General features: G+C 41.8%; 7 protein-coding genes across 10 annotated transcripts; 4 read left to right on the forward strand and 3 right to left on the reverse strand.

Annotated features, from left to right (window-relative positions):
• The first annotated feature begins 5,814 nt into the window (after positions 1-5,814).
• LOC308307389 (Golgi reassembly-stacking protein 2-like) lies at positions 5,815-12,240 on the forward strand. Of its 2 annotated transcripts, none has more exons than XM_080752629.1 (10): positions 5,815-5,947; positions 8,304-8,384; positions 8,503-8,706; positions 8,829-8,915; positions 9,361-9,491; positions 10,176-10,308; positions 10,480-10,606; positions 10,797-10,883; positions 11,034-11,147; positions 11,493-12,240. In XM_080752629.1, the coding sequence occupies exons 1-10, from the start codon at positions 5,885-5,887 to the stop codon at positions 11,720-11,722; spliced, it is 1,257 nt and encodes a 418-aa protein (XP_080608755.1). In that variant the 5' UTR covers positions 5,815-5,884; the 3' UTR covers positions 11,723-12,240. The 2 variants fall into 2 exon arrangements, with proteins under 2 accessions (XP_080608755.1, XP_080608756.1); XM_080752630.1 differs by having other exon boundaries at positions 8,829-8,903.
• A 393-nt stretch (positions 12,241-12,633) lies between these two features.
• On the reverse strand, positions 12,634-32,719 carry tlk1a (tousled-like kinase 1a). 2 transcript variants are annotated; one of them, XM_080752584.1, is made up of 22 exons: positions 32,670-32,719; positions 28,165-28,286; positions 27,664-27,735; positions 24,283-24,321; positions 24,103-24,178; positions 23,962-24,005; positions 23,181-23,276; positions 23,002-23,088; positions 22,776-22,868; positions 22,451-22,561; positions 22,092-22,228; positions 21,672-21,860; positions 21,290-21,356; positions 19,274-19,371; positions 18,221-18,302; positions 18,023-18,114; positions 17,274-17,363; positions 16,762-16,931; positions 16,057-16,192; positions 14,536-14,647; positions 14,332-14,439; positions 12,634-13,777 (listed from the first exon to the last, which is right to left on the reverse strand). In XM_080752584.1, the coding sequence occupies exons 2-22, from the start codon at positions 28,279-28,281 to the stop codon at positions 13,607-13,609; spliced, it is 2,187 nt and encodes a 728-aa protein (XP_080608710.1). In that variant the 5' UTR covers positions 28,282-28,286; positions 32,670-32,719; the 3' UTR covers positions 12,634-13,606. The 2 variants fall into 2 exon arrangements, with proteins under 2 accessions (XP_080608710.1, XP_080608709.1); XM_080752583.1 differs by having other exon boundaries at positions 32,390-32,703.
• Positions 32,720-34,295: 1,576 nt separating this feature from the next.
• mettl8 (methyltransferase 8, methylcytidine) lies at positions 34,296-42,376 on the reverse strand. The gene is made up of 12 exons (XM_080752696.1): positions 42,299-42,376; positions 41,119-41,245; positions 39,168-39,324; positions 38,663-38,754; positions 38,242-38,570; positions 38,055-38,104; positions 37,041-37,101; positions 36,199-36,338; positions 35,247-35,353; positions 35,015-35,080; positions 34,677-34,925; positions 34,296-34,453 (listed from the first exon to the last, which is right to left on the reverse strand). The coding sequence occupies exons 3-11, from the start codon at positions 39,317-39,319 to the stop codon at positions 34,771-34,773; spliced, it is 1,152 nt and encodes a 383-aa protein (XP_080608822.1). The 5' UTR covers positions 39,320-39,324; positions 41,119-41,245; positions 42,299-42,376; the 3' UTR covers positions 34,296-34,453; positions 34,677-34,770.
• A 141-nt stretch (positions 42,377-42,517) lies between these two features.
• On the forward strand, positions 42,518-48,517 carry dcaf17 (ddb1 and cul4 associated factor 17). The gene is made up of 14 exons (XM_080752627.1): positions 42,518-42,523; positions 42,623-42,726; positions 42,839-42,932; positions 43,086-43,222; positions 43,395-43,473; positions 44,204-44,293; positions 44,379-44,483; positions 45,058-45,160; positions 45,701-45,846; positions 46,563-46,672; positions 47,226-47,313; positions 47,537-47,620; positions 48,121-48,276; positions 48,385-48,517. The coding sequence occupies exons 3-14, from the start codon at positions 42,858-42,860 to the stop codon at positions 48,490-48,492; spliced, it is 1,281 nt and encodes a 426-aa protein (XP_080608753.1). The 5' UTR covers positions 42,518-42,523; positions 42,623-42,726; positions 42,839-42,857; the 3' UTR covers positions 48,493-48,517.
• Positions 48,518-49,423: 906 nt separating this feature from the next.
• cybrd1 (cytochrome b reductase 1) lies at positions 49,424-51,695 on the forward strand. Its single transcript, XM_080752677.1, has 4 exons — positions 49,424-49,628; positions 49,839-50,047; positions 50,913-51,067; positions 51,199-51,695. The coding sequence occupies exons 1-4, from the start codon at positions 49,442-49,444 to the stop codon at positions 51,461-51,463; spliced, it is 816 nt and encodes a 271-aa protein (XP_080608803.1). The 5' UTR covers positions 49,424-49,441; the 3' UTR covers positions 51,464-51,695.
• A 5,693-nt stretch (positions 51,696-57,388) lies between these two features.
• On the forward strand, positions 57,389-80,500 carry dync1i2a (dynein, cytoplasmic 1, intermediate chain 2a). Of its 2 annotated transcripts, none has more exons than XM_080752605.1 (16): positions 57,389-57,476; positions 58,785-58,905; positions 59,202-59,316; positions 61,151-61,238; positions 62,767-62,888; positions 70,471-70,560; positions 70,825-70,987; positions 71,089-71,188; positions 72,064-72,189; positions 73,263-73,409; positions 74,182-74,295; positions 74,713-74,846; positions 78,119-78,263; positions 78,432-78,572; positions 78,793-78,918; positions 79,536-80,500. In XM_080752605.1, the coding sequence occupies exons 2-16, from the start codon at positions 58,798-58,800 to the stop codon at positions 79,647-79,649; spliced, it is 1,833 nt and encodes a 610-aa protein (XP_080608731.1). In that variant the 5' UTR covers positions 57,389-57,476; positions 58,785-58,797; the 3' UTR covers positions 79,650-80,500. The 2 variants fall into 2 exon arrangements, with proteins under 2 accessions (XP_080608731.1, XP_080608732.1); XM_080752606.1 differs by having other exon boundaries at positions 70,474-70,560.
• Positions 80,501-81,116: 616 nt separating this feature from the next.
• On the reverse strand, positions 81,117-99,878 carry LOC308307371 (electrogenic aspartate/glutamate antiporter SLC25A12, mitochondrial-like; the record flags this gene model as incomplete). Its single annotated transcript, XM_080752607.1, has 18 exons — positions 81,117-81,312; positions 81,412-81,502; positions 81,662-81,820; positions 82,398-82,536; positions 83,744-83,884; positions 85,580-85,660; positions 85,862-85,914; positions 86,880-87,038; positions 88,365-88,446; positions 89,792-89,876; positions 90,407-90,500; positions 91,499-91,637; positions 92,875-93,021; positions 94,973-95,112; positions 96,231-96,346; positions 97,237-97,379; positions 99,326-99,379; positions 99,867-99,878. The coding sequence occupies 18 exons, from the start codon at positions 99,876-99,878 to the stop codon at positions 81,117-81,119; spliced, it is 2,031 nt and encodes a 676-aa protein (XP_080608733.1).
• Between the last annotated feature and the right edge of the window lie 3,828 nt (positions 99,879-103,706).

Raw genomic sequence — 103,706 nt, forward strand, 5'->3', positions numbered from 1 at the left:
TTGTGTATCTGTGCAATGTCATTGTGAGTCACATTGACTGAATGTTGTAAAGTCACATGGCTTCATGTTGGAGGCTGGACACTAGCAGTGCTGCGTTACTGCTGGTGCTTTGTTCAAGATGAAAAGCACAATGCTAAACCATGACCTGGGGGCAGCTTCTACTCAAGGGACAGATGATTGTTTGTACTATAAATGTGATATATCTTAAAGGGCATTGGCTCTAAGTGAACTAAAGTATTTCATTTAACGAGAGGGAGAATTCAACCCCATATATAACCTACTAAACTGTACATTTAAAAAATGTAGACTAAAATATACATGATTGTTTTAACATGTTGAGTATATGCATCATTTTCTTTTCCATGAGAAATAACAACATGGATGGCAGGAATTATTCGTCATTCCGCAAATTGCCTGAACAAAACAATGCACAGTGTTCATTACTGTGGTAAGAACAAACTTAACTATTGTACATTCCTGAATATGTGGGATGCAGTATCCCTTGTCAGTTTTGATGTAGGCACTTTAACCTCATGCCATCATTTGCAAAGTATTACTGTTGTATTTACAGCACTAATAAAGATATTAGCTTTACATCTTCCATGAGGACTTTTTTTGTAAGGAACAGAGTTCATGTGCTCAGTCAGTCACGCCTCAAATATTACAAATAAATATGTATCAGTTGAGTTTGCTTTATACATATTGACTATTGAAATAAAATGCTACTAATATCAAACAGCACCATCCATGTTTGGCTACTAATAATTTCGTACTTAATTCATAAATGAACGTACCATTTCTTTAGCATGCTCCTTTTACATTGCACATAACATTTTGAGAATACTAACATTATGCATTGCTACTGCAGACAGCATTTTGGAGAATATGTACTTAGTTAGAAGTTATGTGTTTGCAATGTCTTAATGTGTTAAAACTCTGCACAAATACATGGAAATGAATATAAAAAATATCAAATGTGGTAAAATAATCTCCCATTGTTTTATAGCCTAATATTCTCTAGGTTGTAGTAAAATCATCATATCAAACCAGCGACAAGAGCCAGTTAGGAGTAAATGTATGCATTTTTGTGTGGTGTCCAAATCTTCAGATTAATCACCCCAGAGGGACGTTTTATTGGCTGACCATTTTACAGCTGAAACATCATGCTCCGCACCAAATCATGATTCTTACGCTTCTTTCATTACTCACACTTTTAAGATATTTATCATAAAATGCATTAGACTGGGTCTGGGCTCCCTTAACTTTTTTTCTTCCCCCCACAGAGCCAATTTCAGGGCTCTGCCTGAATGCGTTTTATTTGAACACAGCCATAGAGGGGCTGGCTGCTCCCATCCTCCACCACACACGGCTCCTTTGTTTCATGGCTGAGTGCAGCGATCATTATGGACCTGATGTCACTGGCTGCTTTGTAAAGTTGCAGGAAACAGGAGACTGAAGAAATAACCAGGCATAATGGGATAATGGAAATCATAACCCAGTCTTCTTTCCCCATAACCAAGAGGATATCACCACCATGGCTTGTATACCTACTCAGAGGATGATGATAATATTGTCTAAGGTTAATTGTGCAGATGCATAATTACATGGATAATTTGAAAGCAGGTGTCCCAATAATTTTGAATAATTGAATGCTAATGAAGCTGGGCCTATAGCTCCTATGGCTTTCACAGTCTAGCAACTACAAAAGACATGAATAAATGGTCAAGAATGCCATGTTACATAATCATTATGTAATTATGAATTCTTTATTAAATACTTTTTATAATTTTATATTATATAGTAACAGGTTTCTTTACCTCAAAATGTTTATTGCAGGATCTTATTCTTGATGTCTAATCATGAGCATGAAATCAATATTTAATTGCATTTCATCGTACTTCATTGCCATAATCAACTATGAGGAAGACCATCAATTCTCATTACAAGCATTATTAAACTTTGAAGAAAATACAATGCAAGCCTTTAAAAAAATACCACGCCTGACCGGGTGTCTGTTTTTGCAGTTCCTCTCTGTGTCTGCACTCTGAACACCAGACTGTGAAATCCCTAATATCTGTCTCTGCACTGGGTTGGCCACCCTCCATTTCACACCTCACATGCACACACGCCACGCACATAGACATGCACACACTTGCACATGCACACATAATCATGCATGCACGAATAGGCATGCACCCCCACACATAAACAGACTAAATAGCGCACGCACGCACGCACGCACGCACGCACGCGCTGTGTTCTTTCCATTATCCCAGTGGACCTCTCTTTGTTTGATTCGTGTTTAATCGTTGTCTTCCCAGCACAAGATCAAAAAGTTACTTTTATTCTCCACTATTCTTCTCTCAGCACCTTGAAACTCTGGCATCTCTGCACCGCCAGTGCCGATAGATCCCAGGCTCATCCCACACAATAAGCCCCACACAGTTGCATGTGGGTGACGACTCGCACAAAAAAAAAGCTGATCTACAATCTCACAACGCCTCACAGCACAACAACTTATGAGCTTGTAGGTTGGTTATATTTGGCAAGCAACACCAGAGTACAACTACAGTCAGTATAAAATGTAAATTAAGCATAGGTCCTCTATCACCTCTCTCAGCTGTGTTACTCCCCTCTGCTATACATCCATGAATCTAGTCATTGGCTTCCTGATGTGCCTGATATATCTCCTACCCCTGGGAATCACTGCCACATTAGCTTCCTGATAGATACTGACGTTCCCATTGTGCAAGGCAAGTCTAATGAAATGGTGATGATGATATTGACTCGGGGCTGCCCTTCCCCCCTGTCTCTCTATACCACACACATGCACCGGCATATTCCATACAAAAACGCATACCGACATATAAGTCTTTCAAAAAATACCCCCACCCCCATATTTTTTCTCTTCCAAGTTAGATTATGAAGCCAATAAGTATGCCACTGAAAGAACTGCTGAATGAATATAATAATTTATTCATGATGTCTTCCCTTCAAGACAGCCAGAAGCCCACTGTATCTCACTCTGTGTTTACACCTAACAAACGCATCCATTGTCACACAGTTAAGGGACTCTTACTCCTGAAGTAATTATAATGGCTTACAATTATCTAAATAGCCTCCTCTTATTGACCGCATGGTCCAAGGCTTGATTAGTCTAGGCAGGAAGATTAATAGTCCACACTAGAGACAAAAACTTGTGTCATTCAGATGTTTCTTGATACGCTTCACCCCAGAAGTAATTACACTGCTTCTAAACAGATATCCGTGTTCTGATGCCCACGTACTCTAAAAGGAAAGGCCCATGCACCTAGGACCAATAATTTTCATGTATTGCCCTAAGACCATTCAAACATTCACGGTTTTCTACAAGTGTGGTAAGATGACAGTAGCACAATGTCATTATTCTTGTTCTGAATGTTGGGTTGTGGGGCAGGACATGGAATTAGTATAAGTGTCTGTGGATGCTGAAGTGATCAACAACAATAATGCCACAATAACCATTTGTACCAGTGCTGTGTTCTGCTGTGCTGACATTTTAACACAAGCTTTTCTACCTCACTTAGCACTTTATCTGTCCCTCTCAGCACAACACCCACAAGACACAATATGCCTGAGAACAGGCTGTCTTTATACAACCAGTACATCCAGTCCAAAAAATAACACTCACATTTCTTATTAAGCCATTAAAAACAACTTAAACCCTATATACTTCATTGACAGAGGTCCTTCGGGGCTATACTGTACTTGCATGGTCCCCTCTTTCTCCCTGACCCTCTCAAGCTCACATCATATAATTTTTGCATAATGTTTACCTGTCTTGAGAATAGGGACGCTATGGTTTAAACTGTGCAATTGTGGCCATACAGCTCATTTGATCTATGATTCTATGCCTCAGTTTTTCTTGCTAGGTCTATGTTGAGGAGTTTGCTAGAGGGTGTAGATGAAGCTGTAGCTTATTAGTTGATAGGACTAATTATTTTTATCATTAACCAACATTCTGCATTACCTTGGGATAATAAAAAGATGCATGTGCATTTTAGCCATTTAATAACATAGTCTATGCATCATAGTACGGTGTCACACGGCAGCAATAGACGATCTATAATCTTAAATGTAGGCTACTCAAGGTACAGTATTGCCCTGCTGTTGAAGTTGTAAATTCTTTGGAGCACTGGATAGGCATAAATCTGAGAAAGCTACAAAGAATGGCCCTGAGCGGTACGATGATTGTAGAGACTTAAGGCGTCAGCAAGCTACTTGTGAAATACAGAGTTTATTTATCTGCTTCGTGGGGGATAATGTCACTGCAGTCTGTATATTTCTCTGACAGAAAGAACAGATTCAAAGAACTTGACAAATGAGAGATCAAGGTTTAAGGAATCCTTACTACATAGCCCACTTTCACACCATGCTACCAATTTAAAATTAAATAAAATCAAATAGTTAATCTACAAATTTAGTCCACAACGCGTTGGGATTAATGAATTCTTGAATTGTGAGCTTGTACACCGGCTATAGAAAAAGCCTGCATACAATGTTGAGGCTCTTTATTAGCTATTTATGTGCATGTTTTTCCCCCACTATTTAGTCACCATTTTTCACCATGTAAATACAAAATAATTTTTTTGCATCTTATTTCCAGGGTGTGGGCTTTTTCTCTTTTTATATCCTGGACTGTTATGGTACTGGCCCCTTGTACCTGGCTCACTCTTTGGCAAGCCTCGAAGTTATGTGAAGATAATGATTATTGCATGCTGTATTAGAAAACACAATGATGTAAGCGTTGTGACTTGAGATGACTGATTGCAAGGTGGTATATATGAATTATATACAAGTATATGTTCTGGAGACTGATTGGGAGTAGTACTATATTAGATTATATGAAAAGATGTTTGCTTGAAATTTCACAAAGAGGCTAGATTAGATTTCCTTCCCTTGGGCAGGATGGAATCTTCTTCACAACATTCCCCTTGGACCAGAGAGGTATGGAGGTGAATACTCACAGAAACTGAGACTGACAGGATCGCTCTTGATTGATGAGGAGAGTCACACTCTTGGACAAGTTTATTTCAAATTATTTGATAAGACCTGCTGCACTATAGAGGTACTCAATTACATATTCATTAATCCGCTTCAGCCATACACAGTCTTTATGATAGTGATGATCTCGCTTATCAGTACTTGATCCCTTCATTCTCTCCTGCCTGTGTTCCAACATGATAGGATCAAATCAAAGGCTGAGATCTGTATAATAAAGTTTTCAATTACATTGATAGGCTGTGCTAATGGGTAAAAACAAACAAAAGATGGTGATAGTTTACTAGGTAGGTAGCTCAACATTAGGCTACTCACCTTACAACAAAACATGTCAAACAAGTAGATTTTTTAAATTCTAATCAGCCTTTCACTAGCAGAACCAGGCTACAACCTCCTAAGCCAAAAATTGTCAAAATGACAGAATTATAAATGACCACAAATTACAAATTAGCCCAGAACAACATCATCTAACCAATGCCCAAATGTGACTTTTCTTTGTGTGTGTGTGTGTGTGTGTGTGTGTGTGTGAGAGAGAGAGAGAGAGAGAGAGAGAGAGAGAGAGAGAGAGAGTGATCACTCTCACAACATTCACGTGGTTTTTATGGGGAAATCAATTAGCTTTCACAATTTCACAAAAGTGGGGGGAAATATATAATTATTAATAATGATCACAAAATAATGTACAGGTCAGGGTGTACACTACCGGACGGAAGTACTTGGATCCCGGAACCGCAGGAAACCACTGCTGCTTGTCTGTCAGTGTGTACACAGACTGCAGTGGTTGTTGTGGAGTTGCTATCAAGACAAGCAAGCAGCCATCCGGACAGCCAGGGAGTTGGGAGACATGGGTGGATCGCAGAGTGTCGACATACCCGGCGGGGGGACGGAAGGTTACCATGTCCTCAGAGTAAGAACTGTCACGAACACACGTTATTAAGTTACCATACACCTGATCATCTCATTGAAACCTTAGCAAACCAGCTAGCTTTGTTAGCAAATGTGCACGTCAGCTGACGTGCAAATGTGCACGTCAGCTGCCTGTTTGAATGTTTGTTTGTTGTCATTCTTCATTATACATGTCTCCTAACCAGATGCGACTCACCCACTCGCAGTTCGCACTGACCTCGCTCGTCTTCGATCATCACCAGTGAACGGGTTGCTATTTGACGTTATCTATGTGGCTGTGTCCCATGACAGCTAGCATCCTATCTGTCAGCCTCAAAACAGTCAGCCGCGCCCGCACCCACTGGAATAACATAGGCGACATGTGTGTGACATGACGTGATTTCGGGACAACGGTCCGTCGGTGGACGTTTGATTGATTGATTGAATAATTTATTAGAAGGTTGTATAGGAGAAAGTACAGTTTCATGACAGTACACATCACTGGTCACAGTAAGCTTTTCGGCTTATTTAGACAGGAACCACTTCATGTATCTCATATTGTTTTTTTGAAACTGATGATTTTTGCCAAGAAATGCGCCATACTTATAGGATTGAGTATAAAAGGACCTCAATTCAAACAAGCCATTGTACTTTCTTGTTGTTTAAATCCTTTTAGTTGACCTTGGATCAGTGAACTGTACTGTCCGGTACCCTTTTCCTATGTGAACTTTTAATAATAAAGTATTCAATCACTCAAACCCATAAATGGCATCAACAGGATGAGTAAATAAATATTCTTCGAGTTTACTTATATAGTTCACTTATCGCATCACACCGTAGGCCTACCCTATTGTGGTAACATTAATAAACAACTGGCATGGCATCAGAGAATCCCATTCTACTGACACTATTTGAATGACTGCGTCAAACATGAAGTGGACAAATATTGCGACATGGTCATGCTGGACCTCCAGAAGGCATTTGACATTGTAAATCACGCTATTCTGATTGATAAATTGAAAAATATCGGTCTTGACAAGCCAGCAGTGAGCTGGATGCGATCTTACCTGGTGGAGAGAGAACAGGTGGTGGAGGTGAACGGAACCCTGTCCCATTGCGAACCCTACCGCTCGCTCTGTGGTGTCTCACATGGCTCAAGGTCGCCTGAGACGGCTCACCTAAACAAGCGCTCCTTTACAACAAGACCCAGCCTTAAGGCCAGAGGCGTCAATTGGCTATGGCCATTGGCAACGTCATTGGATTAATCTTTTTGTGCCTTCACGCATGCAAGACACCAGTCATGTTGCCATACCTTATCAACAGGCATGGATTAATTTTAGGAGGTACGTTTTATTTTTTCCCCTTTAGCCAATGTATGGCAACTGCCATACCTAGCCATACCCAATTGACGCCTCTGGTCATTGCTGGTTTATATTGACAGAAATTGCTATGTGTATCAGGGGCTTTATACCCCTGCTGTTTTGAAACGTGCGTAAACAAAAGCTGTGATAGGAAGTGGAACGGACATGCATCACACACTGCCAGATAGTGCATCACCGCCACCTAGCACCTGAAAGCAGGATAAAATGAGAGAATGCAACAAAATTTTGCAGTTTTCTCTAGAGACCGTTGTCGTCTGCACGGGGTTTTAGCCTAACCTTACCTCCTCCTGTCCTTTCTGTTGTAAATACCATAAAAAAAGTATCTCACTTTAAATAAGTCATGTGCTTATTGCTTACTTGAGCTTATCCTTTTAGTTGACCTTGTACCAGTGAACTGTACCTTTTCCTATGCAAACTTCTAATACATTCTTCCTCAATCAACGGCTAGTTGGCTACTATGTATTAAACTGGGCTGTTATCAGAGTAAAACTGCAACGATCAATGCATGTGAACTCAGATACAACACAAAATTGCACTGAACTGCGGGGGATAAAACAAAGTGCGAGACCTGACCTTGCTTCACAGAGCTACTTATTGAACACACCCCAAATCATGTCAATGAATACACGCCCATTCACAGGTGGTTCAATCAGATCATATCAAATCATGAATAAGCATTAACAAACAAAACATTAAGTTTGCCTATTGTAAAGAATAAAACAAATATCGGATCAGAGTAAATGTAAACTAGAGATCTGAGAAGCATTTGAAATTCCAAATTATAATGGATAAAGTAAGGTGATGTTTAGAGAATTTTTGTTTGAATATGGAATTGAATATAGAATTTAGCATATAATATAGTTAAAAAATAAATTCAAGAGCTTGTGGTCATTTCCCCATTCTTTCATCTACCATTGCCTGTCTTTGCTTTTATTTGGATTACATTTTACAAGTAAATCTATTTAGTTTATTTTGACAATGCTTCTTATTTTGCAGGTGCAAGAGAATTCCCCTGGTCATCGTGCAGGACTGGAGCCATTCTTTGATTTCATTATTGCCATCCTTGACAATAGATTGGTAAACAATTGAAATTATCCATTTCACCAACTGAGCGTAAGCAGCTTTCAAAGCTGCCCCTTCAAATAGTAACACGTACTATCATTATTAACAATATGACTTTGTTCATCTGTGACAGAACAGGGACAACGATACCTTAAAAGAAGTGCTGAAGATCAATGTGGAGAAACCAGTCAAGATGCTGGTATACAGTAGCAAGACACTGGAGTTGAGAGAGACGACTGTCACGCCCAGCAACATGTGGGGAGGCCAGGGGCTACTCGGGGTCAGCATTCGCTTCTGCAGCTTTGAAGGAGCTAATGAAAATGTTTGGCATGTTCTGGTGAGTGCGTTCTCCGGCTGACCTGGCATGGTCTTAAATATGTTCTTAAATTGATGCTTATTGCTTTTCAGCTTAAGAATAAGAATTCTACTGCATGCTATTCTGTGTGATTTTGTCTCCAGGAGGTGGAGGCCAATTCCCCTGCTGCCCTGGCTGGTTTGAGACCCTTCACTGACTATATTATAGGAGCTGACACGGTAATGAATGAGGTACCTTTCTGTGACATACTGATTAAACAACACATATCGTCGTTGTCGGGTGTAAACCTGGCCTACTGGTCCGGGTGCATACCAACGGTTCAATTCCCGATCCGGACGGCCTTTGCCACATTTCACTCCCCATCTCTCCCCCCATTTCCTGTCAGTCTACTGTCCTATCAATAATGGCATAAAAGCCCCAAAACAAATCTTTAAAAAAATAATAATAATAAAGAAATAGACGATCTACAAGCACACAACTAAAATAGCGATCTACAAGCACACAATGCCTCACATCATGTGTGCTTGTAGATCTGCTATTTTCACTACTTTTAGTATGATGAAGCAGGGCTTTAATTTACGAAAAAAGAAAGAAAAGAAAAACATACAAATTTGAAACTTGGAGATACGAGGTTTCTGCTTGACAGTGATATGTTTTAACTTGTTCATTCAACAGAGTGAAGATCTGTTCTCCCTCATTGAAACTCACGATGGGAAGGGACTGAAGCTCTATGTTTACAACACTGACACAGACAGCTGCCGGGAGGTGGTCATCACTCCAAACTGTGACTGGGGTGGAGAAGGCAGGTATGACATCACAATCAATGAGGTTGATCATCTGTGTGGCTTTACCAGCTTGTACAGCAAGCTGGTCTAGAAACACGTTGAAGAGGGGGAGTGCCTGTGATGTTTCTAAGGGGGGTTTAACATTTTGGACAAAATGGCACATTTTACATCAACGTGCCCACTCTTCCTTAGTGCCTACTCTTCTTGTATCGCGAGGCTGGCAGGACTGCCGCAGCTTGCTTCTACACAAGCTATAAATAGATCAAATATATAAACTGCTTAACATGAACAATGTTGGTGTTTCGAATAGGAGATATACGTTTTATGTACACAGATTTACAAATGTGTGTCGGAAATGGTATCCCAGTCAATAACAGGTATGTAATTTGATCTTGTTTGGTTAGATGAATAATTGATTGACTACTTTTTCTTTTCGCCAGGAATGCAATCAGCATGAGGTACAGTCAGACATTTAAGCTACAAGGATAACACAAAAAAGTCCTGAGGACTTGTTTCCATTGTGGTAATGTTTAGTAAGACGCAAGAGTTATGACTATACATTTCAAGGGTTTTAGTTTGCCCAAGCTGGTATAATAGGACTAATTTCTTGTGTGAGCTTCCATTATGTTTTGAAAATGTTTGCCTATAAAGTCATGCAATGCCCAAAATTGCTTGTCTCCTAAATGTTGTGATTGTTGTCTATAGCCTCGGCTGTGGGATTGGCTATGGCTATCTGCACAGGATACCTACACTACCGTTTGAAGAAGGCAAGAAAATAAGTTTCCCTGCACCAATTCCCAGTGAACAGTCTCCTCCACTCAAGGATGGCTTTACAGAGGTATGCAGAATAAAGTAGTTAGATTATCCAATATGCATAGTCATATTTAGTCAGATATTGTCAGCGTGTCCCTTGTTCCACAAACTTAAGAAATGTCATCTGGAGTTTCTGCAGGTCTGCAGAACCCAGGCACAGAGTTACATTTTATATCAAAAGTGCACTTTTTTTCAGGTGCAGCTCTCAGCGATCAGCCCTGCTGTGCCATCTTCTGCAACTAATGTCACCAGATTAGAAGAGCATCTTGCGGGCCTGTCAGTCAGCTCAGCCTCACCCACTATCCTTAGTGCTGTGCAAACAGGTATGCTGCTGCCTTTGGCATATATTCATATCTTTCATACCAATTTAGTTAGGATCAGCATTTGCTCGGTTTACTTCCAAATAAAAAAGGGTGTTGTGAATATCATGTATGAGAACCTTGACAGATCTTTTTTTAACAGGGATATAAAACATGTAATGTGATGGTAATGGCAATTCTGTCCCTAATGCAGGAGTTCCCACTATACCAACGCTGCCTACCCAGGTCACATCATCCCTGACCCCTCCACCTCCTGTCTATATTTCCAACACATTACCAGGTTTAGCTATAAAAAAATAATTACATCTATTCAGCTCTGGTTGCCAAAGCAGCTAAGATTCTATTCTATACTGTATATAAAGTCTATTCAACAACATGGCTCATAGCATTTGACATATTGTCTGCCTTTTTCCATTTTCTTCCAACATAGGTTTAATGCCTTTCCCTGGTCTACCACCTCTACCCGATTTGCCAAATCTAAATATCATGCTGCCAGATTTGGGCAAAGTATCTTTACCTGGAATTGGTGGATTACCACAAGCAGGTAATATTGTTTTGTCAGATTGTTAAAAAGTGCAATTGATTGTGCCATCTCCTGTTCTGACCAGTTTGAATTACTTTGGGACACATGCAGGCATGAATGTACCCGGGTTGTATTAAAATCTGTGCAGTAAAATAAAATCACGTTGTATTGTTTTAGAATGGGGAAATGTTGCACACTCTGGCCCTATATGCTCTATGCTGTAACTTTAATGATATTTCGGCCTACAAACCATCTTCAAAATAACTATTGTTGATTTTTAAAAAAGCCTGTCAGTATTAAAGTTGCATATGGAGTGCAAGACTTTTTTTTCCAGGTGTTCATTACCTTTCCTGCTGTATTCCACAGGTTTCCCACCAGTGGGTCCTCTTCCTCCCCTCGCCCTGCCAGGCATGCTGCCCGCTCGGCTTCCTGCAATACCTGGTGTCACTCTGCCCCCTATAGCATCGACAACACCTGCCATCATACAGGACACATATTGTTCCACCATGAGCCACATGGTTAATAGTTCACTGAGCAACACCTCTGTTGCACCGCCAGTGGCCACATCTGAACTAACTGGTGTTGCAGTGTCCTGAGGCCCCTCTCCCAACCTGGGTTGCCTGCTCTTTCATACTTTAGCCAATTTATTACTGTACCCTTTTCATGAATGCCTTGCTCCTATGGGCCACATGGCTTAGGAACCATTGGTGACTAAGGCTACTTAATCGCTCCTATAGACAGTTACTTGGTAATGGTTTGCTATACAACAGACATTGTGCTTCAGTTACTGTTGAATTCAAAGTTAGAATGGGTACGTTGAATATTTATTTTTGATCAAATCTCTTGGCTCATCTAGAGTTTGTAGGTTGTCATCAATTTACCAAATAAACTGAGTGTTAAGTTGGGAGTCAGGCAACCAGGACACCTGTTATACAAATGTGCAAATAAAATAGAATTGCATCTATATAATGGGATAAACTAAACATCTTCAGGGGAAGATGGGGGGGTATATTAACTTAAAGAGTTCTTTAAAAAAAAGCAGTTTGTGCTAGTCTGCACTGAATCGTTCTTTGCTGTACAAATATGAAAAATTGATTTGTAAATTAAAATTCAAACATCCCTATCTTGATTAAAGGATGTATTTTCTCTACCTTGTTGCTTGCCGTTCGTTATGAGGATTCATCCTGAATTACTTATAATTACTGATAATGTGAATTGTTTGGTCATGCAGCAATACACAAAACTGGGCTTCATTCTGGCTAAACATTCTTAATTGAAAGAAGGGATGAATATGGCAGTGAATATAAGCATTTTAGCCTGAAACAGTAGTCCCTTTGGAAACCACAAGGTGTCAGTATAAGTTTACAAATGAGAAAGGAAAGCTCACAGTGACAGTTTCTTACTACAGGACAAAGGAATCCTCAAGTGCAAATGTGCAATGATATTAAAATAGTTTAACTTAAACCTATGCTATAATCTGGTACTGGTATTCACAAAATTCAATTAGTTAACTTTACTGTATTTATTATCATTATTTACTCTTAACAGAACTGTACAATTTGTACCCAAAATGGATCATACAGCCCTTTAAAAAGTAAGAACATCAAGAGCAGCAAAATGAACACTCCATGAAACAAATTTTACAGGGGAAATGTTAAACATTTGTACAGAATGGTACTGCTGCAATTCAAAATTGAAAAAAAAAAATCTCATGTACAGCATATACACATTTTTCTCAATTAATCTGCTTATTACTATTCCTGCATAGGATTTTGTACATTGTCATTTTTCTACATTTGGTTATTCTGTGCATTAAACATTAGTATGCTGCCTGGGCCTATAGGACACTAGATGCCACTTGTATGCTAAACAATACATTCTCATGGCTAAGTGTAACTCAAATTAAAGCCTAACACTTTTCTGAAAACAAAACAAACATAAGAGCCAAATTGATAGTGAAATCATTGTAGACCTACATAAACTATGACTGTCCCAGTAAGTGAACTCCTAGCAGCTCAAATCAATTGGCACCCTGGCAGGACCATGTTAAGTCATCTAACGGCGGGCTGCCAGGTCTCCCTTCAGCCCTTTAAGGCTTTTTCCAAACTCACCAAGTGTCCAGTCACATTTTCTTCAAGATTACTTTTATCAGTTTCAGTGCTCTGTTAAGACCTTCACAAGGTCCATTTAACCCATGTTCTTTTAAAAACATCCTCTCAATTCAAGTTCTGCCATTGATCCAAATCGTGGTAAACACCAATTATAGACACCTCTGGCACGGGTCCGAAGAGGAATCGTCAGAAAACCTCCTCGCCACTGTCCCCCAAATGCGCTGCTCCTTCCATACATCGCTGCATGGAGCCTGGCTGTTCCTCCCCCTTTTACCCAAACCTGTGCAGGAGCCGTGTGTGCAGTCATGGGAGCAGTTTGGTTGGTCAGTCCATCCGTCTGTCCATCTTTCCTTCACAGTGCAAAGCAAGTCAGTACGAGATGATGCTGGACGTGGCCGTTCCTGAACCACCAGCACTCATCTGCAGGTTCCCCGAGGAGCTAGACCTCCTCATGTGAGGGAGCAGGTAGGAGTCACTTCCCAGCTGGTGAACGTCAAAACGGTCTTCCTTCCTGTAGGCTAGACATCGCCTTATAAAGCCCTGAGGGATGAGACGCAGTTTTCACCACTTATTATACAGCTTATATGGCACCCATCATTACAGCAATACAGAGTGTTTTTTGCAGGTCTTTCAGTCCGAGTGTATCGAAAAAGCAACTGGGTTAAGGCAGCGGAAGCTTGTGATTGGCTGCGCGGAGGTGCCAAAAGTCGGGGGGACAGAGATACACCTAAACCTAACCTTAACCGTAACCTCAGTAAAACTAATGCTGGTGAAATGCTAACCTGGTGAATGTTAAACTGGTTTGACCAATGGTGCTTAACCCAGTTGCTTTTTTGATACACTCTGACTGAAAGACCTGCAAAAAAGAACTCTCCCACAAAAATACAGCATTTTCTCAGTTTCTAAAAAAAATGAGTGTAAGTGATGCATTTTGGTTAAAACAATGTGTTTTGGTTAAAATGTTAAAAAAGTTAAAGCTGAGGGAGACCCGTTACTGAACACTCAAAAATGTAACTTAATGCAACTTTAACATAGAAAGACGTTTACCATAACGGTATGATTCATATTCAGAATTACATCTTGCTCTCACACACCTTTGCTTCATTACTGGTGACAGGCTTGACGGGGAACTGCACATCGGTAGCTTTTAGTATGGTGTTTTCCTGCAGGATGTCCTGTTGTGACTGGTTGTGGCCGAATGGCTGAAAATATTTGTCATGATGTTATGGACAATACATTATGGAGAAGAAAGAATGAAAACATTTAAGATAAAGAAAAGATATACACTTCATCTTTACCTTTCTTCCATACAAACACTGGAAGAAGATAACGCCTACGGACCACACATCCACTTTATTGGAGATTTTCGGTGGTTCTTTACCAACCACAAAACACTCAGGAGGCAAGTACCTGGGCCACAGAGAAAAGAAAAGAACCATCAGTCAAGGCTAATGTTTCTCAACAAGGCAGTACTGCCCTCTAGGGGACATTGAACAAATGTCAAAGTGGTCTTCATAAAACACTAGATGCAAATGCAATGGATTCCTTCAAGACATCCAATTGTGTTCTCATGATAGAAATATACTATCATGAGAACACAGATAGAAACATAGATAGAAAATACTATATATATATATATTTGTAATTAATTACATGTTGATATACTGTGTTCACATTCATTTTATTAGTCTTTTTGGCAATACCTCTGTTGATATTACAGTGTAATGCAATGCAACAAGTTGTTAAAAACTGTATTTATTAACTAAAATACATCAATAAATACACTTTTCAGTTTACATCAATAAAGGCACATTTCCGGTGCCTTAGGCAAGTGCTGAGGGACATGTTTCAGGCTGCAAGCAACATTTGCTTATTCAGCATCAACACACGCTGAATAAACTATACATTATCATACTATCCATTATCCACATCAGTTTGACGATGTCCTGGCAGTGACGGGAACTAATATTTCGTCACTGTCGGGCATAAACCAACCAACTCAATTTTTCAGCTTTTTCCCGCCCACCCCCCAAAAAAACACCTAACTCCATCTAACCCAACTCCTGAAAACGTATATTTTTTTCATTTACTGAAAAAAATTACTTTTTGTTTTCTGCCCTAGCAAAGATAATTGTTTGTTGACAGAATTCAATGGATTCAGCAGGTCTGTGTATATTTTTTGACCGAAAATAGCAATCACCTTGGGGTTGACTTTGGCACAGTGAAAATTCTTGTTATGTTAGGCATAATTGTAAAAGTATATAATAATCAGGGTTTTTTTGCTCCCTGGGAAGCGGAGTCCTGCACGGGTCCAATTTTGAGAACCCGCGCCCGCCCCGCCCGTCATTAAGCAGATCCGTGGACCGACCCGTTACCTGTCATTATATAAAAATCAAAAGCAGATCCGCCCCACCCGTCAAAAATTGACCCGTCGCCCACCCCGCTACCCGTGATTACATGCAATAAAGTAAATAGCCTACAGCTGTGCGTGCGTGCTTACAAATGGCATCGCACTCGATCGTTCCCGCACACCGTCCTCAGTGTTTGCGACGCAATACACAGTATTTACATAAACGCCAGGTCAGCTGCCACTCTTAATCCTTTTAGATAGCCTTTTAAACCACCCTTGCCATGATGAGAACATGGGCTAACGTGCTGGTGTCAGTGGTGTGTGCTGTGGTTGTCTGTCTGAGTGTTAAATGCGTCCTGCTGCCCAGTCGGAAACAATAACAGACACTATTATTTGTATTATAATATCTACATGTACAGGTATCTACAGTATTGTATTATAATATCTACATGTTGACCATTTGGTTTACCAGTATGTGCCTGCACCCTGTGACGTCAGGTCCATCCCATCTACACCGTAGTTGTCATCATCCATGATTTTGGACAAGCCAAAGTCAGTGATTTTTATTTCCCCACAAGCGTTGCCGTCCACCAGCAGAATATTTCCTTTAATGGAAGGAAGAAATGTGTTAAAAAAAGATAAAGCAGCCCAAATCACTATCCAGGAAACAAATTATAGCCTCAACTTCAGTCCCAGTTTTAAACACAACCTTGTTCGGTATGAACGACTGTCACTTAGAACGACAGACTCACTCCCTAGCTTCCACCGTGGCCTGAAGACTCAGCTCTTCAGACTCCACCTACGTAAGCCCATAGCACTTACCATAGCACTCGCCTACCCTCAATGACCATACATGAAAGCTAGATAGCATTCTTAGGTTTTATATAACGTTTTTTTTTTACTGATTAGGTGATTGGTCTACCTACGTTATTTTTTCTAGATTGATATTTCTATGCAATTGATGTATTGATGTTGATGTATTACCTTGCTTATTGTATTGATGTATTTATTACCTTGCTTATTGCAAGTCGCTCTGGATTAAGAGCGTCTGCTAAATGCCTAAACTGTATGGAATAATTATGGTATTCAGAGAGTATCAGACTGTTTAGTCGTCTAAAGGAGAGAGAAAGAGAAAGAGAGAATGTGTTAAGAGTGACTAAGTGTGTGTGCATACCTGGCTTGAGGTCATAATGGATGATCGGGGGCTTGATTTCATTCAGATATCTCAGTGCGTTCACTATCTGCATGACAATGGACCGGGCCTCTTTCTCAGACATCAGCTTGTGCTGCTTCAGGTAGAAGTCCAGGTCGTTGCCTTCGCAGTACTCCAGAACGGTGCAAAAACTATTGCACAGAGAACAGAATGAAATGCATCATCACGATATTCCTCTGAATAGTAACAAGCCATGGGCAGGAAGCCAACTTTCTGCTCCAACAGCCACAGTGGCTGATGGATTCCAAACTTCAACAGCCACTTGGGACTATTTTACAAACCAAATAGGATTTTTGTTTTATAGAACAGAATCCTTGAATGATGATGGTTATTTGCCCAAGTAGCTGGTAGACTGCCCTATCAGCAAGGGTGAAAATGTACCCGCATTTGGCTGGTGTCTAGAGTTACTGTCCCCATATTGCTGAACTGTGGAAAACAGTAAGTCTCTGAATAGGAAGGTAAGAGTGACTTACGTGTCTGTGTCCAACGAGAAGTAGTCATAGAGTTTGACAATTCTGGGATGGTCCAGCTGTTTGTGTATTCTGTATTCTCGACATGCATGTCTGAAGATGAGGAGGAGGTAATGTTACCAGTGGCTTGGACAGAAAGGTGCAGGTACTTTAAGCCCCTTTTCGACTGCAGCTTTAGCACCACACTACACAACACTACACTGCACCCCATACAAATATCTGCATTTTCCATTACACAAAAGTACCCCTATCGGTGAGAAACAAATTGACCCCTTTAACTGTGATTATAATACAATATAAATTTGTATTACAACTATCCTAATTATAACACACCATAATGGATTATAACTGTGATTATAATGCAATAGAAAAACTATTATCATGTATTACAACTATATCCTGGTGGTCTAAATGAAAAGTCAGTGAGTGATCAGTCATTATGATGTGTTTGGCCCTGTTTGGCCTAGCTCAGACCTACTCTGAAGTGGATACTTTTTAGTACCACGTTTAGTACCACTTACACACCACTCTTCCCAGATCCTTGTAGTGTAAAACCTGGCACAAGTGGGCAGTGTGGAGTGGTGTGGTGTTGGGCCATGTCAGTGGAAAAGGGGCTTTTAGATTGACGGAATAGCCACACTAAGCTTATGGTGCAGCAAAACAACCTACTTGAAGTGTGTTAAAGGACTCAAAAGCCAAAGAACAGAAGTTACTGTCTGCATATACTGTAGTGCCACACTCAAAAGTCTTACTTGTGGTAATTCTCTTTTTTTTCTTCTCTCCAGTTCTTATTGAGCTGGTGGATTTTCACAGCAGCATAGCGTTGCTCAATCAAGTCGAAAGCCTATTAAAAAAAAGGAGAAAAACAAAACAAAAAAAATGCTTAAATGAAAAACCCAAAAGACAAGCCCACAGTAAATATTTATGATACAATGAATTGGATCATTTACCTTGTAAACTTCACTAAAACCTCCTCTCCCTAAAAGGTGTAGGAGCAGATACCGCTCATTCAGCGTTGGGTGGTCCTTGAATCTGGGGGGGGGGGGGGGAGCAGACAGATATAGAAAGACTTAAATAAGAATTTATAAGTAAGTAAAGGAAAAAAAAACATTAACTCTGAGACTGTATAAATATACTAGAGGCTTGGGCCCTCACATCGCCGCTACACAGCCCTTACACCTACGTTGCACCTCCGATATGTCTCAGTCATAGTGTCAGGGGCTTTGTCAGAGTACCCCTTGTACCCGTCTGTCTCCGTTTTGCGCCCATATATGGAGATCTCTGTATCCGTGTCTACCTGTGTGCCTTTTATACCATTACCCATATATGGAGATCCCTGATGTCATTACTATTATTTATGCCCATTCCCAGTATATTGGCATGCCCATATATGGGCATATTGGTTAGATCTGCGGTTCTGGACAACAGGATATCCATCTGCCCATATATAGACATATCGGTCAGATCTGCGGTTCTGGACAACCGCATATCCGAACAACTCTGCGGGTGTGTGCATAGCAGTCGGATTGGTGTGGGCATATTGGGTTTATTTATGGTCATATTTGAGGCATAGTGACATGCCTATAATTGGGCATATTAGGTTTGTTTATGGTCATGTCTGAGTCACGAGTGACGTGGTCGTGGTCCTGCTATATATGGGCGTATGGGGTTTATGTTGATGGCAGTGGTCCGCCAGTCCTCCCTTAAACCAATTTTAATATAGGATGGACCGTACACAACACTAAGGATTTTTACTGTTCAGGTATGGCAATTCCAATATTTGACAACTGTAAAAAAGAAAACACTGTCGCCTGTGAGTGACTGATCTGCAAGCAGACATGTTCACCAACAGGCTTCCCAGCAAAAAGGAACTGTGGTCTCTAGGCATTGTGCTACTAAATAATAATAATAATAATAATAATAATATCACTATGACCGCTGACTGTCAGCCCTGTGCATACAGTACATCCAGACCTGACGTCAGTGCAGAGACGCAGACTCACTGTGAGCTGTCTTCATTATTTATTCTCTTCAGTTCCCGAATGTGAAGGTTGCGCACTCTTTCCAGACGCTCTAACTCTGCCTGGATCTCAGCCTCCTCCTATAAATGATTCAAACACACAAACAGACACAAGAGGGGAAACGTCAGAACATTGACAGGACCAGGAACAGGACCTCATCAAAACCCACATCTAGTCTATGACTTCTGTATTAAATATTAACTGCCTGCTGAGGGGCTGCCACTGATGCTTATTCATGGGGAAAAAAACAACAAATACACAAAGAGATGACACTTAGTCCTGATCAATGAACTTGTGAGTATGCATTCAGTTGACTCAATTAGTTCTAAACCATTGCTCTTGTTGAAATAAAGATCAGCAAGTTCATGTGGGGTTTCTCTTCTATACCTACTGTACTTACATGCCCTGTATCTGTAACTTTTTACTTCAGTCTTACTTCATATGCTGGCACCTCAACAATGCCAGCATATTGCTGGCTAGAAAATGTACATAAATGGCAGGCATAGGAAAGAGTAATTCACAGATCATCCTGCTTAACGTCATGCGACTGACTTCATACTTGCACGAGAAGTGAACAAGTCCGTGAGACTAGGTATTTGAGGAGGATCAAATGTGTGCATGGAAGAACAGAAACAAGAAATGTCCATCTGCATGCAGGCTGGCAAACCGCTCTAGCAGAGTTAAATCAACTCCATCGGTATACCTCTGTCTCAGTCTGTCCCTGTCCGTCTCTCCCTTATAACTCGCATCATAGTTGGACACTATCCCCATGCATGTTAAAAGAATATGTTTTCAGCTAACGTCTTACAGTTACGTCAACATTGCTCTTTTAGGAAGCATTCATTGAACAGCTTTGCCTTTCTGAGCGATTGACTTGCCATCACACACACAAGCAAAGCAGCTCTCTATAACCCATGCTATAACCCATGCTCTCAACCGAGAAAACAAGTTCAAATCCATCAGCGTCTCTCAACTCCCTACACTCTACAACTCAACACTACTTGTATAACTTGCATCGTAGCTGGACACTCCATCTCCATGAATGTAAGAACAATGTACTGTACCATGGTCAGTTTCTAAGAAAGTCTGAGCGCCTACTAACACAACCAGAGGGCAATTAATTAACTAATTTCCTGCCTATGACAAGTATGACGAGTTATATAAATGCGTCCATTGCGCCTATGACGAGCTGTCAATTTGCTGTAATCGCTATAAAACAATTAAAGTATGATCGCCGATCGACCATTATTTTTTCTCTATAGAGAGGCACTATCCACGAAAACCGGATCCGGATGTTCCCAGACCGGAAACGGGGCGGGACAACAACCCTCTGTATCCTATGTCAGAGCGCATTCACTTCCTTGTTACGCAAGACACACGTGGCATGCATACACTATCGCTATGGAGAGCTGTTGTGTTTAGTTGCTTACCACGGCAGGATCGTAGCGCGAACGCGATCCATGAACTGCCGTGGTTCAAATCAACTTAATTGACTGTACCTTACTGTACTGGTCAGCTGTTGTTGGGGAGCGAGGGGCAGATTACACTGTGACATGAGTTTCAGACTATTTCAGACCGTTTTCAGAGAGACCACGTGACCTACTGTATCATACTATTATAATTTTGGGGCGTGTCAGCGGGCCTTTAATGGAGGGAGATGGCACACACTGTCCACTGTGTCAGAAAGGGCAAAATCTCCAAGATAAATTATTTAAAAGCAAGTTGGAGGTTGATAGAAACAAATAGCATGTAATCGAGGATCCATGGTAAAATTGACCATCATCTATCGTACAGTGGGTGCGTCACTGCGTCTAACGTTCAAAACCAAGAGCAGAGCTGAAGCTTGTTCCCTCACGCAAACATAGGAGAACAGCTAGTTCATAATCCTGACACACTGTCATGATGGATCCTTCAATAATGTAGCAAATTAACACTTCCAGGTCCCAAGCTTCTTTAATTCATATATTTTTAAGTGGCTAGGTTCAGAATTCTACTAACCTTCTTGATATGTCCAAGGCGCAGTTTGAATATTTCTTCCTGCTCGTGGTACTCAGCTAGAGTCAACCTTTGGAAATGAGCGATATGAAAAACACTTATTATCATCCAGTGCAGACATTTTTAATTTACAAAACGTTAACACAACCGCCCTGTGGCTGTTGTGTAAAAATTTGGCTTGAGGGATTTATTTCCCTCTTCAGCTCCGATGTCATCTTTACAAAGCCACCTTACTACACAGGGTTGTTTATTGTTGCTTTATTCACTATCACAATTAAACAGGATATAAACCAAGAACAATGTAAATACTGAATACAGTATATGCGGTTGCCTGGATAGTGTCGATTTGTCTTATAGCCATTGTTTTGCCAAGGCCCAAACTCACAGCTGAGGTAGACTGGGCTTTACAAAGGGATCGCTTTCTGCTCCATTCACTGCCTTGGTTTTGCGTTGCTTTGGCTCAGAATTTGTGGTTGGTGATTGGGAACTGCTGGAGGACGGGGGTTTCCTCTTGGCAAGGAGCTTTCTCTGCCTCTCTATTTCCTCTCTCTGTTGGTTTATCCACTCTTGCTGTCTGTGGATAAAAGAATATTTAGGAAGGGGACGAAATCAATACTGTTTCTTTACGCCTTACAAGTAATATAAGAGTACAGGCACATTTCTGCAAAGCATCCGATTGGAAAAAGCCAAAATAAGTTTGGTTCAGCAAAACAATTAAAAGGATTAAAGCACTTCCTAACAGTAATGGACCAATTCTTTCCAAGAAAAATCTAAACCTCGACAATCTTACTAAAGAGGGTCTTACTTGACAAGGTTTTGGAAAGCGTAGCCATCAGTCCACTGTTCTGTGAAGGAGGCTCCATGTCTCACAGTGGTGAAATGACCCAAACGTAGTCTATCCTGCATGCTCTTCTCTCGACATGCTTGCTTCTCCTGGGTACTCTGGATAACAACACATTATCAGATTATTGGTAACAAATAAGCTTGTACACACACACACACACACACACACACACACACACACACACACACACACACACACACACACACACACACACACACACACACACACACACACACACACACACACACACACACACACACACACACACACACACACACACACACACACACACACACAGCGTAACAGGACAATGTACATACCTTTTCTATGAGCAACTTCTTGCTCATGGTGATGCATTTATTCAAGCGTTCCTTGTACTTTTCAAGTAATTTTTGTTGTTCATCTATCTGTCTCCTGAGATCACAATTTGCCTAGGTAGCAGAAGACAAAAACAGAAAGCATAACAGACAATTACGTTACATAATGTGGAGACACAACCAATGATCCTTGTTGTGCTCAGAGTTTGTTGCAATTGTTCGCAAACTTTAAACAGGAAGCTTGCCCAATTCAATCAATTAGATTATGTCACAACAGAAGAACACAGCCAAGATGGGTAAACGGATCCCAACACTGCCATTTCCTTACCCGTAGCAAATCATCTATTCTTCCCTCTTTCTTCTCCAGGTCTAGATTTTTATTACTTTCAAGAGCAGCCAACTTCAACCCAGTAAGGTCAGTCTGAAAGGCAGAAAAACAGCAGCACAAGTAAGAACTTGTTGCAAAACATTCTCAGCATATACAATTAGATAATATGAAGAATGGAATGGTGCCATCTTTTGACAAGATGGTCCAAAAATATCCTCATCCTTACCTGAACACATTTGACTGCTAGTTGCTTTGGATGCATTGTATGGTCCCCAAAAGACAGACTTGTAGGAGATGAGCTATTTTGTCTAACCTGCAACAAAGAGGGCAATAGTTGTGCATGGAGTAAAAGATATGTGGAATGGAGCAACAGAGTGGATTGTGAACGCTGTGGTGATCACTTACAGATGAACCCTGAGCGGAGTGGGAATGTGAGTTTTGGGGTGAGCGTATCACAGGGGGGAGACCTCTCACTGGACTGGACCCATTTCCTCCCTGGAACTAAAGTCAACAAGGACAAGTGAGATCTTTGCCTGCCATTCCTTCAAATCCCAGAAATGTGTGGTTCACACTTTCATTCACACCCCTGCCCCCTCCCCCTAATAGCCCCCGGCACACAGGACGGGAGGGCGGGCTGTACTCGCAACATAATAAAAACGCTCCTGCGATTGTGTTTTTCACAGAACGATCGCGCTATGAACGTGAACCAATCGTCTGAACAGATCATTACCGTGTTCACTGAAATGAACGGGATTGCCCATCACATTCACTATCCACTAGCATCAAGACAGACAAACACACATCCATGGAAAAACTCCAAGGAAGATTGCGAGTCACGAATACTGTAGTTACGGCCACACGCCATCGTTTTATATTTGTATTTTTATATCTTCTCTTTGTGAGGATGACTCCTATGTGCAATTGCTGGTGTATTAGAAGACTGCATTGGGGATTGTGTGTGTTTGCAACTAAATGGATCCTTATTAAATAAGGGTTCAATGAAAGAGTAAACCCAAAGTAAACTGAGTCAAGTAGATTAGAGGCGTGGCGAAACCGGGACTATATATGGCAAAAGTGACATTAGACAGGTCTCGGGGAAATGAATCATGGCACACACTCAACAGGGCACACAACATTCATACAGCACTTCCTTTTTATGGATGAATTATAAAAGACTTTGACTTACATCAAAATAATCACTAATCTTGGGTCCTCGCACAATAGATTTTCCTATGAGAGAAGGGAGAGTGTTGTGATTTGATTAAATATGTCTCATATTCCAACGATCCAGAAACCTATTAAAAGCGTGTTTGACAAAGAAACGTACCTTGGCTGCTCTCTGACTGGTTCTCAGGTTTCCTCTTCCTGCCTCTGGATGACTCAGACTGCTTCTTCTCAGGAGTCTTTAGGAGAATTCAATTCAACAACCATTACAATCCTTTTGACTCTTAGTAAATATACTGTACCTATTCCTTTTAAATATATAAAAAAGTAGAATTGTACCCACCGAATAAGCAGGAGAACTTCCCCTTTTCACATCTGACCCCTATGAAGGAAAGGGAGTGAGAGCCCTTTAATGCCGAAACAAATATTAACAGTCAGATCTTTGTGTAAACAATGGATCTGATCAAAGAGGCCATGATACTTGTTTTAGAGCCCGGCAATTCAGTTAATAGTATAGGCTCTGCAGTCTAAATAGAGGAAATGCACAGCTGTATGGATAAGGTGCCAGCCAAACAAAACAGATACATCTGGAGAGACAGAGGACGGCCGGAGAGAAGGCGAGCTGGGGTGGAGAGTGTTGGCAGCCCTAACCACCCAAAAGCTACAGACTGTGGAAAAACCTGCAAGTAGGGTTTTAAAAATCTGCCTCGATTGCCCTGCCGAGGCTGAGATGTTTGCTGTTCAGGGGTAACAACAACGCAACGCACAGAAGATTCTATTGAAAAGTATCCTGGTCCTGGAGGCCACACACAGTGCCTATAGCCTCCTAGTGTCGTCAACACCTGCTGCTAGCATCTCACTAGCCATCTTCCCCACTGACTGACTGTAGCATGCCACTTGGACACAGGCCGCGTCTGATCAGCCTTGGTCGGGTCACCTGGGGAGGGTGTCTGTTGTGAGATCTGAAATACCCAGTGATCTCAGGTTTCAACACTGATGATGTGCCAAAGTTTGCAATAGTATTTTGGTGCATCGATATAATAAATGTCATACAGATCCATCGGTTCGTAAACCATGTACCCCATAGGACAGGAGCCCATCTCCTGTTTCTGTAGTATGAGGCAGCTTGATGTACAAGTACACACCCTGGAAAGTCACAGGGACTTACCCCTAATCCAACCCTTGATGTGGTACCCAGTGCCAAGTAGGGAGGAAACTGGGTACCATTCTATAATCTTTGGTAGGTCTAGGCCAGCGATTGATCTCCCAACCTCACTGACACGGACCAATAGTGTCAGTGAGGTTGGCAGATAACACAGGCACAGCCTGAGGGCAGTTGCGAATATCAAATGCAATCTGTTTTTAATTTCCTTTCACAGATACATTGAATTGCTTGACATGGTTTCCCTTTGGATGCACCCATGCAAAACAATCAAAACATCTTTCCAACAATAGTAGGCCCAATGAAGACAACGAGAAAGCTACATACAGTAGGAAAAATAAGTCCTTTTGCACACCTACTGAAATGGATAGTGTGTAGGAGTAATGAACTTGAGGAGAGTAAAAGATGCCTGATGAAGGTCAGAGCGACCAAAGTGGTGTGCGGTGAAAAGTGCACGGAACTCCCCTTTTTTGCTCTTCTCAAAACAAGCTACAACTTACTTTTCATCTAAACAAGCCGTCCTCCGAACTGGAAAAATAACATTGGTCTCTATGTACAGACGTGCACACGGAGGCGCAGATGTAGCTTGTGATGTATAATTTGTTTGCTTCTGCACCACTGATCATGGATGTTTGATCTGTGAATATTTCTAACTCAAATGCTTATAAAAGGGCAGAATGATTAAACTGGTTCAATTAACTATGTCTCTTGGGAGGAGGGGAGGCTCTTCTCTCCTCCACAATAGAACACGTCCACTCGCTAAATGTAAATTCACGGGACAATCCATTGACACAAGAGTGGTTTGTGCAAAATTGAACGTTACCCAGATTTAAGTCAAGGGTCCTGCCAGCATACAGTCTGTTGCATGTCCGATCCTACTGAGCCAGAATGTTGCGTTCATACATACAGCCCCTCCGTTTCAAGTCTGGAACACGTCCATAATACTGTACAGTGCATGTATGAAAGTGACTATACAGTATAATTCTACATTTTTGTTTGCATTTTAAGCTTTGTAAACAAAAATTGTTCTTTTGTTTTTCATGTTGTTATGGGTCCCTCTTGAAAAAGAGATGCTGCATCTCAAGGGGCTATCCCTTCAATACAAATCTGAATTGCACCAGGCAGATATGATGAATAACTTAAACATAATAAGAAATTACTGGCACCAATAATCAATAAATGATATAATATGGCCAAATTAGGCGACACTGTTATACATTCCAGCACACAACTTGATGTGTTGTGAGCTTGTAGATCAGCTATTTGGTATTTTTCCAACATATTAATTTATATGAATGAAACAATACTGGCAATTATGTAAAGGGAGATCAGGGAGATTATGTAATAATTGTGACATGCATATAGCAACACTTGTATTAAAACATGAAACAAAACTGTAATCAAAAAGGAATTTGCATTAATATGGTTTGCAGCCGAGCGCATTTTAAATGTCAATGTCAGTTGAGCATGTTTATTTAATTGTGGGAGGCCAAAATCGTGATCATGATTAAAATTTGATACATTTTGTAGCCGTACGACAATCTCATGCTGCATGTATTGTACACACAAGTAGCACTACATTTTCCCACAAAGTAGTTCCAGGCCCAGAGAATCAGGCCACAGCCTTGTGCAGTCGAGGAATCTGCTGACAGGTGCTGGTGTGATTGAGTGTGTCACTGGAGAGCATCGTTAGGGAGTGTGTGACGTATGGGGGGCATCTGTGTAGGTGACATGTGTGCGCATTCAGCAGCTCAGTGGCAGAAGAGGCCAAACACGCATTACTATGCCAGACTCCGTTTTCCCTCCTTTCTCCCCTTTAAGAGACCCAGCCATCACTCAGAGACATATTGTACCAGCCTGGAGGGTGAACTAGACACAGGGAGGGTGAACTAGACACAGGGAGGGTGAACTAGACACAGGGAGGGTGGGTGGGACGCCTATGTGAAAGCGCACAACACAGTAAACCACCGTACATGTCGGCCATTGTGAAAGTGGCTGCAGTCTGCAGTGGCACGAGTTTCTCATGACGTGAAGGTTCAGGGACTATTAAGGTTAATATCACAGCAGGAGTCTTCCATCAACCACCACAACGATGTCTCCAACTTAACCTGCCTCCATAAGCCAAGTCACCAAGTACAGAGGGTACCGTCACCAAGAATGCTTGCATCGGCATGAATTAGCAGCACAGGTATCCGCTGCTAGACAAGCGAGTGAGAGCATCATGGATGCTGGGGCAGAAAATGCAAGATCATGGTGTTGCCCTTAATCAGGGTACATCAAGCATAAATATCTATTTGTGTACAGTATATACCCTTGGTGTTAACCCAATTAAGAAGTGACATACTGCCATCACAATATCACTGCAATCTGATGACCTGCCACCCAACCCCACATTTCTTTAATTCCCTTGAGGTGCACTGCAGTAAATTGTTTTCTCTCCACTTGACCACTCCAAACTGACATTCCGGTTCACAAAATCCACCTTATCACCAGTTTTCTTTTCCAGTCATAAAACAATGTAAGACATTTCCGTGTATGGTCTACAATTCAAACTAACTATACCTCAGATTCCTTGTCGCTCGAGGATCCCAGACTGCCAAAGCTGTGATTTGAACATTCGTTGTTTGTCAAGCCCTGAAAGAGACAAGAGACGATCATTTTAAGATTTCAAGAAAATCAATTTCTATTAATTACTGAATGTGTCAGTCTGTCCCAAGAGGCAATTCAGTCAGACCACCAAGAAGAAGAAGAAGAGAAAAAAAAGATGTCTGTCCGTGGGTCTGGCTTCCCTGGCCAACCTGCATCGTTCCCGAGTAGGCCTGAGCCCACGGGTACCACATTGGATACTCCAACAACAGGTACAATGGGTATTGCATAACCGGGTGGGGCATGTATTCACAACTTGCATCATTCTCGATGTACATTGTTCCTGACCTGCATGGTCCCTGAGTAGGCCAATGCCTTTTGGGCACCGGGCTAGTATAGAGTAATGATGAAACTCACTGACAAGCAATTTTCTCATGAACGCAGTTGGCTAGGTAGACATTGTACACATTCACTTACTTTGGTTCCCCCACTGGTACTGCCGGTGCTGCCCCCTGTGCTGCCACCTACGCCGCCCATGAAGCGTGCCTCCAGCAGCTCCTGTCTTCGGGGGTCCAGGCTGTGCAGCTCCTCCATTGTGCCTGGGAAGGTTAGCGACAATTAGTTTGAGTTGATATTTTAAAGACTTGCCTAACTTAAGGGCATGTTTTCTCTTGAAAAGATGAAAGGTCAGCAGGTACAGGAGTGGCCTGGAAATTAAAGTAGGAAAGGAATAAAAAGACATTCCAAATAAGCCAAATGTTTTTGTTTTGTTAATCGGTCTTCTCACGAACACTCCCAAATACATTAGCGCCTACATTACAATACAGTGATGCCAGTTCTTCCCCAGTGAGATGGCTATAACTCCCCAGCGTCACAGCAGCCTCAGAGGAGGTCTGATCACTCAGTGCTTACTGACATAACCTCTACTCCTAATGAGAGCACCATTTTGAATCTACAAAGGGCTAGGGTGCTTCAGCACGTATCTTCACAGTGCACCAACTTCAGCAAGTAGGGTCTTATGAGATCTTTTGAAGTGGTGAGAGGCTATCTGATGACCAAGTATATAAATATTGATCCATTATTAGAATATTGGTGAAGCATGCATGAATTGCATGTACCTTATAAATAATAGGCTACTTGTGTGTGTTCTTGCAGCAAAGACCATGCTAACAGACATTGAGTAATACAGACAGTAAGTCAAGATTCAGCCAGAGACAACAAAACCCTCTGTGGAGATTGGCAGGCTAGACCAACATAGGCTAATATACTCTTAAGAATGACTATATCAGCTCAGTCATCAGTGGGGCAGAGGTGACAAATGCAATACAATTTGGAACCAAAACTCTCTGCTGCATGATCAGCCAACAATACACAAATGAAAATATGTATTCAAATACACAGGACCCAACATATTTTCAATTTCAACGCCGCAATTACTTTTTATAAAAAGAAAATCAAAAAAATAATCAAGAGATTTAGTCAAATCCATCAGCTAGCCTATACGCTGACATACAAGCAACATAAAAGATTCCCAACTTGCAGACAACACTGCTGTAATGTTATGGGTTGCATAACAGTGGTCAGAAGATAGGCCTATTTCAGTGCAACATGAAGTAACTTGAGAAATGTCACGTAACAGGTATGATGCAGCAGACCCAGAGTAAATACTCCACCTAAATGACTGTGGTCATAGCAAAATATCATTACACAGATCTGAGATTAGTAACAGAGAGAGGGGCAACCAAGCCTGCTACAAATAATTGTTAAAGTTACCAATTCACTTGCTTAATATTTCTGACACACTTATCCTTATCCTACTGTTTTAAAATAGATTCAACCATTAAAAATGTGGTCCAGTGAAATATCTACTCTCTGGATAAGGATAAGAGTTCTTTCTAGAGAGATCAGTTATTTTCCACAATGTGGGAAAACAAATTTGTCTACAAGGTGAGCAAGACAACGTGCCCATTTCCTTGTGGGCAATCAACGTCAACTCAACGGGAACATCAATCATGAACCAGTAGCCGAGACCTTCCTTCAACTAATAATAAATTAGCTCAAACAAATTTTGGCCAACAAATCTTATAGGCTACATACTGTATACTGTGAAATATAGCACTCAAAGGAGACAGTATCCAAAGTTATGCCAGCTATGATAGAACACTGCATAAAACAGACTTAAGGTAAAGTAATTGGATGTGTTCAAGCATTCATAACACACTGTGTGTGTTATTATCCAACATGGCATACCCAATATGCCATATATAACATGTTAGTGTGTTATTATCCAACATGGCATACCCAATATGCCATATATAACATGTTAGTAGTACCAATAGCTATCACATAAGTGGATTAACAATACCCTGCATTTCCCATTAGTAATAATCACATTATTAACCAATTAAAAACCTTCTTCACTATAACAGATAATAGGACACAATCTATGAACTGAAATGGAGATTCTATATTCCCAGAATGGCTACGAGCAGAAAACTAGCATAATGATTGCATGCCTTGCTGTCATACATCTCTCTCATCCAAACAAACAAATCTGAAGAAAATTGTAGGCTACCCAACATTTACTCTTTGTTGTACATAACATTAATTTGATAGATGTATTCCAACCTATTGAGTATTTTCCAAAGCCATGGTACAAATACAGCATTGTCCTGGCTTACTGTCCTGCCATCACTAGAAGTTCAACATCACCGATAACAATCACAGTAAGGAATGTATAATAGTAAATCAAAACATTGTCACAGAGCCCTCTTCCATCAGAGATTATGTCCAGTTATACCTTACTCATCCCCCTACTTTATACTAACAAGTTAACCCTGGCAATGAATGCAAGCATTAGGCTACTTATGTTCCTACTTATGATCAATAGCCTCAGCCTCCAATTTAGAAGAAAAACAAAAGCTCAAAATCAAAATACTTTCTTTCAGCCAAGTTACCAGCTTAAGTCCCATCAGCTAAGCCTTGAGGTTTATAGCAAATATCATAGTATAACAATCTGTTAAATGAATATACTAAAATAGGTGCAACTCAACAATATGCATTAACCCCATAATCACGTAATAGCATACTGTAATACATTCAGGAGTCCATTATGCTCGTCATGAGTCATTTGATTCACTTATTTATGTCTGAAAATACAATACAAATTAAGGCCCTAGGTTTACTGGCCAGGATGATAGTCTGTCAAAGATGAATTGGGTTTGAATAACACATTCACAACTATCATCAAGCCCCTGCAGAAGCAAGCGGTTGAACCCTTAGGACTCTTGCTGTCGATGTCATTTCAACTCCATGCTGTTGCTGTTCAGCAGTGACCACCTGTTTATGACAGACACTTGGAAAGTCATTAAAACCTCCTGGTCATGAGCCAACAGAGTGATCAAAACTGTGCTGGGCTTAACACAAACATCAATCATACAACAAAAAGAAAGTCATGTTCTCAATGTTGGCCAATCAGTCAATTGTTTAAACAATGTCTTGAACAGACTCGATTGATTTAAATCCATCAATGCATGGATGATAAATGCCAAGGATCTATGAGGCAGCATCTTCATCGTGGAAGTTCGCCATCTTGATATTTAAAACTGTAAAGTTGATCGTGTATAACATAATTGCTAACAGGGCAATTTAATTCAATAATTGCATCACAGCAACATCACTTCGTGTTTGCTGTTATGTAGATGGCACGTGCATGCCGCACAGTCCTAAACAACAAAAAGGATAGGGCATCTAGCTAGCACGGATCCAATGTATGTGACCTGACTTTTGGTGGGTGGGGGGGGGAATCTAGAGTTCAGCTACTTATCCCTACGTGTCACATTAAAGACACTGATTACAGCTGCCAGCAGTGCACAGAGAACACTGAGCAGTGAGTACAGCAGCAATAGCTGTTCAAAGCAACACACCTACCTAATCCCCCTGTGATGTTGGGAGTTCTCACACACACCCGGTGTGTACAGTACAGTATAAGTATTAAGATAAGGTTGGCAAGAAAACGGCACAGTTAAGCTAGTAATAGTATATAAGTCTCTCTAGATCGGAGCTAATCACAAGCCCAATTTTGGTTAGTTAGCTACCATGCCAATGAAAACGTCCATTGCTTAGCACCGTTAAGATCAAGCCATGGCATTGCAATGCCCAGATGCAGTGCTTACGACAGTAACCCGTCCGTTCTTTATGCAGTGTACTGTGCACATTGTCTGATTATGATGATATGATTGCACTGTCTGACACAGTACTACTTCATCATAGCTTCACTGCTACTAGCTCCTAGCCTATAGGCTTTAATATGGACTTTGTAGCTGACGCGATACTTAGCCCTGAATACATGAGAGTCCTGTATTCAGGGCTAACGCGATACTATAACATTGCCTAGTTTATACTAGTCGCGCAACTGTGTCGCTCGGTAGAAACGAGGTCATACACAACTGCTAAAAGTGTCGACGTGACGAACGTCGACACTTTTACAAGTTGAAAATGTGTATTTCTTTGTCGAGCGACACGGTCACGCGAAGAGGTATAAATTAATGTTAGCCTTCATATAGCTAGCTACATACAGCACACTAGCCTGATAGACCACCAGCTCAGTCATCTTAACAGCCTCTTTTATATACATTACAAAATGAATTACAGTGCCAAAACAAAAGAAACGACTCGTGCGTCTGGTAGTGTTTCACTATACCTTCCTTTAAGCCTTCACCACTGCCGTGATATGTTGATGAAAAAACAATCCGTGTTGGGGACGTGGAGCGCTGGGACCAAAGATGGCGTCCCCTCCAAACTTCCACTACTTTTGACACTCATCAAGGTACTTTTTTGTATAGATTTTTTTGCTTGACTCACTAATATGCTCCTCAGTGCGTATGAAAGCAACTAATTGACCAGGGGCATTAGTTGTATATGGGTATAGCTGCCAGCGTCCAGTCGGATTAACTAATATATCCTTTTATTTCGCCACAAACCTCTTCACACCTCAGCAGTGCGTCCTAGATCCCACCCGGGCTACCTCTGCTGCCTACTTTATGCGCCGCCGTACGACGGTGTCGCGCGCAACAAAACAGCCGATCTACAAGCGCACAACGAATGGCATCCGCGAATACCTGTGAGCTTGCAGAGCGTCTATTTTCGGTGCGCGAAACAGTCGCACGACGAAGAACATGGGCTTTACCTCTGCTCTGTGTGAGCAGTAGCAGTGAGTGAACTGACCTGAAACGTCACCAACATCGTGTGCAAAGTTTTATCGCGAGGGTGATAGATTTTTGCATATATATATATATATATATATATATATATATATATATATATATATATATATATATCAGGGCTGCCAACTTTCAGGAAAACCTAAGAGTGAGATTTTTCTTTTTTTGTGAGGGGGGGCTTATATAGGCCTATATGTTAAACAAATATTACAATAATTTAGGTTATTATTATAATTTCATCGTCCCTTGGAGTCACTATTACACCAACCAGGTACACTATGTTGCTTTGGGTGGGTGTTATTTAATTCTCCAAATCTAACCCTCAATAATGAATAGCCTATGTAATTTTGAGGCAGAAACGTAGTTAATAGCCTATACCGTGGATCATTTTGTTGGGGGGTCTGGGTCCTCCCCCAGAAACAAATTAAAAGAGTAGATGTTATTTCCTGTATTCTGTTGCATTTAGGGAGTTTGATACTTTTATCTGGCTTTACTAGGATGAGAAAATGATGGATAAATATGTTTACATTAAGCTGCAAGTAACACGTCTTTTGCTTGAAGATCTGTTCTTTTTGCACACGCATCCATCCAAAAGTCCCTCCGCATTTAAACTGCCTGCTAGTAAGCAATGGGCATTTTGGACGTGTTGAATTAGAATTAGAAGTAGATCCTCATCATCCTCATGTCGCCTGTCGATCTTACTGTAGAGAATGATGTGCGCAGGAACGTGCACGCAGCGTTCCTCACACTAGACGCTCACGCACACACAGTGACGCATCATTACTTCAGAATCAGATACAGTATTTTAAGCCCTTTAATTGCTCAATCGCGGCCGAAGTGGATGTCTCAGTGACACTTGAGTTGACGCAGTTTTCCACTTTTTGACGGCTGGTGATATGACGGCGTGAGAAATACGATGTGTGGCGTGAGAGCGTGAGAAGAGGGTCATTTGCGTGAGTCTCACGCTCATTGCGTGAGGGTTGGCAGCTCTGATATATATATATATATATATATATATATATGATCTATATATATATGGCCTTTATTAACTGTTAAATAATGAAATTGTTACTTTTTAACAATAACATTTTCTAACTTTGTTTTGTAATGCATCTTTACGGTACTTAATCTCTGTAGCACCTTTGAGATTACTTGTAAGTAAAAGTGCTCTGACAAATTCTGTTAAAGTTAAAAGAACAGGCCACTAAATGCAATGTTGCATAATGAATTTTTCAGTTTATTGACTGTTAGAATGAACCCTATTAACATTTTCTCCCAACAATGTTGACCAAAGGTATTCATAATACCAAAGACAAAATCTAGCTATAACTTTAAAATAGTAACATAGAAAAGCTAAGGTGAGCCTTGTGCACCAGCAGAGCGGGCCATGAGGTGCGTTTACCACTGGCATCACCACAAGTAGACATCACCACTGGCGATCCAGTAGACATCACCACTGGCATCACCAGGAATGCTGTCCCTCATTGGCTGTTAATGGTGATGGTGATGTTGCCAGAAATGCTGGTCCCTGATTGGGCTACAGGCTTAAACAAAGAAGGACACAGCCATACTTATTACCCAGGTTGCAGTACTTGCATGCTCTGCTGGCGCAAGTAATGGTGATTCTTACAATTCAAGCAAGAGGACCGCTCTAAGACATTAACATAAAAGGGGAATCAAAACACATCAAACTATAAAAAAAATATTATCAGATATTATATATCTCAAGAGCAAAAAATATTCTCTTGCTCTTTGTGTGTGACTCACAGGTTGTGTGAGTGTCCTCCCATTTCTTAGACTATAGCGATTTGTGATTGTAGACAGGCTCTGGATCATTGGACTGGTCCCTTCTCTTTGGGGGCTAACACGATGCAGGTGGATGTAACTTCTCGTACTTGCTCTGTATCCACACTCGATGCATTAGTACTTTCTTTCTTCTGTTCACCTGTAGTTTTCTATCCTCTAGATTCTGAGTTTGTTCCAGTCCAGCATTAGAAAATAAACTATGAACCTCATCTGCAAAAACAAAGCATTATTAGTACTATATTTTATAACTTTACGGCCAAAAATGTAGCATACTTCAGAATTAAGGAATTTTAAAAGACCTTTTGTGAAAAAATAAACACATGTTCCATCTCTTCGTGTGTAGAAATTCTCTGATAGGCACTGTCCTGATAGGAAGAGGACATATTTCACTGTAACTTTCACAATAGCCTATATTATGATATACAGTATCAAAGATACACATGTGCAGAATAGAATACTGTCATATTTCAAAGACAAACAGTGCAATATTTTCAGCTTGGCAACAGTGTGTCCGTATTTTTGGAGACTCACCTTTCTTAAACCTAAGTTGTGAAATGTCATATCTGCCATAATCACGGAAGAGGAATGTACCTCCATGTTTGAGGTATCTAGATAGTCTGTTCACAACTCCTTGCATTCTGTAAGGAACAGCAATGATGCAAAGTGGCAAAATGTAGTATTAGTATGTTGCTGCATGGTTGTGGTTGGCCTGCAATTTGTAAATAACATCAATTTATGAGGGTATGAGTGTAAGATCCATGGAGAGGACTAAATTCTAATTTATGCTTATCTCATGCAAAAAGTATAAATTAGGCTTAAGCGGAGGTCATCTTAATTATTTGCCCTCACCTACTACAGTTCCAGATATTATTGGTAAGATTTAAAGTTGGCCAGCCTGAGCCTATATGAAAGTGGATATATATGGAGAAATATAAACTGAAAAGAAATGCACCAGTGTATTCAAGCAGGCTGGTGACAGCTGTCTAGCTGCTGGTCCATATTCAGCATCCTAAGCAGCTGCAATCTTTCACTGGCTCAGTATGAAATAATATGTCACTGCTAGAAGAGCAACCTGCAACCGCACAGTGCAAAGGCTACAGTCATTAACACTCTAAAGAATAGCTCCTAAAGATGCATGTACAATTACTTGTAATTAGCATTAAGTTGCACTGCACCTGAGCCATACTATTGCAATACAGACTGTTCACATAAAGTGCAGGGAAAGAAAGAATGAATAAACAACTGAATGTATGGAGAGAGATTTAACATTTTAAATTAATATAAAGCCGTGCAAATGAACAGTGTGTAATATAGGACCAGGGATTTTGCGGGTTTAGTGATGACATTCAGACAAAGCCAACGGAAAGAGGGTGGGGATGGTGTGAGGAGTTGCTGGGTTGAGTGGGGGCTGGGGTGTTCTGGGGTCTGACAGGCGATAAATGACATTAGTCGTTCCTAGCTTTGTCTTCTAACCTTCACCTACCGCTCTGGATGAATGGAAGAGAGCACAAAGACCATCAGAATAGCATCCAGGCTCTGCGGTGGAAAGGGAAAGGAAGCAATCTCTTCACAAATGTCATGAACAAATGCGTGACAAACAGACTCATCATATTCTGGATGGTTCTATAGGAGCAAAAAGAGAGAGAGAAAAAAACTTGAAACATTACTCAATTAGAATGCCCTTTAAATTAAATAGTTGGGATACTTAAACATAAATCAAACTACATTTTAGAAAAAGTGCTCCTTGGAGCACAGGTCTCCGCCAGGTCAGGTAGGTTATTGTGGGCCAGCAATGTTGATGGAATATGAAGAATTGGAGAGATCCATCTTGATCACATGACTATAGAGATAATGTGTACCAATTTGCGTCTGTAGGAGTAATATAAAAAAATGTGTTTTGCAAAACTCTGCCTCCTGGTGGCGCTATAATAAGGAAATGTCAAAAGGGTGGCATTTGTTCCTCAATGTAGTGTGAATGTGCGTGCAAAGTTTCAGCGCAATCAGTTCATGATTTGAGTAATTTTGTTCAAAACGGTAGCCTGTAGCGTAGCTAGCCTGCTACGCTACATTCAGTGATTGGTTTTGTCACTTCGCTTCTCGCGGGGAGGTTAAATGGACAATTGTAATATCATATTAATAACGTCTTCTTTGACCTACTTGCAGTGTTCATAAACAGGTTGTCCCTGATTAGTCGTTTGATTAGTCACACATACACACGTAGAGACAGAGAAGTGAGAAACAATCTTTGCCTCCTAGCCCAGCAAAAGATAATGAGGTTAATGATGTTACAGTATACTACGGCTACTTTATACCTCAAAAACATACCTTGACCAGCTGAATGGCTTGAGGGGAAAAGTCACAACAGTATAAAAATGCCCCAGTGTGTCTGTGAAAGAGAGCAGTACAACTTCAGCTTCTGGTTGTTTCAGCACTAAAAATCACACAAATGCAATCAAAATCAACTCAAGAAATTAAAGTAATTAAAGGGATGTTTCACTTTAAAACATTGTTTTAGGTCATTTTGTCATCTAGTCTTTTTTTCAAGATTTTGTAACCCGTTTTTCACCCAGTCCTGGGCGCTACTCTCCCTCTGCCAACCTGGGGAGAGCTCATGTTCCTTCAATGCATGAGGAGTGAAGCAAGCCGCTTCTTATCACCTGACAGGAGGTAATTTCCCCAATAGGACTTAGCGCATGGAAGGATCACATTATTCCAACCAGTTCCTTTCCCCTAGAGACCAGGATTACTGCATGTTTTTTGTGAGGTTACCTACCCTAGGGGACATGGAGAGAACATGCAAGCTCCACACAGAAAGGTCCTTTCACCAACCCAACTGATGATGCAGAGGAGAGAAAATGCCCCCAGCGCCCACAGCTTCCCTAGCAGCAATCGAAACCGGGACCTTCTAACTGTGAGGCGACAGTGCTACTGACTGCGCCACCGAGCCCCCATATTTTACATGTTAAGACCTTCATAAGATTGTATACGCCAGGTTAAGATTAAAGAGTTCTGATCCATTATTTTCTCTGTATGTCTGCTTACCAGAACAAAACAATGGAAATGAGAATCCTTGTTTAAAGCTACAATCTGGAATGAATAAAACATTATTTTAACCAATCTGTATGGTAGTACAATACAATATAACTAGATCAGTGGTTGCAGGTGGTCAAAGACAAAGTCGGGAAAGTTATTTGAAGCAGATGCTCTTGTCGTTTTGGACATTGTTGCTTGAGACAACAGAGATTACATTTACAGATTGTAGCTTTAATGACTAGAAAATACATAAATTGTGCCTTTAGGTTTAGTATATTCCCCAAATCTGACCAAAAATATACTCACTTAATTGAACTAACAATAGGAAAAACACTGTTGCCAACCCCACATCCGACCTGTGAAGATAAATGTGAAATCGTACACCATCGTCTGCACAGTATTGTATAATGCTCTGCCTGTGTGTATCAATGGAAACAGCATTGTGGGTCACAGAAATCATAAATCAAGATCAATAAAGATGAACATAATAAACCTCCAAGATACGAAACGTGGCATGTTGTCCAGGGTAAGAGGTCTTCCGTATGGCACCTCCTTCTTCATCATCTCTATAAGAGGAGCTTTGGCTTTCAGTTGGAATGTTATGCTGGTTATACACAGCCTCTGTGCCCCTGCCAGACCCACTTGGTTGTAGGCATGAGGTCTGGGGCCCACCCTGACACCCCTCTGTGGCAATGTTTTCAGGCCGCAAAGGAAGAAGTTCTGGGAATTCTAAAAACAGCCATTTGCGATCTTTGAAGAACTTGTCCTGATGTAGCTCATAGAATCTATCCCAGTATTGGTAAGCTTCTGTGTCATATGTACCTGTGGGGGTAATGTGAATCCATTTTAAAGAGATGTTGATGTTTGTTGGTCATGTAACTCAAATGTTGTGAGAGAAGAAAAATGTTGCTTGCCTTGTTCTTCTAATGGAATTTTTACAGAAGAATTTTCTTTTGCCTTTTGACAGGCATTTTGTCTCTCCTTCTCGGTCCACTTGACATGATCCCTAAAACATAATAATACAGTATATTTCAGAGATGCAAATTATCTCCCAATTATTGTGTTGGATCATTCTTAATTTATCAGTTGTGCTTATTATAAATGTTTTTTTATTATTATTTTCCAAAGCCCACATAAACAAACATTTAGCTTTAGGCTATAAACTAAAACAACAAATTAGCTATCTGTAACACTGATTATGATGCATTTAATCCAATCCCTAACAATCATCACTGGCAAAACATAAAATAAATACCTAAGCAGTCCTACTGTAAACCTACGTATAGCCTATTCAGCATAACATTTTCCAAATAGATTCCATATTGGGTGGGTGCATAAACTGCAAGGTACACCAATATATACCCACAGAGAAGTAGGTATATTGTTACACTTTATCCTACCCTGAACTGCAATACTAACCACATGTTGTGCTTGTAGGTGTCCTCCGGACTGGTCAAAATCCTTGTTCCCAGGGGAGCAGTAGGTCTGCCCCCAGTGCTATATAGTCTCCTGGGGAATCTGCGTAGATCTTTAGCCAGTGAGGCGAAACAGAGCCTCTGAAATATATGCATTTAATCTGTAAATGTACAAAGCAGGCAAGTTAATTTAGGGCAAGTACCAGACACAAGCAAGCATACAGAATGTCTTCTAAATATGCTGTAGTTTAAAGGGATATTTCACTTAAAAAAAAACTTTGGTAATTTTATTGTCTAATCAGGCTTTTAGGAACACCCTGTACGGCCCTCCTGGGCCTAACACACCCATTGTAACTTCAAACTCCATTTTAACCTAATTAAAAACACCCATTCTTTTTTCTGGTGAATCATACAACCCTCCTAATCCGTGAGCAGGCCATGTTTTTTCCATAACTTTTTTCATTTATCTATACTATAATTTTGCGAATGTCTGTCTGTCTGTCTGTCTGAAACAGTGTTTCTCATCAGTGGCTGGAGCAATTGATCTGAAATCGCATCACAATTAGCATATGAACACACCTAACATAACTGTGAAGCCCGTTTGTCACTTTCACAAATCGTATGCTGTATATTAGCATTTTTATGGTGTATCTACTATCTATTCTGCATCTAGCTTGAGGCTAATCTATTCTGCATCTAGCATGAGGCAACATGTTTAACCAGCTCTGTGTGTGTGTGTGTGTGTGTGTGTGTGTGTGTGTGTGTGTGTGTGTGTGTGTGTGTGTGTGTGTGTGTGTGTGTGTGTGTGTGTGTGTGTGTGTGTGTGCAGGCAGGCAGGCGGGTGTGTGCGCAGGCGGGCTGGGGGGGGTGGGGGGTGGGGGGCAGGGGGGGTAGCCATTAAACGAAACGGGTATTTCTTACATTGATGCTCCTACATATTATCATGCAAGCACCAGTTAAAGTTACTTTCCATCCCTCATATACTGTATGCACAGTGCACATCCCATAACCCACACACTGCACATAATTTTGGAGCTCATATCTTTGAACGGGTAAGGGCTATTTTTAATAATTTGTTATTGTATTTAATTTTTTCCATTTTCCCAAAGAATTATTAAAAATAGTCAAAGAGTCAACAGAACAAATAATGGGTGTTTTTAATGAATCTATCATGGTTAAAATGGAGTTTGAAGTTACAATGGGTGTGTATGGGGAGAGGCCCTGGGCCTGGAGGGCCTGATAACATTTACATCAAATATCTAAATCTTGAATCAAGCAAATTAAAAACTGTTCAGGGTGTTCATAAAAGCCAGATTAGACGATAAAATATCCCAATGGCTTAAAGGAGTAGTTCACCCAAAAAAGTACTTATTTTCTGTGAAATACACACTCCATTATGCCTTTATTTTTTCTTCTTTTTTCTGCGTTCCTAAGCCAATAATTTGACTCTTTTAAGACTCTTAAGTCTCCACCGATCATTCTCCATGAATTCAAGGCTTCATGGAGTGTATATGGAGTGTGTAAAGAGTCGACCCATTGTTTGGGTGAACTACTCCTTTAAGTTAAGATTCTAAGATGTCATTCCTTGGTGTAACATGATGACAAACTTGGAAACCACCCATAAATACCACCTAATAACTTTTTCTATAGACCAATAATAACAAATGTGTGTACATTTATAAGGGTTAATTACTAAACATATACAGTATAAGGCAGTTTTATTCCAATAGAGATTATAATTGTAATAATTCACAGCAGAAACAATGTGTTGATCCTTGCTTGCTACTGTAACTACTAACTAGACTAGCAAAAATGAATGTGGAATGTATATATGTATTAAACTTTTGCCCTTGCTTTTGCCTAAAGGCTTGTATAAACGGATATGACAACCAACCACTTGTAAATGGTCTACAAAGACTACACACTACAGATATTGGCGGCCTGGGGTGGACTACCGAAGGTGTTGACTGCCGTGGATCCGGACAGATGTGACGGCTGCTCCCCGGGACGGCGGTTTGTTTTAAATGGATTCAGGAGGAGAAAATTACTTTGGTGATGATGAGAAGGAAGACAAGAAAGGATCTGGGGACAGAAAGAGAAGTAGGAAAAAGAGTAATTCAGAAAGTGAGCATGAGGAAAGTTATGCGGTTGGGATGAGAGCAGAGATAAAAGCTGGCGGCGTTTCTGGAGATCCGCAGCACGTTCCTACTTGGAGAAAGAAGAGTTAGGGGGAGGAAGGGGGTAATAAGTGGTGTGCCACTGACAGTCAAGGACATCTTTGAGAAAGTAGATGGTGTTTGTGAGGCAAGAAGAATGTCAAGAGAATGGCAGAGGGAAGACACCAAGTCCATATTTCTGACATTCAAAGGAGAACTTCCAGAGAGCATTTATGTAGTAGATTACATGACGTACAGAGTCAGGCCTCATGTGTCTACACTGCAGTGGAAGTCACTATGTAGGGTCGTCAGAGTGTCAGAATCACATATATGCCGAGGCTGTAAAGAGAATGGACGAGAAAGGTGATAAATTGTGCGGTTGGTTGAGAACTTGAGATTGAGATGCAGGGTAAATCTGAAAGGATTAAAATGGTGTTGGATGCGGCAAAGAGATTCCTAAACATAGTGGACATTACTAGTAGATTTGGATAACACATTGAGGGAAGGGTTTGCGACAAAAATCTATGAAAATAGACTTTTGTTAGCGATCCACACTCCGGATCAAGAGGTGGCGGTAATGCACCATCATTTGGATGCCAATCACCGTAAAACGACAAAAAGAAGATTGGCGGAAGTGTGGACTATTATAAACATTAGCAAGCTGCTAATGAGGCTCAAAGCCCAAAGGACATGATATAACGTTGTTTTTTTGACGAATTACTTTTTTATTTAGTGACCATTAGTCTGTCGCTAACATGCGCTGTTGCCTCTCAAGTCACACATTTGTGAGCAAGCGTAATTATAACAGAAGAGAATATGTTGCTCAGAGATTACCATTAGTAATAGCAGTTTAATAATACTATTATAGTTACAGACTTCAGTAGACCATCCACGCCGCATAGTTTTGAACGATCACTGCTAAAAGTGTAAAGATGGGAACGGACTATTAATAGGGGCTGTTGTTGCAGAATGTGCTTACCAGAGTTTTGTTTTGTTCCTCGATTCTGTTCAAGTTGTCACCCGCGCGCACATGGATTCTCATGAGCAGGCCGCTTGCTGCCCCCTAGTGGTGCCAGCACGAAAACGAAGAAAGAAGATTGCAAGAAGTATCACTGAGCTATTGGACCTGAGGTCCAGAGGGATCTTCGATGCTGGAACTTTAGCAATACAACATTTGAAACTCATGAGAGGTCTTGTACTCCAGGTGATGAGCAGCACAACGTTATCATTTGTGCTGTTTAATTTATTTTAATATCCAGAAAATTGTGGCAATGTTTAATTGTATATCTATTTTGAATTGCAGGACAACAAAACCTTCATCAAAGTTTGGAGCAAAACCTCAAAATCTCCTATACGCTATGAGTTTGGAAAACTATACTTTGAAAATGTGCAGAGTTGCTACAGTTGGTAAGGATATGTTTGGATGTGTTTTATCTTCCGGTTGTCATTTATCTATGGTTAGTTTAATAACATGGGCAACATTTAGATTTTGACACACAATAAATCTTATGTTTTTAAGTATTGATTCAGAGCCTCAGATGCTGTACAAGATGTCCAAACCGTCTTCTAAATCTGAGAAGATTGAAGATGCGTTGTTGTGTCAGAGCCCACTTGTAAGTGAAATTGCACATTACTTTTGAATATTTGTTTGATTCCTAAGATTTTAGCTCTGAAATTGTAATTGATAAATATTACCATGTCTGTTGCAGGTTATAGTTACTACTTTCTTTCTTTCTTTTTTTTTTCTTCTTTTTTTTTGCACATAGGAAAACACATTGCCCAGTCCCTCTGACCATAAACCCTGCCTGATGGCTTTGACAGCCAATGGTTGGTTGTGTCGTCTTTCAATTGAAACAGGAGAAGTCATCCAGAAGGTTTACCTCTCACCAGACTATAAGTTTAGGTATACTCATACAATTGAGTTTTGTATTGCTTTATTAGAAGTTAAACCATTCAGTTTGACTTAATGTCCTTTATGTCTTTTTTTATAATGTGTTTCTTTTGCTAAAATGTTTTAAGCAAAGCATATTGAGTTGCCTGTTATGTAAACTTGGCAACCTTACTGTTTCTGTCAGGTACCTAGCATGGGATCTTCCTCAAGAGAGATTTTTTGTGAAGTCAGTTTTGAACAAGCAAACGCCTTTAGCACGACAGGTAAATGGTCTGAATCTGTAATTTTGTTTAACCTTTTTAATATAATGTAACAACTTCTGTTTTACTACAAAACAGGAATTGATGACAATAGCAATAACAAAGGCATGAGCCCAAGGATCACATTTGAGAGGTGTATTGCACAGAATTACAATTTACAATAGGCCTATAGGCATTTAGCAGACTCTTAACCAGAGCGATTTACAATAAGCAAGGACAACACAAGGTAATACATCAAATGCATAGAAGTAGTAATCTAAAAACGTGGGTAAACCTGTTAAATTCATCAATAATCATCGAATCTATACACACTATAGCTTCGATGTACAATAGGATGCCTAGTCGAAGATGGCATGGCATCGGGATAAATAAAATGCTATCTAAATTACATGTTTGCCTTTGCATAAGCCTATATGGTCATTGAGGGTAGGTAACTGATACTGTAAGTGGAGTCTGAAGAGGTGAGTCTTCAGACCACGGCGGAAGCTAATGACTACATACGGAAGCTAGTGAGTGAGTCTGCAGTTCTAATTGCAATGGGGAGTTCACGCCACAGTTTGGGGCCAGGAGGGCGTAATATTTTTTAGTTGGCCATGAATAGCCATACATTATCAATTTCCTTTTAGTTCACCAGGCCCAGGATGGAAAGTTGGATGCATGTTAAACAAATTATGTGGAAAACTGCAAGGTGGCAACCAATGTGATTTTATCTTTTCATCTCTACATTTTACAGGCAGGTATCAGTCAGAATACGCTGTTGCACTTCGCCATCTTCAATATTTTCCCCTTGCAAATTGTGGGCATTATGGAGATCAATAAAATGGTATGCATGCACTTTACCTCCCTGTAAAATATATTTATCCCTATTTATGAGAGTTATATTTGACTTACAATGTTTTTGTTCTCAGGTATTTGGGAAAGGTGTTACTGAAGTTAATCTGTCTCAAGGTATCCTTGCTGTCTCTCAAATCAAGTCAGTGAAGCTATATAGCTTTGAAAACCTCATAAATAAGGTACATACTTTATTTGTAATCCTTTTAAAGCCAATGACATACATTTCTGACTCAATTAAAACATGATTGTCTTAGACATTAGTTTTAGATTTATTAGATTTCGATTTATAAGGTAGACAAGATAAATGGTGGATTTAACTTTTTTAGTAACCTATTTTTGGTCTGTTCAGTAAAAGGCGTCAAAATGCCTACTGTACAAGTATTTCTAGCACTGATTCTCCAGTTCTGGAGAGCAATTATCCATTTTTATTCTGCATGTTCATTATTTGAAAATGTCTGGCTTCTAAAGTCTACACAGTCCTTAAAATTCTAAATAAATATTGGCACAGCAATGTCTTCTGAATCATGCATTACACTGTAATAACGCATAATAAAATAATACATTCAGTTTTGCTTTGACCACATGAACTTACTGCAAAGATTTTCAGTAAGTCCATTATGGTCAAAACAAAACTGGATGCTCCCATGAATATAGTAATATAAATATGATACCTGTTCTTTCTTTAGCAATTTTTGGCTACTCGTTTCACTGTCTGGTGTACTCTATATTATTTAATATTTTTCTTTTTCCTAGTACATGACAAATAAATTGACACTTGGAGAGCAGAGCCCTTGTAATGGGGGTAAAATAGTAGGAAATGCTCCTTGTGGTATCCCAGTGAATATCCAAATAAAAGGTAGGACAATGTTTCTTATGTCTTTTTGCTTTCTGTGTATTTTCCGATATCCTGTAAATAATATATACAGGATTTATCGTCACTGTCGGGGGAAACCTTGTGTGTCCGAAAAAAGGTTCCAATGGTTCCAACGTAGGCCTACTTAATATTTAGTCAAAAGCCTATGGCATACATGTACATGACTTTATATGATCTTAACCACTTTTACTTTTACTATAAAAATGTTTCAAAACATGTTGTGAGCTTTTAGATAAATAGATTTCTGCCTGACCATAATGATGATGTGTTCTTTCATTACAGAGCATTTAGAAACAAAGTTACATGCAATAAATTATGTGTGAAATAAAACCATTAAGAGTATCTAAATTATGGAAACATGCACTTTTTCATTAGACCCGCACTCAAATGTGGAAAAACATTTTTGGAAGACAACTTGGGGAGGCTCACAACAGAGAATGCAATAGTTGCCAAATATCTTTTTCTCTTTAATGTTTAATATCTATAATATGCAGAATTGATTGCTTCCTCGTTATTGCACAGAATGTCCTCCAGTGCTTTTTGAGCTGCAATATGGTGGAGACGGTATGGTGGAGATTGGAGGTTTTCCATGGCACTACATCTATACACCGCCTCAGAAGAAATACAAGGGGACCCACCACATCTGCTTATTAGCAGATGGCACTCCGGTACTCTTTAAATCATAAATTCAAAGTATATAATTTTGCACATGAAAAAACAAGCTGCCCCTTTCCTTTGTGTTTGAGAGTTGGTCAGAGACTTTTATACATGCCAATTGTTTTTAACCCATTCGATCTAAACATTTTTGAAAAACATATGTTGCTTATATCAGTGTTGCTTAAACCTTTTCATGTCAAGGACCCCCAAAATTATTTGGCTGTGGACCCCCATTTCAAAATATATTTTCCAGGGACCCGCAGAAGCAAAGATTTTAGTTAAAAGATTTCGCTTAAAAGAATACATAAGATCTTCTATTTTTGAATAGCCAAAGTATAAAATAAATGTTTAAAGTGGTTACACAGATGCTTTCCCGGTTTGAATGGGTTCATTGCCACAGATGTCTTTGACATTCACAGAGATGTCTTTGACATTCAATGTATTCAACTGTGAGCTTGAGAAGGATAGCACCAAAAGCCTGAATCAAGAGGGATTTTTTTTATACAGGTACAAACTTCGACATGTTCCGCAGAGACTGTACTAACACAACAATTCAATATACTGTATAACACGATGATAATAACAAAATCTAACACGCACTTGCGTGCGCGCACACACACACACACACACACACAGGTTTGTCAATATCTTTTATTCTTACTGTCAACTACATATTTTGTTATATTTTAAGTGCCATAGTTGTTTGTGTGATTGCATTTTACATTAGGCAAACAATGGAATACAAGAAATGGATGGCGTTTCCCTTGAGAGTGATGTAATCTACTTCCACACGGATCTCTCAGGCAGAGTCCTTCATTTTGGCCCTAGCAACATTAAGTGAGTACCAGATACATCTGCAATTGAGCAGTGTGCAATGTCCATTTCGGGTTATGTAAAAAGGAAATCTTCGTGTTGTGCAGTTAATCCATCAAAAGAAAAATGACCCACACCAAGTGTTAAAAACCTAGCCTGGCATTAGCTAGATGGATAACATGGATTCATTCACACGTTCCTCCGCGGTATCAGCCTGCCATTAGCCAGACTGATAATATGGATTCACTCACACGCTCAGGCACGGACTGGCACAGAAAATAGTCCCTGGCATTTGTGGCTTTCGCCGGCCCAAAGACGTCATTATGTCAAAACCATACCCACCGTAGACATTTCCCATTATCTTTGGCCATAGATGTTTACTGTTTAACAGTCCAACAGTATTTCTTTTGTGGGTGGGGGTGAGGGGTGTCACTGATTGGCCCGGTAATGTTGAGATTTCTCCTACTAGCTTGTGGAGGAGCGTGTGAGTGAATCCACATTATCAGTCTGATAATCCTCATTATAGCAGTTTTGATAATGTACAGCAAATAACAAATAACTGTATTTTTCTTTTAAGAATGCTAAAAATTCGGCATGATTTGAACAGTGGTTTACCAAGTGAAGTAACTGAAGACTTCTCCATTACTGCTTGTCGAAATAACAGTGTGAGTGCTTTACTAAGATACTGTATTTCTCCATACTACTGGCGGTCTGTTACATTTATTATCTGAAAAGAGTTCCCATATTTAATGCATACTTGTAGGGATATGATGGTGAAGTATCAATATCAAAACATACCCTCCTAGCTATAGCAGAGCCATCTCAACACTCCAGAAAGAGTGCTTATATTTTAAATTTGCCATTTCACCTGCTCTCCATCTGCTGTAGGCTACCTCAATGGTTACTGTCACCTCCTCTGGCCGTGCTGTAAAGAGGAGATTTCATCAGCTGGATGATGACCCAGAACAAGAGGTATCAAAAATGATTCATCTTTCTTCTGATACTGGCCCACAAATAATATTTTCTACCTTTTTACCAAAGTATAAGCAAAGCCTTTTCATTGCATAACATGTGCTCCTCGAAGCACAGGTCTCCGGGTTGTCTACCAAGGGCCTGCAAACTTTGGAAGGCGATCATAGCTAATTGGAATGAGATCTCTGAGTCCTTGCCAATGTGTGTGCCTAGTTTGAAGGCGGTGGTCCCATATGCACATGACAATTTTATGTACATAGCGGTCGGATCTGATGTCTGAGTTATAGTGACATGCCTGTATATGGGAGTGTCAGTGAAGAGGGACAAACCAAGTGGGCATTCCCTTTTCTTTGACGATGGCTAGCCAGATTGGAGTCAGAGTGACTAATTTGTTTATTTTCTCTATGATATACTTTATCCATCTCTTTGGTAAAGGTTATTATTATTTTATTACACAAGTTTAAAATCCAAGACTCATTAAATATTCTCATACTTAACAGACCTTCCGTGTGTTGGAGTATGAGGATGAGCTGGACCTTCTTGCAGTAGTTGCAGTGACTGACGAAGGGGGAGAAGGAAGAGCCAGTATCGGGCTTCATGACAACAAGACTGGAGAATTACTACGAACAGTTTCTCTTGAGGAACCTTGGGATGAGGTGAGTGGCTGACATCTTTCCAGCCTTGTGCAAAGTAATTTGAATTTCTCAGTCTGTTATGTATAATTTGTTAATTTACGTGTATTATTTGCACACTTTTTTTTCCAGACCTACCAACATGAGTTGTACTTTGACAGAGACACACTTGTTCATATTGAACAAAGGAGCAATCATTTCTGCTGCCATGTCTACAAACTCCAGGCGAATGGATCATAAGGCTTTATAAGGCATCAGTGACAATTGTTGGAAATTAATGTCAAAATGACTATGAACTTCTATCATTAGGATGTTGTAGATGTTTTTATTGCAGATTTTTTTACTCGACTGCTTGTGTTGTCTATTACATTTGGAGCTGCCTTCCTCATTACAGCATTTTTATGTTAATCACACTGTTAATAGTAGCTATTAAACATAAGATTTGAATACATTAAAACAAACTGAAATACAGATTTTTGTTACATTTCTACCAAGTCAGAATGAAATTAAAAGAGGACTGTAGGATTTTGATCCCTGGGAGAGTGGATTTTATTTTATTATATATAGCTTACTGAATGAATGCTTCAAAACGCACGGATACACACACGGCCACGCTATGGAGACGGTGTGACCACCGCTCAAAAAAATAATAATGCACAATTACATTGCAACTCAGGTCCCCATTTATATAGCCGGCCAAAATGTTAAAACCATAGGTTAAAACTGAGGTGATATTGCTAAATTCTTCTGCTGCACCTGCGTCGATCACGCACTCTGGGTTGCCATGGCACCCACTTTGAGAATTAATCCCGAATAGATTAAATCATTGCTTGCACAAAGGACATTTAATTGACATTTTATCCTGTTGCGTAGGCCTAATTTGTTGTAACCGCCACAGATGTCGCAAAACATTGCAGATGCTAACCTCGCGTCAGCATATGCAGAACTAATCCAAACATTTTCATAACTTCTGTCACGTGACCTGACCTCCCCGCTAGCTGTAGGCTGGCTGTAGTATTAACAGTCAGTAACACGACGACTTGTTTAAAGTTGTGAGTTGTGACTGAGCCAGTTTAGTTTAGTTCCTCCTCCAGCTTGGTGTTGTAACCTCGGGTCGCACCAGGAATTCCACCGCGGAGGAAAAGTGGTTTTGCGTTTCTGACTGTGTTGTTGGTCGTCTTTCTTGAGAATGGAGGATTTTAAGAAGTTCGTCTTCTTCATCTCTGCGGCTCTGTCTGTCGGTTTTGTTTGTATAACGTTTGTGTTCATCTGGGTGGTCAACTTTAAAGGAGGTTTTGCATGGGATGGAGGATCGGCCGAATTCAACTGGCATCCGGTCTTACTCGTTATTGGATTGATATTTTTGCAGGGAATTGGTGAGATAATTTATCATAATTCCCTATTTTTCCATATTCACCGGTTAAACGGAATATATAAAGTAATATATAATGGTTTACCTATACGGGAGTTTAAAAAAGTATCATTCACGTTAGTTTTTAAGATGTCACAATCCTTATGACAATATCAATCCGCATTTAAGGCTACTTTAGATAAGTGACGCAGTAAATGTATCTGTTCTCTTTCAGCCATTATCGTGTACAGGCTCCCATGGACATGGAAGTACAGTAAGCTAGTTATGAAGTTTACTCATGCTGGCTTACACTCCTTAGCCTTCATCCTGACCGTGGTGGCGCTAGTAGCAGTATTTGACTTCCATAATGTTGCAAAGATCCCCAATATGTACAGCCTACATAGCTGGGTGGGACTGGCCGCTGTCATCTTTTACACTCTACAGGTAGCTACATCATTATAATAATGGTATTACATTATTCTCTCTCTCTGTCTCTCTCATTCTCTCCACACACTCTCTCCACACACACACACACACACACACACACACACACACACACACACACACACACACACACACACACACACACACACACACACACACACACAACTATTACACATATGCACTGTATAGGCATACATATACACACAGCACTTACAACAAGTAAGTGCTTGCATTGATTTGACAATAAATTAGACATTTTGGTATCATATATTTAGTCTCTCTGCTTTCATTTATTAGTGTGGTTGCCCAACAGGGCATTATAGTCCTGGGGAAACTTTATCTATTACTAGGGTAACTTTTCCGGAAACTTTATTGATTACTAGGGTAACTTTTCCACTGCCATTGGAAATGGCAAGGATAGGGAATCAATAGGGAATCAATGAGAGTGGGAATCAGTAGGGAATCAATGGGAGTGGGAATCAACATGTCTCCTTTCCGACATGTCTCCATTCCGACACTAACCCTATCTCTTACCCTAACCTCTATGGAAGTGTTGCCACTCCTACAAGAAGTCAATGTCGGAATGGAGACATGTCGGAATGGAGAAAGCCCCCCGGAATCAATTGGTCGAGCTTCACATGACAGTTAGCTTACTGTAGAATATAGTCAGCAACCGTCAGCAACCATATACTCGCCATTTCCAATTGCATATTTATAGTTCCATTTCGTATTAGGGCAATGCTACAGATTGGAGAGTGATTGTGTTAGAGATATAACATATAACACATTTTCAATCTAGAAAAAGTGAAAGTTGCTACCACCTCACATAATTTGTGAATGTTTCTTTCCTCCCTCCATGGGGCAGCTTGTTCTAGGTATAGTGATATACTTGATACCCATGACACCTGTGGCAGTGAGAGCAACATTTATGCCCCTTCACATCTACAGTGGCCTTTTCATCTTTGCAAGTGTTATAGCAACTGCTTTAATGGGCATCACAGAGAAACTTATCTTTGGACTGTAAGTATTGACATACAATAAAGTAGGCTACCTTTCTAGAATAACATAACCCCATGCACGCATCTATATTATTGGAGTCTTATTATGAAACTGACTTTTTTGTGGGGTGGGGGTCTTTATTATTAACCCAGCACCAACCCAAAGTACAAGGACTCCCCTCCAGAGGCAACTTTTGTGAACGTTCTGGGCATTCTTATTGTGGTGTTTGGAGCTCTCGTCCTCTGGATTGCCACTCGAGCGTCTTGGAAACGCCCAGGTGACCAGCAGATCCTGGGCTCTCTGCATACCATCGGGGGAGGGGAAGCCAACAGCTACGCTGAACAAGTAGACTCAGAGACATGTGGGGAAGTCAGGAGAAGGAGTAATAAATCTGATGATTTTGAACAGGACAAGTGACGCACTACAAACCCACCAGCTCATTCCGTCTACAAGGTTTAGTGAAAGTCATAGCGAAGGCAAATATCATTCTTGCTATTAAATGGGTTTGTCTCTAAATAGCACCTTAAATGCTGCTTTGTCTCTAAATAGCACCTTAAATGCTTTTGGCATTGCGTCTCTTTTTGAGGTCAAGTGTTTACGCAAACATTTCTTGTTACTGAATGCTACTGCTTGAAAAATACTATTTTCATAAAAGAATAAGCTGTTGTCTAATTCCATGATTGAATTATACATTTCTCTATTATTTTCTATACATTCCATATCCTAAAATATTTGTGTGTCTGTGTGTCTGCGTTTTTATTTTTGTATGTTTCCCAATAAAATATTGACTTACGGACATGTCACTGGGAACTGTTTGAAGTATGTTTACTTTACTTACTTACTGCCCTTTATGCCGGCTGGCATGCAGGGCAGCAATAAAGCATTTCCTGTATGTTTTAGGCCAGCACCCCAGTCTTTATAGAACCCCAGGTGTGAATCAACAGGTGTGAAATACCTGAATATACAGATCCATCTAAAAACATATTGTGGAAAAGTAAATTTTTCTACCGTAATATCATTTGAAAAGTGATACCTTTATATATTCTAGATTCATTGTGCATAAAGTGAAATATTTCAAACCTTTTGGCTGCTCAGTCAAGCATAGTAATACCAGTTACACAAGGTACACCAGTTAGTTTTGGCACTGCATGTGGGCAGGTGCCAAGTCCTACTGAAAAAATAAATCTGTGTCTCCATACAGCTTGTCAATATACGGAAGCAAAAGCGCTCTAAAATATCCTGATAGATGGCTGTGTTCGTGTGTTGACTCTGGACTTGATAAAACACAGCAGTGGACCAACTGCAGATGACACATACAGCACTCCAAATCATCACTGACTGGACTTCAAGTTCAAGCAACCCCACACTCTTCCTCCAGACACTTTGGGACCTTGATTTCTAAATGAAATGCAGAATCCAAGTTAAGGTGAAGGTGTCATGGGTGCCATGTCATCTGCTGGTGTTGATGCACTCTGTCTGATCACCAGTTAGTAGTTTTGGTGCCAAGTCCTACTGAAAAAATAAATCTGTCTCCATAAAGCTTGTCAATATACAGAAGCACAAAGGGCTCTAAAATCTCCTGTTAGATGGCTGTGTTGACCCTGGACTTGATCAGACAGAGTGCATCAACACCAGCAGATGACATGGCACCCATGACACCTTCACCTTAAAGGGAAAGACCACCCATTTTCAATATTGAACTATGTCATTAATATACCTTAGAGGAGTTGTGTGGAAATAAAAAAATAGTTCCCCCGCTTCTGTGTTGCTTAGAACTGGAAGATTGATTTTCGGGTTTGTATTGTAAATTACAACTTGATGACATCACACATTGTACTTTACAATACAAACCCCAAAATCAATTCTCCAGTTCTAGGCAACACAGAAGAGGGGGAACTTTTATTTATTTATTTCCACACAACTCCTCTAAGGTATATTAATGACATAGTTCAATATTGAAAATGGGTGGTCTTCCCCTTTAACTTGGATTCTGCTTTTCATTTAGAAATCAAGGCCCCAAAGTGTCTGGAGGAAGAGTTGGGGGTTGTTTGAACTTGAAGTCCAGTCAGTGATGATTTGGAGTGCTGTGTCATCTACTGGTGTTGGTCCACTGCTGTGTTTTATCAATTTATTTTCCAGTGGGACTTGGCACCTGCTTACAGTACCAAAACTACTAGTAACTGGTGTAATAATAATAAACTTTATTTGTATAGCACCTTTCATGACATGAAATGCAGCTCAAAGCGCTTTACAGAACAGAAAAACTGTGTACTGATATTGCTTTGCTTGATTGATTGATTAACCAACTGGTCTGACCCCATAGAGAATCTATGTTGTATTGTGAAGAGGAAGATGGGGGGACAGTCCAGACTACAGATGGGCTTAACACCTAATGCCACAGGCTGATGATCACCTCCATGCCACAATGCCCTTTTGATTAAGTAATTTGTTTAAAATTAAACCAAACCAAGTATAAATTAACATACGTTTCAGATGGCCAACATTTCTGTATTATAAAAGTGTTGTGTAATATAATATTTTGAATTGAGATATGATTTTTCCCCCAATTCTTATAATCATCAAGATTAAACCAAAAAAGGTTATTGTTAAGAACGTTTCGTTGCCAAGCTCAACGTTGGGCATTTAGACCTATACATGGAGATATGGAGCGAACCTGTTTGGCCTAACATGGAGATGTGGAGAACACTATATATGGAGATAGTCCTTTCCATCATGTCATATGGGACTACCGTCATAGACAGTATCCATTGTTAGGCTGGAGTCAATGGCAACCAGGAATGAACGGCATACGTGTCAGAGTGATGTCATCAAATATGACATCAGAGGAACGCATATATACCGGCTTCTCACCTAGATCGGGGTCAGATTCCAGCGGCTCCAGTTGAACACAGGAAGAAGCCTGAGCGAGGCAAAGCACATAAGCACAGCACTCGGGATAGAGATATTAGAACACTAACCCGATCTAGACTAGCTCTTTCTCCACAGATACTCACAGAGAAGAAAGGACGGTAAGGGGACACAGGCAAAGAGAATACAACCACACGCCGGTCAGACCAGACGGCAATGAGACAGACAATAGGCTCATTGTTACTACTACCAAGGATGTAGACAGGAGACGAGATGGGGACCAACTATACCATACCATAGCCTCGGACCCAGCAAGGTCCGGGGTGGATCGGCAAATATCAGAGATAAGACTTCCTGTGACGACTGTAAGAAGCTACCTTTAGACCAGAAATGATAATGGATCAAAGAATGGAGATGTGAATTGTGAGGGATCCTGTTCAGAGGGAGATCGGGACATGGAGAGGAGGTATTTACAATGTCGCAGGCCTACTAGGAGGGAGAGCAAGGCTAGAGACAGACCATCTTGAAACATGGACCGACCCCAGACAGACAGCCTGGAGGCTGCAATGAGGCAGAACTGGCAGCATTGGGTAGACGGCACAGAGACCAGGTTGAGGGAAAGACTGGCAAATCAGGAGGACGGCCCGGATGATGGACTGGGGCTGAGTGGAAGATGTCAGAAGGGCGGCCTGGATGTTGGGATGAAGCAGCAGCTGTGTCGCCAGGCGAACAACCTGGATGCAGCACCAGGTCTAAGCCAGTGACATCAGGCAGGCGGCCAGGAGGCCCAGACGGGGCGGCCGCAGCAGAGGCATTGTTAGGCAGACAGCCAGGACAGCAAGACAAGATGAGGAGGCCCAGACGGGGCGGCCCATCAGAGGCATTGTCAGGCAGATGGCCTGGGTGGAGAGACTGGTGGACGAACAGGATAGAAAGATGAGGCCTTGTCTGGTGGACAAACAGGAAGGAAGGACGAGGTGTTCTCTGGCTGAGACACCAGGAATGCCCCAGGTTGTGGAGGCGATGGCAGGGATACTTCTGACGCTGGAGGCGATACTGCCGAGGCTGGAGGCTATGCTACAGATGCTGCATGTAGGGTTGCAGGCAATCAGCGAGGACACTGCAGACTTGATAGGCGAGGACACGGCAGGCGAAGCCAGAGATGTTGGATACGCTGGAGATGAGACCCCAACTGGGGGGGTCGATTGAGGGTGGTGAAGTGACCATGGACAGGTGTAACAGATCAGGAAGCTGGAAGGCAAGTCTATGCCTCCACAGAGCCACAGTTCAGCCACACAAAGCCACAGGCTGACCCCAAGAGCTCATAGAAGTTACAATACCCACCAGCCAGCAATTAACTTGATAAAGCAGTGCACCCAATTGTGCTCGATATGGAACGGAGTGTGGACGGACCTGATTGGTTGATCAACGACCAAACTCCTCTGGATAGTTAGACTCACCACTGAAGGTGCTGTGCCCTGGATACCTTTACATATTTCCTAGAAGGAAATCTGTGGGGCGGCGAATGTACAGATACAACGGGCATCTCAGTACAGGCGTAAAGGGCTTCGCTTCGGCCCTACTCTGTGGCAGGAAGGACGGAACAAAGATGGAGAAGGATTGTCCGTTGGTGAAGAGGATAGAATAAAGATGGAGAGCAATTGTCAAAGATGGAGAACAATCGAAAATGTATGATCACACAGAAACTGACGTCAGCAAGGGGAAGACGACAGCCTCCCTAGGTGGCAAAAAATGTTGTGAAGTGGAGGGATGTCAATCAATCATCAAGGACGATGATACACAAGAAGAAGATCCAGACCTTATCGAGAGTTTGGGTGTCAACTTTTACCTGATGGCGTTTCATTATAACTAGAGGGAAGCCTTATGAATTTCCATCCAACCATGGGATGGACCTCAAGGGAAGAGAATGAGGACTAGAGGATTCATCCACTATCCAATCAGGGGACAAACCTCAAGGGAAAAGAATGACGAATAGAGGAAGCACCCACGTTCATCTGGCCAGAGATACAGGCTCTATGCTAGAAAGCAGGATGTGATCGAGTTTGGTTGGGAGAGGAAGATCTGAGCTTTTTGCAGGCTTTGCAGGCAGCGCAAGGTGATGTTGAGCATACGGGCAGTGACGGACGGAGTCTACCGTGTTGATCAAGACCAAAGACCTTCTCAGCTTAGCAAGATGTTGCGGACATCAAGACTCAGGGACACCGGACAGTCCCCTCAAGGGGCGGCAAACTTTTCATGAGGTGGCAAGACCCTTCATGGGACGGCAGGACGCTTCAGTCCAACATGTTGAGAAGTCGGAGAGTTAATAGTCCAACATGTTGAGAGGTCATAGAGACAGAACGATATTCAGTAACAACTTGAATCCTACTTCAGCTAATTCACCTTCATGTTCCCTGAATCCAACACGGGGCGGCCAGGTGGAAAATATCAAGCATGGAGCGGAAGTGCAACACATAAGCTGTAACGGGGCGGCCAGATGAAAATCATCAGGTCTGGAGCAATACCTGACACACAAGCCTCCGAGGGTGTCTCATCGCCCTAGAACCAAGAAACGTTCTTTGAACTTAACATATTTCCTAAGTAAATATGGGGGCGGCTGTTAAGAACGTTTCGTTGCCAAGCTCAACGTTGGGCATTTAGACCTATACATGGAGATATGGAGCGAACCTGTTTGGCCTAACATGGAGATGTGGAGAACACTATATATGGAGATAGTCCTTTCCATCATGTCATATGGGACTACCGTCATAGACAGTATCCATTGTTAGGCTGGAGTCAATGGCAACCAGGAATGAACGGCATACGTGTCAGAGTGATGTCATCAAATATGACATCAGAGGAACGCATATATACCGGCTTCTCACCTAGATCGGGGTCAGATTCCAGCGGCTCCAGTTGAACACAGGAAGAAGCCTGAGCGAGGCAAAGCCCATAGCTCTATGGGCAAAGCACATAAGCACAGCACTCGGGATAGAGATATTAGAGCAATACACCCCAGATAGAGGATTAGGCATTGTAGAGTCTTATAAGAAGTCCTTTCAGAGGTTCTGCCGAGGAGGAACGAACTCGCGTCAGAGCCATGGCAGAGCTCTACTTTAGTTATAATATAATAATATAATATAATATTTAACTTTTAATATTCACAATTAATTACAGAGGAAAATGTACTTTTCCACAACATTCCAATGTTTTTTAGATGGATCTGTATGCCTTTGCTTTGATTGCTGAATGGGGAAAGAAACTATAGCACAAATGTGACTCAATCCATATGCACTGTAATGTGTTGTAATCATTCATAAATAATATCAATGCTTCAGAATACCGACGTGTGTTCTGGTTGTGAATGTCCTCAGTTGACCAGTCTGTTGAACCATCCTTGGGGCAGGGTTGCTCCCTGCCGGCAGAGCTGCAGTACAGCCTGTGTACGCGAAATGATTCTGTTTGTCCATCCTCCTGATCTGTAGCCACATCGGATCGGATGGTGGTTGGCTGTGTTGTTTCAGGAAAAAGATTTGTTGTCAACCTGAAAACTGAATCCAAGGTTGGTGCTGGCTATACCATTACCTTTACTAACATCTTCAAATCGCTAAATCCAACATTGTGTGATTGCTGGTTTAGATAGATAGATAATCTAGCTAACTTCAGCCAGTTTGCAACGACAAGCGTTGACGACGCAAAATGACTGTTGCTGATGGCCGTAGCTTAGCCGACGTACAACTTCCAATATTTTCTGGATCTATTTAGCGTTAAATTAGTTTAAATGGAATATTCACATGTTGCCATGTGATGTGTAACGTTACATTTTGATCACATCTTTATGAAAGACGTTACAAAGCTATGCTAATCTGTGTGGTTTCTGCTACCATACAACCATACAGGGTGGGGCTCTGACATGTTGGAACCTAAAGTACTAGCTAGCCTCGAAGCTAATTATTTGATTCCATCAATGGTGTACTATCATGCGTTTATTAGGATGATCAGAGATCAGTTTTAATACATCCGTAACAGCAAAATGTCACGTGTTCCACCCATTCATTCACTGTGTCCAGTGTGGCTGACGTTAGCTTGTGGGGCTATAATAACCTGCTATGCTTATGCACGGTGGTCCTGAGGCTGTTTATTAGAATGCTCAGCAGAAGTAGTCAGGTGATGCCCTTATGACTACAGAATTCCACTTGACAATGAGAATCTTTAAAGCTGCAATCCGGAACATATTTTAAAGGAATAGGTTTTTATACATTAACCTGTCCTGACTCCTCTATGATAGAGCTCATGTTAATACAATTTAACTAGCATGTCTGCAATGGTTGGAGTGTCACACTAATCTTCCATTGAGACATTTAGATGTTGGGTAGGACACCCAGTTGACAGTAGTTACTCACTGCCTGAAGCTCACAAGTAGCAGCAAATTGAAACACTTGATTTTTTTAATATGTTGAATCTAGGGTTGCAATACCTCCCATTGTCAGCCAATGTATCCTAATTTTTTTGCTATCTGATTGTATTAAACTACGTCAAACTCACCAACATTATGGCTGTATGGAAAGCTTGAATTATCCTCTTTCTATCTGCAATTTAAATGTTTGTTTCATGAAGATACACCGTAGACATGTTATGAACTACTTTCTGTCAAGAAATTCCGTGCATGTGGTTCTTTTTCTAAGTGTTCGAGTTTGGAAGCGCTTGTGGGAAATCACTCAATGGTCCATCTGTTTCTAAACGGTAGATATTTGGTCTCATTTGGGAGCTGGGTTCTAAACCCAGGTAGGACTTAAAACGTATGGATGGATTGCTGCTCAATTGAGAGGGGTGTGATGATGACCAAAATGAGTGTTTTGTTTGTGTACAGCTCTTTGGGCATCATGTCAGACAAAAGTGAGCTAAAAGCGGAGCTTGAGAGGAAGAAACAACGCTTGGCACAGATCAGAGAGGAGAAAAAGAGAAAGGAGGAGGAACGCAAGAAGAAGGAGGTAACATAATTAAACCTAACTTTTACTTTGATTCATGAATCAAGATGACGAAATTCACGAAAACAAACCCAAAAGAGTTGACACTACTCCTATATCATAGACGGATAATAATACTAAGTGTGCGAGTGAATTAGGTTATTGTTTGTGCCATCTATTTCTTCCGTACAGTACTATACAATTGCAAAACTATACTGCTCACATTTCCCCTTTCTATTACCCACAATCCGCTGCAATAAATTCAGATCAAAGGCAATGTTTTCTCAAGTAGATACGCTAACATAGCAGCATGTTCCCAGGCTGACCACAAGAAAGATGCCGCTCCACCCGCTGATGAGTCTGACCTGGAGAAGAAGAGGCGTGAAGCTGACTCCATTCTGCAGAGCATGGGCATAACGTCTGATGTTTCTATTGGTAAGTTTCTCCCCTTCAGAATGTGCATGGCTATAGCCAGTTCACGTTGAGATGTGAGATCTGAAAAACCTCATAAAACTTTGAATTCACCTTTCTCAGTACTTGGTGTCACTTCGTATAAACAAGCCATAACTTCCTCACAGATAGAGCCTGACCGATGCCAGATCTTTGTGTCTGATCCCGATATTGGAAAGTCCTACTCCATCAATTATCAACGTTTAAACAAATATTTGTGTTACAAAAAACAGATTATTTTGTTGCCTGGGAGGCAAATTAATAAAGGTCTTGACTAAAAGAAATGTGTTAATTCCTTAAAATACTTTTAAACTCAAAAGCAGATTGTCAAAATAAATTGTCTAGTAACCTACATTACCGCAACTATAAAATTTGTATACATGTTTCTATTAGCTTGAAAGGGTGTTGAATTATTTCACAATAAACAAAAGTGAGTCAACAGAGTTGAGGTGTGTTTACTCTCCATTATATCCCAACAGGAGCAGAGCCCTTGATGAAAGAATAATGGCACAAACACATTTCCAGGAGTGGATATTATAATACCCAGAATATGTCCTGAAGCAAAAAAACATGGTTTAGAGTAATAGGCCGTTCTCAAAGGACACAACCTGCGGCAAGTGCTATTGACTTATGAGGAGTGGTTTGTGGCTTGTCAGACTTGTGCTCTGGTGTCCACCAGGTTTTCCACCTTCTGACTCCCCATTCATAGTTAAACCAAATTCAGCTTTGACCCCTCTTTAACCGCACAGCCAATAGTTGTACCAGTCTATATACTCAGGACTACTCTGATTTTAAATAATGATAAATAGAAATTAGCATGGCAGAACCTCAGATTTTGTTTTTGGGCTATCGGGTTTGTAACACATATTCACGAATACATTTGATATCTACCGTGCCAGGTAGTGCTAGCTCGCTATGTTAAACAGGATGTAGTGTCCCAGACGGGTGGTTGGTTAGAAGGAGGAATGACATTTCCCAGTATGCCCCTGGGCACAAGTGTGTTTATTGTGTTGTTTATTTCATTATTTGAATATGGTAATGCATTTGGGAATTATGTTGTTGGGGCTTATAGTGTTGTAATGTTCAATTGTTGATTTATGTTATGTATTTTGGTGTAACACCAGACTGAGATGACTGCTTGTTGTGATTGGTCCCTCTCTCTTTTCCCAGTGATTTTTGTGTGGTTGTAGCATTTTTCACAGTAAAGTATTAATGCCTTGACATGACATGACATGACATGACATGACATGACATGACATGACATGACATGGCTTGGCATGGCTTGTTGCATTGACTCAAGTTCGTCTAGTTCTCCCACACAAAGAACATTATATAAACAAAGTTGTCTGCCAATATTTATTGTTTTTGACAGTTGGCTCTCCTTGCACTGACTGTGATGGCAAGCTGATTAGCAACTTGCAGTCCGTGTCCGGTGTGAGCAGCCACCAGGTTACTGTTTAGTTTTTGGTAAAACAGACCATCCTCTCAACCACAAAGACAAATTTCACATTGCCAACAGCAGGTGGCAGAAAAGTTCCATTAAAGAATCTGAAGCCTCCATATACTGTATGAAGGAAGCCTCCAATGGTGGCAGCAAACAGCTCTGTAAATTTTTTGTACCAGAACTGATTGGTGATAAATAAAATAATGTATTTAATTTGTTACAGTAGAATTAGATAACTGTACTCTCCAGAATGCATTTCCTCATAACATTAACATTGTTTTTGTTTTCTACTGCTTGAGTAGCTTTAAAAGCAAAATGTCTTTTAATTATTATTCAGTATCAGACCTGGACCAATTTGCCTCTTTCTATATCTAGGCCCTCCTCCCATGTCTCCCACTTCCAAATCGGTGGGCACACCAAGCGAAACAGGAAGCCAAGACTCTGATGGGGCCGTGGGACCCAGGTATGCACACCTCTCATCATGTGTTTAATAGTATAAAGCATGGAGCCTTCATCTGCTTGGCGCACCACAGTGTGGGAGTGATGCCAAGGCTATTAATTGTGTCACAAACTAGGGACTCACACCACCTTAGGCAAAACATAAACATGTTTTTTTTAAGGGTTGGTGTTTTCACAGATCTTTTATCTGTATTTCTGTGAGCACTTTGTAATCTGCTTTAAGCTCTTGCGTCATACATACATCATACAACAACAACTCATTGGCATACATTTGATCACAACAATTCATCTGCCCAAGATGTACAAACATTATTTGAGCAGCAATGCACCAGTAGCATTTTGATGGTAGAGATTTTGCTTTTGTAAACATTGCATAGTCCTGAATCACAGTCCAAACCCACACAATTATAAAGCGTAAATAATATGCACAATACCAGCACCCAGGGCAAAACCTGGCACAGAGCTCCATGTTATTACATTGAACGATGACTAGTTTATGCCAAGGGTGTGCATGTTTATTTAATTTGTGCCGTTGAATTAGGAGACTCCTAAATGAACAATAAAACAGCAGGCTCCTGCGATGCCTGAGGGACTTCTTAACCCGTAATTACAGCCCCTTCCCTGGACTGAAACCTTAGCCCCCCCAGTGTACCATCAAGCCCAGGGAGTTCTTCCCTCTACGTGTTGACTCATTTCCCTCACCAGCATGGCCATTTCCTACGCACATGGAGGTCATGTTTTCTCCCTAAGGGTCCTCTCTCTCTGTGTCGTTCCCTCACAATCTGCACAAGACTCAGAGCCTTTGGCGTGACATAGTTAAGGCTGTATCAGCTCCCCAGGCTGCACTTTACACCCGATGTCATCCCACTCTGTAGGTTTGTGTGTCCATGCATTTCAAGCAGGTCCTCCCATTCCACTCCATAGTTTTCTTTTGGAGGCAGATTCAGTCATTGATATGACATGGGGGAGAGGGAATCATAATTAACTTAAACCTAGTTTGGAACTTGATTTAGATAATGTTTAAGTACATTTGCTTTGTGATCTCTGGTCCAATCAGCATGTTGTGTGCCTAAACTCTAACTTATGTCCTCTCTTGGTTTCTGCCTGCCTGCCTGCCTGCCTGTTTCGCTCACTAATGCCACCTTGTTGCTGTGACACTAACCAGGACACTGCACTGGGACTCTGATCCGTCCACTCTTCAACTTCACTCTGATTCTGAGCTGGGGTACTGGACACTATCTTCTCTCCTTTCCTGGTCATTTTTCCCTTCTCTCTATCTACAGCATGGTTACTGTACGTCATGTTAATACAGACAGGAGAACTTAGACAGTCGAGTCATGCATGTGCCAGTGTGCGTCAGACTATACGTCAGAATATTGAATAGTTATTTGGTGTTGGCCAAACCTAATGCCACTTTTCCTCCACTCAAACAGTTTTGTACTCTGTGTGCGTTTACAGTGGACTGTTGAAAGTCTTCACTGGCCTCTGTTAATTTTGGACTGTGCATTGTTTGAGTTTTGATTTGCTTTTAGGCGTGCACCTCTAAAGGTCACACTGGGAATGACCAAGATCACCCAAGTGGACTTCCCTCCACGTGAGACTGTGTCCTACACCAAAGAGACCCAGACACCTGTGACAACCCAGCCAAAAGAAGGTGATATATCTATGAGATTGTTTACGTTTATCCATGAAATGCAACGCCAAGGTGGATGTGTGCGTTGCTATTCAACCAATAATTCAGTTTAGTTCACAATTCCAGACTACTAGATCTATTTGTGCGTGCGTGCGTGCGTGCGTGCGTATGTATTACAAAGCTGGGGGAGTCTGTCCCTCTGCCTGCATTCGGGCTTGTATGTTGTGGCCACAAGCCTGCCTTGTATGATCATACAAGAGGGTACAGGAAGTGAGCAAGCAGTAGAAATGATCTCGCCTCACCAAGCTCAGAGATGAAAGTCAAGGAAAATTGTAGGGGCCCAGGAAACATAAGAAGTCAAAGGGGAGATTAAATTCACACACACAAGGCCTGCTCTTCTGGACCCCACATCCCCTCTATACCAATAAGCCTCTGCTACAATTAATGTGCGGGACGAGAAGGCCAATACAGGAAAGAGAACTGAGATTGAGGGGCTGATATAAAGGACTGTTTATACGTCTGCCCGCTGCATCTGAAGCATGTCAATATGTATGTAATTGCTGCACAGGAGCTTTAATGTGGCTGTCTGTTCTCTTTGGGACGGAAGAGCATATTTGAACTACTACAAAGATCCACATGTTGACCACATGTGGCATGGAATATGTAATATTTCTGAATGTGCCGCTGTTCCTCCTTGTTGCGCAGTGTGATGACATGTAGTGAATAATGCATTATGGGCCTTAAGCCAGGCCTGTTTTCCGCTACGCTGTTAGCTACTACTCGTACTACTGCCTTAGTGAGTGAGTGCCATACAGTATGTGCCCTTTTAATTTCGTCCAGTTTATTGGCTGCCAGCTAACACTCCTGTAATTCTGCTTTATATAGTTATAGAGCTTAGGAACTTGTCAGGGGCATATCATTATATTATCAAAAGTTTTCAAAAAGAATACAAATACCAGATGTACAAGCTCACAATGCGTCACAACCCGAGGTTAGTTTCTAGATCCGTTGTTTTCGCTATTCGTCATATGACGAAGTATATAGAGTGGAAATATATCTGTGCATAGCTATTGAAAGATAACAAGTGAAACCTCCTGTCTGTTTTTCTTCTTTTTTTTGTGGCCCACACACTCTCCAGGGCAGTGTAAAACCATGTTAAACAAGGACGATTTCTGCCAACTGTTCAACACCAGGGCCCCCTTCCTCCATCTGCCACTATGTAATCATTTCATCAACTCCCTCACTTCCCTGTCTTCTCCCTTCACTGAACGGGCACATAACAAAACACACTCAGTGACATTGTGCGTTTTCACGCCATCACTCCTGGCACTCGTTGAGACGGCATCCCCCGTCCCTGCTCGCTCCACCTCCCCTCCTCTCCGCACATATTTGATATGCAGGGTGGCGTCAGGACCGGCGCTCTGATTGAGCGATTCATCATGTTGTCGAGAGGAGGTGGCGGCACGACATGAGAGGGAGCCGTTGCCTTGCCCTGTCTGCTGCAGCCCACTGTCTCCTACAATGTCTGCAGAACACCCCCTGTAGAGGGCACCCCCTATAGAGTGTCACTAAGTTAGTGCCACATGTCCAGTTAAAACATACCTCCCTCTTCCCAAACAGCCTAAAGATCAATAGTTTACAGCGAAAAAAATAATAAATCAAACTCGGATCGAAGTGGAGCGGTGAATTTGAGCAGTTCCAGATCTATGTTTTTGATTCTATGTGTTCTGGATCTATGCATTCTATGTGGTCTAGATCTATACATTATTTGTGTTCTAGTTCTATATTTTAGAATGATTCTATGTGTTCTAGGTCTATATTTTTACATTCTATTTGTTCTAGATCTGTGTGTGTGTGGCCACATAGCCACGGACGTAGCTGTTTATAGGGAGCCGGTTTCACCGCTCCAACAACATCTACAGTAGCCTATGATCCAGTGAATATTTTGGGAGTTCACTAAACAATATTAATAATATCCTACTGTGACTGAAACAATAATATTGGGATACCTAGATTGTTAATTTTGTAGACATATGACTACTAGATAGATGATGGGATATTATACAGTTTAATTTTATATTACATGTATATTATTTTACAATAATAAGTAACAATTATTGTTATTATTTGGGAAGTCCAGCAGTTTGTCTGGAAGAGGTTGCACATGAAATCTGCAGCAGCACTGAGGCGCTTCAACACAAACACTCTGACATTAATCCTCACTCTACTTCACACTATTACCATACTTTAGATAACTAGACAAAGTTGCAACAAACCAAACCATTTTTCACTTTGATTTGGGAACCTAAATACATTCATAAAGTGTCATGACTTGTGATGTGATCATGTCGCTTGTTTCGGCCGGGATGTGACGCATTGTGAGCTTGTAGATGTGCTACGTTCTCCTCTCCGTGTGTTCGTTCGGTCGTTCGAGCTGTGTGTGGGGGGGGGGGGTGGGGATTGAGAAATGCGCTGCCGTTGTGTGGTAAAAGTCGCGCATGCACAGATCCTGTTCGCACTGCACGACACAAGTTTTCGCACTAGACGGGACAAAAACTAAAGCTGCGCTCCAAAAAATATAATATAATATAAATAATATATATAATATAATATAATATATATATATATATATATATATATATATATATATATATATATATATATATACATACATACACACACACAGTATATAGTATATATATATGGTCTTTTCCAACTTCCCATGAAATGCAGACTTCACAGGACTTGTTTATGAACTGCCAATCTGTGACCACTCTTATGTCCTCGTCCATGACTGAAAGATCAATTTAACATAAAAAGTACTGTATCTTAATGTAATTATAATACCTACTTTTATGAGAAAGAAAAAAACAATTAGTGTTTTATTCTGAATGTGTTTAAAGGGGTAGTTCACCCCCAAAATGATTTTTTTCCTATTGATTACTCACGCCATGGAGACTTTGTTGCAATCCTAAGAAAATGATTTGATTACAATAAATTGACTCCCACTGATTCCGGATGGAGACCCAAATGCATTTGGGTCCCCATCCTCAATCAAAAATTTGTCTTAGGAATGCGACAAATACAACAATATAAATATATATTATTGAACTCAAGTCTCCACGGCGTGAGTAATCAATAGAAATTTTCATTTTGGGGGTGAACTACTCCTTTAACTCCTATAAGTCTTCATGGGTCCAAAGTGATGGACCAGAACCCTAATAGACCTGGGAATTCTTTTTTTCTTCCCGAGATCTGATTGGTTCTGAGAGAGAACCGACCCGGTGCATGTCAGCTGAGCTATTATATGGACTCCCATCATGCAATCTCCTCTCTATTATATATATGCATTTTATTTGAAAAGGACCCAAAAAGGCACAGTTGGATCACTCTTTGCCATTTAACATAACTCTACTCTGATTACACTTTTTCTTCCCTTATTTCACGCTGGTATAATAAGATGGTATAAGACCTCCAACTCGTTTTCCGCCAGCATGCCTTGAGTCAAGCTTGTAGATCAGTTAATGTCTGCCCCATGTTACATTATGTATATAGACTGCACTAGTAAAGGCAAGCAAGATATGTGGTGGTATCCATTGGTCTGTCTGGAGCTGTATTTTAAAAGGCGTGTCAGGAATATGAGGAAGTGGAGTAGTTCAAGATTGATTAAATGTGATTGTTCCAATCACTTAATTCAGAGGCAGGACAAAAGAACCTTAATCGGCCCCTTGTTTCAAGTGCCACTCTTGTGTTCACTTTTTATGCATCTGATGATTAGTGCTGTTAAGCTAAATATCTATTGTGTCCCTTCTGTCAAACAATAGTTCATTGTGCTTTTTTTTTCCTTAACCACTTTAACCCTGGCATTCCTATTTTGGGCATGTCATGATGTTTTTTTTCCCCTCCATAAGTCTCAAGTGGTTAACTGGCCACTTGAGACTAGAGACTAGAGTTTGGATATCGTGGTTATTCTGGCACCTTCTTTATCTTCCAGTCTTATGTGCCTGTAGAGATCACTAACCTGTGATGGAAAAGTGTAAAGAGCAAAACTGCCATTTTGCAGATGACTGAATCTGATTCTTCAGAATGACCAGCGTCTATGACAGCCGAGATCTTTTTGTCAATGTGTATTGTTACAGTAGTAATGTTGCGTTTTCTTTTATTCTAAGGTTAACTATTTTAACTAGAAATACTGTTCCTACGAAACAGTGTGGGCTCGCATGTAACACCATGTATGGGCACAAAGATCTACCCTTTGGCTGCACCTCATTGGCTAAGGGCCCTGCCTTTGTACTGACGGTACAAAGGCAGTGTCTTACGTCATTTTGAGGAGAACTTGACCGATATCTTAAGTAATTTTGAGGAGAACTTGATAGATAAGTAATGAAGATAACATACGTGCGCTCGCTTTCAGCGAACCCACAACAATTAGCTGTTTTGGGGCAGTTTTTTTGTACCTAATAAGAATATACTTTCATAGAACTACTGTATTTCAGAAAACAAAATAATGTACCGTATTTTCCGGACTATAAGGCGCACTTAAAAGCCTTTAATTTTCTCAAAAAACTACAGTGCGCCTTATAGTCCAGTGCGCCATATATATGGATCATTCATTGACATTGACATTCCCTTTAGCACAGCTCCATCTGTTGGATGCATAACGCAACGGTAGCGTCTATTATGTGCGCCTTATAGTCAGGTGCGCCTTATATATGAAAACAGTTTGAAAATAGACCATTCATTGACAGTGCGCCTTATAGTCAGGTGCGCCTTATAGTCCAGAAAATACTGTAGCTCTTTTTTAGAACGTGTGCTGGGAAGTCATTTAACATCCTGCAATTTTCCTTAAGAGATACACATCAGTTAGACCTCTTTGTTGTCCAGTGTCTATCTATATATAGAGGGAGACACCTGCAGCAGCGAGTAAAGGTCATTTTAGTTTTGTACTTAAAACTCAGTTTGATGCAAGTCGTGTTTGCATTACATTAATATATATTGTCCATTGACAAAGACCAGCGATTACCCCCACCCCACCCCACACACGCGCACACACAGCCAACTCCCCAAAAAAGCTTTTATTTCTTAAGTGGTACAAAAGCCATAATTGGGCACGCTTTGAGAGGAGGTGTCAGTGTATAGGACATCAATGATCCGGGTGAATTCTGTTAAATGTGCCCCCCCATCCCCAAACCACCACCCCGTCCCCTACATGCTACCACACCCCCACCACTACCCCCTTTGCACATCCCCCAAAGGGGTCACCAGGATCACTAGCTTTTCTCCAAATGGCAATTTTGGCTGGCAGGTGCATTATACCCTTTATTTTCAGATTGTCTGTCCGCTCCTAATGTCTGGCAGGTTGATTGCTCTGGCTGCCTCGCCGGGGAAAGGCACTGACGAGCACGGCCAGGACTAGCTGAAAGACAGTGATTACTGTTTTCCTTTAAGCCTGATTGAGGCCCTTGAAAGGAAAGATTTTAACCTTCTCCTGTCGGTTCCAGAGTACGGCCGTTCATTGAAATGGCTTGTGTGTCATCAACCCGGTTCTGTAAACTCAGATCAGAACACCCAATAACCTTCTATACCAGTACCAACGTGTGCGTGTGTAAGACCATCACTTATGGTCAAAGTGGTGGATGACGACATAATTTAGATTTTCTCAGTGGGAGGGAAATGCTACCATGTAGTACTGTCAGTCACCATAGATGAACTACGCAGCCAACTATAAAAGAACCAGACAAATATTTCTCCTTCATGAATCTGTGTTTTTGTTTAGTTGTCTCTTCCCAGCATTATTATGCATTTACAGGTGTATCCTATTTATGACCACCGAAAGATGTTCGCTTGAAAAAGCATGTTCATCCGTTTTGAAGCCGTTGTTCAGTTTGACAGCTGGTCAGCCCTACAAGATGTATGTTTTTGTACCTTCTCTGTGGCTGAATAGCAACCCGAAGGAAGCCCCCCTGCTGGGATGGTAATTGCGTGAGCTTGCCGTTCAGGGGAGAAGCTTGTCTGGGGTCAGCCAGGCGGAAAAACCTCTGTGCCATCCTCATGCCACCTCTGAGGGAGAAACAAGACAATCCCTGCGCCACCACCTGCGTTTGCACCATGCCGTCAGCTGGCCAGACCCAATAGGACGGGCCCCGGGCAGCTGCTCCACACCCTCTGCCCTGCTGCCCCTTGGCCTGGTGGGGGGCAACTTGTTACAGGGACACAGTGGAGATGGCTTCACTGACAACTGCACTCCCTGTTGAATGGCTGGATCTCATTAACTGAGATGGGGAGGTGGTGGGGCACGGGGTGTCCCTATGACGACAAGACACCCGCGGTGTCGCCACCCTCCTAAACAAGTGACAAAACTTTCTGACTATAGAGGGACAGGTTCTCTCTGAAAGGCGACATTGTGCTGGCAAACCAAACAAATGCAAGGCAAGAGATACAGAATTGGTCCATTGCCACTTGCCATAATGGTAATCACAGAGTGGAGCTTTATGAAAGAAGGAAATAATGGTTTTTGAAGCTGTGGTGTCCAAAAGGAGTGAAACCTTTTTATGCGGACACCAATTTACCTAATTTGTCATGATTATTAATCTCTGTTTTTCCTTCCACTTTAAATTAGATTTGTATTTACAATTTATACACAAAACCTGAATCTCGGCAAACTAGACTTCATCATTTAAAAGGAAACAAATCCAGTCTTTTTGTGTTGATAGCTAAATATCAGATAGGTTAGCCTGTTCAGCATGGCTCATTTCTTTTTTTTTGAAATTCTGTTTTTATTGAGTCATCAATCATTGCACAAAATATAAAAATCACACAAATATATATCAGCGATGACCAGCACAGGATTTTCAGTTTTTTTAAAAGAAAAACAAAAGAAAAAGGAAAACAGCAGGGCAGACGAAGAACAAAGTTAACACCGGGGAGTTATCTCAAAAATTTAGGAAACAAAAACAGAACATGTTCATTGAGCAGAGGGCAGAAACCCACATAAGGTCCAGGAACCAGACACGTCTGATACAGACACAACCGTTTACTACCATATAGACATTAAATGCATTCAACCTGATGTATACGAACCAGTCACTCATATTAACCATTCAGCCAATTCCCGATCTAATAGATTCCGCATATATAGTCCATTTAGTCCATATCCGCTCAAACCTCTCCTCTTGATCTCTTATCAAATAAGTAAGTTTCTCCATATTATAAATGTCATTAATAACCCCAAACCAATCGTCCACTGTTGGTGGGTGTTGTTGTAACCATTTTCTGGTGATGGCTTTCTTACTTGCAACAAGGAGAATCAGTAACAGCTTTTTATCATTATATTCCAATTCTTCATAGGGTAGGTTACACAAATATAGTACATCAAACCGGAAGGGGATATCAAAGCCCATTGTAGCCTCTAGATGTTTATGGACATCCCTCCAGTAGGTATTTAGAACTGGACATCCCCAGAAGATATGGAAATGATTTGCGACCCCCTGCTCACAAAGCCTCCAGCAGTCAACCCCTGCCTCTCTGTATTTTTGCTGAACAGGTGTTATAAATGGCTCATTTCTTGATCCAGTGATTAAACCCAAGTTCACCTTTTCTTCAGCAGAGGAAGAGGAAGAGGAGGAAGTTGCTCCACCAGAGCCGGTGATTGAGACCCAGACTGAGAAACCAGTCCAGAACGAGGAGGAGGAAGGTCTGTGAAAGTAGCATGCCACCATTTAATCAGAAATCTCCCTTACTGACTGAACTGAGACTTATTAAACCGTATCATCAACTGTATCGTCAACCATGTCTATTTGGGAAGACTACAGTTGCTTTTGTATATTATATTAGTGGTCTTCCAGTATTACAGTCTTTTAAGTCTGGGAAGCAGTGTGTTGTGTTTTCAGTCGTGACTGGAAATAAACTGGCCTGCATTTAATTCACATTGATTCTGTTTGTGCTTCTGTCTGTAAAGCTCCACCACATGAGCTGACAGAGGAGGAAAAGTTGCAGATTCTGCACTCCGAGGAGTTCATGACATTCTTTGACCACACTACTCGCATCGTGGAAAGGGCTTTGTCTGAGCATGTGGATGTCTTCTTTGACTACAGCGGCCGTGACCTGGAGGAGAAAGAAGGGTATTTTGGATAAAAATATATATATATACGTTTTGTCTTTTAATTTTTCGAGAGAATGCTTTAATTGATTGGTTGAAAATATATATATTTATTTTCATCAGAGAAATCCAGGCTGGAGCGAAGCTGTCTCTAAACAGACACTTCATGGATGAACACTGGTCTAAACACCGTGTGGTCACCTGCCTGGACTGGTCCCCTCAGGTGAATATGTTAAAACTCTTGAATTTAATTGGATCATTGGCAGAACTAATCTTCCAAGAGAAATAATTGGCCCTTCAAGTGTCAATACATTAATGATGGTGACTTGCTTTTTGTGTTAAAGTGGAATATGCGTAGACAGTGCTAATTGGTTGTTGAAATAAGTTACCTCCTCACAGCACTAATTCTTTATGATTACATAGCTTGAATTTGACAGTTTACGTTAAGCCACAAGTCCCCCAGGAACTGGAAGTTATGTCACGCACAAATTGTCACTTAGTTGGAGGCCATAACGATTTGTTTCCTCCTGTGTCTGTATTCATTTAATTCACTGTTCCACAATGAATCTTGACATTGATTGAACACCAACCCTTTGTTCACAACATTGCTCGCTCAGAGCGATATGCATACCCTTGTGAATTGAAATTGTGTATTCACAAACTGTAAAGCTCAATAGTTTGAATATGAGAGGCAGCAGAGGTTAATGATTTGTTTACATCTGGGTAGTGTTTCGAAGGCTTTCTAACCATTCTTTCCTCAGCCATTTCTGCCAGTGTACTTTAAAATTCACTGACGGCTTCAGTTCCAACACTGATCTACAACCTGCCGTGGTCAACTTAATGGCCGTGTTTCTGTACTTACAGAACCGTAGTTTTAAGGGCAAACTTATGAGCTGGAATACAAACTTTATTTACTGTACCAGAGTCGTATGAGTGGTGGGGGGATTTTGTGTACCAGGCCATAAATCTTGAAGAAGGGGTGCTTACTCATTCAGCTGCACCACTGAGTACTGGCTAGTCTTGTTCACATGGAGCCAAGCCTGGGGGGCATGTCTACTTCCTCTTGACATTCATTTGGGTTGATTTTTCTGTCACCAGTATCCTGAACTCCTGGTTGCCTCATACAATAACAACGAAGAAGCCCCTCACGAGCCGGACGGCGTCGCCCTGGTATGGAACATGAAGTACAAGAAGCCCACGCCAGAGTACGTCTTCCATTGTCAGGTACGCGAGCAAAACGTAGCCTCAAGTGTTCAAAACCTGCCCTCCACCTCTCTCCCTCCACCCGCCATCATGGGTGGCTCCCTCTCTCTGACAAGTGTGGAACCCTGCCAACTCCCCCCCCCCTCCACCCTCTCTTCCTCTCCCCCTTCGTCTCTCGCCTTATACCCTTCCCTCTTCATCCACATTCTGATTTCACCAGGTTGGCATCCACCTCCACCACATCTGTCCACAAACACGTGTTTTAGTGCGGCACCGGAGAAGACCTGTGGTGCCGGGGCTAGATGGAAAAATGAGTGCAGCAGTAGGATTAAAGTGTGTGGAGCCGGGGTGGTTATCGTGTGCATCTAAACAAGGGCCCTGTGTTCAGACGGGCTCGGGAGGAGAGGCGGGAGAGCCCACTCTGCTGGCCGGCCTTTTTACACTGCGTGCCCCGAGGTTCCATAGCCCAAGACAAGTTGAGTAGAACCACATGTCGCTCCCTCCAGAGTGGATGTAGAGGCAGGCACACATTGCTCAGATGAATAAAACTGAACAGAAGTGTGAATGCATTTTTCTCCATGCCTCCAAGTGGGCTTGAAATTAGATTTTCTTCACCCAAGTGATCATTTTTTTAAAGTTTTTTTAGATTTTTTTTCTGGGGAGGTTATAAGATGGGAAGGGCTGCAGAAGGTCACAGGCCACCTAGTGACTCAAGGACCAAGTCAGAATAAAGTGGCACGAATATTGTCAGCATAATCCATACACAATATATCCTGTTGGACGGCCAGGGGATTGCGGTTCTGCTTGGTGCTGTCAGCATTGAGCTGTGAGTCATGGAAAACACAAGATTCGTTGACGCTAAATGAAAATAAGCAGTGTGCTGTACCTTCAGCGTGGCCAATGCTGTAGCTATATTAAGCCATTACTAGTCATCCTGAAATAGAGAGTTTCTCTTTGTAGCATTTCTTTTGATTGGAAGTGACACAGTGGTACGTTTCTGCAGACTTGTCACTGGGTTGTCTCAGGACAGACTCAAACACCCCCCCTTTTATTTAATTCTAACTGCTTTATATTTTCTTGTCTTTGCTCTTCAGTCTGCTGTTATGTCCGCTGCCTTCGCCAAGTTCCACCCTAATGTCGTAGTGGGGGGCACATATTCAGGACAGATAGTGCTGTGGGACAACCGGAGTAACAAGAGGACCCCAGTGCAGAGGACTCCCCTGTCAGCTGCAGCCCATACGGTACACTAAGAACTAACCTAACCCTTTTGATCGATGTTTTTATTGACAAAAATGCATATACTGTACATGGCCACATATGTGTACGTATCTGTCAGAAGCATAACATATATAATACATAATACTTATATTGAGAGCTTATTTCTATTGTGGTCCTTTGAGTGCAATTGGGTGTATAACACTGAGTGCCATTTGTTGGGGGGGTAGCAGAGACCAACAGAAAATTATAACCAATAATAAATACATTAATACAATTTCAACGTACTAGACAAGTAAGAGAACAAAGAACAACATTACTGAGGAACAGCTGATTGCGAACCGTCAGAACCGCCACAGCTTGTCCGTAGACGGACGGACGGACGGACGGACGGACGGACGGACGGACGGACGAGTGACACTGTAGTTCCCCTGACACATCACTGTGACATCACAGGTGACATCACAGTGATGTCAGATACTCAGAGCAGGGATCTCCATATATGGGCTTAAACAGGTGACATCACAGTGATGTCAGATACTCGGAGCAGGGATCTCCATATATGGGCATAAAAGGGATTCTGTTAGGGATCTCCATATATGGGCATAAAAGGGATTGTATGCCCTGTTAGGAGAACCACACTAACAGAATCCATATATGGCCAAGACAGATGGCTTTTCGCCCTTAGGCGTCTTACTGGTATGAGTAATGGCACATCATGTCTCCGTCTGTCCGTCCAAGTACACTTTACTGAAACCAAAATAAGGTCTGCTTTGTTTTATCCCGCTCTCCTTACAGCACCCAGTATATTGTGTGAATGTGGTTGGCACCCAAAACGCCCACAACCTCATCAGCATCTCCACCGATGGCAAGATTTGCTCCTGGAGCCTAGACATGCTGTCTCAGCCACAGGTACAGTACATACAGTCTTTTTTTGGTGTCACTGAATGTTCCCGAAACACTGCATAGTGACTTTTCTTCACTGGGAACGTTAGTTAAACTTCCTGTCTCACATATACATGTTAAATCTCAAATGTTTTCACCAGACCCATCCATTTTAGCCGTCCACCCCGTATTTCATTGGTTATAACCTCGCTTTTTATAACCTCAGTCAAGGAAATTAACTTTGCTGGCTATGTCATTCCAACTCTGCCACCAAGCCTCCCCAATGTCAGATGTTAATATTTTATATAGTGCTAGTTGAATTTGGATTATGCATTAATAAGCAGTCATGTGATTTTTATAGGTTGTGGTTGGCATTGTGTGTGCTACCATAAAGGCCGAGTGCAGAGCTTGTTAACGGATGTTATTCCATGTTCCCTCCTACAGGACAGCATGGAGCTGGTTTTCAAGCAGTCCAAGACCGTAGCTGTCACCTCCATGTCCTTCCCCCTCGGAGATGTCAACAACTTTGTGGTGGGCAGTGAGGACGGCTCTGTCTACATGTCGTGTCGTCATGGAAGGTACGCTCTCACAAGAGCCAGCCGTCCCCCAGCTCTCCTCCCCTCCGCTGTACGCCGCCAGGAAACTGAGGTGGTTTGTTAGGCCCCACCCAGGCCCCAACAGTTGTGTCAAATAAATATACCCCACTCACTTCCCCAACGCCAACGTGAATCCAACACTTGATCTCTTGCTGTTTGAGGTTTCACTCCTGCCCAGCCATCCTGTTTTTCTTTTCCGCTTGTCAGTCGTGTTTGTAAAGGTCGTTCAACATAAACACAGCACACATGCTGGGGAAACAAATCATTTTTTCCCCCTTTCTTTTTCTTCTCTCTTTTGAGGATTTTTCTCAGAGTAAAGGGAGTTTGTTTAGAGTTGGTTGTCCCACGGAGACTCGAAAAACGAAGGTTGCTGTCTTAGTGCTGTCATTCGAGAAAGAGTTGGGACTTCAGCGAACCCTAGGTCCACTGTTGAGAGAATCATGGCTCCAATCAGCACTGCCAATGTGTGGCAGGCCTGCCCCGATACACACGGCATTCATGTCCTTGCAGTATACGCCGAGACCACAGAGAGGGGATGGTTGCTAGGCTTTGCATAGCAGAATCACCTCTGTAATTGAGGGAATCATTTTCCACCTCATTTACAATGGTATGATACTCTCATCCCAGTTAATAACGCATAAGCATCACTCATGCTGAGTATTTACCTCTCTGCGTAATTATCAGAGCCATAGTCTGGTAACAGCTCTGCAACATGTGGTTGAGAGGCTGTAGGCAGTGCCTTTCTTGCTGCGCTGCTGGTAATGGTTTGATAGAGGTAAAATGATTTAATGTGAATACGTCCGACAGAGGTCCATCTGAGCCTGTTGCGTTCCCTCATGCCCAATTGACTCACAAAGAATAATGTAATGTGAAATACTTCCACTTGGGGATTTTATTCATCCAATAATTGATGGTTGTTCTTGTGCGATGCACCGGGTATTATGTTCAAATATTGTGAGCCTGACTAATTATCGGGCATCTTGCTCAGCGTGCATCGACAGCACACATATGAGGGATTGTTATCAGTGGTGTGTGTAATTTAATGGCGAGTGAAGACTATGCAAGAATGTGTAATTTACCAGCGAGCAGTGACCATGTTAGACTGGGCATTCAGAATTTTGGCACCTCTAGGTCGTGACTGGCAGTACACACACACAACAACCTTTTACTGCGAAATCTTAGCCTGGAAACCAGACAAATCTGCCAGTGAAAAAAAAAGAAAAAAGCCCTCTGCAGATCAGCTGTGATTGTATTTCCTCACCCCATTCCAATGATAACAACGCACTGAATGGGAATTTGTCACATCTTTTAGTAGCTGAGATACTGAGCTACCGGACGGGTTAATCACACCATTGATTTGGGAGATTAATGACCTACAGGGCTCAGTTGCTCCGCCTATTATATATTTATGTATAGTTATTTCCCATGACGGAGGTGTGCCAAAAATTCCCCAACGGATTTTGCATATGGAATCATGGATTTTCTGATTTGAAAGTTTCCAAAAATATATAGTTTTCAAAATCTCCCGAAAAGTTTTACGAACCTTTCATGTTTGGACATATTAAACTGGACTAAATAGTAAATCTTCATTTCCCTGACTTTTGTCAACCCACTGAATACCTACTGCCATCAGCCCATTGAATGGTGACAACAAGCTGGTAGCTCAGGATCTCAGCTACTGCACCATTCGATGGTATGAAAAGACGTGATAAATTCCCATTCAGTGCATTGATAGCATTCGAAGCCGCTGATTTCCATGCAAATATGGGTTTATCACCAGAGGCATCTTTTTAATTGATTTAATTAGACGGTGTGCGGACCTTCTATGTTCTAGTGTTCCAATTTTTGTCTCCACCAGCCGAAGGCTGAGGGAGAGTATGTTTTCCCCTCCGTCCGTCCGTGCGTCCGTCCGTGCGTCCGTGCGTCCTCGCAGTTTGTGAACAGCTAATCTCAGTCACCGTTGGCCCGATCGCTGCCAAACTGAGCACACACACTCCCTGGATGCCAATCTAGAACCTCTGCCCCACATTTTTCAAATCAGCCTCATGGTGGCGCTATAACAGGCCGATTTGTGTGGCCTGGTTGTTACCAGCTAATCTCCGGCGCCGTTGGCCCGATCGCTGCCAAACTGAGCACACACACTCCCTGGATGCTAATTCAGAACCTCTGCCCCACATTTTTTAAATCAGCCTCATGGTGGCGCTATAACAGGCCGATTTGTGTGTCCTGGTGGAGACCTGTGCTCGTTTGGTCCTGCACCCGTCGCAGTTTTTTTTGGATATGCGTGTATCCACCGACAGCTATATCTTTTTAATTTGCGCCTTGGAAATGCAGGTTCCACACAGAGATTCTAATAATAACTAATATTACTGCGTAGATGTAAGGAGAAGGTACAACTTGCATCAGAATAGAATACCTGGTCACCCCTGCAAAATAAAAAAATGTGCAGACCAATCGAGTGCTTCAGTATTTTTGTTTGGGTAGTCTCTTGAAGTGCCCAGATATTATTCTCTCTCATCACTGCGTGGCCATGCCAGGCTAACAAAATCTATCCATGCTGTCTTTCCCAATTGAGCACTAAGTTTGGCAGAGATCAGGGGGAAGGACCTAGTACCAACATATGTCAATCAATAAACAATGTGCTTATTCTGGCCTATTGGGGGTTGATGCTAATTCTCGATCAGCTGTATTTAACCATGTTACACTAGCCTGACACTCAGCCTGAATTGACATTTCGTTTCACAATTTAAAGGGGTGTGGCTAGCGATTCAGGGTCTGGAACTAGGCTAATGTTACACAACATTGATAATTAAACAAAAATGAGATGGCATAATGTTGTTTCACTCTATAATGTGATGTTATATTTATATTCCTTAACGTGATTTTCTCTACCCAGCAAATCCTCACCTTCTTTCCTCTTGTCCACTACAGCTCAAATGTATCCTCTTCCATCGCTTTGCCTTCTAAGTTCTTGTTTGTGTTTTGTATTTTTTACTTTTAAATACTACCAGTTCTTGCTTGAAAAGGTAAATTAAAGTTAAAATAAATGAATCCAATTATTCTCATTACCAACATACAAAATTGTGCACTATGCTTTACATTCATCTGCAATGGCATGATTATGTCGAAATATGGCAAATTTAGTATGGTCTTAATTTGAAGGGTGAAGGATTTCTGCACAGTGTTGTAGCGTGCAAACTTTGATGCAATGATTTGGTCTGATCTTGCCATCACTTGTTTGTTGTGGCCCACAGCAAAGCAGGCATCAGTGAGATGTTTGAGGGCCACCATGGACCCATCACTGGGATCGACTGCCACACAGCTGCAGGACCCCTGGACTTCTCCCACCTCTTTGTTACCTCTTCCTTCGATTGGACAGTCAAGCTGTGGAGCACCAAGGTATGAGCCAATTTAGAAATGTATACAAGATTATTTATTGGTTACAGAGAAGCTCCATACAACTATTTATCAAGCTGAAACTGACATGTATTCTTTATAATGTGCATATAGGAAGAAAAAGTAAAGTTTGTGCAGATCTTTCAATTATGTTTTATAATTTCTTTGCAGAATAACAAGCCATTGTACTCATTTGAAGATAATTCGGATTACGTCTATGATGTCATGTGGTCCCCCACTCACCCTGCTCTGTTTGCCTGTGTGGATGGGGTTGGCCATCTTGACCTGTGGAACCTCAACAATGACACAGAGGTACTGGGACTCCGCTAGACACACAGCCACAATATGTATTGGACTATATTGTTAACTTTCTAGAGCAGACGAGAACTCTGTGTTGTAAGTAGACTAGGCATTCAGAATGAAAAACAAAAATGTTATTATGTTTTTTTGTAATAAAATTAATAAAAGTTGAATAAAGTTTTTTTTCCCCCACTGTTGTGTATTTGTGACTAACTAGGTGGTATCGTTTCAGGTCCCAACAGCCAGTGTCACAGTACCAGGAAACCCTGCTCTGAACAGACTCAGATGGTCTCACTCTGGCAAAGAGATCGCAGTGGGAGACTCTGATGGACAGATTCGTGTCTATGATGTAGGAGAGGTGAGAACTGACTTGTTTTATGGGTATTTGTGTTAGTTATCAATCACTTATTTGACCATTTATTAGAGGATATTGTCTGAGCAGTGCAACGTTAAGTTGTCATGTATACGAACCAGCTTATTAACCACGTATGACTTTTATTGTAGTTAAGATTGGAGATGATCATTAGTTGGCCGGTTAATAAGGTGGTCTCAGTTGTTAGACTATTAGACTTTACTCTAATTTAAACTTAGTTGTACAGCAGTGCCAGGCACCTGAAATAGCTGATCTACTAGCTCATGCACCGCAGTGTGACGAGTTATGAGCTTATAGATCAGCCATTTTCAGCGTGCAACTAAGTATAAATTAGGCCTGTCTATTGTATGTAGTCGACAATCAAACTGTTGTCAGAGCACAGCTCCCTGAGGACTATCCTGTATGTTTTTTTTTTTGGAGTATGTGAGACAGCCATTGGCTGTTATAGGCTCACAAATGGAGAGCAGCTCTCTACCCTGATCTGTGAGAGCAGGGTTAGGTCTCGGTGACAGTTGTGAGATTGCCTGTGATCCCGTGCCCCCAGAGAGGGATGTGTTTGGAATTTGAGTCATGTCTCTTTGTTGTTTCCCCCCACCCCACAGCAAATCGCTGTTCCACGGAATGACGAGTGGACTCGTTTTGTTAGGACGCTGGCAGAGATCAACGAGAACAGAGACGACGCAGAGGAACTGGCTGCTCAGCGCCTGGCTGCCTGATGTCGTCGCTATGGACATGACATTATAGGGACCAGGGGAATGCGTTTGATTATTAGCCCCATTGTGATGGAAGGAGATATCATTACAGCAACATGATTAGAGGCAACGATTCAATTACGATATTGCAACAATATTCACGATTGTTGTCATCTCTACTTTTTGAAAATGTTGTTAGATTTGTCACTGCTGTTTTTATTTTGGAAACTCTGCCTTCTTTATTGGCTGGTTCATCACCAGCCTTTCTTGGGAATCAGATGAGGAACCACCTCCACCTCAGACAGTACCAGAGATGAAGCCATACTCCCAAAATACAAACCAATTGTTGAAAGATTCAACCAGGTGCCTTAAAGGTCCACTATCTGTTTTAAGTGTATTGTATGGGCCAGTGATGAGGGATTATGTATGTCCAGTGTCATAATCCATTTGTCAATGGGGTTACTCCAAATATCAATTTGTTGTACAACTAGGGTATTGTACTACCTTTCCACTTAAGCTGTAGTAAATCTATCACATCATTACTACACCCAATAATGTAAACATGTTGGACTCATAATTCATTCTTTTTTTTTTATTGGTCCTTTATTTAGCCTAGGTGACATAAAATACTGAAATGCCTCTTTTCCTCAGTTGAATGTTTTTACCACTACATAAAGCTTAAAACAGGTTTTCCATGATTCAACTGGTATACCTTTCGAGATGGATGTATACTCAAGATTATACTGTGTATGCTGTATTTTTTTAATTGCAGTATGATGTGACGTTCTCAGTATACACGTCTCATGTGTCCTAAGGAATCTACAAACTTTGTCAAATTTGAGAATGTACTTTTCACACAGTCGAAGTAAACAATTTTAACGATTTATTTCAACAAAATACAATAAATACATTTAAATTATTTCCCAAGACCCAGGTCATGATTTCAAAATAAACACTTTGAAAACATCTGTACATTCTCTCTCAAGTCACTGAAATGTGACTACACACGCATGCACACCAAAGCTTCGCATAGAGAAACGCAGTAACAGTCGTCAATAATGCCATAATGTCCCTTCACAGAGAAGTACAATATGTACAATAAACTTGTGCAAGCTATGCAACATAAATTATGAAAGCCATGTTCATGCAGCATTTAACGTATTACAACCATTCAAATGCATATAAATGAAACGGCAGTGGTGTTCCATTTTTTCCCCTTTTCAATACAACCATTTTCAAGGGATAAAGGCTGGGAAATGTATTGGGACTTTAGGAGCATGCAGCCCTCGCTAGTCATAAAAATGTGCGTTGGCTAAATACTCTGTTGCAGATGGTGTCGCTCCCCATACATAAGTGCTTTACAAGTGATAAATGTGCATCACTCGCCTAAAATAGCAGATTCACACACTAAACAACGCATCTTTGTTTTAACGCTAAAAGCAGTTATTTACAGCGAGTGACACCGTCACGCAACAAAGCATAACTTAGGCATTACGAGGCCTGGGGCTCAGTTGGTGTGGCTGTCACTGCTCCTGAAGGCTTGAACTTGGGCAGGTGCAAACCAAACTTGCTCTCCACGCCGGCAAATGTAGCAGCAGCGAGGCGATAGCCTCCCACATGGTCTGCCGTCAGAGACGGAAGATCCTCGATCCTGGACTTGAGAGTGGGCTCAGAACCAGCAGGACGACTGTGGAGGAGAGGTTTAGACGTCAATGTAATGACTAAATCATGCTATGGGTGAACACTAATGATATGTGGGGGCGTTAAGGTATGTAAGTGGACTTACTGTCCTCCAAAGTCGACGTCGAACCATCTTTGCAGCAGTTCATAGGTCACCAGAGTCACGCCAAACTGTGGTGAAGACCTGCAGACCCGGGCTGATGGAAGAGAAAGGTTCGAAAATTACACTGGTAGGGGTTTGCCATTTCTCTGATGACTTGAGGGTGATAATTATAGCGTCCACAGTGAGCCTCATTTCCAAGTCATGAAACCACTCATTGGACTGTGGTGTGCGTCATGTATGTGTGAGTCAGTACCTCCTGCGCCCTTCCAGAACGCCCTGAACCCTTCCTCTTTAAGGATCTTCCTGAAGCAGTCAGTGAGTCCGCTGTATGTCGTCTGGCCCGCACGGGCTGCCACCTGGAGCCTGGTCTTGATGACATCAGCAGGGGTCACCAGCGAAGCGGCAGGTATTCCTTATGAGAGATTTCACCCACCGACATAATGAGGCAATGTCACTATTATGCATAAATGGCATGGCATCATGACAACCCGCTGCAAAGCTATATGGTACAGTTTTATGAAGTGACATATGTGCTGTATGATACAATAGTATGTGTTTATATACAGTATATACACATGCACACACATTTTTTCTCTTTTTTCCTTACTCCAAGGCAGGCGTGATCACCCAGTGTCAGATGGTGAAAACCACTCATAATTTTATAATAAAAACCTACAAAGAATGAGTCAATACTTTAATAAGAATACATGCAAGATAAAGTCTGAGCTGAAAATGTTCAGAACTGATCACCTCCATCCATAGCCCAATATGATCACCTGGTAGATCAAAAAGGTTGTTTGCCCAACCCTGCAGTAGTGCAGTATATTGACATATTCGATATAATTTGTACACTAAAATATGGACATATTACATGAAATATTTGTACTGAAAAACAAAGTCACATTTGTTTGCATTTATATAGTCTACTAACACTAAGACTTTGCATATCAACAGCCAGAGTGCCTGAACATTCCAGATGTATTTGTTACCTGCAATAGCTCCAGCGGTGAGCAACTGCAGTGCCCCCACCCTGCCGTCCTCATCAGCCAGCATCTCCTTGGTGTGGGCGTACACAGGGAAGTAGATGGCGGAGAATGGGATGTCACGCAGAAAGCAAGCTTTCGCTCCCTGCCGCAAACACACAAAGAAATATTCCTCGTACTACCACACAACCAGAGATAACGACACCTGTGTGAACACTACTCTTTAACACCTGACCACAGAGAGACAAAGAGAGACAGAGTGACAAAGAAACAACACTATGCTCCTCTAATTACTTTGAGAATGGTAATCATGCATAGTGCTCTTCGGAAAGCAGTACATTGTACAGGTTAATTTCGCATGAGTGGCAGAGACGGCACGGTGAGGCACAATGTGGGCATCGTCTCTTCTTATTCCCATGCATACCTTCATAAAGCCTCGTCTTCTGAGCTTTCATGCTGTGCTTTCTAAAAGTACAGCTGCAGACCTTCCTCCTGTCTACTGCATGTTCCCTGATATAAAACATGAGTGGACTGTGGATGAGTGGACTACTTAAAGGGGTACAGGCAGCGGTTGAGGCGTGTGTGGTTTTGCCTTGGGAATTATCTGGCCTGGGAGCTGTCTGAGCCATCCCACAGGGGGCTGTGGTGGTCACAGTAGGAGCCAAAGGCCCCCCGGCAGAACTGCAGCCCTTTAGGCCCCCATAACTCATGTGCATGCGCATGCACGCAAGCACACACGCACACATGCACCATTACCATGGGCCTGGGGCTGCTGGCTCCATCTACTGAGAGGAAGTCAGTCTTTTTAACAAGCCCCACACTGTCTGCTACTCATTAAAATATGGACTATGAACACATGATTCAAGATGTAAGAAAACCCACAAGGATCTGGAGGGAGCAGTAGCAGAGCATAATCCCTCCCTAATTTGCTGTTGGTTGTTGGCTGCTGTGTATTTTGCATGTTAAACACTGTTTTGGAAAATTGCAAGAGTCAGAGGGTTGTGTAATCCTCAATTCCAGATCCTGAACTCAATTATGCCTACCGTACACACACATGCATACTCTACAAATTTGTATCAACACTTGGTATATGCTGTGCTATGAACAACTGCAATGATGCAAGCTGGTATATCAGCTGAGCTACGAAAACATTTTCAATGTATACAATCAATGTTATATGTTGTAGTGTTTAATATGATGCATTGGTATGAACAACAAATGGACATCAGTGAATTGCTGACAGTGTAACTTTGTGATATGAAAAGGCGCCTTCCATCGCCCTTGTCTGACACTTGACAGGGCTACAGAATACATGCTTACGGATGCTGCAGAGGGAGACCTGCTGACCTTACCTTGTAGAGGCCGAAAAAGCCCAGCTCTCTCACTACATTCAGGGCCTTGACCTTGGGACCTGTGGTGATCTCTCCAGCCACCTGCAGACGGATCTTTACAATCTCCAAAGGATTGGTAAATATGACCTGCGAACCTCCGGCCTGTAGGAAACAACAACAGGGATTCTTATGCGGTTGCAGTAACAGTAACGGTGCAGTGGGTGAGTCGGTCATCTCACTGTGCAACTGACTTAATTATGCGAGGTTACCCCCTTTAACCACATCTGAGGGGTCAAGCTCGGGTGAGGACGATAATGATGTGATGTGTAAGCATTTCACCCTGATAAATAGTTTTTTAAATCATCTCAGTAAACCGATGCACAAAAGATACTTTATTTCTCAATCCGATCTTGTGTTATCAGAAGAATGGCCTTGACAGGGGGAGAGAAAAGCAGGCATTGATAGAGGAGCCAGTGGGGTCAGGTTGAAACAGGCACCGGGGTGAAGAGAAGCCCTGGCTCATGGTTGGAAGGCTCTGACCCCAGCACCCAGCCCTCTGCCCCTTCCCTTTCCCTGAGGCGTCTCCTGTGGAGGGGTGAGTGGCCCGGCCTGGCCTCGGCCCGCACACTTCCCCAATTCACCCCATTCCCAAGGGGGACTGTCGAATCACCCGGGCCCATCGGGTCCTGGCAGCAAGACCCCCGAGGCACAGCCCCCTCTGACTCAGGCACATTTATCACCCACCCCAAATTCAACAGGCCCCTAGATGGCTGCTAGTGACATTCGGGGCATGGGGTCCTATCTGTAAACATCCGAGCAGTGATCTAAAAAAAGCCTTCGCACATTTAGTCAAAGTGGAAGGGGAATATCCGCTACTCTGATTTATTGCACTCATCCCCCTTGTGGCCATCTCCTTTATCTTCCTCATTTCTCCCTTCTGCCAGGTAAGATGACTTAACATGCCAACCCTTCATGTCAGGAAGTGGATCGGTTCCTATGAGAGAATCAAAATGAAAGCTTCTCTATCCAAAAATCTGACAGGTCAAAAAGGGCAGGACATGTACAAGACGTATCCCTTTCTATTTCAAGTGGTCAACAGTGGGTGGTGGAAGCATCTTTGGTGCTGTCCTTGTGTGAAGACATGTCCTTGTGTGGTGTCCACAGGCCTGTGGCAGACCAAGCCTCAGGTATGTCCCATGTTGTCAAACTCAATCACACTGATCTAGAGCCAACTCCATCCAAGGCCCTCCAGGGCCCCTTCCTCCAATTACACACTGACAGAGGTCGCAACCTCGCAGACCCTGCTCCTCCGTAAGCAACCTGCGGGCTCTGCTTTGTGGATCGTCTGTTTCACTTCACAGCAGCCCAGTCAGTGGAGTGGGGAGAACCAGCGAATTACTGCTTTAATCCACTGATGCACTTACAAAATGTTACAGCATGGCAAATTAGCAGAGGTAAAAATAGCCTGTTCACACAGGCATCATTTCTCAAATGGTGCACAATTAGCAGGGTTCAGGAACCCAAGCCAACCTTTCTATTCAGATAACACGTTTGGGATGTCATTCTGTTATTATTGAATTATTGTGATCTGTGACACACTGAACGAATGGAATTACTCAATATTGGTATAATAAACTGAAAACGAGGAGCTATACTTATAAATGATTCAGTCAGATGAATTCATAATCTTGAAAAATGTATGACATTTAACTTTTCAAAGCAACATTATAATCCAACAAAATAATTACAAAAAATTAAAAAGAAATTGCCTCACGCCATGATGTACTAGGTTTAAGCGAACAACCTCTCTTTTGGTGCATTTATAGATAGAATACAAAATGTCATTAGGCTGCTTACACATCCACCAGCCAGAATCTCTGCAAACAGAGGGATGCCACCATCATCTGTGGTGAACTTGTCTCTTACAAAGTCGTTCATCTGAAAAAGAAAAATATATTTGAGACACCGCATCTTGATAGCACATTTTAATGTGAACTTGTGATTGCAGCCACATCCTGATTTTAAATAGTGTATTTCTGCCATGCACCATTTATGTATCATTCATAGTTGTTCATTCCAAACAATATTGTTTTTTTTTTTCCTCCTAGGGCATTGTGAACTAAACATTAAAAGACTTGCCGTAAGTTTGATAGCTTTTTCCGGGGCCACGCCAATGAGCTGCGGTATGAGACCTGAAAATATTATTCATAGATACCGTTACAATACCCGACAGGTAGACACAGCAACTCTGGCTTGAGATGAATACATCCATTGACAGTTAGTACAATATAATCTGCATGATTCTTGTGCAGGTAAAACAACCCCATAAATATTTACAGATATGGCTCGTACATCTGATGCACCCAAAGCACAAAGACCCCATTGAAAATAAACAAAAGGACAAAATATGACACTACTAGTGTGTTGCGGGATCAGCATTGTCAAGGCCTGATCCCACTGTGGTGGGGAACAGAGAGAGCTGTGTGGCCATGGCTGAGCAGAGCGGAGTGAGGGTGGGTCGAGGGGGTGCACGCTACAGCGGCGATAACCACCATACTGTTTCACCGTCTGTCCCTCATCGGGCCAGATAAACTTCTGAAGGAGCTGCTGAGTGACCACTGCTGGTATGCAGCCAGAAAACAGCCAAGCGTGTCTGTCTCTCAGTCAATCACTCTCTCATCGTGTGGAAGAGATAGAGGAAGGGTGTGTGTGCGTCGGGGAGGGGGGGGGGGGCAAGCAGAGCAACAAAGAGCTGCCGTGGTGGACACAGCAGTAGATGGCAGTCTTGACTTCCCTCATCTGAACAGCTCCAGGGCTGGGGTAGTGTTGTATATCACGAGCCTTCAACACCACTATCACCCTGCTGGTGGAGCTAGATCAGACATTGCTACTACATGAACTCGGTTGGACTTCTTCCCTCTGGGAGCTCTCCCTCAGTACATAGATAATGAAAACGTGACCCCTGGGTGTTGCTTTATTCCACGCTGAATAGGGAGGGCAAAGGTTTCTGGTATCAATTAGCAAACCACACCGCTGATATTATTAGCACACTGACAACTCATGATGCTTTTCCCACCAGAATCCCCCCCCCACCCTCTGCTCCCCCATATACAATATGTACACTCTGATTCCAGGTTATGTTACATAAGTGTGTTACCTCTGTAGAAGCCAAAGAAGCCTTCGTATCGCAGCACTTTCTTAGCGCAGTCGAAGCTGTTCTTGTACATCAGTTCTCCTACAAAGGAGCCTGTGGAGCGCTGGTTCTGCATGCGGGTTTTCACCAGGTCTATGGGGTACACGGCCGTCGCTCCAGTGGCTAAAAACAAATGGTGGATTATTAATCATTGCAACTTATACATTTTCTTTCTGATTTCATCATCATTTCTCGACCATCTAATCAACACTCTGCACACATAGTAATTAATTAGAAATGTGATATTCTGTATGTCTTCCTGAGACACTGTGAAATACATGTAGACACAACAAACAAGTCACGTAAGTAAGTAGTGGTGGAGAGTTGTCTACTGATTGCTATGCTGGAGCTCAAAATAGGTGTATGCGTGCATGCGCGACTGCGCGTGTATAACCTATATGAACAAAGCCATTCAGGTTCTGTAAGTGCCTTTCCCGACTAAAGTGGAAAACCCCGGAACGGCACTCCGACACTGATGCAAAAACTCAAATTCCCATAATCCTTTGGGAGATGTAGTCATCCAGAAATGAAAACCTTGGTTTACTGCAATGGATTGCTGTGAAGGAAAATTGATTTATCTCGTAATCTATCTCCATATCGCGTTCTTGTTTAAAACAAGCCCTTCTCTATGGACCATAATAAAAGCACAGATGGCAGCGGTTGTAATTTTTCGCTTGTGGGTGAAAATACAACCATCACACACAACTGGAAGTAATCGGATTACATTTGGACCAGTGGTGCGGTGGTGGACAAGGAGCCTCGGGAATAAGGTAAAAACACTGAAAAACCCCGGCAGAATCTACTGAATTAATGAATGATATACCCGGCAATAAATGTGTTAATTGAGTGCCAAAGGTCTATTAAGAATTGATATAGGCGGCAGTCATGAGCATATCGTAGTATCTCCAAGTTTAATTTTTTTTCTTCCATAAATGAAAGCCCTACATCATACAAAAGTGTTGCACAAAAGTAGTGATCTACTGTGAAAGCGATGGCTATTTTCACTATTTTAAATCGTTGTTTTTTAAATACTAACAAAAAAGGAAGGTTTAGGACATAAAAGGTTTCCACCTGACACAACGATATGTTTAGGCAACTTGTGCAAATGTACAGTCACGCACACACGCAGACGCACACAAAAAGGCCAATTCTGCTCCTATCTCAGGGGCCGTTACTGTATGTCAGAGGTTGTATCAGTTCCTTCCAGTGTAATTAGACGAGAGATTCCAGAGTGCGGTTCCGGAAGATTTGTGTCATTCCAAAGCTCCGACCCTAAAGACAGCCTGGAGCCACCAGTGGCACAGCACCACAATGCAGGAGTCTCAGATCAGAGCCCCCTCTCCCTACAGCACAATGGCCAGCCCCGGGGGCCTCAACGCGCCAGTCTAGCCCAGCTAGGGTTACCCCTCGGCGGCCCGGGGGGCTCTATGCGGCAGACATGTCACTCACCTCCAGCGATTGAGCCCAGCATGAACCTGTAGGCAGACTCAGCAGCCTGGAGCCAGAAGGGCCGATGCACATCGTGACCATGCTGTATGAGGGGAAGAGACACCAGCGGTCAAATGAATCTGGAGAAAGACGAGGGATCAGGACACTAACCATGAATCGGCTGACTATTAAACTATAGTGAACCAGATACATTGTGGAAAGAGGCAAAAATGCGATGGGGCTCTCAACAAAGGAGGAGAGTAATGGAATGCAGACCTGTCAGGCTCTAACGTCGAAATTCGCCAGCCAGTATTGTATATCACAGACAGTCCAGCTTTTGGATACAGTAAACGAGTGTGTATGGTTGTGGAGTCTGCTCACAGTTTTCCAAGGATGACAACTGATTAGTATGAGGCTAGCAAGAGGCTAGAGGCTAAAGGTCTTCCGTTATTTTTACGACAAAGCATAATTTCTCTCCTATCTACATGATCTCTGTTCTGGTGTTTGATGTCTTGAGTGGAGCCCCTTTTGTTTTCCCTGTGGTGCAGGGGAACAGATTAGACCCACAAGCCTTTCCATGTCCAGATAAGTATCTACATGAATATAACACGGCCCGAGTAAAAGACTCGAGTCATAGCATGTATGGTCAGGCCAGGAGGGGGTGAGAAACATCTTAAGAGGAGCGGAGAGAGCAGATCGTGGCTGCTTCCGTCTCCCCCAGCTGCTTCCACTGAGACTTGCATGCTAACGAGATTGAGGTCCTGATCAAAAGGTTTTAAACGATTAGCCCTCTTCCTACTGGGGGGCAGACCTGAGAATTGTAACATGTCCACATCCCCCCACCCCCCCTGCAGGAATCAAATTCCAGAACGCTGAGCAGAAGTCTCGGGAGCATGAGTGGCCTGAGAGGTCCGACCACAGCCTGATACGGAGAGCCATGTCATCCGGTTTGAAGCAGGAACCATAGCATTCTCCCAGATCCAGATCACCCTCCCTCCCAGCCCTCACGCCCCCCCCACCCCCACACTCACCCACCACCCCCTGCACTCTGCTCTCACTCCAAACAGACTTTGCCGAAGGCTCCTAAAGACTCCCAAGGAAGACCCACACTGATAAAAGCATCCTATTAGCTCCTCAGATGTGTGATTGCGGTCTGATGTGTTCGTCCAGAGCACCGCTGAATAAAATAGGACATCCTTTCAGGGAGAGCAGCATCGCAAATAATCCATGCCTCTTTTATATACCTATAATTGGTGGACTTTTATCTGGGAGTTTTTAGTAATGTCCTTCACAAGGGGAGAAAAAACATGGGCACTCTGCTAATTCAGTCACTGAACGGTCTCCCCACTCCTCTCTCAGAGGGTGTTACAGGGTAAAGGAGTAAAAAGGCCCAGATAAAAGGCTGGAGGAGGTGAGGTGTATTAAGGAATGTCAGTCAGTCAGTCTACCTGTCTCTGGGCCTCCGCCAGGTGGTACGGCATGGCTCCTTCCTCCAGCGGCGCTATCCTCTCAATGTCTGCATGGTTCAGCCGTCTTAACAGCGGGGGAGAATGGCTATGTTATGAGAATGGCTACGTTATGCCAGGAAAAAGCCAGCCCTGTGTCTATCACAAGCAGGTGATGTAAGATTTTCCACAGACCTTTTATGGCCTTATAACTTGAAATTTATTGCAGTTTTAACATGAGTTTATATAAACAACAGACAAACAAAACTGGATAGGTGCCCGCAATCCAACAAGTAAAACGATAGCATTCTGTTACCAATCGTGGCTCAGAGGCAAATATTCCCCACTGGCCTGATCATCATAAAGTCTGCATCCATGTTTTATGTTCGTCTTGTAAATCAACCAGTGGAGCCACTGTTGTTAAACAGAATGGGCAATAACTTAATTTACATCCAATAAATGAGGCTTTAACATTTTTATTCCATTCATGGGATAATCAGAAATGTTTTTTTGTTTTTTTGTTTTTTTAATACTGAATGAATGCGTTGAGCTGCAGGGACAGTAGTAAAGTAACCATACTTAATGTGTACTTAAGGACAGCGTGATTCTGAACCTTACCCAGAGTGGGTGTGCAGACCAGCGAGTTGGTACAGGATGTCAATCTCCATTGGCGTGATCTGGCCAAACTTATTGGCTGCACGAACAAACTCCTCTGTATGAACATGACGACAAGAGGAAATGGTGTCATGCAAAGTGAAAGCAGGTTCTTTCTTATTCAGAGAAAGCCATGGCAAACACATGCATTCTTCATACAGGGAGAATGCAGACTTATTTGTAATAAGTATTATACCGACCTGGGTCAAAAAGTGCAATATGAGTGCCAGAATGTGTGTACATTATTAAGAAACACTGTATACATCTCTGTGACTCGTAGTCTTAATTGATACTGTCAAATAGTAAACCATCATATTTTTTAACTTTTATCTAGGGACGTTTCACTAAGCATAACTGTTCTTTCTCAGCAACGCCCCGTTTCACACACAGTTACACACATTCACACTTGGGAGCTGCCAAGTACAACCACAGGTTGTTGATCACTGGGCAGCTCTATTGGAGCATTTGGGGGTTCAGTCTCAGTGCCTTGGCTCAAGGGTGCTTCAATGAGGTGTTGAGGGAGGGGTGAATGTTGGTCATTCACTTCCCTCCACATTTTTCTTGCTCTCTGCCACAAGTGCACGCCTCTAACCTTTAGGCCACCTCTGCTGCAATGCAGTAAAACCCATCCAACTGAAATAAGGGAAATTGGCAATGACTATTTGACCCAAGTCTGTCCTACACGAGGGAAACTGAGAGGAGAATGTGGGGGTAAATAAAGAGACAGGACAGTAGCAGGGTAAAGTATACATCTCTATGGGAAAGACGTGATTAACAGTTCAACTACCAGTTCCACAGATCTACATACAGTATAAGGGATGAACCACATTATGTTTATTTACCTTATCAATTTAGTGCTACCGTATAATGTTCCCTGTGTTCCCTCTGTCAAAAGAGTTGAAGCATGATCGAAAAGCCACGTGTCACACAACAAATGACATTTCATATAACATTATGAAATGTAGCATTTTGCATACAACATATGGAATGCATACGCTTATAACTCCAGTTACTGTACATCGGTGTTGTGCAGCAGCGACTTGTTCAGGGCAGTACCTTTGGTGACGGGAGTGTCTCGTTGTGTGCCAGCGAGGGTGCTGTACACCTTGCGAACCAGCTCCATGTTGTTGAGTAGCGCGTTGAAGGCACTAAAGTATGAGAAGCTCACCACATGGGATGTGCTGCCACCAGCGACCTGGCGGAAAGATCCAAGGATGCTGTCAGGTCTCCTATATACATGGGCTAATTCCCCCTTTATACTTTGTCATACAACCACTTGCTGAAAATGACTGATTTTCTACTTATAGTACAAAACTAACGAGTTTAAAAGCCCTGCTAGCAGATCCAACTCCAACTTTCAGCCAAAAAGAAAAAAAGAAAAATCTAAATTATTAGGGATCTTTCTTCTATCCGTCTTATATTTTTAGATAGCTTTGAGCGTAAAAAGTGTGAATTTAGCCTAAGAGTGGCACCAGAGTAAAGCCATGGAATCACCAAAATCCTCCACAGAGCATGAAGGTGCACAGCAAACTCCATGCTAATGCAGCCAGTAGTTTTCAAATTTATATTTGGGAGTTGGGACCAAAGTGGCAGACAATAATAGCCATCTTTAGAGCCCCGCAACTAATTATGTTTAGTTGTTGAATAGCTGTTATTTCCTGTGTGACAGGGTTGTACGATAAAATATAAATTAGACTTTAGCGACAACTTTAAACATCTCCACTCAATTCACCCATGCATGTAATGAACAAGTTCAACACGTCAACATACAAAATTATTAATATGGATGTGAATAATAATTTGTGGTTTTACATTGGACCCCGAATTCTTTACGCCGATCCTTTTAATCCATTAACACACACATTTCTGTGTTGTCAATGCTGTTGTAACCTACTGACTCACCTGCCAGTGAGGAGCCCCCACTGGGACGACGTAAGGCCTTCGTCCCACTCCTCCAGCTCAACATTCCCTGCTAACAGGTGCCGCCCCAGCCCGTAGGAATAAGTGCAATGACCAAAATCATCCTCTCCGCCCGGCTTCCCTCCCCCGAATACAGACTAATTGTGTTCACATAGACACCCGACAAAGCCGAATGCACCACGTGGATTAGAACCTACAACCTACGTGGTGGTGGGCAGGGACTTTACCACTGCACCACCCGAGTGCCCCCATATTTTAGTTTGTTTATTTATTTTCCTTTTTTTTTTAGTGTTTAAAATATATATAATATATAAACATTTTTACTCAAATCTTCTCTTCTGGAGTTCAGACATAAAAAAAAAATCAGATGGTGGTCCCTGGCCAAATTTATCATTTTGGGGGCCCTTGGCACGAAACATTTTGAGAAATAATGATCTAGGCATTTGTAGAATCTGCCTCAGGTCTTAATGGGCTAAACTGAAACGACAGGTGTGCTACTTTCTGGAACTCACCGAGACCAAGTTCTCCTCAACAAACGGGGTCAGCATGTGGTGTCTGATGGTGGCCATGATGTCACTGAAGTCCATAGCAGTGATGGAGCCACTCTTGCTTTTGTCTTTCAGTATAAAAGCCTGGCGAGAGTGCTCTAACTGCAGCTCCTGCTCAAGAGAAAGAAAGAGAAGAGAGAGAAATGGTCAAACAGTCAGCTAACAAAGTAAGCAAAAAGGGGGCTCCTGTGTTGAGGAGCATCGCATTACGGAACAGCGGTGAGATAGATAGGACATTTGTAGAAAGAAAGTCTAATGATATCAGTGTTAGACATTGCTTTAGCGAAGTGGAAGTCATCAGATGTGACAGTGTTACGACACTGGCCTCTTGTAATCACCACTGTCTCTCTGGAGACTAATGGAAACCATGTCCAGTGTAGACTGATCTCGGGCCAGAGCTTATGCGAGTGGGATGGGCGGCAGGTGTGTCTAGAAGGAGAGTGATTCAATATGACAGCCGTGCAATCAGGAGGGGATGCAGAGGGAGACTGACCCTGGGTCAAGTCTGCTGTCAAAGCTCATCGCATACAACCACAAGATCTCTGCTTGCATCTGCATAAGTCACCCTATAACAGGAGAGGTCAGCTGCAGTACTTTTCTTCATCAGAATATTATACTATTCATTAGTTGGTCAGTAAACTTTTGTCATTAATTCCATGTTCTGAGATGACTGAACTTTAGTATTGACACACATAAAAACACAAAACAATATCAGATCCTTGTTTTATTATGTCATGCAGATTTGGATTGCAACTTGGCCGGTCAGTTGCAGGAATAATAGAATAACCACAAGGTGGCAGGGCAAAGGGTGTTTGAAATATGAACATGATACCATATCTAGCCACTGGACTCAAGGATGTTGGATGAGGATTGTTGTTGAAGGAAGAAACTCGAAACAATGGCCATCAGAGAAACAAAATGGAATCGGGTGCAACATGACAAGTCACGGGGGAACGGAAACTAGGAAAGGAAATGATATTGATCGATCTAAATTCAAACTTGCACACAGAAGGGTCTTTGGTGTAGCGGTGGGAAGCCCTAGTCAACTATGATAAACCACAAAGTGCTCTGAGGGATCCCACACTCTGGCGGAGCAAGAGTTTAGTCTGTGTAACTACTCTCACCCAGAGACTGAGACCACCCAGCATCTCTCTGAGGCCCACAGACATCCATTTCCAACCAAACACCTCAGTCATAGAGCTTCCCTTTACAGAGCTGAGCTAAATGAAAACATACACACAAGTTGGAAGCTTCAGTAATGTACAATTAGCTCCCATTAAAAGGAAACAACAAATCATAATGCCTCTTAAACAGTTTGAATACCCAATTTCATAGTCAAGAGTATCTGACTGAAAGCGGCTCAGCGACTGAGATACCAGGAATGTGGTGGTCACAGAGAGTGTGTCATTTGGCGTTTAGTTATGGTCACTGAGATTGAGCCGTGGCATTCAGTTAACATGATTTTAAGGTCCATCAGGCAATTTGCTCATCATTTGTGTCCTGTGAATTAGAGCATTGTGATCCTCGAAGAGAGCATGTTCCTCAGGTTATCACTCAGAATGTGTGTTGACACGTTACCTACAGGTAAAGTTTAATCTGACTGGTTGATCAAACATAAGCTAGGAGAATTCTTATTACACTCAATTACAATATACTTTGTATTCCTTGTTTGCACAGGTCATTTACCTGTGAACTTTCTTAGATGCTAATTGTTTATGGTTTTATAGTAACTTATAATAGTGTTTTTATAGTTTTTTGCAATTAACAAATTTAAGATCTTAGAGGGACTGCACTATATCTCATCTCATTTTAATCTAGGCCACACCATGTTTACACTATAATCTTTCATAACAAGAGGTAGTTAGTGGTATAATTCTGGTTTTGGTTCCATGGTTTTGGTCCCAATTCTGAACCTCGTGCAGCACTAAAGCAAAAACACTTGTTTTCGTTTTTGGAGCAAAATTATAGTATTGCAGCGGTGGTCCACCACTGCTGAATATAGGAATATACTGTACAAAACAATCATTTCGGAAAATGTGGGTCTAGAATGTGTCCCTGTTACCTGCAGAAACTGGGTGAACTCTGCATAGCTGAGGTGTCTCTTCCTTTCATGGCCAAAGTGTAGCCTGATGAAATCGCAGTCCCAGTTGAAGGGGATGTGGTGGTGGACTGTGGTTTGGCTGAAGATATCACGCACATTCTCTGTTGAAATGAGAAATTAATGAATAATAACAGAGAACTGATGGAAAATCGTGCAAGATACACAGATTTTTGACGCCTGCCTCGTCCTTGTGTCATTTGTGGGCTCAAGTTGAAGAAACAGTCAATATGGAACTAAGGGAGTCTGTGTGTGATTTAAGGCTGACTGATAGACCCATTCCCAAAAACGTAGGAGCGCTGCCCTCAGTTTCATTTCACAAAAAAGAGCAGCTCTTTGTAAGACTCTGTGGCCCTCCGTTTGGTGACATGCTGGATTCATGCAGGATGCCTCTTGTCAGATGTAAGTGGTTATAATGTGGTGTTCCTCACCGCTCGCCCACTATCATACCCTAGGAACACAAGGAGCTGGCCTCTGCAACGCTCTCTGGGCACCAGACGCCCAGCTAAGACAAACACAGTCTACCGCACTATTCATTGGCTGCAGATGCTTATACAGGATGACCTGAAACCCAGAGTCATCTAAATACAATGCTTACTGAAACACACCGACACATGGATTCCAGAGCCATCACTGTGACTGCCATGAATTGTTCCGGTCCCAGCATATAGTAGATTAATTGAGTACAAAGGACCCCAATGTAAACAAGCCATAGTGCTTTCATGGGTTTATATCCTATTAGTAGACCTTCATTGTATCTGAACTGTACTGTCCCTGTGCTTTTCCTATGCAAACTGCTAATAAAGTATTCAATCAATCAATAGATAGAAAATAGTATAGATCACAAGTGTCCTATTTCCGTGTTCACAGCCAACTACTTTGCTGGAGGGAACCGATGACACTTATTCCTAATTGTACCAATTGAATCCATCGCATGAAACAAACACGGATGAATTACTATAACATGTTTGGTCTATGCTTTTCTATTTCTATCGATTCCCGGATGTTATCAGGCACAATGTAGATCACTCAGAAGAACTTGAACAAAAACTATACACTATACAATTCCTAAACAAATTGAATAACACCAATTGCACTAATTTCGAATCATTCATATGTTGTGGGCTCTATACGTTTATAACCAAGCGATACATGCACTGTAAATAAGATGTACGCTATCACTCCTACAACAGTGTGGTGATGTCCGTCTTCATGTACATACCAAATGAGATGTCCCCTGTGCCGGTCTTGTCAAATAACTGAAAGGCAACTATGAACAGGGCGTCCGGGGCACACAGAACAGACTCAAAGGCCTGAAACTCCTGGAAAGAGATCAGTCTGTTTGGACAAGAGAGAAAGAGTTCTATCGGAAAAAAGGACAAAGGACAAAACCTTAAAGCTGCTAAACAAAGTAGTTAAAACACTACATACTAATACTGCATATCTGAGACAGCAACGTGAAACCATATGCAGTGATATTATTATGTAGGACCAGAAATAACTATAAAAAGTAAAATGGGGATCTTATCTTATCTCCATGAGTGTAACACTGACTGATAAAGATGGCAATTGACTGTATGTAAACATCATTGTAATAAATCATTAACTGACTCTCCTGCAGTTTACTGTTCACTAGTTTACAGCACCCACTGTAACAGTAGCTCATTTAAGCAACAATTAACTCTTATACAGACTACAGAGTACAACATAAGGGGTACTAGAAAGTGGTATACGTATCCTGTACACAGTAAAATCCTGAGTGTTCATTTAACTGAGTGTAAGAATGCACATGTAAGGGTAAAAAATAATAAACACTCACTGTGTTGCGAGTGTTAATTTACAGTGTAGGCAGCCACATTATCAGAGGGAAATGTCTGATAGTATCCTCGAGCCCATTCGAATTAGAAATGTATCGTTTGATATCACAGCCTTACATCTTTTTAATAAAAAAATCATCCTTATATAACAGCAACATTTTTCATTGGGAATTAGACTATTTTACCTAGAATATTTTATTATTTAAGGATCTCAATTTAAATAAGCCGTGTGCTTACTTGAGCTTATAGTTGACCTTGTACCACACCAGTGAACTGTACTGTCATGAAACTGTACCTTTTCCTATGCAAACATCTAATAAATTCTTCAATCAATCAATCAATATGTGGCTGAAGTGTATAAAGAATAACCCTAAGAATTCCTATGTCCATGATATCACTAGAGATACTCACCCATCTTTAGTGGTATCAGCCACTCCAGCAATGAGCTGCACAGTTTTGGGATTGTGCTGAGCTTGGTTGTGCAGACCCAGGTAGTTCTGTACGAAGTCCTTGGGGGTCATATAATGTTCCCCATCCTCCACCACACTCGCATACTGCATGTGTAGACAAACATACCGTTGAGATCAATGCATACTCTGCAAGCCAAAGAGTACATCTTCATGATGTCACTGATCACGTGACCCCACAATCAATCCTCTATCTATTAAGTGTTTCTCGTCTCTCCAGCTCTTTTATTAACTGAAAATCAGCCTGTCAGGAGAGAGAACCATAGGAGAGAACCCATTTATGAGCTTCAATTTATTTAGTGTTCAAGTTAAAACATTTTGTCTGGTCATCTCTTCCAATTTCACTTGCTTATACTATATCTTGTACGTGTTCCTGATTGGATAAAACTGGTATCCCAACCTGAAAATGTATCTTTTGTCAATTAAAGAGCTGGAAAGACAGAGAGAATGCACACTCTGTAGCAATGATTTCTAACAGTTTATAGAGCTATTCAACACTTACAAAAATATTACTATATTAATTCATTTGTTCTGACTCCCTTGTGGGTAACCAGATCACTCCCCAATTCACACTCGCCCTCATGTTTTTCCCGCCGTCCGCTCGGTTTGGGCGGTTGTTGTATTCTTGTATTTTCTATGTGACAGCTAGTACAGTTGATTTTTGTTTTTCTGACTACCGTTTCTGGACTCCTTTCATTATGTTTTTGTGGGGGAAAGGGTAGAGGTAGAATCATATAGGAGTTATTTGTCTTGTATTCAGATAGACAATTAGATGTACAACTGAAAGCAGTTAATTTACTTTGAATAAACAATACAGCATTACTTAATAGTTTAAATAATGGATGTCATGCAATATGTTGTAATAAACAACCTCTGATTTGTGTCATTGGCAAGATACTTACAATTATAAACAGTATTATGTTTCAAAGGCAAATAAAATGATTCTATGTAATCTTTTAATTATGGCAATTGTATATCCATTGACCAAAAAGTGCCAATACCCTTCATTATAAATGAACTATATCGTGAAAGTCCAAGAACCAATGCACTGTGGTGCTAAAACCAAGTCCTCATATAGGCCCTAAGACGAAAGGTCATTTTTAGAGTCTAGGGTTGGGTTTCAAATTGGCAGAGATAGCTCTGGGAACACAAGCACTTCATGAACTACTAACAGAAAGGCCAGGCATTCACTTTGAGAGTGATAAGAGAGAGAGTATAAGTGTAGTGTGGGCGTCTTTTAAAACTACAATGCACACTCCTAAATTGTCATTTTAAATTAATAGTAGCCTAATTCCAACCAATGTACCACTGCTCAAAGAAATGAAGGGAACAAAATGTTCCCTTAATTCTTTCTTTGAGCAGTACTACAGTATACTATATTCAAATAAATTCAAATAAATTAAGGGAACATTTTGTTCCCTTCATTTCTTTGAGCAGTATATTAGCAAATCTTATGGTTACATAATTGTATGTCCTGTCCAGCATTCACCCTCTCACAATATGATGCATGCATAGTTCTTGATAGTATGCAGGACAGCACAATCATTCATTCACAGCAACACCTGTAGGCCTACTGTCAGTTTAGATATTACAACATCCTCTTTACAGTACAGTTCTGTTTCCAGCAACAAGTGTGTACTGTAGTCCAAACAATAGCGTGCATGGGGTAAACAAATGTGCACACCAATGTCAAGGACTTGTGACTTTGCTAGCGATAAGACAATGTGCATTAATATATAACATTTTAATATCTGGTGAGGTGATAATCAAAGTAGCTAATCGTCAAGTCAATGCAATAGGGAGTTCTTTGTTGCATCACATTCAGAATAAGTCGAAGCATTTGTGTGACCTTCCTTGTCACTTTGTACGCCCCAGGACACAGACAACAGGCTACTACACCATGAACCCACTCTCAACCCTTCATGAGCGTGTATTAATATACATTTGTATGTTTTAACTGCACATTATGCATTCACTTTATAAGGTAACTTAATGAATAGGCCTACAGTCAGTAGATGAGTAACGGTCCTTACCTTGAGAAATATTGCCCTCAAGTCCTGAGGGTCGGCTCTTTTGGTTGCTTGCACCTATAACAGAAACAGTAGAAATAGTACATGAAATGTTTGTTAACTGCAAGACAGATACTTTCTACGGTTTGGGACAGTATAGTGTCAAACATAATCTCTGCCACATCAGGCTGTCACTTCGGATATGACTTTACGCAGTCCCGTGTCTGCAGGATCGGTACGCCGCGTCCATCAAACGAACAAAACGGAATGCTAAATTAACCATGCAACAGCCCAGTAGGAGAACGTCAAACATGAACGATCGATCCACCGATACAATGTAACGGTTCACATGTAAACATCACACAGTTGTCTCCCCGCAGGCCAGCAGTCAAGAGATGTTCACAACATGTAAAAGATGCTCAAGCACCACGCCGCGAGTCGTAACGACGTTAAAACAAACGCACACGTCCACGGCGGTAAGCTGTCCCCCACATCCAACCGCGATTAACAACGCAATATATCGATAACAAAATTAATATCTGATAAGAAATATTGACGGAGTCACCTTGACCGCCATGCTGGGTGTGACGTCACATACAGACAGACTGGCGCAGGCGCTTGCGGCCAGGCATAAAGGAATGTGAAGCAGACGCTATGATGTCACAGCGATTACTTGAGACACTAGTCTAGCCTACTGTAATGATGGTCCTTTGGGTCTGCGTTTGACTGTAGCCTATCGGAGTTTTTGCCAACGCGTTGTTGTACGAGTAATCGAGTATTAGCTTGCAATAGGTTACGAGTATAGAAAACAGTAGGCTAACAAAAACACAAAACTCAACCCTCGCTAACCGGAATAAGCTATTAAACTGCTTCCTTTTTTTATTTTCTTCTTTTTCCCCCCTTTTTTTGTCAAATCCGTAAACAGGAGAGGAGAGGCAGGGTTAGGGTTAGTGCAAGATAATAACCACCACAGGAACAAGACAGCAGGCTGGAACTGCAACTAAGTAAAGTTGACAGCCTGGCTAGCAAAGCTGGTAGGGCTTCTACAACTTTACTGTCTGAAAGAAAGCTAAACTGTAAGCTGGCCTGTACATTAACAATCCGTTATTAACGTACGTGTTGACAGTGACGTGCAGACTGGGCACTTGTAGAGGCAGGAGAATGGAGGACAGGTAGATTGGTGAAGGAGAGCAGGTGTGCTGAGTTGAGCCATGGATGGAGTAGTAGCCTAGGCTAGTCTAGTCAGTGAGGGGAGGGGAGGGGCGAGCCTAACATTGATGAGTAGACCCATTCCAAAGTATTAACATTTCTGCATTTTAATAAACTATTGGGACTAGAATTGCACCCTAGCACGAACCCTAACCTGTTTCAGAATATTAGCTAATCATTAAAGGGGCATTAAGTGATTTTATTTTGATAAAAAAGGTGCAAAATGGCTCAATTCTTGATCAGGATTTGTGATTTCTGAATGAATAGCTAACGAAATGTTGTCTTTGATTGCAAAATCTTCCTGTATAAGCTAAATGGCTATAACACTTCAGACAGCAGATATTGCCAGACATCCTAGCCTTGGATCAAGACGATAGATGTATTATAATTATATAAATGGTTAGTTCCAAAAACAGTGATCAATCAAGCAATAGGCTACTTTAGCAGGTAACAGGAAAGGTGGGCACCAAAACATTCCGGCACAAGAGAGAACTAGGCACATTGGAAGAGCGTGCACTAGGGAAATGTGGGCACCTGGAATAGTGGGCACCTAGGGTTGAAGAAGAGTGGGCAGTGGGCACCAGGAAGACTGGGCACCTTATAGGACTGATTATTGGTCAGTGAGCCATGCATGCACATGCAGTTCTTTAAACTCCAAAGCTGAAAACAATAAGTACAGTGCCAAAGGAGCCATGCGCCAAAATAACACTGAGGTCAAAAGGTCAAACAGAGTTTCAAACTACAATATAAGTGTGTATTTGCCAAAATAGTTGTAGGCTATTGAACTGTTAAAGAAGAACAAATGGGAAATTGGGAAAATACCAAAAGAATTTAAGGATACCAAAAAATGGTCAAATGATTAATGTTAGGATAGAGAAAACTATAACTGTGCTCTATAAAACGCTTAAATAAATAAGAAGAAAAGCTGAAAACAGCTACATACAGTACACCCAGTGTGAAGTGAGCGGTGCTATTATGAGTTAATTTCATAAAATGTTCAGCTGGAAATATACGGAACAAAAAAAAAATAACTGAACTGAATGTCAGGATAGAGAAACAGTTTTCCCAGTACCCAGTCTTCCTGGTGCCCTGATTTCCTTAGTACCCACTCTTCTCCACCACAAAGTGACCACTCTTCCCTAGTGCCCACTGCCCACCCAGTCTTCCCAAAAATATGGTGCCCAGATATCCCTAGTGCCCACCTAGCCTGTATCCCTTCACTCCTTCAGCAACCTATTGATGTTAAAATTAAAATACTACATGTGGAATGATAATATCTTCAGTGCCTGATGTTGAGAAGAAAATCAAACCTCGGTTCGAAGTGGAGCGGTGAATCTGTGTGTGTGTGTGTGTGTGTGTGTGTGTGTGTGTGTGTGTGTGTGTGTGTGTGTGTGTGTGTGTGTTTGTGCCTGCACAACAGCGCCCCTCCTTTAACTTGTGTGGCCACTCAAGGTATTGCCAGGCTACAGACATACCCAGCCAGCCAGCCACATAGCCAGCCAGCCAGCCAGCCAGCCACGGACATACCTGTCTATTGGGAACGCTTTCACCGCTCCAAAAATCCTCTATAGTGCATTTAAAGTACAGCCATAATATTGGCCATGGTCGTCTCTCACGACCGTCATGGGTCTACTTAAACCTGATTTAGCGCATTTCTCCATATTTGCAGCGCACATCTACTTAAACGTTCATATTTCAAATATAAAATGCTTATCCCCGGGCCACAAACGCTACAATATTTTGCGGGCCCACAGAAGTACCCATATTTTCCGTATTGTTAAATAAAAAGCATTTAATCCGATCTGTGGCCATTTTTCCTCCCTATGCTTTCAACTACACAACCCTATCGGTCGGGAGATGTACTGAACTCTGATACATTATTAGCTCCTTTTCGGAGCATCTGCCTCCGCTATACAGCTACAAGGTTCCTGTTCGTCGCATGCCCATATGAGATTTTTCCGGCGATCGTTCACCTTATTTTCCCGATTCTTACCTTCACCAAACATCGTATCCAAAAAGTAAAGGTCCCATACCCGTCTCTCAGATGTCTACTTTTTAAGCGGGCATGGTGAAAATCGAAGCGATGTGTTGAAACAATACTTTTAACTCGCTCGTTTTGTCAGCCAGTTCCATGTTTTTGTCAGCATGTGGCCAGTTTTCTCGCCCCAACCGCTTGGTGGCGAAACACTTCTGCAACACAGATTAATGGCCGGTCACGCATGCGCATTACTGCTTCCGTAAAATGTCACTGGGAAAAACATGGGACTGGCTGACAAAACGAGCGAGTTAAAAGTATTGTTTCAACACATCGCTTGGATTTTCTTCACCGCTTAAAAAGTAGACATCTGAGAGACGGGTATGGGACCTTTACTTTTTGGATACGATGTTTGGCGAAGGTAAGGAACGGGAAAACATGGCGAACTGTCGCCGGAAAAATCTCATATGGGCATGCAGCGAACAGGAACCTCATCTCGGAGCTGCAGAGGGAGATATATATAGTATACCTGTATATATCCCCCTCTTTCCGCGTGAATTTACTGGAGGATTGTTTGCACCACACTTCCGGTTAACAGCAGACATACAAGCTCACGTCGCGTCGAAGATGCAGCCGTTGTGAGCTTGTAGATCACACTCGGCTGCGGCGCCGGAAGCTCCGTGCAACTTCTGCGCAATGCACGATGGGATGTTGGAAACTTGTGGATATATATATGTGTGTGTGTGTGTGTGTGTGTGTGTGTGTGTGTGTGTGTGTGTGTGTGTGTGTGTGTGTGTGTGTGTGTGTGTGTGTATGTAGGCCTATATGTGTGTGTATAGGTAGCCTGATTTCAGACTCTACGTGGGCGGGTCTATTGGCTGGAGCCAGGCAAGTGTATAGGCTATATATACAGGTCCTTCTAAAAAAAATCACACCCGTGTGAACTGAGCGGTGGTTTACCCACCAACCCCCCCCCCCCTTCCCCCCTGTGTGTGTGTGTGTGTGTGTGTGTGTGTGTGTGTGTGTGTGTGTGTGTGTGTGTGCGTGTGTGTGTGTGCCTGGCCTGGCCTGAAAACAGCGCCCCTCCCTTAACATGTGTGGTCATAAAAGGTACTGTAGGCTACATACGGACGCACCCACATACATACACGTACGTCTACACACACGGCCACGTATAGGAGCGGCGAGACCACCGCTCAAAAATAGAATATTGTGTAAAAG

This window comes from Nannobrachium achirus, assembly GCF_963921795.1.
Source record: "Nannobrachium achirus genome assembly, chromosome: 22".
Classification (NCBI taxonomy): Eukaryota; Metazoa; Chordata; class Actinopteri; order Myctophiformes; family Myctophidae; genus Nannobrachium; species Nannobrachium achirus.

Bases quoted from the DNA above. Each gene is read 5' to 3' on its own strand.
- dcaf17 (XM_080752627.1), top strand. From the start codon at position 42,858: ATGCTGTACAAGATGTCCAAACCGTCTTCTAAATCTGAGAAGATTGAA. The intron at 45,847-46,562 runs GTACTCTTTAAA...ATTTTACATTAG, and splicing joins TATTAGCAGATGGCACTCCG to GCAAACAATGGAATACAAGA. The intron at 47,621-48,120 runs GTATCAAAAATG...CATACTTAACAG, and splicing joins ATGATGACCCAGAACAAGAG to ACCTTCCGTGTGTTGGAGTA.
- dync1i2a (XM_080752605.1), top strand. From the start codon at position 58,798: ATGTCAGACAAAAGTGAGCTAAAAGCGGAGCTTGAGAGGAAGAAACAA. The intron at 73,410-74,181 runs GTACACTAAGAA...CTCTCCTTACAG, and splicing joins TGTCAGCTGCAGCCCATACG to CACCCAGTATATTGTGTGAA. The intron at 78,264-78,431 runs GTATGAGCCAAT...ATTTCTTTGCAG, and splicing joins TCAAGCTGTGGAGCACCAAG to AATAACAAGCCATTGTACTC.
- LOC308307389 (XM_080752629.1), top strand. From the start codon at position 5,885: ATGGGTGGATCGCAGAGTGTCGACATACCCGGCGGGGGGACGGAAGGT. The intron at 8,385-8,502 runs GTAAACAATTGA...CATCTGTGACAG, and splicing joins CCATCCTTGACAATAGATTG to AACAGGGACAACGATACCTT. The intron at 10,309-10,479 runs GTATGCAGAATA...ACTTTTTTTCAG, and splicing joins TCAAGGATGGCTTTACAGAG to GTGCAGCTCTCAGCGATCAG.
- cybrd1 (XM_080752677.1), top strand. From the start codon at position 49,442: ATGGAGGATTTTAAGAAGTTCGTCTTCTTCATCTCTGCGGCTCTGTCT. The intron at 50,048-50,912 runs GTAGCTACATCA...TCCATGGGGCAG, and splicing joins TCATCTTTTACACTCTACAG to CTTGTTCTAGGTATAGTGAT. The intron at 51,068-51,198 runs GTAAGTATTGAC...TTATTAACCCAG, and splicing joins GAGAAACTTATCTTTGGACT to CACCAACCCAAAGTACAAGG.
- mettl8 (XM_080752696.1), bottom strand. From the start codon at position 39,319: ATGCATATATTTCAGAGGCTCTGTTTCGCCTCACTGGCTAAAGATCTA. The intron at 38,571-38,662 runs GCAAGCAACATT...TTACCCCCACAG, and splicing joins AATTCCATTAGAAGAACAAG to GTACATATGACACAGAAGCT. The intron at 35,354-36,198 runs GTAGGTGAAGGT...TGTTCCTTACAG, and splicing joins TCTTCCATTCATCCAGAGCG to AATGCAAGGAGTTGTGAACA.
- tlk1a (XM_080752584.1), bottom strand. From the start codon at position 28,281: ATGGAGGAGCTGCACAGCCTGGACCCCCGAAGACAGGAGCTGCTGGAG. The intron at 23,089-23,180 runs GTAAGTGATCAC...TCTTTGTTGCAG, and splicing joins ACTCCGCTCAGGGTTCATCT to GTTAGACAAAATAGCTCATC. The intron at 21,357-21,671 runs GTGAGTTTGGGC...TCATTTCCAAAG, and splicing joins AAGCCCAGTCTACCTCAGCT to GTTGACTCTAGCTGAGTACC.